This window comes from Neofelis nebulosa, chromosome 8, assembly GCF_028018385.1.
Source record: "Neofelis nebulosa isolate mNeoNeb1 chromosome 8, mNeoNeb1.pri, whole genome shotgun sequence".
Taxonomy (NCBI): Eukaryota; Metazoa; Chordata; class Mammalia; order Carnivora; family Felidae; genus Neofelis; species Neofelis nebulosa.
In genome coordinates, this window is record NC_080789.1 from 24,100,071 (window position 1) to 24,244,249 (window position 144,179).

A 144,179-nucleotide genomic window follows, 5' to 3' on the forward strand; every position below is an offset into this window, starting at 1 on the left:
AACTACTCTCTCCTAGGTTTGCATCACTTATGAGTTCTTCTACACCCCTATAGAGGAGGCATCAAATGGAAAGCACTCACTGATAAAAGTTACTCAGACAGACATTATGTTACAAAGAACATTATCAGTAGCTATCCAGCTATTCTCCAGATAGAGATCATAGATGGATGGATGGATGGATGGATGGATGGATGGATGGAAGGATGGAAGGAAGGAAGGAAGGAATTAAATTTAATTTATAAATTATGCATAATAAGAGAATAATAATAAAACAGAACAATTACAACTTATAACAGTATACTATAAAAAAAAGTTATGGCAACATGGTCTCTTTCACTGTCCCATTATCTTATTGTCCTGTACTCACTCTTCTTTTTCTTGTGATGCTATGAGATGATAAAATGCCTACATGGTGAAATGAAGTGAGGTGAATGACATAGGCATTACTGACTTTCTGACAATTCATTAGAAGGAAGATCATCTGCTTAGCTGATGACCTTAGCTGATCACAGGTAACAAGTGAAACCCTGGATAAGGAAGGACTACTGTATTTTCCCTCTAGCTGGAATATCAAAAGCCAACTACTGCTTTTGAAGGAGCAAAATCCCTCTCTTTTCAAATAATAGTAACTGTGGAAATTCTTAGCACTTTCTTTAAACATCCAACATCAACTTCACGTGCACTAGGTGGTAAGAAAATCTTATTTTGATTTCATTCTTTAGGTTGTGGGTACCTTCCAAAGAAGTTACACATAAACAGAGCATGCCAAGCTTATGTATTTGTGCAATCAACATATCCACAAAGACACCAATTTCAGGAATCCATTCTATTCCAACACAGTTGAAGTTAATATTTTCTTGCAGGTTTGTTTGTTTTTTAATCAAAGCACAGCAAACAACAAATGAAAATGATAATTTTCTTTGGATCCATGTTTTCTACAAAGCAACCATTGGCTGTGATTAAGTGAAGACAAAACTACATGCTGTGGCAGTTGAAATACTTCTGGAATTTATTAACTTCAGTATACACGCTAAGGCCAAATGAGCTTCTTTAATTTCCATAATGAAATTGTTTTTGTAAAGTTAAAAATACTGTAATGAGGCCAAAACGGTGTGCTTTCAGGGGGCTCCCATGGTGAAACAAATGAGATTTTAGCTTCTCTAATTGGGCATACTGCAAGCTGGCTCGATGCTGTCCTCAACACAGGATGTTTGTTATCCTAACAAAAAAGAGGTCTACAGCTGTCAGAGTAATGCTATATGGCTTTTCAGAGGCCTAGCTATGGGAGGAAGACTGTGCTCTCTGGCTGGGACCACCCAAAGGGAAAGATCAAGTAGAGAACTGTGCATCTTTTCCCTGATTAAGAAGTTATTCGTAAGGTAATTTGTTTACAGCTATCAAAGGGAAGCTTTGGAAGCAACTGGAGAGAATTCCCAGAATCCTCTGAAAGAATTTTATTTGATTAAGCAATGAATATGGATATCCCCCCCCCCCTTTTTTTGTCCCCTTATGAATTAAATCTCATTACCTGTCAACACAAGCCTTTGGAGTCTGACTGTTCCTGTAGAAAACAAAAGTTAGGCCCATTTTGTTGAGGCGGCTATTGCCAAAGTCTGTTGGTGAGCTGCCACACTGGGTACCATGGAAACAGCCTATAAACCTCTTTGAGCTTTTGGAATGGTTTTGATGTAATATTGTCTTCATTTATTTTTAACCATTACTTTCAACTACAAAGGAAAGTAAAACAGAGGGCTAGTCAAATTAATTTTTAGCCACCAGAAGTAAGTCAGTAACTGAATTTTTCTAGTTTGTAATGGGTATTTTATTTTGGACATAAATATTTAAAAGGATCCAGAAAGATGAATAATTTGCTGTAAAGCTCCATGCTATTCAGTTACATTTACTAGATGCTAGGCAAGTGAACGATTGGTAGACTATCAAAAAATATGAAAAATTAATGCCATATTCACCAAATGAATTCGAATCTCCTAAATCCAATTATTCAAAGGGATAAATATTTAAAGGATAATGTAAGCTGCTATAGTAGGTTATAATTATACATTACAGTGGTAAAATGTGCATTTCCAACAGCATGGTTCCAAAATGCTCTTTTTGTATTGTTCTAGAGGAGAACATTATAAATCACCACTCAGGAGTTAGATGAAATAGATTTTATTATAGTAAAACTTCCTCGTCTTGCCCCCAACACTAATAGCTTCTGCTTTACATTAATTTGATTGTTGTTTCCAATTTGTTCAAAACATAAAACAAGTCCACTGTAATAAAACAAAAAGATGTGACTTACTATTCTACCTTTTCATGGTCTTACTTTTCGTTTCTTTTTATTTTTCCCAATAAGCTTTTATTGTCATTTCAATGACTCTAACCAGTCCTATATATTTAAGATAAGTTTAAAGATGAAAGAGGCTATTTGTAGGAAAATCTGTCATTTTAAATTTTGTAACTATAGGGACGCTTGGGTGGCTCAGTTGGTGAAGCGTCCAATTTCGGCTCAGGTCATGATCTCGCGGTTCGTGAGTTCAAGCCCCGCATCAGGCTCTGTGCTGACAACTGGGGCCTGCAGCCCACTGGATTCTGTGTCTCCCTCTCTCTCTGCCCCTCCCCCACTCATGCTCTGTCTCTCAAAAATAAAGAAACATTAAAAACTGTTTTCAATTTTGTAAAGAGAGTCTAAATAAAAGTGAATTGATAAGTTGCATACATGCATATATTTCACAAATAAAAGAAACAAAATCATAGCTCCAGAATGATGGTAACACCAAAAACCACAGCTCCAGGATGATGGTAACACCAAAAACTGTATATGGACTAAGAATATATGATTACATTTAATGATAAGGAACCCAAATTCTGAAATTCTAAAACAACAGCAAAGGTTAGTCGTTAACAGCATAGACTTTGGAGTCCAAGTGATATGGGCTGGCATCTGAAGTCACTCTTACTGTGTAGCCTTAGGCACTTTCACCCTGTAAGCCTTGGTTTCCTGATATTGGGGAATCATAAAAGCATCTACATCCCTGAGCTGCTGATTCAAATGTGATCATACATACTGAGGTAGTGTATGCATATTATAAGCTGTCAGTTAATTTGTGTGGTAAGGATGAAGCAATGAAGATGATGAGGGAGGTAACAATGCTGTTACTGTGGATTCATGCCCCACAAAATACTATGTTTGAATATACCTGAAATGATCTTCTTGATGCCTGGAAACCAAAGTTTAAGATGTCCAGAAATGGACACAGATACACATGTAGAATATAGTTTGTCATTCTATCACTTGTGAAGGGTAGGAGAACATGCCACCCACAATATGCCACTTTGGCATCTTGACTGTTTTGCGCTGAAGGGAATTGAGAAAAAGCAGATACGGAACTAGCTTTCCACTCTCCTCCTATCTACTGGAAAACAGAACATAAATGCCTTTTGAAGGGTGTTTTCCTACCACCCTTTCCCTCAAATCCCGTATCAGGCCTTAACACAGAGACAAGATGGCACCAAGAATGAATCTACACATACAAATCTTACTAACTAGCCTTTATCTACTATTAGATTCCCCATATATATTTACCTCCCCACAATTTTCTGCCTCTAGAAGCTCTACGTCCTCTTCCATTTTCTTGTCACATCTCTAATTTTATTGTTCTTCTATTAAGATGCTATATAGCCCCAAGTTCTAACCACTCTTTTGAGTTATTAACCACTGAGTATTCCCACATGTATGCGTGATGCATGTGTTAATAAACTTGTTTTTCTCCTGTTGATCTGTCTTTTCTCAGTCCAATTTGCAATGGCCCAGCCAAGGAACCTAAAATGAATCGAGAAAAAAAGATTTTTTTTTTTTTTCATTTTCATCCCCTGCATTTAATGCAAAATACAGTGTTTTAGGTGGGAGGTACATAAAATGCCTTTGTGTTACAGGCAAAAGTGACTGAAAAAAGAGGAGTCAGGATATATGTTTAGTTAAAATGAAAGGGTGAGGAGACGAAGACAATGGTGGAGCCACAGGTGCCTCAGACAGTTCCACAAGGAAAGCCGATACCCAAGAACAACTAGAAGATAAACTCTGCTAAGGAATGACAACAATCATTCAACAGAAAACTTCAAAGTGCAGAAGCAAGCTTCTTATCATTGGAACTGTCCAGACTGGAGCCATATGCGCCAAATTTCTCGGAGAAAACAGATCAGTAGAAAAGAAGATCGTAGTATGATTTGTTAATGAAAGTCTATCAAACAAACTGTGAGTCTTCTCCCCAAACATGCCAAAAAATTATGGTTTCCCAAGCATGAGAGGCTCCAGGAACCCCAGCTAGAGCATTATCTCATTTCTCTCCTATACCAAAAGTAATTACATGTCCTCTCAATCCTTTGCTTTTCATAACATTTAGTTAAGTCTACTTCATGATGAATATATCACACAATAGAGAAATTGCTATATGTGAAGACAAAACCAAGAAAAATGTGGTTAGATTCAATTGAATTATTTAGGCTAAATATGTTACTAACAAGCAATGAGCAATACTTATAATTAATGTTTTTTTTTTTAATTTTTTTTTCAACGTTTTTTATTCATTTTTGGGACAGAGAGAGACAGAGCACAAACGGGGAAGGGGCAGAGAGAGAGGGAGACACAGAATCGGAAACAGGCTCCAGGCTCTGAGCCATCAGCCCAGAGCCTGACGCGGGGCTCGAACTCACGGACCGCGAGATCGTGACCTGGCTGAAGTTGGACGCTTAACCGACTGCGCCACCCAGGCGCCCCATAATTAATGTTGATCCACATAGTGTCTGGGGTCGAAAGTCACTGTTTGGTAGTAGTAGATCAGAAATAACCATGTTATGGCCATTGCAATGGCTTTCTAAGCCATTTATACAAATAGGTAACAATAATAATAGCCTCATTTTATATTCCCAAATCCCTTATGTTGTGTGGGCATCTCAATCCACTAACTGACCATTTTAAATTCAAAATATACATGTGTGTGCGTGCACATGCACACGTGCGCGTATGTGTGTGCGTACACACTCTTAAGAGAAAGCATTTATTCATTTATATTTTCAGAATGAATTTTGAATTGTGCAAAGCCTTTTGCAACATCTCCACTCATCTCAGACATGAATACTGTAACATGTATGGGCATAGCTGAGGCAAATTTATCATGACAGCAACCAAATAATAAATCTGTATCTCTATAACCAGTTCCCTTTCCGAATAATTTTTCTGTCGCACATTATTTTAGTCTGGCAGATTGCTCCATTCTTTTTTTTTCTCTTTACTTTGGGGTTAAACTGCACTTTCGAATTCACATTATTTTGCAGATAGCATGTCACCTTCACTTAAGTTGCTACAGCTGGCATTTCTCTTCTATCAGCTGAAGCAGTTAATTTACTTGCATTGACCAGCCAACAGTGTAATCTACCACCTGATAATTGTGTTCTCAGGCCACCAAAGTCTTACGAGACAAAGAAGAAGACTTAATTTTTGGCAATTTTATCGTTTGAATTCTTATGATTTGATCTTAAATTCTTTGATTTGCTGAGGAACTCGATGACGGGTAGGGTGGGACTTTTTTTCTTAAATCACATTTATCCATCTGTGTTGTGTTTAAAATAGGAGGACCCTTTCATGTTGTAACTGATGTAGCTATACTGAAATTTCAAGCACAGTGAGATACAAAAAGGGTGTATCTGTAAGGGTCACTGGATAAGTTATTTCTTCACATACAGGCTGGTTATTCCAAACAAAATAATTGTGGTCACTGATATGATTAACAAAATGGAAAACGCGATAGGAGGATCTGAAGAATAAATACGATGCAATACCAACGGGACACGCTCTACAGTGTCCACATGCCAGCAATTTAATATTGTAAAGCTGGAATGGAAATATTTTGGAAAGCTACTAAATCACACCAAAAGTAAATACTTCTGTTAATCCAGAAATGTTAGACAATTTAAACCTGCTATAGTTAAATTTCACAGCTATTTTAGCCTTCTGTAAATAATTACTATTTCTACTTTTCTCTAGACAATTATAATACCAGAAAATGCTAATTCATACTTATCAAGATAAGCTGGAGCTAGAAACCAGAAACGTCCTCTCTTCAGTCTGTTACTTTATTTTGGGCTAAGAGACGCAGTTTTGACAGTGGGGCCATCTGCTACTAACTTTTTTCCTCATCATCATGCCAGTCCAGTCAAAAGCAATTAAACCTGTTTTGCCATTATAATATGTAGATAATGATGATAAATTATAGCTTTAAAATGAGTCTCAAATTATGCATACGCTAGGTATTTTCCTTACAGCTACTGATATAAAAGATATTCCTGTACTTGTGAAATTTTTCAGCTATTTTATTAATGATGTTAGCTCTATAATGAGCTACCTACCAGGATATTTTGCAGGCACATAGCCTAGCAGTCATTATAAATCTATTTATATCCCAGCAAGATGTTTCTCCAAGTGGAGAGCAGAGCCCTAACATTCTGTATCGCTGTTGAACAAAATATATAGCACATACAGCTCTGACTTGCTATGTTTTATTATGTCACATAATCAATAAAACGCATAAATACCACAAATAAAAAGGAGCAGGATGAAAATTCTATGGCTCTGGCACAACATGGGGTTATATAGCAGAGAGAAGATGAGGCTTAATGATTTCTAGGAACAGATACAAAACTATCATTCTTGAGGCAAGCCATACATTACCTCTGATTTCCATCAAAAATGTCTGAACTTTTTTCAATGTAGAAAGTACGAATAAGCCAATGTTCCAAAATGGTGACTAATATCAATCTTTTTGTAGGAATGCCAACGGGAATTGCCATATTGGACAACTGTACTGTTTGGTTTGGCTTTTCAAATTTGTAGCTGCTGGTGTAATTATTTTTTTTCAGATCTGTTTCCATTTTGCCTGTACCTTTTAATTATGTCAAAAAGAAAAAAAAAAGAAAAGAAAAGAACCTAGACATGCAGTAAATGCCTTGAGTATCCCAGGAAATCCAACTCAAATAAACTCAGTTGTGGTATCCTACTTCAAATCACAGCTATTTAAGATACCAGCCCTCTACATAGGTAACTAAAGTGGCTTTGCTAATTGAGAGCCACAGAACTGAAGCCCTTCTTTTACTGTTTCCTGCCACTGTTTTCTCTAGCAAGAAATCATTTGGCATGGTAAACATGTATTAATTATGGATATTCAACTTTCTGGGGTTCTTTTCGTCAAAATACAGAGCAGGGGGAGAAAGAAAGGTACAATTTTGTCCAAAAGAAAAGAAACTTAGCAACACTGGGGAAATGTTCCACGTAGCAGTTGTTCATTACAGCCTATCTCTTTCATTACTGTGTAACACTCATAAATAAGTCAGGGGGAGGAAGAACATGGAAAAATGAGAAACTCACCAATTATATTTGCCACAACACTATATAAATGGATGCAGCTTATTGGTGTTGTAATAGGTCTTCTCCTGAACTATACTGGAAACAGGAATCTCAGTTGCGGCTAATCATCCATTTGCAGACAAAGGCATTATTCATCAAGTCTCACACAAGGACCCACCTCGATTTCACATCATTCTTCAAATCATCATTTTAGGGCATACCCATAGCATCTCAGTGTGCTTCCCCAGACAAACGCAAACAGCAGGCACTTACCCAGGGTGTGCAAATTGCCAACTACAGAAACCAACAGTGTGGGAGGAATTTGGTCTTTTGCTTTTTGTCCCTCATTTATAGTGTGGAGCCTTTCAGTAACAGCAAAGTTTTACAGTATGGGAGATGTACGGTCAAATTCTTACATTGGGGAAAATACTTCATTCATTCTCATGGAGAGAAACAATGAGATCGCTTCCCCTCAGTTCCCCATCCGTTTAATGAAACGTGTGTTGTGAGTGAATGTATGAAAATAATGGTAAAAAAAAAAAAAAGTATCCAATGTGCCAGAAAACAGCTTTTGCAATGTACAACTTAAATATTCTAATATTGGCCTTAGCAGGGAAAGCGAAAAGAGCAGAAATACGATACGATAGGAAAATAAAATAGAAGTGAAGAGGGACTAACAGGGGGGAAAACAGGCAATTTCAAATAACATGAAGAATGCAGAATGGCACCAGAGTTTCTCTGGCTTTGAGAGATGCTCAAATAGAGGAAGCCGAGGACTGCACAGCTTCTCTCTAAAGTTAGGCTGCGGGAAGAGCAGTGAGTATCACGAAAGCAGTATGGGAACCTCTCAGTGCCAGATGTTGGCTCCAGATCCACTAGTTGTGTAAGCTTAACTTACTCTTCCCCGAGACTGTATTTCTTCATCTGTCAAGTGGATAAATCCAGCTACCTTTTGGATTTGCTATGAAGACTGAAAGACACACCACATAAAAGTATCTGTTCATGTCCCTTGGACAAAGTTAAGTGCTAACAAATGGCATTTATCATTATCGCCTCTTCTGCCCAGAATTTATCTCTATTTAAAAGTATTTTCCTAATTAAAATAGTTGTACATTGGGGCGCCTGGGTGGCGCAGTCGGTTAAGCGTCCGACTTCAGCCAGGTCAAGATCTCGCGGTCCGTGAGTTCGAGCCCCACGTCAGGCTCTGGGCTGATGGCTCGGAGCCTGGAGCCTGTTTCCGATTCTGTGTCTCCCTCTCTCTCTCTGCCCCTCCCCCGTTCATGCTCTGTCTCTCTCTGTCCCAAAAATAAATAAAAAACGTTGAAAAAAAATAAAAAAAATAAATAAAATAGTTGTACATCATGTACATGGGAAATATTTTCTTCTGATTCTCATTACAAAACATGCTTTCTCCCCATAATTAGTGGATGCTCCACACAATGAAGACCTCCACCTGTCCTGCCCTTTTTGGGCAGCCAGGAGAGTGTGATCCTGAAACCTATGGTTTTCAACCTTGGTTGCACATTAGAATCACCTTGGATTTTTTTTTTTTTTTTTTTTTTTTTTTTTTAAATAAGAGCGCTGGAGACTCTGATTAATTTGATGTGGGCTTTAAGATTTCTGAAAGCTATCCAGGCAATTCTGACGTGCAGTCAGGGTTGAGCCGAGGGCTTCATCCCTTTCGGTGTGTAGGCAAAACAGGGTAAGCAAGCAGAGGTGTGGTGAGTCACGGGGTAAATCTAAGCTCACTAGTGAGCATAGAGCCCTTCGCTTTAGTTCCTATTTTTAAAGGAAGGAAAACATTTTCTATTCTGGAAGGGTAAGCGGCATTTGATACACAGTAGGCATTTGATACACAGTATCTTTTAAAGCCGGTCTAAAACCAGCTAAGTAAATATAACATATTCCATTTTTCCCATTTGGCCTCCTCGTTCTCATCAGCAGCTGCCAATGTGTTGCCATATTTTTATTTCCCTTGCCAGGGAAGGCAAATTGCTCCCTAAAGACTATGTGCCAATCAAGCGGATGGCCAAGATGGTGTGTGGATCATCAGCATCCATCAGCATCCTTCCCTCTGACCACACAAGAGCATAAATTATTCTCCACGTGATCTTGGGGTCCAGCTTTCAGGCCACTTATCTATCCGCATGTTTGGTTTCTTCAACTTTGGCATCAGGCCACAGTGTCTTTCCATATTGTTTTTTTTCAAAATCCTGGGAATATAGTGAGTTTTTTCTTAGTATTTAATTATAAATATAAAGTACTTCACAGGAAATGTATTAAAAAAAAAAAAAAAGCATCCTCAACAAGTCCTTTAGTTAAATCCTTTTCTAGAAATGAAAAGGTAATTTGTCTGAAATTAGACCCAAGCCTGATTTACCTGAAAGCTAATCTTACTGTGTTCCATAAAGTCTGTTAATTCCTTTAATTCTCTATTCAGGGGAATTAAGCCACCCACCTACTCTTTTTATCAAGTTCATGAAAACACTGCATTGTGTTGTCTCCTCCGTACAATTCTGTAGCAGCAGTTAACTGATAAACACTAACCCAGCTCTGTTGACATTAGTCAATTATGCTAGTGCCAAACAAAAATAGTTAACGATGAAAACATGCTGTATGAACTGCTGCCTCAAAATAGCCGTATTGATTTCAGCTCTGTTTTATGCAGACAAGGGTTTTCCAAGCAGAAAGAGGGGAAAAAAAGCAACAGAAAATTCTGTTTTTTTGTGTGTTGGGTTTTTAAAAATTTCTGCCCTGGAGTGAAGAGGAACAAAATATGCCACCCCTAAATATGCCACTTGGGCAGATTGATTATTTTGAATTAAAGTTACTTAAGAAATGTAGGTGCAAGAAGTACACACTGACCTTCTCTTCTCCCCCTGACCCCTGAAAGCAGGAAACAAATCTCTCATGTGAAATGTACCTCCTCTATACCAGGAAGTAGAGAGACATCCTTATCACCAGAGATAGGAATTCCAGGGCTGAGAAAGCTATATAAACAAACCTTGTTACTACCTCACTAATTAGCTACCCCAAGCCCAAACCCCTTTGTTTTGTCAGTTCTTCAAATTATTGTTTCTTTGTTTGAAACATATAAAAGCTGCCTGCTTTGGTCACCTCTTTTGTGCCTGTATCTTTGGGGCTCCCATGTATACAAAATTAAATTTGTTTTTTCCCATGTTAATCTGTTTGTGTCTATTTATTAATTAGACCAGCCAAAGAACCTAGAAGGCAAGAAGGGAAAAGTTTTCCTCCCCTACAGAAGCACACTAATTTAGAATGTATAGTTGGATTTTATCCTCCTCTCAATATAGTTTTCTTTTCTTTCTTTCTTTCTTTTTTTTTTTTTTTTGAAAAGGTTTAGAACCTATTTAAAAAGGTTAGGAAGATCTGTTGGTCTGTTACTGTGGCAACAGTCATCCCCAAGACACAACATAACTAATAAGTTAACTAGATGCACCTAGCTCCAGCCATCCAGCATACGCCGTAAAACTAAACTGCTGAGAATCACTGGCAACTTTGCTGAGGGAGGAATGGTGCAAACTGGTACACCAGGGAAGCCGATAATCCAATTTAGAAGTGCAGATTCTCATTTCAGTTTCATTGGCATGTTCATTTCGAACTAAAGGGATCTGAGCAGTAATTCTATAAACAACCAGCACTTAGAAATCAGAGGCAACAAGATTCTCTAGAGGTATAATTGCTTTTAAACCAAGCAACCTGAAATCGTGTCTGCCTGGTGCAACAGGGAGAAGGGAGGAAACTACCTCAACTGGGAAAACGGGTAGCTGGCCAAAGGATACTGCAAGCTGGGCACAGCTTGGGTATCTCAATATTCCCAATAATGTAATTCAGTTCGATAGAATTCAACAGGGGTTTTTGTAGCTCTTACAATTTTATTAGGCACCATCCATTTTACATAAACTAAATTTTGCGATTCAGATTTCGTAATATCACGAGAACTAATTATATAAAGAAGACCTGTTTCAAATCACAGGTCTGCCATCTTACCATCAGAAGCAATGAAAACTTTGCTACTTAACATAACCTCTCTAATCCTAGCTACACTGTGTCTAAAATGGGAACAATAGTTGTATCTATTGCCTAGGTTGCCAAATGGAAGAGTCATGTGTTTATCACAGTTCTTAATAAATGTTAGCCCTCACTGGGGCGTCTGGGTGGCTCAGTCAGTTGAACGTCCGACTTTGACTCAGGTCATGATCTCACGGTTCGTGAGTTTGAGAGCCCTGCATCAGGTTCTGTGCCGACAGCTCAGAGCCTGGAGCCTGCTTCACATTGTGTCTCCCTCTCTAGGGGGCGCCTGGGTGGCTCAGTCGGTTAAGTGTGTCTCCCTCTCTCTCTCTCTGCTCCTCCCCGCTCACGCTCTGTCTCTTGGAACTAAAAAAAAAAAAAAAAAAAAAACATTAAAAAAACTTTTTTTTTTTTTAATGTTAGCCCTCAGTATTAGAAACCTTTCATTTATCTATCTTTTCTGTTCACATTTTGGATATCAAGAAGAATCTACTGCCCACAGCAATATGTGCAAGCTTCTCCATCAAAAGGAAAGTACTCCAATAGAAAGGGGGTAAAATGATATGTAGAATTGTAATGCCTGAGTTTTGGGGGATAGAGAGCTCTGTATACACAGTTACCAACATTCAATGCCTTGAGTAGCTACGTTAGGAGCTTTAAAAGGTGGTTTTATGAGTCAAATAACAATAATGATAGCAAACCACTCTAATCAGGACTTTGCTCCTTCTACTGCACTTTGTCAGGGTCATCAAAGACCTCCCCATGGTGGCCTGTGGCACCTTCGTGACTTCTGCCTCTATGCTGCCCCCTCTGCTCTTGGCTTCCAGAGCACCACATTCTCCTAAGTTTCCTCTTGGTCACTTGTCACATCTTGGTTCCTCCCCCTCCTCCATAACCTTATAAATGTAAAGTGCCTCTGAGCTCAGTCCTTGGTCCTCTTCTTCATTTACTCTGGCTCCCTCCATGCTCCTGCCTAATCTCATGGATTTACATGTCATGTGCATGCAGACAGGTCCCCATTTATGTCTCTAGCCTTGACTTCTCTGAACAACAAGCTGCCTACTTAGTGCTCCTAGTTTGGCATCTAAGACATCTCAAAATCAGCATATCTAAACAGAACTCTAAAGCCTATTCTACCTAAATCTCCGTTACAGTTCATGGTAATTCCACCTTACAGTAGAGACACCCTTGACCTTTCCTTCTTTCACACTCTACATCTAATCTTTTCAGAAATTCTGTTGGCTCTGCACTCACAGTATATCCAGAATCCAGTCACTTCTCACAACCTCAACTGCTACCACCTTTGTGTCAGCCACCAATTCCTCTTGCCTGGATAACTGCATTAGCCTTTGAGTAGGTCCCTCTACTTTTACCTTTGCCCCCTATAATCTATTTCTATCACAACAGTCAAAGGAATCCTTTTAAAATATAAGTCAGCTCATGCCATTCTTCAAAACCCTGCAATGGCTTCCCATTTCATTATATGACAGGGTCCTACATTGCCTGCCTCTCTCACCCTCTAACCTCATTCCCTACTACTCAATCCCCAATTCATTTCTTTTCAGCCACTCTAATCTCGTCATTTCTGGAATGTTCCAGGCATGCTCTTTAGGACCTTTGCTTTAACTGTGCCCATTGCCTGCCACATACATGAGTCAGAGGATGGTGATTTCCTTCCCAGATTCAGGGATAGATCCTGCTTAATAAGGCCAATTGGAGCATGACATTAGCTGGTGGCAGCCATTGATCCTGGGATGGTAAGGTGCTCCAGTAAGACCAATGAGAAAGACTTTGATCCCACATTTGCAGGATAAGTTTCCCTCTTAAGTTTCCCTTGAACAAGAAAGCATGGAGCCCAGATTGCCACTGCAGCCATTTGCAACCACAAGGAAAATTAGTGCTATCAGGGAGTCCATGTTAAAAATTGGAGAGACAGAAAGAACCTGGGTCTTCAATGACGTCTTTAAGCCCTGATCATACCATAACCGCATCTCATCCCATCTCTGGACTTGCAATTATGTAACATAAGCAATGTTTTTAATATTTAAGCTAATTTGACTCAGCTTTCTACTACCTGTAGCCAAAAGCATTCTAAAGACGCAGAGGCTAACAGAATAAAGATGTCATACATGAAAAGGTAAGATGTAGGGTTGAACCAATCATGCCTGCCAGATTTCACTAATGCCTAGAACTTGACTCCTGGCATTATGTCACATCTATAAAATGGAAGTATTAATTCATATACCAAGTCATAGCTCAACAATTAAGTAACATTTTGTTAATCATAAAACTCCACCTAAGTGTTAATTACATTTGATCTTTAGGTGTTTCATCCTAAAGCACCAGGTAAATATTTTATACGTTAAAGGTTATTGGGCAATTCAGACTGAGAAACTACTTATCTCAGTAAAGTCATCTTTACTCCTTCCTTCATTCCTCCACATTCCACATCTATTCCATCTGAAAATCCTGCAGCTCTACCTCTGAGATTGATATAGACTGGGACTCCTTCTAACCATCCCACTTCAGCCACCATAAGCCTAGTCTAAGCCACCACCTCATTACATTAGTGCTTCCCCCGCCCTCCCCCCCTTCCCCCAATCTCATCTGTTTTCATTCCTGCTCTCTAAAGTCTATCTTCCTCACAGGCACGAAAGAGATCCTTTGGAAACATAATGCAGACCATGCCACTCCTCTTCTCAATACCTTCTCAAGTCTTCCCATCTCTCCATCCAGGCCTCAACCCCTCTGTAACCCATCTCCTCCTCACTCTCCTTCCTCCCTCTGCTGCCGCGCTACTGGCTTCCTTGTTCTTCCTTGAAAACAAGCATGCTCCGACCTCCTGGCCTTTATACCACCCACTGTTCCTCTACCTGGAACATCCTTTCCTGAGATGTCCACTTGATTCCCTCTCTCACTTACCTCAAGTCTTGGCTCAAATACCATCTTATTGGTGGGACCTACTCTCAATACCCCACATAAAACACCAGCCTCCATATCCCCATCTCCCACTACCACCCCCCTTACACCTTGCTTTACTTTTTTCATAAGATCTGGTATGTGATATATCTATTAATATATCTGCCTATGGTCTATCTCCCCCCGCTAGAGTCAGAAGCTCCATGAGAGCAGGGGTGATGGTTAGAAAACTGTTTTATCCCCAGTAACTATAGCAGCTACAGGCACAGATACTCTAGCTATTGAAGATAAAGAAATGAAGCTAGGTCAAAGTAACAGAATACAGTATTGGCTGTGTTACTGTATGTGTATTTGTTTGTATAACGAGACTTCTGGGCTCTTGGGAGAAAGAGCCCCATCCCCAGTGTGCAGTAAAGGGTTAATTTAGCAGGTTTTGGGTGTTGAACCCTGCACATTCCACTTGTCTTGAATAAGAACTGGCCCTTGACCAGCTTTGGGGAGATAACCTCTAAAGCCTTGTGATATCCTGCCTGATAAAGTGTCTTTGTATATCTAGAGTCTTGGGCCACAATGGATAGTTCATGCCAATAATGTAATTTACGGTGAGTGCCTGTTTTTGTTTGCTTTGGGCCCTGCATCCCACGGTATCAATTTGACCTCTGTGGGGGCTGGAGACTCAGGCAGCTAAGATCAGTTACGTGGTGCTCCATGCCTATGAGACTGACCCCCAATAAAAGGCTTGGACACAGAGCTCAGTTGAGCCTCTCCTGGTTGATATTACTTCACATATGTTGTCATACATCATTGTGGGGAGAACTAAGTACCATCTGACTACTCTGAAAAGGGACAACTAGAAACCTGAACTGGTCTGCCCTGGATTCCACCTCACATGCTTTTACCCTTTACTGATTTTAATGTGTATCTTTTGATATAATAAGCCATAAACATAAATGTAACAGCTTTTCTGAGCCCTGTGAGTCCTTCCAGTGAATCATCAAATTTCAGGGTAGCCCTGGGGACCACTGACACAGGCAGCATTTAGCACATGTCTGGCACATAAGGGTGTTCCATAAGGTTGACTGAGTAAACGAATGATGAATCAACTTAGACAGTGGACTCATGGCATGTTAACCACCTATCCAAATTCTTCCTTTCTCTCCACTTTCTCACTCTGACTCTCCTAATACACGTTTCCTTTTTTTTTCCCCACTCTAATTTCAAATACCAAATATAACCGCTGTCTAGTAAAGCAGCAGCCCTTAAAACTGTCACCAAACGTAAGAACGGTTGACAGAAAGGTAAGATTCAGAGATCAAGACCATTTGGGTAAACAGAGCTCCACCTCTGCAGATCACCTTTGAGGCCAGCATTCTGCATGGGATAATTTGCTTTGCTGCCTGACTGCTGCCCTTCTGACCTGGCTTGAACCCAGCCCAGGAATGCATCCACCAAGATCTGGCTCCAGCTCTTCCTCACTGTTCCTCATGGAATAAATAATAAGGGAAGCTTCTTTGTTTGCATGGGATTTGACAGCACAGTGACAGACAGGACAAGGAAGCAGCCATGGCCTTAGCTTGGCTGCACTTACACTGCTCATGTAAAGTGACACGTGTATGTGTGAGATTTAACGATGTACGGTAACATTCAAGGTCTTGAGTGGGTTTCCTCTAGCCCACTCCACTGGCATCTATCATTTTAATAGCTACCAAGGAAGAAAAAATATGGTTCTCATTAATATCCTGAGTTTGACCTTCCACTAGTCTTGAATTGAAACTCACTTACAGTCTGGAATGCAATTGTGCCTATTAAAAGAATGGAGAAGTCTTCTTTCCTGGTATTACTTCATTTTTTCCATGGAGTACAAAACAAAGAGGAAGAAAGTCAGGGCTGAGGAGCACAAGGTTATGATGGGATAGCTGTTTCTCGTTGAGGTTCTCCAATTAAGGAGACGACGAGATATTCTGCTACACTCAAAATTAAGGTTAAGTTTCTTATGATATCATTTATCTAAGGGAAAAAGAGACATGAAAATAACATATAGTCAGAATTTTCAAGAATTAGAAAGATCAAGCCCATTGATTCTATGAGACACCTGACAATCTAATAAAAATTGGGCAGAGCCAATTTCTGTTTCCTGTAACCAAAGAATCCTAAATAACAGACATTATATATTACTTTAAGATGGATCCACACTAGAATATGTCATAGGATGGTTCAACAGGGGCACCACAGATATGAGTCTCCAGTGTAGTAGTAATAATCATAGTGAAGCAATCATATCCTGATGATATTTGCCTTTGTACTGAATGTAGGCAGAAGATGGGACAAAGTATTCATTGCTGAGCAAATGAACAATGCAAACAAAGGTGAAATTTGGTCTTTTTATTTTTAAGACATTTATTCAATTTTGAGAGACAGAGACAGAACACCAGCATGAGAGGGGGAGGGGCAGAGAGAGATAGAGACAGAATCTGAAGCAGGCTCCAGGCTCTGAGCTGTCAGCACAGAGCCCAACATGGGGCTCGAACCCGCAAACTATGAGATCATGTCCTGCGCTGAAGTCGGACATTTAACCGACTGAGCCACCACCCAGACGGCCAAATTTTGTCTTCTTAAGCCCAAAAGGCAGCAAACTTTTTAATCACTCATAAAACAGTTATATGGAGTATGGGTGGGCTGATTTAAAAAGCACTGTTGTTTCATGTACTTGAATGTAACAAATATAGAATTTCCTTACAAAACTTAAAATTCTGGTTTTATAGTTTTTTTAAAAAAATGAAATTGGACTATATTAAAAATAACAAGCCCAGTTTAATGGTCGTTAGAATAAATTTACTTTAAAGAGAACAGAGCATATCACCGGTCTTACATAGCATCTTCATTATTCTTTTCCAAAAGACTTTGATGCAATCATTCAGACACTTTTTAAAGATAATTATGTAACATGTACTCTAGGTACACCAGAGAATGATGTCTTATGAGCTATACAATCTCTACCCTAGTGAGTTTCAAACTTAATTGGGAAGCTAAGGCATTGACAGGCCCATGAAAAATTAACTTTAAAAAGCAAAGTAGCAGTAAGATACAAGAGATTACTCAAGAAGAGATACAAATCTGGCCCCTATCTTTGAGTGTTTCATAACATAACTGGAGAGGCAGACAGTTAAAAATAGATCTATATTAAAACAGAGCCCATGCTACATCAGTGACATAAGAAAAAGTGATGTGAGAAGACAGAGGGAGCCATTAATTCTGTCTCATATGTCTGTAAAGGCTTCATACAGGAGGTTACAACTAATATGGAATTGCAGGATAAGCATGATTTAATATGGCTGGGATGAGGAGAAAAGCATTCTAGCCTGAGGGAATTGTAAGAAGAAAATTAGAATGAACTCAGCTATCCAAGGCAGTGGTGAGTAGGCCAACGTGCCTGGACCATGAGATACATGCGTGGGTCAAGAGTCAGGTAAGACCATGCTAGTTGATTTGCATTCTAACTTAAAGGTAATGAATAACAAGGAAAGTTCTGGTGTTTAAGTAGGAACAACGTGACCCGATTTAGATTTTATAAATATCATTCTGTCAACCACATAGAAGACAGACTGAAAGGAGAAGAAATTAGAAGCAGAAAGACCAACACTTCATTCATCTTTATGCTCATCACCTACTCTGTCAAGTGTGTTAAGTAATGGCTGCCAGAGTTTGATTCTTTGAACAGAGGTTGCAAACTCATGAGCCATGGACAGATCTGAACTCCAGCTATATTTGGCACAGCTTATTTTGTTTACTTGTTTGTTTTAATTTGACCCAAACTTTAAAATGGATAGGTTCCACATAAAAATCTTCTCTGAAAAATCAGATCTGGCAAAACTGGACCCACACTTCCAGCCAAAGCTGAGTTAGTAGATAAACCCGTGAAAAAGAGGCATCAATAGCAAATTTCCCAAAGCCCTCATCATTTACACTTTGTCCCTGACATTGAGGCTAATTGTTAGTGGCCACCATCACTGTGCTTACCCTGCTGACTAACTTCCTATAGAGGACACTGTCTTCGTACTGAACTACCAAAAATGAGAAAGTAAGAGAAAGATGGAGAAAGCAGCTCATTTCAGGAAAAACAGCATCTTTCTTTATGGAAATGATGAACTTCTCCATGTTTTTAATGCAAATACAGTGTCTGTGCTGGAAGAATACAGCTTAAGATGCCCTTCTGCTTACATCATCTCGTCATGCTCATCTATATTACCTGTTTTGCATTTGAATTTCTAACCCCAAAGAAAAGGGAATTTTAAGGTAGGCCTCACAAGAAAGTGATATTTGAGCCAAGACCTAATGGGTAAAAGCAGAAGTTAGCTTTTTAAAGCCTTCTGCCACTTCCATAGTGTAACCCCAGATACCAGAATCACCTGGTTTCTAATTAGCATTTGCCTCCTTTAAGTTGCTTCTAGTATCCTAGGGAGTGAGACTACTGATGGTATAGGACCTGGTACAAGCCACATATTCATTTCACAAATACTTTAATCACGTACCTATAGCTACGCCTTAATCACTCACCTATAGTCACAAAGGTACAAAGACTGTTCTCTCCCGGAAGCTAGACAGCAGTATAAGCACAGTTGATGTGGCCACTGACACTTGGCATCAATGACAGGGATAAAATATAAATGGTGAAGACTATGGGAAATTGATTACTGATGTCTCTTCTTTAGAGGTTCACTTACTACACAACTTCAGCTAAAAACGTGGGTTCAGTTTTATCAGATTTATTCTGGCACTCTGTTTTTTGGCACTCTGCTAGGTTTGGGAGGTACAGCAGCAATCAAGACAGATACGCACTAAAGTCTGCTTGCCTTCTAGCTAAGAAGACAAAAAATTAGATTACAAATTGTAATAAAATATAAATGATATATGAGATGAGATTAGTGTATAGATTAGAGCACATAGCAGGGGCACTGTATCAATTAGGAATGCTTTCAGCTGCAAGGAAAAGAAAATACAAATGATGGTGGCTTAAACAAATAGGGGTTATTTTTCTTATATAAACAAGAAATGAGGTGGGCTAGTGTTTATGTGTGGTTCCAAAATGGCTTCACTGGTGTTCTGTGATTTTCTAGGCTCTCCTTAATTGTCACATGAAATATTTACAATGCATGATGGACAAGACTTGGTTTTTGATATGGAGGGAAAGGGGAGCAAGACCCAAGGATGATACTGGTCTTGTCATGTGCATGGAAGTGAAAAAATTTCCCAAAACAGTAATCATGGGAGAAAGAACAACCTCCTCTGAGAAAGAAAAGTTGTCAATTAGGTGGCTGGTTATACAGCAATCTTGCCTGGGAAAGAGATCTAAACTGAAATCCTATCCTTGGGAGTCATTTTGAACACTGATGGCTTTACCCACCCAACATCTCCTTCTTTCTTTTTTAGTAACAGGACACTTTTTGCCACAGAGAATTTATTTTGCATAGTTCAAATGGGGCTAACACCATCCCCTTGCTCCATGTGATCTAGATCTGGCCAATCAGAATACTCATCACTCTAGCCATAGTGATAGGTTCAGAGATGGACCAATCAAAGTCATTCCTGGAGATGGGAAGAAAACTCTCATTCTCCACCGGGATTTCTAAATGGGCATGAGGAAACCTTGCACGAGAGATAGAAGCAATGGACTCAGATGCTATGGTATGAGCACACAGATACAGCCAGACTTGATGCAGGTCAAGCACTGTATATTTCCAATATGTAAACCAAGAGATTATCTTTTTCTTTTTATTTAAACCTAAGCCACTTTGTATTGGGGCTATGTCTATTGAAATCCAGAGAATATTGACTAATACAGGATCGTCAATATTTTGATGGTAATTAAAGTCACTGAAGTCGACAAGATCACCCAGGGGGAAATGTGTAGAGTGAGAAGGAAAGTATACCTGGGATAGAGTCCTCAGGATCCCGGACATTAAAAACCCACAAAGGAGGCTGAGACTGAGAAAGATATCCAGACAGGCAGGAGAATAGCCAGGAAAAATGGAGAGAATATGAAGATGGAGAAAAGAGTCTTCAGTATCAAACATCACCAGCAGAGTAAATAAGCATGGCAAACTCAGGAGCTGTTGCTAAGGAGAGAGTTTGGGATCTTGGGAAAAGCAATGTCGGTGGGGTTGAGGAGCAGAAGGGGCAGAAGGCAGAGTGCAGTGAATTGCATAAACTGGACGCTGTGAAAACTATGGTAAGCTACTCCTTTAAGAGTTGTGGCTATGAAGGAGATGAGAGAAAAGGACAGCAGCTGAAGGCAAGACACAGGACCAAGGAAGGATTTTTCACTAAAATTGGGTATATTTACATGCTCATAGGCTCTGTATTGGTTAGGACTCTGTCTTGCAAATGACAGAGACCAAATTCACATCAACTAAGGAAAGGACTATAACCAATCCGGAGGCTGATGCAGTAGGATCCAGGCACGTCTGCATGTCTCTAGGAATTCCCTCTCATTCTCCCTAGCTCTGCTTCCAGACAGGCTCTAATCAAGTGCTGGAAAAATGGTCAAAAGCAGCTCCAACTAGCACCCCCAGTGAAAGAGGACTGCCTTTTCTCAAAGGTCCTACAAAGCCCATGGATTGACAGTGAGTGTTTTAAAGAGTGAGAGACAAGTTGGGTCAGCTCTATCTGAACCACAGGGATTTAGTATGAAGGTGGTCTGGTTCGCCACTGGAAGAGTGGGCGCTGTTATCAGGCGCGGCACTGGAAAAACAGGTAGGTGACAGAGATTGATAGACACTATGGCAATGAAATTGGCAGAACTTCACACCAACTGGTTTGGGGCTGGCAGAGGGCTGACAGAAGAGGCTGATAAAGAAGTCAAAGGTGACTTTGAACCTTATAGATTGGCTAAGTAGGTGACGATGAAGTTATATACTGAGAAGTTGGAAGAGGAAAGAAACAGAATGCTGGCAGTTTACAAATTCCGTGATCAGGTACCTTTTAGGATACTTTCAACTTAACATTCTGTAGTACTAAGGGATTGAACACGTAGGAATTTGTTCAAGGAACCAAGCCTTAAACAAACAGGAATGAGATAGCATTCAGGTAGGTAGCCATAAAACTCAAGGTACAGGAATGAAGTTGAGATATTCTGGGCAGAAATAGCACCCAGAGAATACTGCCACAGATGAATCTAAATATGCATGACTTATGGTCTCTACTTAAATGGTCACCAAACCCTAGGAACAGTAATTCAAAATTGAAAGGAAGGTCTGAGCCATCAGGAATTAATACAGGATTTTGTCTAAAGAACACAGGAACTTGTATCTTGTTCAGTAACTAAAGAGAGCCGTGCCCTTCATGAGTATGAGAAACTGGGCTATGAGGGCCCAAGGCTAACATAACTTAGGCAACATTTCACTACCTTTGATCCCATTTGCAAAGGAGGAAAGAGCATCAAGAGAAGTAAAAGCAGAATTCTGCCTGCTTTACTTTCATGTTATTCGAAAAATGATTTGATATAAGAATATACCAATATGAATGGAAAGGAGGTCTGTGGAAGGTCTAATATCAAGTGTATTAAAAATGTATGACACACTGTATATTCTCACAGGGTCCCTATCCAGAACCTCTACAGCTGATAAAATAACATAAAAATGTGATTAATAATATTGTAAATCCTGTTGATTGGAAAACTCAGGGACATATGACAGATTGACCTGACTCTTTGATTTAAGCCAATATCACTGAAATAACCTTTCATATCCTGAAAAAGAATAATGTCTTGCCTGCAGGATAGAACACAGCATCAGAAAATGCAGTTGTCTTTTGAGGTTTGTTTTCATACATTAAATGCTCTTGAAACATTTTATATCTGAATCTTTATATCTAGATACCAAGCTACTAGCCGAGAATTATCATTATTTCATTAATCCTTCCAAATCATTCATATAATTTCTGATGCAAAATAAAGCAACAGAAAAAAAAAGAAATATGCCAAGATGATAATAGTGAAAATATTTAGGTTGCTGAGTCTGAGTGGTTTTTGTTCATCTCTTTTTAGTTTATGGGATTTTTCCAAGTTTTCAACAGAAACATATGATGGATGGGGCAGGGGAAGGGGCATTGCGGGAGAGGGGAGGGTGGGAAAGCAAATGTTTACATTAAAAAATAAAGAAGTTAAAAAGGGAAATTATTTTAAAAATAAAAAAAACGTTGTAAGTGCTTTCCATCAGATCTAGACAAAAAGGTCACTAAGATTTAAGTAAATCTAATGAACAACGAATGCATAACAGAAGGACATACATAACCAGTGATGCCACTGCACATTCCCGAGGCATGCCCAAGCTGCTGTTCTTTATTTCTGTTCTTATACACCTTAAAGAGAAATGTTCATCTGGAAATGTAGACTATCCACCCTCCTTTTGTTAGACTTCTCCACCTTTGAAGTGGGCACTGTTTCTTTTTGCTTCCCTTTGCCTTTTCTTCTGTTACCCACATCCCAACATTCGTTTGGGGAACGAACCTTTCCTCCTATCTCAGACCATGAATTTACAGAAGAGTTGACTCCCCCATGGCTCCAGGTTTGGGCATGTGATTCATTCCTGGGCACACAGATCATATTCTCTGGCTACAGTAATTGATTCAGGAATGGGTGCATGATTAGTCTTACAGAGATGCAATAAGACTGAGGGAGAAGAGCTTTTTATTTACAGTTGTGTTACTGGCACATAAAGCCTGAGAATGAAACTCACCTAAAGAAAGATTATGTCCTCATTACACTGTTTGAGCCTCTGGATCAAATCAGTCCTGAAACCTTCACTGCTTCTGGGCTATTCTGTTGTAGGAGCCAATAAATTCCCTTTATGCTTAAGCCTGTTCAACTTAAGTTTTTATCCCTTACAACTGACAGTCTTAATTGATATAACCTCATATCTATTTAATATCCTACTTTGGGGCCTTGTTACCAGAGTACTAAACTGTTGTACCTGTATAAGACTAACAGTTGTGCAAGGCAGACTCTTGGAACTGTACTCCTTTTAATGCATAAAATATAGGTATTCATGTAGCATTTTGTCTTTTAGACCCTGAGTACCGAAATTTGCACAATGAAGACATAAGCACAACTATCAATGCTTCTATTACAAATAAATTACCCGAAAGTTAAACAACATATACAAATATTAATACATAGCAATGTATTAAAATAACATGCTTCGGAAAGTTCTAAGCAGTGTCCTAACAATGTGTCTTATGTTTTGACAAATACACTAAATGATGGGTTCTCAATCCTATTGAGCTTCCTTGTCATTCAAAGTCAACAATAATTTGAAAGTAGAAGATTTTGTGCCTGAAGGTACGAAAATATCACCTTGTTTAAACTCACTTACATCCTATTTAAGAGAACTCTGATACAGGCAAGGACCACAGGAGAGCTTCTATCTTGGTTCACATAAAATGACAATAAACGCATCCACTAATTCTGAATGTACCTTGTTTGAGAAGGAAGGGGCTCAGGGAAGAGTAAAGTATATGCCATCCTCTGTTTTCTTCTCCTTCTCTGACAGAAGAAGGATTCAGTGGCAGATGACAGTACAACTAAGAAAGTGAATGGAAGTCAGAGAAGAGGAGACAATGGGACTTCTCCATCATTGTTGGAGATGATCACTCTGGCAGTGGGTCATGACAGACCTCCTCTACAGCACCCATGTGCTTTACTTCCATCTGTATGAAATTGTCATAATATAATAATTTTTATTGAACAGGATACATTTTTTAACTTCCAGGTAAAGGCAGTGATAAACATACCAATTTACTATGTCTGTTATATGAACATATCCCTTGGTGTGACACTTTTATTCAGTGCACATCCTACACAGCTGTACATGGCAGCCCTGTATGCAAAGACTGTGATAAAGAATACTCATATACGCTGGCCGACTTTGAAACAGTGCAAGTCCTTTTTGACCCTTCTCTCATATTTCTGTCATGGAGAAACACTTTGCTCAATATTGGACATGTTAGACCTGCTCAGCCTCTCCTGTCCAGATAACAGGGTGACAAATTGCCAGTTACAGCTAGAGAAAGGAAATAATCATTTTTAAATATTTGTCATATGCTGGGAAATATATTTTCTCATTTCTCGTTTTTTGAAATTATCTTTGCCTTTTTAAAATTTTTATTAAAGTAACTTTTTAAAAATCAAAGCAAAACAGTAAGGGATAAGGTAGAAAATAGAAGTCTTCCCCCTTACACCATTCTTACTCCTCATATAAACAGAATAATAATTTCTTGAGTGTTCTTCCAGAAAGGTTCTATACATACAGGCATCGACAAAAAAAATAAATATAAAATGTGTGTGCATGAGAAATATTCACATTCTAGATAAATGGAATGCATCATAAGGCAGGGATAAGTATCCATATCCCCCAAGTTGTCACCTGTTTGAAAAGGCAGATCCAGAAGTCACCTTGAAGGAGAGCTCTTCATTCTGAAAAGAAAAAGTTGCTTGTAGTTAGGCAAATGCAAGGCCAGCAGACACAAGAGTCCCCTAGGATGAGAGTGTAAGGAGACAATTCAGGCCTGTGCGATTTAGCAAAAGCCATTCCTATCCTTGGTATGCAGAAAGTGAAGAGAAGATGGACCAATCTGGAAAAGACCTCTGTCTCTATTGTGTTCTGGGAAAGAGGAAATGCAGAGTCGAACTTCTGCCTGAAGTTAGGGAAACTGGTTGGGTGGTTCCATAAGGAAAGGATATGGAGGCCTCACCAGGAGGGAAAAGGGGTATCAGTTCACCAGCAGGGCCAAGGGTCTCCACTGAATGGCTCCTGCAGGGAACGTGTCTAAGACTGGCCTTTGATCTGGAGAATAAGGACTGAGCCTGTGGGTGCAAACTAAAAGCAGCTATCCTTCCACAGCACAGACATGGGCCATCACAGCTTCTCAGGATCCTGGGGGAGTGAGGCATTCCAACAGCATGGACAAGTGAGTGTCACCTGGCAGCTGGTGCCAGGACCAGTCAGTACTTCTCAGACGGGAAATGAGAAGGCCAGGAGAGGGCTGAGAGGAGTCTGCTGTGCTGGCGCCCCCTGGTGTTGGGAGCTGGACTGACGTGTCCCTTTTGCACTGCATAAATCACTTCATTAGGAAAGGTGGACACAAGCAATTAGTGGGAAAAACAACAGAGATATATTCATCTGTGTACCAAGTTAGTGAAGCATATTAAGCTGGTTACACACAAGGTACTACATATTTTTATGTCTATATATACTTAACTGTATGTGTGTATACACACATATATATGCATGTGTGTATACATGATGCCTATCATTTATTATTCTTCAACTATTTAATACAATAATAATTCTTGGATGTCTTTCCATTTCTGTGTATCAATCTCATTCCTTTTCATGACTACATAATTCCATTGTAAAGATTCTCATTTATCATTTACTATCATAAACAGTGGTATAATAAGTATCCTTGCACATATATTTTTATTTATCAGTAAGAGAAACTTCAAGAAGTAAAATTCCTGGAAAAAAAAAAAGGTACGTGCATTTAAAAGGACAGGAGATGTCGCCAAATTGTCCTCCAAAATAGTTGTACCAATTTATATTCCCACTAATAGAAATGAACCATTTTCCCATATTCTTCCAAAAGTACAAAGAATTAAATATATAAATTTTCCCCTCTAATAGTGAAAAATAACATTTCATTTGGTACTGCACAACAATTCTATGAGATAGAAATGATTCCTCTGATCTTTCAGATGAGAAAACCAAAGCCAAGAAATGTTGTATAGCTTATCATATGGCTAATAATTAAAACAAAGATTCAAATCCTGATATCTTGAATCCAAAGCACATACATTCATTCATTTAATAGAGCTATGTTTCAGGCATATTTGCTCTTTTAATCTTTATATCAAGACTTTAAGGTAGATGCAATTAGCATTCCCATTGTACAGAGGAAGTAATGGTGGCAAAGATAAATTAGTCTACTTGCCCGAAGTCAAACTTCTAGTAAGTGGCAAAGATAGGTTCAGAACCCTAGCTGTTTGGCTACTATCCGTTTTACCTTACTAGCAATTTCTTAAAATATTTTTGTTTTGCAAAGAGAAAAATTCATATCTGCAAAAGCACTGGCTCTACATGTCAATGCTTATGAAGAGCATTATGAGGAAATAAACAAGGATTGCAGAAAACCAATTCAATGTGCTTCAAATGGCTACATATTTTGAAATCCATCCCATAGCATCCCCTCCTCTCTCTTTTTTCAAATTCTAAATGCAACACTACCTCTCAGGGTTTCCAATGATCGTCAATAATGTTGTAGGTCTTCTCTATGCACAAGTCCGTTGCTGTCGCACATTTTGTGACATAAATTTAATCACCTAAGTACAGGAGATGGATGTGTAATAGCCATTGTACCCTAAACTGCAAAATATTATGGGCAGGTGTAAACCTGTCTAGTATTAGTTGGTGATGATTTGGATGGAAAACTTTTAAAAATGCAAAAAAAAAAAAAAGGCATTCTTCTATATCTGTTTTTACAAAGATTTTTTTTAAAAATCACAGTAGACTAAAACCAGCAAATTTAGCATTATTTTAAATAAAGGGGAAAATGATAGATTGACATTGTATAGGTACTATAAATTAGTGTTTTATAAAGGTAAATAAAATGGACTTCCCAAAATACTATGTGTCCAGACAATAATTTTACAAGTTAAATAAGATAAAAATACCTGACTCTGCTGACTGTAGATCACCTAACACTTCTATACCAAATAAAGCATTTTACTAGATTCATCATCTTCCATTATACTCCAATATTCACATAAGCATAAATACATAAATGTATTTATATAACAATTTAGAGGTAAAGGAAATCAATTCACAGGGGTAACTAATTCTATGAAAGCAGTTTCAGCTATAAAACTCAAGTGATTTCAAAGTTTCTCGAGCTGAATAACAGGGGCAAGCACTGTCCACTTTTATTTTTCACATCCCACTGTTCTTTGTGTATTCTGTTGTTACAAAGCCAAAGACCATGTCAGAGTTGTGTCATTAATACTGAAATAGGATGCCATTAATTAGGCTTATTAACGGACTTTGAAATGCTATTTTAATGGGCTTTTGAGAGCAGTCCACTCTTGAAGAGGTCTGGCTTTTCTGTAGTCACTACTATTTATGAGAAATATTGTTACAGCTTTCTTCAATCAGTAATGCCAAAAAATATTCAGAAGAGATTTCACACAGTCCTTTTTATAATTTCACCTTTGACATGATGCTTTAACTAACATCTTCCAGGGTTTGCACATTACAATAATTTTCAAAAACTGAATGTCCTTTACATATAATAAATGATCAATTACACCTGATTTACTCCACCTCTGTATTACCATAACCATTTTTTCTACCACATTCCAAACCTCTTGCATTTTTTTCTCCCTCACAGCCAGGCAATGTGACTATCTCCCTAGACTTCTAAGTATGAGGGATATGAATAGATGGGCTCAGGGAGGTAACAGAGTACGAATAATGGTTTTAAGGCAATTTGATAAAGAAGCATGCAATTCTAGATCAATAAGTTTGATTCCCATGAAATTTAAAGTAATTACATATAGAGCTACATTCATTTGAGGAGTATAGATCTGTTAGAGTTTCTTTCTGTCATCTACTTTTAAATACATATTAAATCATATCATTAAGCTATACCATCTATATGTATATATATATAAAAGTAATATATATGTATACATATATGCACATACATATATAAAATCAGTCTATTTGGCTTATTAAAAGGCAGATTAATGGAGATAAACATTGCAGCTTGGTCAAAACAGTGGGAAAGTGTTCATTCGTTCATTTAACAAACACAAGTCAGTTCCCTGCCGAGTTCCAGGGAACAGAGCAGATGAAGCCCTCAGGTTTTAAAGAGTTCCCTTTCCAGGGAGAGAGACCCACACTTAACAATAAATGAGTAAAATACAAGTCACATGACAATAAGTGATACAAGGAAAAAGAAAGCCAGGATGGGAATGTCAGGAATTTACAGCCACTACAAATATAGTTATCAGAGAAGAACTTTTGGAGAAGGCAACATCTGAGGAAATACCTGAAGGCCGTCTGGGACATGGTGGTAAGTGTGGGAAGAGCATCCTGGTGGAAGGAATGGCAAGTGCAGGCTGGGACAGCATGTTCACGGCCTTGCAAGGATAAGTGTGGTCAGCAGGAAGAAGCATGGGAGGAGGAGCAGATCCAAGATAGAGTCCAAGAGATGACTTGGACCAGATCTGAGGCCACTGCGAGGATTTTGGCTTTTACTCTGAATGAGATGAGGAGCCATAAATGTTTTTAAGCAGAGAGGCTTAATGATCTGACTCAAGAGGGTTTTAAGGAGTCACTCTGGCTGTCGTGCTTCAGAGAAAAGTCTCATGGAGACCTATCAAGAGGCCACTGTGACTATCCAGACAAAACACAGTGGTGGCTTGAACCCTGGATGGTGAAAGAAGGTCGTATTCTCAATATTTTGAAGGTGGTGTCAATAGGATGTGTTGATTCATTGGATATGGGAATGAGAGGGGAAAGAAAAAAAAAGCAGAGGATGACTCCAAGGTCTCTTATGGAAGAAACTAGCAGGATGGAATCACTCTTAAAAATTAAAAGAAAAGCCTGAGAAAGAAAATGTAACACTAGACAGTGCTGATAGTGTTACTGACCAAATGAAGACAGAAAATTTTTCCCATTGCTTATAATGACTGGCAAGAAACATGGAGTGAACAGAGAGGATCCCCAAATTGGAGAGAACAGCTTTCTCTGGCTTAGACGCTTATTACAAAACATATTACCAATATCTTTTTCACCTAAAAGTCAGAAACACCAAATTTAAAAAAACTGATTTGGGAAACCTGGGTTTTCTTATTCATTTTGCTCACTGGCGCTTTCACCCATAGATGAAATTACTTCTTGGGGAAAATACACATTTAATACCTAATTGCAGCAGGAAAGGTGATGGGCAAACCTAGGCAGGAACAATAAGCATTAGGAACATAATTATGAAGAACACATACCTTCCTTTCTCACCTTTTCATTTTTTCTAGCATTCTGACAATGTATGTCCCTGTTATAAACATGCAGTTGGAATGTAAACAATACTGTGCCATCACCAATGTGTGAACTGATTTAGCTGGAAATGATCAGAAAGAATCCTGATATGAAAGTATCAAATAGAAAGAAGAGAAAGGAAGGCTGACTTATGAAATTGCTGTTAAATATGACATGTGACCTAGGAGAGAACAGGGCCATTCATATTTACTATGTAAAAGGTTTTCCATTACAGATGTGCTTCAGCTCTGCCTCCTTCTTCTGAATTAGGAAAGTCAGATGCACCACACTAGGGCTCTCTGTGGGATTCTGAAGTTCAGAAGCACAGGGCAACTGTACATCAAAGAGATCAGCTATGCTGACTTTAGACAAAAGAGGAGGAAAACACAGGAGATGGATTTTAAATGTCACTAAATCAAAATGACTCCGGCAGTACACAAAATTGGCAGAATTAATCAAAGGGCTAATGTGGAAGGAGTTCACAATGGTGAAGAGGAAAGCATCTCACTGGCATCAGGACTCCCAGAGATATGGAAGCAACATGTAACCCAGCTTGCTACACACATACCTGTAAGGAGCACCCAAGTTACCCACAGTGGACAATCTGTTGGCATCTCAATTCTACCCAAATTAATCTGGTCCTTTCTCTCTTTTTTTTTTTCCTTTTAGATATGTGGATTTCACTGTGTGGATTCAACACTATGGTAGAACTCCAACTTCTTCTCCTTATATCAAAAACTTCTTATGGTAACAACCATAGTTTACTACTGTACACAATTTCTTGTCTTATTTTTGTTTCTTATTTATAGCAATAACGTCTATATGATGTTGACCAAAATGATATTAACAATGTTCGTTTTCACAAACTTCTTTGAGAAGTATTTAGCATATTTACTTTTTTTTCATTTGCATTGTTTCTGATGAATATTTCCTTTATCTTTTCTTTCCTTCTCCTCCTCCCCCCTCCTCCTTCTTTTTTTAACATTTCCTCCATTTTTATGGATGAAGTACTGAGCGATGGAGGTAAAGTACTAGGAAGTCACCCAGAACTGGAAATTAAACCTATAATGCCTTCTCCTGCCCTTCCTGACCTCTCAGATCAATGGAATTTTACTTTTGAATGCTTTAAATCTTCAGAGACAAATCCAATAATGGCACAGGAATGCACCCCACCACTTCAGTCCAATGTAGAGCAGTAGAGACAAAAGAGTTGGCCTCTTGGTGTGCATTCTAATCAATCTCTCATGAGTCCCCCAGCTAAGTACAGGAAATCTCAAGTTTTCAGCCAGTCTTCAATTTCCTAATCATGAACTTCCATTCCCTTTGGTCTTTATGCTTGAGCTGGCAGTCATTGCCTACCAGGCTTCATCCGGCAGTGCCGGCAGCATTCTGTGCTAAGTGTTCACATTGTTGACATGAAGCTGAAGGGGGCTGTGCAGTCCTGGCTCTGGAAAGCCTGTATTGCCCTGAAAAACATTTCTCTTCCAGGCCCTCATCCCCACAGTGTTTACTGAAGCTGGATTTTTTCTCTTTCATTATTTCTGTTGTCTTGGTCGTGGCTTTTTAGCCCATACACTGGTAAATTTGAGAAAAGGTAATTTAACCAGACTTATGGTAAGCCTTGCTCTGATTGACTTTTAAAAAGAATTTCCATTTGACTTTCACATCAGCTACAACATAAAAGTGATTTGTTGGGTGTCACTAATGACCTTTCTCCAGAAGGCTTGAGTCGGATCTTCGACAACAGTAAACAGCATCTATCAAAATCTTCCTGTAGCACTGCCAAGCCAATAGAAATCTTTCTGTCTCTTCTCAATATCCCTCCAGGTGAACCACCCCCCAACACATACACCACACTCACATACACATGCCCAACAGACTTACAGAGGTCTTTTTGCACTTCTGGTCAATGTTGAGGAAAATTGAGACATTCTATAGGAAGGGAAAATTTACATAAAGTTCTATAAGGCAATCACTGATCCTCATTTTTTCCTTTGGTACCCACATTTACAGCGTAAGTTGTGTGTGTGTGTGTGTGTGTGTGTGTGTGCGCGCGTGTGTGCGTTTGTGTATGTATAACAGGAAAAAGTCACCTACCTTTGATGACAAGGAAGAATGTTTACCACATACATTGCATTTTCCCTAAAACTAGTGGAGGTAAATATAGTCATAGGTCAGTTAACAGTGGAAAAGAGACTAGACAGAACAAGAACAAAAGAGTCATACCATCTACTGGAGAATAATATGTTCCTGAAAAGGAATCTGTAGGGCTATTTCTGAAAAATATTATTACAATCAATTTCAATGGGGAAAAGTTTTGTGTTTCCATTCTCCAAATTGATAGGCACTTAATGTTAAAACAACTTCAAATCCCATTACAATGGGCTTAATTACCTCAATAGTTAACATTCATTATCACAACATAACCTAACAAGGTGTTTTCTCTTCATTAATTATTCTACAATATGGTTGTTCCCCTGTTCCCTCTGAGGTCTTTTATGGAGCTATTTCTAGCTTATGATTTAGACAATGCTTACAAAAATGTACACAAATGGTATTGTTAATTCAACCTTTAACGCAGAAAAAAATACAGTAAAGTAGTAATAACCAATAACAATGATACAAATAATCTCACGCTTACTAAATAAATTGACACCAGAAGGTCCGTGCCATATAAAATATCCCAGACAAAAACTAAATGACCACTCTGAAAGGATAAATTTGTACAATTCACAACAAATACACAACTTCAAGAAAGACCACACGGTGATCCCACTCAAGACACTCGAGTGTTCACAAAGTACATCTACACTGATAAAAGTTTATGTGCATATCGGGACCCACAACATGCAGGCCTCACATCACAAATCTACACCTAAGTTGGCCTGCACTAAGAAATCCCTCACTATCTAGGAAATCTAACATCAATCACAAACCTCCTGCTCAGTGTTAGCCAGCTTACTGTACCCTAGAAAATAGGATCTGCTCACCTTATTAGGAAATCCCTGACCTCTGAGTCAATCATGCCCTGCCTCCATATTGCCTCTTCTAACTTTCGATAAAACCCGCTCTTGCCCAAAATCCCTCAAGAAGACTGCTCCACTGCTTATGAGGCATTGTGCTCCTCCAGTCCATGGGCTGTTTTCCCTTCAATAAAGGCATCGAACTTGTTACTAAATTGTTCTAGTTTAGTCATATGACAATACTAAAGAAAATGTATTTAATGAAACTTCGTATAAAGTCAAGTTCTCAGAATCCAAATAGGCAAATGTTAATGCCAGAGTAGAGAAGGGTGAAGGAGTAGAAGCAAAGCAAAGCTGGCGGTGGGGGGGGGGGGGGCAGTTAAGAGTTTGGGTACCTACTTGGCTTTGTCCCAGGTATATTTGATATGTAAGATTTTGATACAAATCAAGGAAGTTGATGGAACTTCCTGAAGCTCATCCATGGGGAATGAAGAATGGCTTTTTAAACAGGATATCATGGATCCCTCTGAAAAATCTGTTCAGAGTTTTGGTCCTCTCCTCCCAAAAAGCACACATACACACACAGTTTTTGGTTTACATTCTCCAGTGTTTGGCAACTCCCTACAACTCACCCGTAATTTGAGTATCCCATTTAAGAATCCTTGCTCTAGAGACAGACTCAGTCTAAATTTCAAGATCTCCTTTCTGTTGGTTCAAACACTTTTTTTGTAGTGACTCATTATTCATAAATAAAGTCATAAATAAGTGAAAATGGAGGTGAGCCTTCCCACCCAGGGCAACCAAATTGATGAAAATGAGCACTTAATTATCTCTTGGACATACTCTGTTAATATCTTCTACCAAAACTTCAATTCACATTTCTTCCTGGGAAGGAATTAAGTTTACTACTAGGGAGTTGCATTAACTCATGAAACCCCAGGCTATTTTGTAGAGTAATTACAGGTTTGCCTCATTTTTATTCAATGGCTATCTGTCCTGAAATTCTGTACAAATAAACCATTATGTAAATCAAATCATGTTTTACATCTATTTAGCCAATAAGCTTTGCTTGCTCCTTAGAAGAAATGTTATGGTAAGTATTTTTGGTGGAAATAATCATGACCTAAAGTGTTTTCTAAATCCTGTTTTGTATATATCAGATTTACTGAAAGTGGGAAGCTCCTGAACTAATTTATATAGTAACCGGAACGGGTTCATAAACTCCTAAAAGAAACCTGCTTCAAGGATGAAAGGATTTGGTCAATTCTATACATGTGTTGATTTGGTATTATAACTGGTCATTTGACTATGACTTCTGGATACCTGTGCAGCAATTATGATTTTTACCCCAGAATTTAACAGTATTGTGGGGTTTTCTCTGTTGTGTCTTTTCTCCTCAGTTAGCTTTTCAATGGCAAGATCCTTTCCTTTTACTTCACTTGTATCTCTCACAGTGTCTGGCTGAAGGAGGATCTACGGGTTTTAGAATGGTCAGTGTTACAGATGGGCCATAAAGGATGGAGAGGGCATGGGTAAATAGACAAGGAAGAAGAGGAAATCCAAACAGCAGAAATAGCAGAAGCAAAGTCTCAGTGGTGGGAATGCAAATCTAGGGTCAGGGAGTAAAGTGGAGGTCACAGGCAGAGGATCCATGAAAGCGTAGCCAGAAGTGAGATGGAACAGGTGGGTGATGAGCCGAACACAGTGCCGAACACATAAAAAGAGCTTAATATTTGTTGTTGTTATTCAAAGCTCTTCTTACACCAGGTGGTATTTTAATACTTTAACAGGTGTGTGTGTGTTCATGTATGTGTTTGGGTAGGGGGGATCCCTAGTATTTTCCTCATTTACACTCTGGCACTTTCCCCATTCAGGCCAAACAGTAAAGCTTCAAACTCAGGAAGGTTGTCAGAACAAAAAAGAAGAGAAGAAGCTTTTTTGAGGTTCAAAGTCTGGCCTTTTAGAAGGCCTGGCCTTCTAAAGTCTTTAGACTTTAGAAGTCTGGCCTTTCAGAAGTTTAGAACCAGAGGGGATACAGCAGGAAGGCTTCATGAAATAAATGCTAGTTTCTCACCTGTCCTCACTCAAGAGCAGGTAAGAGCTCCTGGGCTTAAGGGGTGTGGGTGGGTAGTAAGTAGGAGGAAGCTGGAGGGGAAGAAGACTGGGGAGAGGTCAGTCTCTCCACAGAAGATGACTGGGCCAGAGGCACCATGTGGGCAGGAGCAGAGGCATGCACACTGGTTGATCCATTAATAATAATAATGATCATCATCATGGTATCTGCAAATGTTTGTTGAGTGCTTAGTATATGCCTCACACTGTTCAAAGTACCTAACATGTATTAAATTTCATCTTCACAACAACCCTAGAGGTAAATACTGTGTATTAGCTCCAGTTCATCTGTTTCTCACAGAGAAGAAAATTAATTTTGCAAGGTCACACAGCTAGTAAGTACTGGAACAAGGATTCATTATTTGTGAAACAGATATCCTGGGAAATTTCTTCCAGTTGGAGTGAGCAGGATGGATAGAGGTGTGAAAGACCAGAATAAGGGCAAGTGACTCAGAAGTTCTGTGTTCTCAGAATCCTGTGTGTCAGGGCCCTGGAAACTAAAATACACACTTTGGACTGTCAAAGATGACACCCAAGTCTCCAGTCTGTGTGTCTGGAAGAATACCAGATATTCGAAGAAGCAGCCTATTGGGGAAGGTGGTCTGGGAATGTTAAGTCACATCAGAAACAAGTTTGGATCTGATCCTTTCTCGTAAGCACTGCAAAGATGTGCAATAAAGCAAAGACAATCATGTCACAGTCATACATAATCAATAAGCAATTCACCAGCAGTTTCTAAGCTCATGAAATAGGTGGTTGATAATCCACCCCTGTGTCTGATTGCTTACATTGCAAAATTGAGAATATTGTGAAGTGACACTGAATTGGGACCAGTAAAGACTTTGGGAAGGTTTAAATTTAACGATTCTTTATCTGACAGATAAAAACCCACAATCACGGTGCAGGTCCTGGAATTACCAAAATCAAATTTTAAAAGACAAAAAACCACCTCCTAATTCCTCTAGTAGGCAGAATAATGCCCCCCACCCCCACCCAAAGATGTCCACAAACCTAATCTCTGGACCCTGTGAATGTATTAGGTTACTTAGCAAAGGGGAATTAAGGGTACAGATGGAGTTAAAGTGGCTATCAACTGATCTTAATCAAGAAAGTGCCTTAGTCTTTCCGGGTGGGGCACTGTAATCTTCAGAGTCCTTAAAAAGGAAGACCAAGGAGAACCAGAGAGATGACAGTATGAGAAAGATTGAGCCCAGTGTTGTTGGCTTTGAAGACAGAGGAAAGGGGTATGAGCCAAGGTATGTAGATGGTCTCTAGAAGCTGGAAAAGGCAAGAAGACAGATTCTCCTACAGCCTCCAAAAAGGGATACATTCTGCCAACACCTTGCTTTTAGCCTAGTGAGACCCCTTTTGGACTTCTGATATCCAGACTATAAGATAATACATTTGTGTTGTTTTAAGCCGCTCAATTTGCAGTAATTTGCTATAACAGTCATAGGGAATTGATAAAGTTAGGGAAAAAAAAAAAAAACCTTCTCCAGTAGTTCAGATTTTTTTTTTAATTTTTTTTTAACGTTTATTTATTTTTGAGATAGGGAGAGACAGAGCATGAACGGGGGAGGGTCAGAGAGAGAGAGGAAGACACAGAATCTGAACCAGGCTCCAGGCTCTGAGCAGTCAGCACAGAGCCTGACGTGGGGCTCGAACTCCCGGACCGCGAGATCATGACCTGAGCCAAAGTCGGACGCTTAACCGACTGAGCCACCCAGGCGCCCCCAGGTAGTTCAGATTTTTATTTTAACAACACATCTATACACTGACTCTTGCTTACATGAAACAAGCAATACTGACAAAGAACCACAGACTTCCATTTGTATTCTTGACAATGGAAAGAGTCTTAACTATGAATCGAACATAAAAACTTCTAACTGGGTCATAGTCGATCTAGTCCCCCATCCATATTGAAAAAACATGTGACAGTGATCCCCACAATCTAGGAGGCAAGTGCTTCCTTTCATCAGGACATACCCTTAATTTAAAAGCAAAAGGGGCCCAAAATGCAGTGATCTGTGTGAACATACAGGAAACATTCCATTGTCTCAGCAGCATGATGTAAAGGGAAAATGCTTTGCTCAAGGAAGAGACTCTTAGACTATATCAATAATTGGTTGGCATAAAAAGGAGAATAGTGGAGGTTGTGACCTTATTTTCTTCCTGCCAGCTTCCTCCTTTCTAGGATGTACTATAAGCCCATTCTCTCAGTTAAGAGGCACAGCTCTTTCTGCCAAAGCTCCAGCCTTATTCTCAGCAGGTTGCTAGGACTGGGGCCATGTGGTCACTTTAAGATCAATGCAGCCCTTAACCTTATTAAGTAACAAGACAAGAGAATTCCGGGCAGTATGAGAGGCTGTAGTCCAATAAAAGTTCCTTTAACCAAGTCCCAAGTGTGAGAACACAAGTGATGTCGTCTTGGAATATAAGATGAAACCTGTCCTGTCAGGGGTCAGAAAGTAGGGGAGAGTTTAACTTGGTTAAAAGAACCCACTAGCTTATTTTAGACAAATTACTGCTCTGAGGTGGAGCCCGCACTGTGCCAGCTCAGCACTATTACCTGCATCAGAGACTGTATTACTCACCAGTTTAGCTTTAGTCAATTATAGAAAACAGCACCTCTGACTTCAGTCTAATACTTTGAATTTCATGGGTGAACATAGATTCTCTAAGAGAATAAATTAACCTCTGACCACATCATAAACCAATCTCAAAATCTTGACTATTTTCTTAAGGGAAAAAATAGAGAAAAGTTGGAGCCAAATGAGAAATCAGTGTCAGCCTCAGAGAACTCCTTCTGCCAAGAAGTCCTCAAACCTAGAATTTCTTCTGAAGTCCAGATGGTCAGATAATTAATAATCAACCAAGAGTTACTGAGAGTTCAACCAAGCATGGTGCAAGGACCCAACCAGTATAAGACGTGCCTAATGCCTTCAAGAAATTCACAATTAATTTGAGGAAATCGACCAGGGAAAGTTACAAGTAATTATACCATTTTTTGTGTATTTATTGATCCCACCTTTACTCCATGTAGAGAGGGACCATGTATATGCGTCTTACTTGCTGCTATACTGTAAGCAGCACAAGGTATGCACTCAAAGCTATTTGTTTAAGGAAAGAGTGAAACTCCAAGTGTGTGAACAGTAGCCTAGAATTTCTACACAGAAGTGGTTTAGGAGACACAACATGTTTAGAAGGGAAGTTAGAAACCATGTTTGTTTAGCACTACACATAAGACGGAGGACGTGCCAATTATACAAGAGGTATATGTGTGTTGTGTGTATGATAGCAAGGCCAATGGATATTATAGGATTACGGGATTATGGAAAAGTTAATCTCTCCCAATTCGCCCTTGTTGCAATGCAATCCAAGTGCAGTGAGGGTTCAGAGAAAAGAAAGATCAGTTTTAGCTAGTGACATAGACTGTGTGCTCCAAAATTCATTATGTTGAAACCTAATCACCAATGTGATGGTATTAGGAGCTGGGGCCTTTGGGAGATAAACAGGTCATGAGGGTGAAGCCCTTGTGAATAGGATTAGTTTCCTTATAAAGAGACCCTAGAGAGCTCCCTCACTCCTGCCATCTGAGGACACAGTGAGAAGGCTGCTGTCTATGAGACAGGAAGTGAAATTTCACCAGATACTGGAACTGCTGGCACTTTGATCTTAGACTTCCCAGCCTTCCATAGCTGGGAGACATAAATGTTTGTTGTTAGAGCCACCCAGTCAATGGTATTCTGATACAGCAGCCTGAAGAGATTAAGCTCGTTAAGAAAGATGTCATGGAAAATAACCTATTTTGTTTATTTTCCAAAAAGGATTGAAAAACACATTTCACTCAACAGTTCTTGATATCTTACTTTAGGGAACAGAAGGATAAAGAAATCCCCTTTTTTTTTCTGGGAGAAAGGGGAAAGGGCACTAGGAAGACCAAAATTCAAAGCAAACTGACCATTCTTTCCTCTACATATAATAAATAGCACAGTGCTTACAAATGCAGATTGCCTGGGTTTGAGTCCTGACTCTGAAAGCTCACTAGCTATGTCACCTTGAGCAAATTACCTAACTTTTCTATGCTTCAAATGTCCCCATCTGTTCAATGGAGATAGTAACAGGCTAAGGTGAAGTGGCAGAGACAATCATCATTTATGAAAATATTCTATGTGTTCTCATTTGTTCCCCATTTGCCTTGCAGTGAAGTGAATCATATGACTAGCTCTGGTCAACGGGCTATAAGCAAAAGTAATTGTGTCAACTGAGCACCAAAAACTTCAGAAGCTGGTACACAATTTTCTATGTTCTCTAGTCACCCACCATAGTGAATGTTGATGACCCGGGCAGTGGAGTCTCCATCATCTTAAGTCCATGAGTGTTCATATAGAGCAGAATACCCCCCATTACTATCCACATTAGATAGTAGACGAAAAATAAATAAATCTTTAGTAAAAACCTCTGAGGTTTCAGGGTAAATTTATTACCGCTGTATAACCAGCCTGTCCTGAGTCATCTAGTTGGCGACTGTGCCTGAAAAAATAACTACAAGACAAAAGCAACCTTCTAAAAACATGACTCAAGAATATAGCAAATAAGGAACTAAACGGCTACAAATTTTGAGTAAATGAATGCATTAATAACCCAGATGCCATGACGCTTGGGCTCAAGGTAAAATTTCTTAAAATTAATCCTCCTCACTCTCATTGAAGAATTTCAAAATTCTCCCTAAGAATTCTGTGAATTCCAGGGGCCTAGAAGTTCCAAGGTTATTCTTCCCTCTGATACCCATTTATGTTAACCTGGTTTTGTTGCTCTCAATTACCTGGACATTGCTCTTGAGCCCTTTCCTGGTTGCATCGATCACCATTTCTAGGATGTACCAAAGATTTAGAAGTCACAAACATTCTTGACAATATGAAGCATTGTGTGAAGCCACTATTTCTAACTTGCTGTGTCTCTAACTCCCAGCCATGCCCTCCTTTCTCTATCTCCCAGAAATTCCTAATTCTCTCTTATTCAGAGTAGTTTCTCTGACTTCTGAAGACAAGAGACCTATATTTGTTTCCTAGAGCTTCTAGAGGCTAGAAGTAAAAAATCTAGGTGTTGGGGTGCCTGGGTGGCTGTTGATTAGTGTCTGACTCTTGATTTTGGCTCAGGTCATGATTTCACAGTCATGAAATCGAGCCCCACATCAGGTTCTGTGCTGAGCGTGGAACCTGCTTAAGACTCATTTCTTTCTTCCTCTGCCCCTCTCCCCATTTGCACTCTCTCTCTCAATAAAATAAAATAAAATAAAATATCCAGGGGTCAGCAGGTCACTACTCTCTGATATCTATAGGGAAGAATCTTTCCTTGACTCTTCCCAGTTTCTGGTGTTGGCTGTCAATCCTTGGCATTCCTTGACTTGTACGTGCATCACTCCAATTTGTGCCTCCATCCTCACATGGCATTCTTCTATGTCTTGTGTCTTCATTTGGCTGTCTTCTTATAAGAACGGCAGTCATACTGGGTTAGGAACCTACCTTACTCCAGTATAAGCTCACAGTAACTAATTATGCCTGCAATGACCCTATTTCCAAATAAGGTCACATTCTGAGGTACTGCGAGTTAGGATTTAAACATATCTTTTTGAGGGGTATGCAGTTAAACCCCTACTAGGACCCTATTCCTGTACAAAATAGAATCTACCCCAAGAATTTATCAACTCCATTTGCCATTGTACTCCCTGTGCCTCAAACAGTATCTGAATCATCTCAGATCCTGATACAAACAGTTCTTCCCTGAAAAAAAATCCAGCATGATAGAAGGTCAACATTCTCAGAAATAATTTATCATTTAAAATTAAAAACTAAACAAACAAAAAATGCTTAAAGGCATCTGCAAGTTGCTGACACAACCAGAGCTAAAGGGTACAAGATTCTGGAAAGGACAGAACTAGAAAGAGACATACTGACATTGTGCAACTGTTTTGATGATTCTGGATTCACAGTAAGAGCATGCAAATCTAAGCTGTCCCCACGCAGAAAGCCACTGCTTGGGACAGATAAACAAGAAGAGTTTTTTACTGTCTTGTGAAGCTAGAGAGACAAAATTTCAGATTTTAAGTTATTGGTGACAAGGGAGGAATAGAGAACAAACCTGATACACAGTCATCTTTTACCTTAAAACATATGCCAATTTCTAAAATGAGGGTAGGAGGCTTAGAAGCTAAGCAGATAAAATGAAAAGCAGAGTTGAGTTTTTAGGCATCTCAGTTGTTAAGGAGGAAGGATTAGAGTTGAGGCCCTGCTTGGGTGAGGGACCCAGTGAACTCCTCAAACTCTCATGAAGGTTAGGCCTTGGGAGTGGGGGTGCACCAGAAGTAGACTAAAACCAAAATTCAAAGACACTTTTTACTTGGATTAAGAATCAGCTCCAAATTGGCCTAGAAGAATAAAGGGTAACCTCAGGCTGGAGGAAGATAACATCTGGAAGCCAACCACAATGTTTTTCTACACAAGGACTGGCATTTAATTAAAAAATTAGTAGACATGCCAAGATATTAAACAGTATGTCTAAAAACCCAAAGAAAAACTGGTATGGAAATATGTTTATATAGATCCAGATATTAGAACTAACAGGAAAAAACACTTCAGGATAACTATGTGTTAGAACTTCAAGAAAACAAAGAAAAAAAGTTTTAAATAAATGAAAGAAGGAGAATTTTTTAAAAATGACATGTATAAGAAAGAGTCAAATGAAAATTCTAGAGCTCAAGAATACAGTTACTGAAATTAATAATTTATTGAATGGATTTAATACAGAAGAAGACAAAATTATTGAACTGGAAGACAGGTTCATAAAAATATCCAAAATGATGAACAGAGAGAAAAAGAATAAAAAATTCATAAAAAAGCATAAATATATGTATAACAAGTATAGCATATATGTATTTGATATTCCAGAAGGAAGGGAACAATAGAACAGAAAAATACTCCAATAATCACTGAAAATTTCCCAAACTCACAAAAGACCATACTCACAGTTCCTAGCATTCTCAGAACTCTAAATGAAGTTGATACAAAAAAAAATATATCTAGCTATATCATGTCAAACTTCTGAAAACCAAAGAAAATGAAAAAAAAAATCCTAAAATTAGGCAGAGAGAAAAGACTCATCTGTAACAGAGCAACAGTAGGATAATCTGCTAACTTCTCATGAGAGATGATGAAAACCAGAAGACAATGGAATGACTTCTTTAAAGTATTGGAAGACAATAACAAAGATTTCAACATTCAAAAATAAAAGGAACATTAAGATATTTTAAGATAAGCAAACTCCAAAAATATAAATAATACATTCCCAGCAAGTCATATTTCTAAAATATGAAGATTTTTTTCTAAAAAATAAAATTACAAAAATGACTTTTTTTTCAGGTAGGAGAAAAATATCTAAAATAGCAACACTGAAATGCAGAGAGTAATGAAAAGCCTGCATCTTCAAAAGTCTGTCAGTATTCTCCAGAACAGCAAGGAGTTCAACAACTTACAGCTAGCACAATGACTATCCTAGCTGTATGCACAATGACTATCTCTTAGTAAGTGCTTAACTATTAAAAAAATAGTAATGTTGTCTCCACTTGAATCCAAATGAATAGTTTCTTCACTTCCATTTTCACCTAAGTCAGAGAATTTTTATATTCCTAAAGTATCCATAATCTTAGAAAAGTTAGAAAAGGGGAATCCAAATGTCTATTCCTGGTCTGAAAATGATCCTATTTCATTACAACTCCCCAAATGAAAACTAAATCTTTTTGTTTAATGTTTATTTATTTTTGAGAGAGAGAGAAAGAGAGAGGGGGGGAGGAGAGAGAGAGAGAGAGAATGTGAATGGGAGAGGGGCAGAGAAAGAGGGAGACACTGAATCTGAGCAGGCTCCAGGCTCTAAGCTGTCAGCACAGAGCCCAACAGGGTGTGCGAACCCACAAACCACGAGATCATGACCTGAGCAGAAGTCGGATGCTAACTGACTGAGCCAAAGGGGTGCCCTGAAATGTTTATTTATTTTTGAGAGAGAGAGAGAGAGAGCACGTGCACACACAAGTTGGGGAGGGGCAGAGAGAGGAGGAGACAGAGGATCCTAAGAGGGCTCTGCACTGACAGCAGAGAGCTCAATGTGCGGCTTGAACCCAAAAACTGTGAGATCATGACCTGAACCGAAGTTGGACCCCTAACTGACTGAGCCACCCAAGTGCCCAGAAAACTAAATCTTAAGAGGATAGGTGCCTTCAAACCTCTCCTTTGACTTAATGCATTCCAGTAGAGAGATCACTCAGAGAATCCTCATTGTTGAGGAAGACCCTCTTACAGGACTGATCATCACAGACCAGCTGATTCTTTCCCTTGCCCCTAGTAAAGATCCTAAATCTTTTTCCTATTTTTAGTTTTATCTGTACAATAGAAACCTGGAAAAAAAAGAAAGTATGGGAGAAATCCGTTGGACTCCTTAGATACCTTCTATCACATTCCACCAAAGTTTTCAATAACAAACTATTTTAAAGGTTTAAAAGCTGCAGCAGGGTTTAATAGACCATATTAAGTCTTTCACCAACCCCTCAAAGAATGCCTGAAGTCAGATGACAGGGAGAAGAAAAAACTGGCCTTAACTGGTAAAACAATGTTGTCTGCATGCCTTTTTATTCTAGAGGCTTAGAAACACAGTCAGCATTCTTGGCTGCTACCTTTTTGTGCACAGAGCACATTATGCAGCTTTCTTCATGGCACAGAAGCTCCCTGCAGTGAAAGCTGCCTCCTGAATGGGGTTTCTGAGCACATTTTCTTGAGCCTTATTTGCAGCTTTCTACAATAAGCCCTCTCCCACACAAATACATATTTTCATTATCTTATTTTTAGAAATGCAATGTGAAGAGGGAAGTGTGATTTGACATTCTAATTGTGGTAGATTCTTCCGTCTGAGTCTCTCTAGGATCTGGCTGCAAATACAACAATTCTAACATGAGATTTCTGCACATCAGCATTGGTCCCACTTAGCCATATTAAAAGCCATGTGCATTGCAGTCACTGGCGGGGTGGGGGGCTTCCCACACATTCATTAGTCAAAATACATCATGCAATATGATTACTTTCCATTACAATATTAGGTGTCTGATCCAGACTGTGAGTGTAGAAATAATTTTAGGGTTCTGTGGTTCAATGAGATGAATTCTCAGGTCTGAAGTTAGCTTCTATTCCCTCAAGCCACAAAAGTACTAGTTTCTGTATAGCACTAAAGTTTTCAAACTAGCAGGATTCTCAAAGTACTTCATTTGCCAGATGAGGGAAACTTTGTTACCCACAGAATCTGACAGAACCAAATGCAATTACAAGAGACAGTAGAGGTTGTCTTAAAACTGGGGATTTGTGGGTGCCTGGGTGGCGCAGTCGGTTAAGCGTCCGACTTCAGCCAGGTCACGATCTCGCGGTCCGTGAGTTCAAGCCCCGTGTCGGGCTCTGGGCTGATGGCTCGGAGCCTGGAGCCTGTTTCCGATTCTGTGTCTCCCTCTCTCTCTGCCCCTCCCCCGTTCATGCTCTGTCTCTCTCTGTCCCAAAAATAAATTAAAAAAAATTTAAAAAAAATAAAAATAAAAAAATAAAAATAAAACTGGGGATTTGTGTCTCTAATTAACTCCGTATTTCTTTCCCTCTTTCATTCTTTCCTTTTTCCCATCCTTTCAGGTTACTTTCCTTCCTTCCATCCATTCTTTCTTTATGAAAAATTATCTTAGCATCTAAGAAGCTCCAGATGCGATTTGAGGTACTGGGAAGGCAAAAATATGTGTATCAGGACTCCATATTTCTGGGGAGACAGATCAGTGGGAAAAAATAATGGAAATGCAAAATGAGACAGATGAGCTGGATTCGGTATGACCACAATGTGTGGGAAGGCAGCAGGTGGAGGATGAATTCCAGCCAGAGAAGGAAAGGACTGCATAGCTCTACTCCCTCAGTAAAGCCTAAAGTGGTGCTTGGGCTTGATCTGAGCGTGCTGGTTGTAGGCAGGACTAGAACTACTTGATTTACATCTGGGTTGCTGGATCTAGGGAAAGCGACCAGAAAAGGGGATAGTAGGAAGGGTCTGTCTCAATGTGCCAATCCTCAAATATTTATTTAGTACCGATTACATTGCATGTACTATCTCATTACAGCTCCCCAAATAAAAACGAACTCTCAAAGTGTAAGTACTCTGCTAGGGACTGAGGACACATGGATAAACAAGGCAGATGGGGTCTCCGCCTTCCATACAGCTACAGGCCTTCTCCTTGCAGATACAGCCACGATTCTTTGGAACCCTTAACAACTAAGAAAGCTGAGAGTATCCTTGGCATAGACATGTGTATCAGTCTGTGTTCTACACAGAAACAGAACCAACGGAAGGGATAGATAGAATGATAGACAGTTTCAGGAAATGACTCATGTGATTGTGACAGGCTTCAAAGTTTGAAATCCACAGAGCAGGACTGCAGGTAGAAAGTCAGGAAACTCATGGGGCGCCTGGGTGGCGCAGTCGGTTAAGCGTCCAACTTCAGCCAGGTCACGATCTCGCGGTCCGGGAGTTCGAGCCCCGCGTCAGGCTCTGGGCTGATGGCTCGGAGCCTGGAGCCTGTTTCCGATTCTGTGTCTCCCTCTCTCTCTGCCCCTCCCCCGTTCATGCTCTGTCTCTCTCTGTCCCAAAAATAAATAAAAAAAAAAAAAAAAAAAAAAAAAAGAAAGTCAGGAAACTCAGGATTTCAGTGTTATCATTTTGAGGCAGAATGTGTTTGTCTCCGAGAAACCTGTTTTTGCTCTTCAGGCCTTCGACTGATTGGATGAGGCCCTCCCACATTCTGAAGGTAATCCACCTTACCGAAAGTCCGCTGATTGTAAATGTTGATCACATCTACAAAATACTTCCACAGCTACATTTAGAATAGTGTTTCACCCTGCTTCAGATTCTGTGTCTCCCTCTCTCTCTGCCCCTGCCCCCCACTCACACTCTGTCTCTCTCTCCTTCAAAAATAAATGAACGTTAAAAAAATTTTTTTTTAAAAAGGGGCACCTGAGTGGCTCAGTCAGTTGAGTGTCTGACTTTGGTTCAGGTCATGATCTAGCGGTTTGTGGGTTCTAGCCCCGCATCGGGCTCTGTGCTGACAGCTCAGAGCCTGAAGCCTGCTTCGGATTCTGTGTCTCCCTCTCTCTCTGCCCCCGCCCCCCACTCACACTCTGTCTTTCTCTCCTTCAAAAATAAATAAACATTAAAAAAATTAAAAAAAAAAAAAAAAAGAATAGTGTTTCACCAAGCAACTGGGCACCACAGCCTAGCAAAGCTGACCTACACTTAATCATCATAGCACTGAATCAGGAGTTCTTAGAGTTCCCTCTGTACAGACATCAGTATTTCCAGAAAAAATGCAGGACCCAGCAAGAGCAGCAATGGTGGCTAGTTGTGGTGATCAGTCGAACAGGAAACCAGGAGGACCCCTATGAGCACACGTGAAACATCGTCTGGGCACCCTCGGAGATACTCTGCTGGAAAGGACTCTGCAGGTCAAGGCAAGAACCACAGAATTTTCTGTTAATCGTTTCTGACACCTCATTAACCTGGTGAAAGACTCTGCAAACTGAAGGATAAATTTTGGAAATGATAAAATTTGGGGTCTATAAGGGGCCCAAGGGTGGCCAAAAGCACAGGATGTGTACCCTTATTGTAGGAAATCTGTGAGGGAAGGAGGAGAGAGAAGCAGGAATGAGTGAGCCTGTCCCATGCTGTGAGGGGGTTCTGTGTGACGGGGCTGAGAGGACAAAGACCCTGACCATTTAGATCCAGTGGTCTGACTATAGTTTGGCAGCTGTCCCACCAGCCTACTCTCCAAGAGGCCAGTTCACAGAAACACTGTTTTGGCTCTCCAGTTTCTAAGGCTCAAGCCAAAAAGAGACTGAATCTCAAGCCATTCCAAGATGGGAAATGTCTCTGCTTTCAAGCTCCCATGGTCTTGGAATGATTCACGAGAGAATCAGTAGTGACAATCTTAACAGGGACCGGTGGACTGCAGCAACCAAGGTGGAGACCTGAAGTACCTTACGTATGTACAGGAGGTAAGGTGGAGTTGAAAAAATTGCTCAGTAGATACATCTTGTCAGCTTCTAGGGATAGACATATGTGTATGCTTTTCTGCCAAACCTGCTTCCCCTCCTGTAGCCTTTCTTTTAAAAACCAGTGCCACCATTCACCCAGCCTCCCATCCTGGGGAAATCCTTATTCTCTTGCACTCAAGTAAGGTAACTCACCAAGTTCTATTGATTTTTATGTCCTACAATATCCCCTAAATCCAACCAACCCCCTCCTCTTCATCCTGCTACCTCTTCGAAGCTGGTTTTCCTGTCTCTAGTTCCCAGCCACCTCCAACCTGTCCTTCACATGAGAATGAAGATTCAAAATGAAAATCCAATGCTGTCACTTTTCTATCTCCCTCCTAGAGCCTTTAGGATAAATAAGAAACCTTCATTTTGGGGAAAGAAGGCCTTTGTAATGTGGTCCTTATTTACTTCTCCCACCTTACTCCACACATGGTTACATCAACCACTGAGTTTCTTCCTCCCTTTTTAAATCTTTACACAGGCAACCCTCCCTGGAATGCTCTCCCCTACTCTGCTGAGCCAACTCCCACTTTTTTAAGACCTAGATCAGAGGTCATTTCCTCCAACTCACCCTCGCCGGAGCCTGATGTCTCTCTCCTAGCCTCAGATTGTTTGAGAAGCCACATGCCTGGGGAGTTTCTCTTTCTTTAATTTTAGGCAGTGACAGGTATGGGTTCACCTACCACCACCCATGGCCAGCATCCCGGCTGCCCCAGCTGCATGCTCTGCCCGCACACTTGCTCCAGCACAGGAGCCAGGCTGACTGTGACTCTAAGACTGACGATCTTTTAGAAACCACACTCAGGAATGCACCTGGTTCTTGCTGTCCCAGACTAGAACCCTGTGCTTATCACAGACATTTGTTTTGCCACGTTGCAACTGAAACTGAGGGCAAAGCTTTACAAAGAGATATAGGAAATAGTTGCCTTCAGCATCTCCTAGGTTAAAAGAGACAGCAGCATCTTGTAACATCCCCAGCAGGGTTACTTTCAATCCGTGATTCACCCAGGTATTGGTTTACTGGCATTCTTTCTCTGTGGCTTAAAAAAAAGATAAGTAGCTCTTCCAAAAATAGGTAAATCAACACAAATAAAAAAGAGCAATAATTTCTACTAGTCTCTAGACAAAGTGCAGGACCAGGAAATAGGACAGGTCTTCATGTTGTTGTATGTGCCTTGGGATTCGGTTTCCTAAAATTAAGGCCAAAACAAAGTTCACAGTCTCCTCTGACAATATATGGGGATAGTCAGGTAAGGTCATTCACTTGCCAGACAACATTTGGTGTTATCAAGACAGCCACTTAAAGAACCACTGTGGATTAAGGAAATCCTTCAGAAGAGAAAGGCATCTGACAGTGCAAGGACAATTGAGGAATTAACTTTAGGGACAGTCATCTCCAGCCTGGAGAAAAAGCAAGCAAAGGAAAAAGAATCAGAAAGACAACAACAATGAAGCAGCCCCATCTCCTGTCTTAGTTATTGCTGCGTTTTCCCGAAGCACTGGCCTATCTACCTACAGTGGCCAAACAGATCATTATTCTTCTGAAGATAAGCAAAGCTCAGTGATTCAAACTAATCAAATCATAAGAAACTACATTAACCAAATACTTGAGAAAAAGCTGAACTCAGAGAAACAGAAAGTAGAGTGATGATTACCAGAGGCAGGGGAATGGAGGAAATGAAGAAGATATTGGTCAAAGAGTACAGATAGGCAGTTATGAGATTAACAAGTTTTAGGGATTTAATATCCAATATGGTGATATAGCTAGTAATAGTCTAGTATATACTTGTAAGTTGCTAAAAGAGTAAATCTCAAATGTTCTCACCACAAAATAATGGTAATTACAAGACTGATGGAGGTTTTTACTAAAACAATGGTGGTCATCATTTAGCACTATGTAAGCGTATCAAGTCAACATGTTAGATACCTTACTCACATTTACAGTGTTTTATCGAAATTATATCTCAATAAAGCTGAAAAAATAATAAATCAAAACTAAAAAAACAAAAAGTGTAATAATCTTTGCATAGAGTAGTTTTTTAAATATAAATTGTCATCATGATTATGTCTTAATTAAAATGAAAAATAAATTTAAATTCTTGTGTTCCAAAACACAGTGGTAGGGAGCATGTTATAAAAAGCCAGCTATAGAACTCACCATTCGTTCATTCTTTTTTTTTCTGCAAACATTTATGAAGCAAACATATGTAGGCACTATATCATTAAAAATAACCAACAACTATCTTAGGATCAAAAAAAAAAAAAAAAAAAAAAAATGGAGCCACACTACCTGAGTTTAGTCCCCAACTATGGCACTTAGTTTAACTGTGGGACCTTGGGCAAGTTCTTACTCTCTATATAACTCAATATCCTCATCTGTAAAATGTGGATAATGAGAGTACCTTGATGTCATAGGATTGTTGTAAGGACTAAATAAGTTTGGAAATACAGAGTACTAACCTTTGTATTTGCATATATAAAATGCCTGCCAGACCGCATAACAGTAGCAGCAACAACAACAAAAACCCCACAAAACTACAACCAATTTTTATGAGGCATTTACTATATGCCAAGGACTAGGTAGAATGCGCATTTAATAAACATTAGCCATTATTTTTTTAATGTTTATTTATTTTTGAGAGAGAGAGAGAAAGAGAGCACATGCATGAGTGGGGGAGGAACAGAGAGAGAGGAGGACAGAGGATCCAAAGTAGGATCTGTGCTGATAGCAGTGAGCCCAATGCAAGGCTTGAACTCAGGAACCGTGAGATCATGACCTGAGCTGAAGTTGGATGTTCAACTGACTGAGTCACCCAGATGCCCCAGTCATTGTTTTTATTATTGTTACTTAGATCCTTTAGTTTTGTATTTTAATTAAAAATCAGATATATTTTGATTTCTTAGTTGTCATAACTGCTGCATTGATAGCTCTGGCAGGTTTATACCATACTTTGAATATGAAATTAGAAAAAATATACCCAAATACACTATAGGTCTAACATTAATAGTCAGCTGACCATTTCTGGGTTTAGAACATAAGCCTGAAAGGCCAGACAGAAGTTTTAAGAATATATTTTCTGCCCACCATCTAGCATATTCAACATGCTTAATAAAAAATGACTATGCCCAAGGTCAAGGACAGAGCCTGTCTTTTTGGACTGTGTTTGACAAAGCAAAGCAATAAGGTGGGTGTATGTCAGAATAGTAGTTCAGGAAAAAAGTAGTAATGTTGGTAAAGATTTTGAGTTAGTCAGACATGAGGTTATATCCAGAAAATCCACCTAAAGCAAGGAGAATGAAGGCAGTTCTGAGTAGTTCAAGAGACTGAGAAACAATAGGAAAAGATTCAGTCAGAAGAGGAGAAATTTCAGCCATGGGTAACCAGTGAAAGAATCAAGCTGGTCTAGGGACATCTGATGGTCCCTCATCTTATTTTCACTGGCAAGGGTCTAACAAATTACGGGCACTCAAATACCGGTTGTTTGATGCTGGTCTTACTCTATGGAGTAATGCTTAGAGATATGCCTGGCATATCATGCTTACATTTGCATGTTTCTTACCCTTATGAGATTGTAAGCACCCTAAAAGCATCAACTACTTCCCCAACTTGATGTTCACAGAGTGACTTTCATAGTATAGGTATTCAATAAACATTTTCTGAATGAATGAATAACTACATGAACAAATTAGCAGACACGAAGGGAGTCTGATTCTAAGCCAACTGCCTTCTGAGAGGAATGTTCCTTACATCCTCCCCATCCAAAGCAAAATGGTCTCAGGGTGTGGGGACATCTGTTGGTGTTGCCTGCCAAGAAACTACAGTGCCACCTTCCAAGAAGAGCAAATCAATTTTCCTTTGGGGAACTACCCCATCCCATCCTATCCTGGCTAAGGATAGGGATTAAGGGTTTAGCACATCTTTCTCTCCCTGGTATTAGAACCTTAAGCAGAGCTTCAAGGACAGAAAATGGCTGGAGCTGATTCATCCAAGCAGTGCCTAAGGAGGTTGTCCATTAGCTCATGCTGCCTCCGTTGCCATCGTTGTCCTGGTTTCTGTACTCTCTGAGACCTGGTAACATAGCTCTTCCTTTGAATCAGTGAGCTTCCATTTATGTTTTAACAAATTCCTTTTGTACATAAGTTTGCATGAGTCCATTTAAATAGCTATAAACTGAGAATCCAACCGATGTACTGTGCTATGCTCGAGAACAGTGGTTCCTAACTTGGGCAGCACAACAGAATCAACAGGGAGCTTTATAAATCCAGCACTAAGGCCAAGCCAACCGAACGGGACTCTATGATGGTGTGACCAACATTTGGTAAAGTGCCCCAAGTGACTCTAACATGCAGCCAAGGCTGGGAACCACAGCTCTAGAATTAAAACAAATATGCCCACCTGCCTACTCTAAGAAAATGAGGGTGCTGGAAGTAGCTTATAAGTGTCATGTTTTTAAAGACAGAGTTTAAACCTAGAGAAATAACTAAGCTCCCATTTGGAATTTGTTTTTTTCCCCCAAGAATTAAAGAACTAAGAGGGTTTCATCTTTAATTGCTATTTTTTACCACCAAGTAAATTTAAAGAACTTGGCAACTGTAAACACTTCCTAATTTTATTAACAACACAAGTAAAGCACCGTGTCAAGGAAGAAAAGATCCTGTTGGCTTGTACTTAAAATAGATCTTGACAGGGACACCTGGGTAGCTCAGTCAGTTAATTGTCCAACTTTGGCTCAGGTCATGATCTCATTGTTCATGAGTTTGAGCCCCATGTAGGGCTCCATGCTGACTGTGCAGAGCCTGGAGCCTGCTTCAAGTTCTGTGTCTCCTTCTGTCTCTCTCTGCCCCTCCCTGGCTCAAATTCTCTCCCTCCCTCCCCCGCCCCCTGTCTCTCTCTCCCTCCTTCCCTCTCTCCCTCCCTCCCTCCCTCAAAAATGAATAAACATTTTAAAAAATTAAAAAAAAAATTGATCATGATAACTGATCCCAAACTTGGAAAAGTTTCCACCTGAGGAATCCTACAACCGTGTGGAAAGTAAAGCCATATTTGAGGACACTTGTTGACTAGAAGGTGATTGTGAGAGAGGAGAAAACTGACACCTTTTTGCCTCCTCCACTCTGTCTTGTGAGTGACCTTTTTTAAAAATTATTTTTATGTTTATTTATATTTTTGAGGGACAGAGAGACAGAGCGTGAGTGGGGGAGGAGCAGAAAGAAAGGGAGACACAGAATCGAAGCAGGCTCCAGGCTCCGAGCTGTCGCCACAGAGCCTGACGCGGGGCTCAAACTCGTGAACCTCGAGATCATGACCTGAGTCGAAGTCAGATGCTCAACAGACTGAGCCACCCACGTGCCCTGAGTGACCTTTTTATTAAAGTTGTATGAAATATAATGAGGAAAAAGCTAGCTAAGGAGCAAAGCAATTAAATTTCACAGAAAACAATAAACGTGTCTACGACAAGAGAGAAAGAAATGTTGAAATATCTGACATTTAGTTTCCTAAAGGAGGAGTTGCCTTTTCATAAGAATGATTTCTTTAGAGAGACTAAGATGATATGGCATTCCAGAAGAAATCCTAGCTCTGTGAGTATCCAGCACAGGAAATCAAACAGTCCTACCAAGAGTGGGGAGGAGATGCCTTGATGGTGGAGCATCCCAACTGCTGCCTTGGCGGCCACGCCATTTTCTCTTGACGATGACGCATCCTCAGTGCACACAGACTAGACTTGAGGCACACAGAGGCTATTTTTAGCTCTGCCAGATCTCATGGACTGATGATGCACTTAGAGAATCAGCTCTGCTTCCCACAGCCCTGGTATGGGACCCAATGTCCCTAGAAATCAATCGGGTCCGTCCTCTATCAACCAGCGACACAGGGTGACTTCTTTCCATTTTTGTTTTTAACTCTGGTGAGACTGAGTCCGTTGAGAACAGATTTATGTATGGTGAGCTACTTGTGTAGGTTTAACACCAGGGCTTAGACACCTTATTGAATGTACTGTCACTAAATACGGAAAGGAAAAGGATGGGGCTCAGCTTACAGGGAACATGTAAAAGGGACATATCGATGCATCTTGCACATATCCACGGTGTCCTTTTTATTTTTACTTTACCCACTTATAAACTCAAGTATCATGTGGGAATGCATTTTAAAACATTTTAAAAAAACAGGGCACCTGAGTGGCTCAGTAGGTTGAGCATCCGAATCTTGATTTCGGCTCAGGCCACGATCTCATGGTTTGTGAGTTTGAGCCCTGCACCAGGCTCTGTGCTGACAGTGTGCAGCCTGCTTGGGATTCTGTCTCCCTCTCTCCATGCCCCTTCCTTGCCTCCTCTGTATCTCTCTCTCTCTCAAAAATAAATAAACATTTAAAAACATTTTTTAAACAGTCAAAAATTTAAATTAGGTGATACTCCTTTGTTGTCTTTTGTTTCCATTTGATCAACATATCAGGAAATAACTCCTGAGGATAGGCCAATCACTAGTAAACAATTTGGAAACATGTTTTCCCACAGGTCACAAACTTTGTTATAAATGTGAATTGAATTCAAAAGATATTTAACTGAGATGCTAGGATATGCTAAGCACGTGTAGGCAAAACACAAAATTCACACTTTCATGATTATAATAAACCCCCTTTTGTGCTGTGCTGTCAATTCGTTTTGTCAACATCTCAAAGTTATTTTTGAGTAACTAAATGGCACAGTCTTTGGCAAGACACTGTTGTCCTAAAGTGCCAGAGTGATACTAATTCACTCTTCATATCTTAGATTGCGTAAGAATGGCTCACTGTGAGAGTATAAGCAGTAGGAACATAACAGAATTGCTCCCTGTGCACGACTGATTGACCACAGGGAAACACAACTCATAAAAAAAGAGGAAGTGCAGGACAATGGAAAGAGATGTGGACTTGGGGAGTCTGAATACCCAAGCTTAAATCCTGGCTTTTCAAGATGCAAACTAGGAAACCACACAGCGGTCTCCTCCTGTCATGGTTTCTTCCACTGTAAAATGAGGGTGACAATTACAGTTGCCTCCTCAACTGTTAATGAGAAACAAATCAATAACATAGGTTCAAATACCACCCACAGTGGCCTGTACTCGAATTTCTGTTGAACCTGACCCTCAATTCCATTAGCATCAAGCCATGAACACCTCAACTGGCTACCCATGAATACCTTTTTTTTTTTTTTAATTTTTTTTAACGTTTATTTATTTTTGAGACAGAGAGAAAGATGAACAGGGGAGGGGCAGAGAGAGAGGGAGACACAGAATCTGAAACAGGCTCCAGGCTCTGAGCAGTCAGCACAGAGCCTGACGCGGGGCTCGAACTCACAGACCGCGAGATCATGACCTGAGCCGAAGTCGGCCGCTTAACCGACCGAGCCACCCAGGCGCCCCTGAATATCTTTTTATATTATCATGAATGAACACTGATTACCTGTGATCTTTACCTTCTTCTTTATACTCTGTATTTTTCACTTTTTCTACAGTGGTCACATATACATTTTATAGTCATGTTTTAGGAATAAAAAGATGTGGGTATATATTAGAGGTTGGAGTTAAACTGAAGGCACTGGAGTCAGTGAATATATGAGTTAAGAGTATTTTGTTATTCGTGAGAACCAACCAAAGGATGGAATGTCAGCAAGTCAGAAAACTACAATTATAACGGTGACATGCATGCTCCATTCTTATTATTTTTGTAGGCTTCTAAGCATAAGGAAAACTTTCTTTAACATGCTCGTGGTATTCTTACATAGTTACAAATACTCATTTATTGTCTGTTTATTATAATGGCCATTAACTGAGGCTTACTATGTCTTAGGTGTTTTGAAAATAATTGGACCAATACTATAAGAAATGTACTTTTATCCCCATTTTTACCTATAGGAAAATTCAAACCTAAATCACCCAAGGTTGTGGCCAGTAAATGGTTATTTACATTAACCCGCTCTACTCTCTTCCATTGTACCTTTCTGTACTATGGAGACTAGAGAGCTAGTTCTCAGACCCTCTTATAGCTCTGGTTCTATATATGACCTGGGTTTGACATGTAGATACACCCACGCAAGACAAGGAAGGTGGATGTGAGCATCAAGTGGAGAGACAGGGTTCTCTGGCAAGCACAGGGCAGAGCCTTTCATTCTTTGAGGGCAGCGGTGGAGGAGCCTATGTGTTCAATTCACAGGAGTGACGAGTGGAAGGCAGAGTTGGTAGCGGAGTCTTCTCTAAAGAAGCCCCTTGTGATTTTGGAATGTTTCTGCTGGCTGCATTATTTCTGGCTGCATAGCAAGCAGACTTGTTTCCTAGGCCTGGAAAGTATGTAAATTTCCCAACACCCTATAACATAGCCATTTCAGGTTAAACAACCTAGAGTGAATTCTGTTGTCTATAACTAAAGGATTGAGGCTGAACCAATGGATCTTTTAGACTCCATGCTTTACCTACCATGCCAATGCTTTTCCCAGTATTACAAACTGTCTTTTTAATATAAATTAGCAAGAGAGGCAAAAAACAAACAAATCTGTATCTGGCTTCCTAAAACCAAAGATGTGACTTTAAGGCAACATAGCTATGGCTGAAAGGGTATAAAGAACCAAGGAAGTTAAACAGAAAAACTTGCTTAAGGCAAGAACTCTGGAAAGGATTAAATCAACAGAGATCTGAAAAAGCAGTAGAAAGCAGAACCCAGTGGAGAGTTTCAACTAGGGTGAGAGAGAAGTCTTAAAGTATCTGGGCAAACATTCCAGAATAGTTCAGGGGTAACAGTGCTATGGAAAATCTGTCTGGATTGGACCTGATCACAGAAATTACTCTGGGAATCCCATTCACTGGTTCAAAGATTGCAGGGTAAAAAAAAAAACACACACAGTTTGGTTCAGAGGTTAACAAACCATGGTCCACAAACAAAATCCTGCCTGCTGGCTTTTTTTTTTTTTTTTGTAAATAAAGTTTTATTGGAACACAGCCACACCCATTCATTCATTTACTCATTGCCTATGGCTTCCTTCACATCATAGAGTTGAGTCGTTGCCACAGAGAATGTATAGCCCTCAAAGCCTAAAATATTTACTATCTGGTCCCTTACAAAACAATTTGCTGACCATTTGGTCCAGGAGGTTGGAAGGGCGAAGTCCTTCGGAATCGGTAAGTCAGTTTTACATAATCTGTCAACAGAAGAGGGAACTACGTGATCAGAAAAGGGGACAAGGTTGCTTCCTGAAGGGAAGAAAACTTTTAACTCCTTGGGTGGACATAGTCTGCAAGAGTATTTAGTCTGTGTATTTCCTTGTGTGTGTGTGTATGTGTGTGTGGGTTGGGGATGAGGAGCAGCAGAGGTGCTCAATTGAGGAACTGTAGAGGTTGAGAGAGAGAACTGTAGCTAGAGGATATTGATGATAAATCCAGAGAGAGAGAGAGAGAGTACAAATAGGCAGAGAGCTTAGACATGCAGGCTAAAGCTCCAGAGGTATTTAAGGGAGAAGGAGAAGATATAGACGGGCTGTCAGAGAAATAACAGGCAGCCCGTTTGAGGCCATTCCTCAGAGGCCATGTCACTGTGGGCGACTTCTCTGGGTGCTCCTATGACATACCAGGCACTGTGTGAGGTGCTCAGAGAGCGTGCAGGCCAGGACAGGATGAAGGTGCGGCTCACAGAACCAGAAGCGGTGGCGGGGCTAAGCAGCCGCCTTTGAATCTAACGGTGGAGGGAGGCTTCAGCAATCTTCGCAGACAGGGATGGGCTCTGTGGAGCGCCGTGCAGTTTGGGAGAGTAAGAGCTATTCTGAAAGGGGCTCTGGGAACTGCACATATTGAGATGCAATACTGCTCCAGAAAGTGATCAAGATGAAAGGAAGGAGATGAAACGGTAGCTGGAAGCTGTAAATGGTTGTCCTGTTGCTTTCTGAAAGGCGGGTGCTCTAGCCAAAAGGCCCTTTCATCACACAGAGGTGGTTCGGCCGCAGCAGCGTTCTTTGTAACAGGACTTGACCCATGGGTGAGCAGCTTCCACTCTCTCCGACTATCAGGAGATGTTTCGTAGCTGCATTTTGGAAAAACAGAAAGGAATGAATGCCAAGTCTACTGCAAAGCACTGTAAATGCTCCTTACGTTGTGCCTGTGGCTACTTTATGCAAGGGTAATGAGAGAATGACCAGAATAAAAATACTCCGGGGTCTTTCTCAGCAGCAAGCAGGCAGCATGACTGAGGAAACACAGGAGAAAAAGCGAGAGCCCTTCCTGAGTGGAAAGAGCACAACAAAAGACGGTTTTTAAAATGAATCAACCAACCTGGGCCCACAGGAGAACCTGTTGCTGTGACTGCATTAGCTCTCCCAGGAAAAAAGGAGAGGTCAGGTCAGATACTCAGGTGGTATTATATAAGCTGAAGAAGCAAAAAGAATCCTATAAGCCCCAAACTTAGAGGACTTTGAAAGAAAGTTGAGATTCCTTTATCTCCTGGCCACACTTCTGACACCTCTGAAGATTTGCAACTCAAACCTGGAGAAGTGATTTTGCCTTTTTGGGTCCCTTTTTCCATCTATAAAAATGGGGATGATAAATATTGTGAGTTGCTCCTCAAAGAGTCTGAGCTACTGCTATCAAAATGTTACTCATGAGGTGCCTGGCTGGCTCAGTTGGATAAGCGTCTGACTCTTGGTTTTAACTTAGGTCATGATCTCGTGGTTCGTGGGTTCGAGTCCTGTGTTGGGCTCTGTTCTGACAGTACAGAGCCAGCTTGTGATGCTCCCTTCTCCTTGCCCCTCCCCCACTTGCTGTCTCTGCCTCTCTCAAAATAAATAACTAAACTTAAAAAAAAAAAAAGTTACTCTTGTGGAAACTCAACACTTAGGTGCTGAGTTTTGGCAATTTTCTCTGTCTCCAAAGAGCACTTTGGAATCCACAGAGAAGCAGGACTTAGATGCTCATCGAGACTAACAGGAAAAGCAAAGGAAGTCTGGTTTCTGCAAGACGCTACGTACTTCTGCAAGATACTGAACAGTGACATCTCTGTAGGCTTCATTACTATATGTAGCACTTCCTAGGAAGCAAGGTGTATGTGGGAAAGGCTGGTGGCTGGCAGGGAAAGTAATACTTAGAGAATACTGGTTAAAAGCATGCATTCTAGAGCCAAACCACCTACATCAGAATCCTAGCTCCTCCACTGTCTGCTGGGTAGCTTTTTATAAATCTATCAACCTCTCTAACCTTCAGTTTCCTTACTTGTCTAGATAATAATTATACATACTTCAGGAGATTATATTACAGACTAAAACAAATAATGAATATAAAGTACTTAGCACAGTGTCTGAAACACAGGAAGCAATTCAAAATGTTAGTCGCTAACATTATTATATTTTGATACTAATGAAGGATCAAGGAACCTGCCATGGGAAGGAAATTATGGAAGTACTGACCTCACTTGAAATCAGAAACTCAAGGGAAATATTTTTGGAAAAATGCCAAAATAATCTCACAACCATTAATTGCTTATTATTACCATAAGACAGGTATGCCACAGACAAATGAAGTCCACGGGCCATTGCTTAATTCCATTTCACCAGACATTTTCAGCCTCTCCTGTATATTCCAACAAGCCTTATCGGAAATACAAATATGCAGCCCTATGCTTCTCCCTTTGTTTCTAATCTTCTTAAAGCCAAGAAGCAAAATGAAGAGGGGAAACAAAAAATACTAATGGTCTGAGCCGTAGTATATCTATACCCAGGGGTGGTGGGGTGAGATGAAAAGATCTCCCATCCACGGAAATACCTGGGCTTGAATGACCTGGGATAGGAAGCCTGGGACCCACAGAAAGAGCTATGAGGAAAGAAGGGCTTCAGAAAAAACTTGCCAAGGACAGCGTCGAGTTTCCTGAGCATGAGGAACCAGCTCGGGGGGGGGGGGGGGGGGCGAGGGAGGGGCACCAAACCTCATTAGTCATTGGAGACTCAGAGATCGTATGAGGTCATAAAATGGAATTACCAAACTCACTAAGTAAAGAATAGGAGGAGAAAAGAAAGGCGCACGCTGGCAAAGATCATCCTCAAAAACACGTCTCAGCCCAGAAATGAATGTAAGGAACTCTGTTTCAAGCAAGGGATCCAACTCCCCTTTGGCTCCAAAATGCTACCAAGAAGTAAACTAGTAAAGAAACAGAAGCCCCGGCTTATGTTGTTTAGCAACACCTCCCAAGTACTATTCAAACACAGCCTTTGTTTTCTGTTGCAGTTATTTGACAAAGTTAAATATCATTTTCAAGACAATGAAAAAATAAAAACAATATTAGAAACCCTCCAAAAACGAAATTATATGGCCCACTCTCTAGATTTAGCAAACATCTTTCTTCCTACCGTATTGTGTCCTTTATTAAAATCTAATACTAATGTAGGGTTAATGTGACAGCCCTGAGTACACAGATGAAGTTATAAGGGAAATAAGCTTTTATTACTTTTCCAGAGACAAAGCAATAACTTAGAATAACAGAATGATGTTAAACTTCCTATTGCTTTCAACCCTCAAATTCTCTCTTTTTCTTTCTCCATATCACAGGAAAACTTCCTTAAAAAAAATGAAAACTCCATTTACGAGTTTACAATAGAGCAATAAGTAAGAATAAAAGCATATTTTTGTGACAACATCTTCTAGAGGCAGGTTAAACCGTCTTTGAAATTAGCCCCCAAATTTAACCTTTTTTCTTATTTTCAAGTATACTAGGCTAACTAGCACTACATTGTTACACAGGACTTCACCCTTTTACCCATTCCCAGTAAGCCAATTCGCCACCAATTTTTTTTTTTTTAACCTCCTGAATCTTTCTCAAATTTGTAATTTCCTTTCAGGACTCTTCATATTCTATCTTCTCAAATGCATCCTCCTAGCCCACTGGACTGGGAGCTAGTATATCTTGTGTCCTGTATATCTTGTAAACTGTATATCTTATCTCCAACCCCTCCCCACTACTTAAAAAAGTCAACAATTTCCCACCACTTACAGAATCATACCCCCACTCTCTGGCATGCCCCACTTATAGGTCTGTCTACTCTCTCCTCTCTCCTCAATACCCCCCCCCCACCCTACTTCCCACCCACCCACACACATACCCTCCAGCATGGCCACCACTACTATCTTAACTCTACAGTTCTAGAAAGCCCATGATTCTCTAATCCTCCCATGCTATTGTAATCTCACTCATCACCTTCTGCATCTTAATTACGTGTCCTTCTTGTTTACTGTAGTTAACAAAGAGTTATACAGCTTTTATGTGCCAGGTCTTATTCAATGAGCTTTGTGAGTATTAGCTCATTCAATCATTACAACCCTGTGAGACAGATACTATTACTCTCTCCATTCTGTAGATGATGAAAACGGCACAAATCAGTTAGGAAACCTGCCCAAAGCCACACAGCCAGTAAACTGGTGGAGGGAGGGAAGACGCAAGATTCGAACCCAGACGGTCCAGCTCCATGTCTGTTCCCTTCACCACACATGCACTGCCCTTTTTCTGCTTCTTCATTTCCTTGCTCTGTATCATCTCCTCTGCAAAGCCCTCTCTGACTACCAACCACAATCACACATCAACCCCTCGTATGTGTCTCATGAAGAGTCTTATTATATGATAACTATCACAACTCTTCTTCTCATTTTCGACCATAAGTTACTAGAAGGCAGACGTCATCATTCATCATGGTATCTCAGCACAGGTGCTCAATACCTGTTTGACGAATGACCCAATAAGGATGACAGATAGCCTTATTACATGTTCCATAGTTGGTATAAGGAGAAATTCAAAGAAAGCGGAACCTAAGGATGACTTGGTTCTCTCAGCATTTCGTGTTTCCAGCTAACATTATATCCAAGCCATAGATTGTAGGGAACACTTCAACGCATGCCGCTACCTCCATTCTCAGTTATATAGATCAGCACCGTCCAACATAATGTTCTCAGGTCCTAGATATGCTCTGTATCTGTGCTGACCCACATGTTGAGCACTTAGTGAGAGACCGGGAAACTGACTTTTTTAGTTTACTTTGTTTTAAATTTAAATAGTCACGTGTAGCTAGTAGCTAACATATTGTGTAGTACATGTCTGGACCATTTGCAAATCATAAAGTGGCAGAGAACAGAGCCCCGAGAGGAACAGAGAGTGGGAAGCAGGAAGAAATATGCAGAGAACACATAGCACTGGGATAGCAAACCTGCCTGGTATCACTGGGACTGTGGAGTTTCATGGGACTTTTGAGAACAAAAACGTGGCAGTCCTAGGCAAACTAGAACTACTGGTCAACCTCCTCAGTGCCTGGAAGGAAGTAAAAGTATATGCCATGCAGGAACTCAAGAAACTGAAGCAGGAAATCAGAGTAGGAAAAACACTGAGTTTGGGACAAGGTGAAGATAAAAATATATGAAAGGCTGGAAGAAGGCTGTTGTTTTGGAAGCCCCACCCTCTTCAGATTTCCATGTATCTACATATTCCAACACCCAAGTTCTAGCATAGAGATTTCAAACAAATGTGTATCATTTGCTTTTATACCTGCTCTTATTCAAATACATGTGCCTTATTTTACTCATCTGTCTCTTATTGGGGAATTCAAGACGTCAGCTACTCGACTTGTCTGATCTGTCATTTACATTTCCATTCTCATCCCATAATCTGTTAATCTTTCCAGTATCTCAGTGCAAGACTGAATTAAATTCCCATATTGAATCTCAACATGAAAGGCATTTCTTTGTGAGCAGCTCAATATGATGTTCTTCTAAATGACATTTAAAATGTTCAGCTCAGTAATGGGATGATAAAGAAGGGCACCCGGTGTTAGTACACATCGGTAAAAAGAACATTTTTTTTTATTAGTCAGAAACCAAAAAGATAGAACAAGATAATTAAAAAAGAAAAAGTTTATTCCTACTAGACTGCCACAAGAGTATTATGACTCAAAATGTAATAGTCACTGAATTCCTACGGGAATCTAACTTCTTAAAAAGACATCAGACATCAAAGTCTGAGTCATGCCACATTAACCACCAATGGCCAGAGAAAAGTTTGAATGCCACTGGAAAAGTTAAATATTAGACTTTCCCTGAAACATTTAAACTCAGTGAAGTAGGTATTGCAGTTGTCATACCGCCTTGTGTGCATTCTTTATCGGTTTCCAGACCGATCTTTGCACCCCCCTTCTGTTGCTATGGTGACCCAAATAAATTCTCCCCTGAGATTCATTTCTCTCAGATGCCAATGCACCAGGTCAAGCAGGCAGGCAGGCTAGCAAATAATGCACTGGCCCTAAACATTCTCACACTCTCCAGGCAGCCACAAAGAGCTTTCCTCCACACATCACACCCTATTTCAACATTTTCAAAACTATAATTCCATTACTTTGAGAAAAAAAAATTATCCCAAGCTTTCCTACTGTTTTTTGTTTGTCTAACTAACAATATGAATCCCTACAAAAGGCAAAGAGTAAGAAACTGAACATAAGAAATTCTCCTAGCATCTACTTCATCACCCTTATGTTCACCAATAAGACCTAAATGATAAGTTCTTGGTAAAATAAAGATAAATCCAAGGACTTGCACCATCTGACCTCCATATAATACTAGCAGATGTGATATTAAGTACTTAGAATTAGAGACTGGGGTGACTGAGATATTATTTAAAAAATTCATGAAGGAAGGCATGTGGTCCGTAGAAAATATGCAGACATAATTCTAGGGGAGAAAGGCTTAAAGTTTTTTTTATCACTAGAGATGCTACAATTTAAAGTCTCTAGTGTTTGAGCATCCTTGTCCCCCATGTATGTTAAATATATACTGCATATAATGCAAACATTTCTCAAGATAGAGCAGACTACCAAGCAGCATTTCTCAGTGACAGTATACACGTTAATAGGAAGCAAAGAGATACTACCTACATTTGCTAAAAATCCAAGTCTATTCATTTTGACCCCAAAACTAATACAAGGCATGTAATAAGAAAGAGTGAAGTGGGTATTCTACTCTGGGGCTGCTAGTAATAATGGCTCATCTGTATTAACACTTCCCCTCTGGCCCTTAGGAATGCTTCACCACAACCCTATAAAGGTTGTTACCTTCACTTTCCAGATGATGAAACCAAGGCACAGAGGGATAAGTTCATTTATCAAAAGTGACACAGCCAACAAGAACTGGTATGGGAGTATAACTCTTAGCTCAAGCACCTGGGCTTGCTACCTCAATGCTGTACCGTCCCGGATGGTATTCAATGCACTTGTATGAATCAGACCTTGATTAGAAACTTTCTACCTTTAAATAGCTTCCTATCACCATCTGTCCTCCACATCTCAACATACATGTAATTACTCACTATTTCTCTCTTTCTGTCCCTATCCCGTTTCTCTCTCTCTCCTTTTCCCAGTGCTCCTTGACCAAAGCATCACTGTCCAGATGTTTTCTGAGGAGCTTAGCACTGCTAGAACAGGATGTTACTCCTCTACCGACTTTGTGGTTCAGGACACAAATGAAACTCTCAGGAGCCAGAGACCACAAGCCAGAGGAAGCTTCCACTAAGCCTGGAAGAGCAGCCAGAGGTTACCACTGTCTCAGAATACAAAGGTGATGAGACCAGGGAGATAAAAAGCAAGCACATACTTTCCATTCTATGCCATGGTTTCCCCAGAAGCAGGGGAAAAAAAAAAAAAAAAAAAAAGAGTGGATTGGCTGCCGCCACACTTGTACACAAGGGCTCTAGCCAGACTATAAGAAGAGGATGATTCAACGAGAGGGTTGGATAAATCAGAATGGAAAGCTTTGAACAAACAAACAAGTGCAATGAGGTTAGAGATTCAAGGAGAAAGAACAGGAAAGAACAGAAGAGAGGGAGCAGGTCAGTACATAACTAGGCACTTTTGTGCCCACCTCACACAGGTTCTGCGCCCCTGTGGTGTCTCCCTCTGGCTTATCCAGCTTCTTAGTACGTGACTCTCTCCTTCCTCTCCACTACAGGTTGAAACCGAGTTTGGTATTTGGAGGGTCAGCATGGGTATTTTTCAGTGACTTTTGAAATCCCTTTTCTTATAGACCAGTGTCTTTCTCTTATTAGGAACTCAAAAATATAAATGCTGGACACTCTTTGGTCTTGAAATACCAGTTGAATTTCTTAATGGCCATCAATACAAGTGGGACTAACATGAAGAAATTTGCCTTAAAGGCAGCTAACTTTTGGAGGGGAATATATCTACTCTATATAATCAAGGGATACCTGTTTTTGACATCAAAGGAGTTACGAGCATTCATATTCCTCTCCAAAGGACAGCTAGGAATCTTCTAAGCAGAGTCCTGGCATGACTCACTTGTTAAGTGTTTGCTGCCCCGGGCACAAAAGTGTCTCATCAACAAGACATGGGGTTTTGGGTAACTGCCTCTTAAGTAGGTTCAGCTCTTAACCTGGACTGCATAATTTCCTCCTTCATTGTAAATGATTTACTTTCTCAAGAATTAAATTATTTTTAAAGTTCTTCTAAATTAAATGAGTAAATAAAAAGATCTTTGACCAAAAAAAATTGAGTAATTTTATTAGGGATATGATAAATGTGATAGGTTGCAGTAGCCTGAAAATCCCGTTACATGCAATTAAGGAGCTACATTAATGTAATTGTAGACTTCCTAGCATTTTAGCCCAGCACATATAGCATTTACAGATAATTGCATAGTAAGGGGGAAAATGCAAGCTGTGAGTCTAGCATGCACGTGACTCATGTTGTCAAATTAAAACCTGGTTGGGTTTCTCCTTGAGTTATTATCTATGAAAAGCTTAATTTTTATCTTTTTAAGATGGGAAAATGCACAGGCATGCAAATGAAATTTTTCCTGTTAAAAACCATGCAAAGAACAATGAAATTACAGACATTATTAAAATAAAGTAATAGTGATTTGGATAACAGTAATTCCAAATTTGTAACTCTTTGACTAGAACTTCACTGAACAAAGAATTCTAAGGCAAATTAATATGGTAAACAGTAAGCAAGGATAGGTAACTTACTTTTATTTTTATGAGACCCCTGATGTGCACACTGTTTGCATAAAAATGATGCTAAAATTACTAAAAAGCCAATGGGTGATAGGAAAATACCATAGAAAAAAATGTTCAACTAGGCTGGAAGAAATCTGAGTTCATAGGAAATTACACAATCTTGAAAAAAAATTAAACACTCTAGATCTCAGTTTTCTCAATTATCAAACTCAGTGGTTGAAATAGATAAGCCACAGAAGTCTCCTCAATCTCTAGAAATTAAGATCTTATCTAACTGTTGAAGTGGGCCCAGCAGGACAAATACTTTACAGCTATCAGGTTGAATTATTAATCTCAATTTGAAAACTGTACATGTATTTTTTAAAAATTTTACCTGTATTTTTTAATGTTTATTTTTGAGAGTGCAAGTGGGGGAGGGGAGGGTGGACAGAGGATCCAAAGAGGGCTCTGCACTCACAGCAGTGAGCAGCCTGATGTGGAGCTCGAACTCGTGACCCATGAGATCATGACCTGAGCCAGTCAGACGCTCAACTGAATGAGCCATCCAGGCGCCCCCACCTGAATTTTTAAACAGCTAAACTTTTCATTATTTAATTTCACCTGCCTTCAGATATGGTAGGGGAATAACACGGGCCAGACACTTCTGATGTATCAGGAACTGTAATAGCCTCTTCTACATACACTGAATAGGTCTGCAGTATCAGTATACTCTGTTGGGGAAAAAAATACCAAATTTAGTTTGTGCAGGGCTAATTTTACATTAAAAATGGCTATAATCATTTTAAACTCATTTAACTGAAATATGTGCCTAAGACTACAGTCATGATCACAGCGGTCATAGACCCAAAGCCTCTGCTGAGTACTGGGTATGGCACTGAGTATGCTGGGCCCTTAATCTTCCAAAACGCCCCACAGGGAGAAGGTACAATGACCATCTCCCTTTTACAGATGCACAAAGTAAGCCTTGGGGAGGCTGGGCAACTAGTCCAAGGCCACCCAGCAGGCATATGCTGAAGCCAGGATTTCAACTCAGGTCAGACTCTAATCTAAAGCTACGCACAATCAGGTTTGCACATGGGCTCAAGAATGAAGTTATTCCCTTCTTCCCACCGCCCTCTAGTCATTAAAGAGGTCAGAGGGAAGTGGCTATATAATAAACACCCTCTATCTATACTGAATTCATGAAGAATAAGTAACTGATCCAGTGCCTTTCCCACTCCTGCTCCTGTATGATAGAAAACAAATATTCTTGCTAAAGGGCTTGGATGGAAGCTATCAACAGGAATGAAATCTTCAATGATAGCTGGCCGGAACCACACAGCAATACATTATCACTAATACAGTTCATGGAACATTCATTCATTTTCTTTAACATCAAGTTTAACTTTGCAGGAAGCGAGTTATGTTATAAAACTGCAAAAAAAAGAAAAAAAAAGAAAAAAAAGTCCAAAAATGTTGATATGATTGTCTATCTAGCAGAATGGAGACAATTTGCAGCGAAATAATTGGTACATTTTCCCACTGCATTATGTTTCTCAAAACATGTTACTGTGGGAGGAGATTAGCTTCCCCTTTCTTCAGGAAGAAAATGACTTGTCTCCTATAGTGAATAGAACTGTCATTCTGTGAGCTGACAAATGCTAACAACCTTTGGAGGTGCAGTGTGCCAGCATCTAAAAAACAAATAAAATAAAATGAAGACTCCAATAACCAAAGAAATAAAGGTCATGAAAGGAAATAATAGGGTAAGGGCCCTTAAACATTTAAAAAAATGTATTGGAAATCTGCTTAATGCTACAAATTAACAGTCATACAGTAAAATGAAAGGAAACAAATAAATCATTCTAAATTAAAATCACTTCAATTAGTTTACATTTTTATGTTAGGTTCCATAGCACCAAATTAAATATAACGGATTCTATTCTGTTTTGCTAAAAATATAGTTGCACTAGGAAGACAATTAATAGAGGCCACAGATATTCCAAATCGTAATGATCAGAATCAGAGACGGGATCATCAGGACTGAGGTAGCACTGGCTCCATTATGAACTTCTTGCACCCTTGGTCCCATGATCTTGGTGGGATTAAAATAAGACTGGTGACAGAGAAAAAACTGATGGGAGACCACAGGATGATGCTGGATGGATGAGAGGTCCTGAGAGGCAGTTATAACAGAGCTGACTGAGATTCTGGCATATGATGCAGTCAGAAGAAGCTTCTGGTCAATCTTGGTCTCCCTTTTTCCTGTCAGAAAAGGCTCTCAAATAATGACATTTTTTATGGCAGTATTTTCTTTTTGTTATTTTTTATTTCCATCAGATAAAAATCTATAACTGACAAAACTCAGATTTTTGTCTGTCAAGAAACTATTTACATTCTTGTTATCCTAAGTAAATTCCCAAATACTTAATCATCAGAAAATTGAGGGGCGTTGCTAAAAACCAAAGTGTACCATAGTGAAGGGGGCTTTAAACAACGTTAAGTACTGTTCTGTACTTCATGAACATGTAGATGTATGAGTAGAAGGGTCTTCAACAGAAATCCTAAAGTCTGCATAAGAGATACAGTTCTTCATAAATAACCGTAACAGTAATATATGATTATTATCTACAGAGCACTTAATATATACCATGCACTGCACTAAGTCCTTGACCTATATGAAGTTATTTGCCCTTCACAGTTCTGTGAAATGTACTATGGTCATCTTTATTTTGAAGGAAAACAGAGGATTAGAGAATCTGAATAGTTACTCAAGGTGCCACTGGTAAGGGGTCAACTTTAGATTTGGTAATTTTTTATTGGAAGTTACTATGAATTTTACACTGCTGGATGTTGTATATTTTTGTATTCTTTTCTTGAGCTGTGTTCTGGAATGCTGTAAAGTTACTTGGGAACAATTCAATTCTTTCAGGTCTTGGTTTTAAGCTTTGCAGGGATGATCAGAGCAGTGTTTAATCAAGGGCTAAATATTCTCCTCAACTAAGGCAAAATTTTTCAGAATTTCAGACATCTGATACCCCATTAATTATGAGGTTTTATACTCTGGCTGGTGGAAACAGGATTTGGTCCCAGGCCTGTGTGAACTCCTAGTATTACCCCCTAAAACTTGCAGGTAGTTCCCTCCCTATCCTTGGTAGTTTCCTCTCATCAATGAGCTGGTAATCTATTACTCAGCCAAAGACTCAAGAGGGACCCTCTGCAGAATTCTGGAGCTCTCTCTCCTTGCCTCTCTTCTCTACAATATTTTACTCTATAAATTCTGGCCCTGCCCTCCCTTAACTCTTAGCTCTGTCTTTTCAAGTCAGGGAAACTGCCCTGATCTACCCAGCTTCCCCCTGCCTACACCTTAGCCTGGAAGCTCTCTGGGCAGTGAGCAAGTGCAATTATAGGACTCACCTCATTTGTTTCCCATATCTCAAGAATCACTGTCCATCATGACATAATGTCCAATCTCTTAAAAACTATCCAGTATCATATATGTTGCCTGACTTTCTAGACATTTGAGGAAGGAAGGTAAATCTAGTTCCTTCACTATTAGACAGAAGCAGATGTCCTCAAGCTCAGATATGGAGCCAAGCACTCAGTTTTCACAACCTGAGACCAGAACTGCTTATCCTCATTTTTATGAAGTAGTTCAGACCAGAGAGGTTAAAAAATCTCCTACCTTTTTAATGTTTATTTATTTACAGAGAGAGAGAGAGAGAAAGAGAGAGAGAGCGAGCATGCGTGCACAAGCAGGGGAGTGGCAGAAAGATAGAGACAGAGAGTCCCAAGTAGGCTCCTTGCTGTCAGCACAGAGCCCTAAGTGGGTCTTGCTCCCACAAACCATGGGATCATAACCTGAGCCAAAATCAAGAGTCACACACTTAACCAGCCAAGCCACCCAGGTTCCCTTCTTTCCTTTTAATACATTTTTCCCTAAAATACCATTATGTGTACAGTGGTATTAGAGAGGAGCAGGAGAAGTAGAGTCAGATCTTCTGTGGGTTAAATATTTTCCACGAGGCTCAACTATCAGATTTTCCTCTGAGGGAATGCATACATTTCCTGGGAGCACCACTCCTGAAGGATCATCCACAGGAATTTTTTAAAAATTGCATGTTTATGCTCATGAATCTCACATAATTATCCATATAGAGTATGACTGAGGTAGGGTTTACTGATGTCTCTGACCATCAGGGGAAATCTGAGAACTGCAGACATAGATCTCATTTTACCCACAGATCTGTTCCTTTAAAGAGCTATGCTTCAACCACTATATTGTATACCTGAAACTAACAGAACACTGTGCATTAGCTACACTGGAATTTAAATAAAAAACATAATAAAAGTTTAAAATATACAGAACATTAAAAAAAGAGTTGTGCTTAAATAAAATTTGAGTAAACTGAAGGATTTCAAAAGCAACAATGAAGTTTACTGTTTAAAACAATAATAATCGCTTTTGTGAACTGAATCAAAGCCCCCATTGTCTTTGTGGAAGTCTGTGTAGCATCATGATTAAAGGCACAGGTTTAATGCAAAAGACAAATAATTTAGTTAAAAACTGGGCAGAAGCAATGGGTAGACATTTTTCCAAAGAAGACACACAGATGGCTGAACAGACACAGGAAAAGATGCTCAACATCACTCATCATCAGGGAAATGCAAATCAAAACTACAATGAGATGCCACTTCACACCTGTTGGAATGGCTAAAATTAACAACACAGAAAACAACAGGTATTGGCGAGGATGTGGAGAAAGGGGAGCCCTCTTGCTCTGCTGGTGGGAATGCAATCTGGTGCAGCTGCTCTGGAAAACAGGGTGCGGGTCCCTCAAAGAGTTAAAAATAGAACTACCCCACAACTTTCTAGGTATTTACCCAAAGGATACAAAAATACTTTTGTACAAAAATGACACAAAGGGGCACATGCACCTCAATGTTTACAGCAGCATTATCAACAATAGCCAAATTATGGAAAGAGCCCGAATGTCCACCAACTGATGAATGGATAAAGAAATGTGGTTTGTATATACAAGGCATCCAAATCAGCCAGGAGGAGGTCAAATTTTCACTCTTCACAGATGTCATGATGTCATCATGTCATGTCACAGATGACATGATACTCTATATGGAAAACCCAAAAGATTCCACCAAAAAACTGTTAGAACTGATTCATGAATTCAGCAAAGCTGCAGGATATAAAATCCTATACACCAAATCGGTTGCATTCCTATACACCAACAATGAAGCAACAGAAAGAGAAATCAAGGAATTGATCCCATTTACAACTGCACCAAAAACCATAAAATACCTAGGAATAAATCTAACCAAAGAGGTGAAAAATCTATACACTGAAAACTATAGAAAGCTTATGAAAGAAATGGAAGAAGACACAAAAAAATGGAAAAAGATTCCATGCTCCTGGATAGGAAGAACAAATATTGTTAAAATGTCAATACTACCCAAAGCAATCTACATATTCAATACAATCCCTATCGAAATAATACCAGCATTCTTCACAGAGCTAGAACAAACAATCCTAAAACTTGTATGGAACCAGAAAAGACCCTGAATAGCCAAAGCAATCTTGAAAAAGAAAACCAAAGCAGAAGGCACTACAGTCCAGGACTTCAAGCTATATGACAAAGCTGTAATCAAGACAGTATGGTACTGGCACAAGAACAGACACTCAGATCCATGGAACAGAAAAGAGAACCCAGAAATGGACCCACAAACGTATGCCCAACTAATCTTTGACAAAGCAGGAAAGAATATCCAATGGAATAAAGAGTCTCTTCAGCAGGTGGTGCTGGGAAAACTGGACAGCAACATGTAGAAGAATGAACCTAGACCATACACAAAAATAAACTCAAAATGGATGAAAGACCTAAACATAAAATAGGAAGCCATCAAAATCCTTGAGGAGAAAGCAGGAAAAAACCTCTTTGATCTTGGTCACAGCAACTTGTTACCCAACACATCTCTGGAGACAAGGGAAACAAAAGCAAAAATGAACTACTGGGACCTCATCAAAATAAAAAGCTTCTGCAGAGAGAAGGAAACAATCAGCAAAACTAAAAGGCAACCGACAGAATGGGAGAAGATATTTGCAAGCGACATATCAGACAAAGGGTTAGTATCCAAAATCTATAAAGAACTTACCAAACTCAGCACGCAAAAATCGGCACATGAAAAAACGCTTAACATCACTCATCATCAAGGAAATACAAATCAAAACCACAGTGAGATACCACCTTCTACCACCTGTCAGAATGGCTAACATTAACAATTCAGGCAACAACAGATGTTGGCGAGGATACAGAGAAAGAGGATCTCTTTTGCATTGTTAGTGGGAATGCAAGCTGGTGTAGCCACTCTGGAAAACAGTATGGAGGTTCCTAAAAAAATTAAAAATCGAACTACCCTACGACCCAGCAATTGCACTACTAGGTATTTATCCAAGGGATACAGGTGTGCTGTTTCGAAGGGACAAATGCACCCCCATGTTTATAGCAGCACTATCAACAATAGCCAAAGTGTGGAAAGAGCCCAAATGTCCATCAATGGATGAATGGATAAAGAAGATGTGGTATATATATACAATGGAGTATTACTCAGCAATCAAAAAATCTTGTCATTTGCAACTACGTGGATGGAACTGGAGTGTATCATGCTAAGTAAAATTAGTCAGAAAGACAAATATCATATGACTTCATTCATATGAGGACTTTAAGAGACAAAACAGATGAACATAAGGGAAGGGAAACAAAAAAATATAAAAACAGGGAAGGGGACAAAACATAAAAGACTCTTAAATATGGAGAACAAACAGAGGGTTACTGGAGGGCTTGTGGGAGGGGGGATGGGCTAAATGGGTAAGGGGCACTAAGGTCTACTCCTGAAATCATTGTTGCAGTATATGCTAACTAATTTGGATGTAAAAGAAAGAAAGAAGCAAACAAACACACAAACTGAGAAAAATAAAAAATAAAAATAAAAAAGAGAAATATTTCAATACAGAAAATGTGGCTTGTATCTACAATTGAATATTACTCAGCCATAAAAAAGAATGAAATCTTGCCATTCACAGTGATGTGCATGGAGCTAGAGAGTATTATGCTAAGGAAAATAAGTCAGTCAGAGAAAGACAAATACTATATGGTTTCACTCGTAAATGGAATTTAAGAAACAGAACAAATGAACGTGGTGGGGGGAGAGAGGCAAACCAAGAAACAGACTCTTAACCACAGAGAACAAACAGAGGGTTGCTGGAGAGAAGATGGGCAGGGGGATGGGCTAAATTGACAATGTTAAGGAGGGCACTTGTTGTGATGAGCACTAGGTGTTGTATGTAAGTAATGAATGACTAAATTCTACATATGAAACTAATATTGCACTGTATGTCAACTAGGTGGAATTTAAATAAAAACTTTGAAAAATACAATACAATACAGCATACCAGGGGGTGGGTGGGGGATAGGAGAAACAGGTGAAGAGGATTAAGAGTATACTTATCATGATGAGCACCGAGTAATGATATACAGAACTGCTGAATCACTATATTGTACACCTAAAACTAATATAATACTATATGTTAACTATACTGTAATTAAAATTAAAACCCTAAAAAAAAATAAATAAATAAAGGCACAGGTTTAGGAATCAGGCAGGCCTGTATCCCAGCTTATATCCCAGCTTCTAAGTTATGTGACCTTGGCCGAGTCATTTAACTATCAAAGCCTCAGATTCCTCTATAAAATGAGGAGATAAGAATACCTCTTGGGTTGTGGGGAGGATTCATAAAATCTCTGTAAAAATGCTAATCCCCACAAATGTGCTTAGTGAAGTTCTGACACTTAACACTGAATTCAAGTTGATTATCATTAGCTCTCTTAAACAGAAAAATATAAAATTAATGCAATTAGAGAGAAAATAAGAAATAAGTTGTTATCTCTAGTTAAAAGTCTCTCTGCATATATGCTGGGTCTTAGTCTAATGTAAATATATTAAAATACATAAATATATACTAAAAAATATATATATACATATATATATATGTATGTATATGTATATATTTAACATATTTAAATACCCAACAATTTCTCAGAAGAGTTTTAGAATTAAAATAACTCACCCTGGTATCACTCTCTTTAAATTTTCATTTACTTAATGCCATTCATTAATATTTATGTACCATGGTAACTAATTCTTCAGTGTTCATATCCTTTGGATATTATTAGATAACCCCCTCAACCCACCACACCCCTTGAGTTACCATTTTAATCAACTATAAATATTTATTTTTTAATTTATTTTCATCTCTCTGACATATGTGAATCAAATCCTTTATCGCTAAATATTCCTATCGCTTTCCACAAACATAATTTTTTAAATTCAGATAATACTTTCCTCAGAATTATAGAAAATGGAAAATTACAATATCCTTTTCAATCTGCTATTTCTCATTCATACCCAAAGATACCTACTTGGAAAGCCATATTATACTTCACACTAGACACTTCTGTCAGTCCATAAAAGCAGGTTAGACCTAAAAGAACTGACCCAGCAACCCTAGATGAATAAGCATTTTTTATAACTACTTCTTAGGATCTCCTAATACATCTGTGTTTGAGAATGAATTCTAAGTGCATTTAGTATTCTAATGTGATAAATCTGGCAACCCTTAATATGTCTGAAATAGGCATATGTTTATATATTCACAGTGTAGAAAAGGCTATATGTGAACATAACTGTGCAAGTTGGTAGAATGTTTAAAAGCACGAAGTTTGTCAATGGTATAAAACATGAATATTTATGATATTTTAACACATCTGAGTATAATTTCTCTTTCCTTAGTGATTCCAACAAGTTTTAATGCAACACAAATGGAAAATGTCACCGACTTCTTTAAATACAGTCTCCAAATCAAACACTAAGATGGCAACTGAAGGCAAACTTAGTTCTCATTTCTGAAATATCTCATCACAAGATGTATCATTATTTTGTGTTAGCAGATTTTGTAGCATCTAGCAGACAAGAGGTTCACACCAAAGCCAATTTCAATTAATTCAAGATGGAAAATTTCATGTGACACTATCAAACACTTTACCAAAATTGAGATAGATTGCATCTACAATTTCACATCACTTTTATCTACTGATCTTGCAGCTCTATCAAAAAAAGCAATCAAATTCTTCTGGCATGATTTGTTCTTTTTAAATTCCTGTTTTATAATGTCCATTATCATTATCCTTATACGTTTCATCAATGCTTGCAAATTTTCTATTAATGCTCATTCTATTCTTTCAATGTAGATTTACCTGCTTTTGCTAGATAATTATGTCAGTGTTGTTCATTGTTTTCAAGAACAACAATAATCATTATCATTAAGATAATGCTTAAGAAATTACTCCTCATATTTGGGTTGATAAAAGAATTCAAATCAATTCTACAAATACTTACTGCACATTTACTAATTGCTTATTACTCTGCCAGGCAATGTAGGGAAGACAGATTAGCAGAAGAAAACTTTCCCCTGGAAGCCACTGATCTCACTGAGGAGATAAAATACAGACTAATGGGAATTCTGCATTCATTGGTACCCAATGTTTTGCAAACTCTAGTACGTTAAAAAAATCGTATTATTAAAATTTAAGTTTTTATGCCTTATTTCCAGAGGTTCTGACTCAGCATTTGTGTTTTTTTTTTTATTTATTTATTTTTGGGACAGAGAGAGACAGAGCATGAACGGGGGAGGGGCAGAGAGAGAGGGAGACACAGAGTCGGAAACAGGCTCCAGGCTCCGAGCCATCGGCCCAGAGCCTGACGCGGGGCTCAAACTCACGGACCGCGAGATCGTGACCTGGCTGAAGTCGGACGCTTAACCGACTGCGCCACCCAGGCGCCCCAGCATTTGTGTTTTTAACAAGGAGCCCCCCCCCAGGTGATTTCAGCATAAGAGTAGATTTTTTTTTTTAACTACACTTGTGACAAAAATGATATGGAGTCAAAGTACCAGAGGACCAGAAGCAAGTTCACCCATTATAAGCAACAACATACAAAAAGGCTTCCCAGAAGAATCAGGACTTTAAGGATATCAGACTAACAGAGCTCTAACAATATTACCTGTATTAGCAGTACTGTTTTCAGATATACTTGATTCACAAAGGTACACACTGATACAACCATGATGTGCCGCTCTTTGGCCAAATCAATTAAGCAACGGACAAAGTATTACAATAACTTGTCCATACAAAAATAAGCATGTATCCCTATTAAAGGAGCTAAAATAAATTTAACACTGAGAAGCATTTATCTGGGTTGCTTTCACATTATATACATTGGATACATTCCAGAACCTGGGAATTTATCAATATTTTATGACAATCTAGAAAGCAATACTTAGAGACAATTTCAAGCCACCAGGAGATTTCTATCCCGTGAGTAAGCCTTGTAATACTTCTGTGAAAGCCTATAGTGTTAAATATGATTACTCTAGATTCATGAGGTATCATATAAAAATTATTATTTGAACATGTATGAGTGCCTTTCTCCACATATCTAAGACTGATCTACTATACTATTTCATTCTTTGCATTATCCATGGGAAACCAGCATAGCAGTCAGGGTAAGACCAGAAAAACAGTATTTAAAACAGAGGGAATTTAACAGAGGGGATTTTATAGAACAGATGATGAAAGAGATGAATAGCCAAAGGAAACAGTGAAGCAACTGAGAGCTCAGCAACACAGGAAGTCTCTTCCTCCAAGCCCAGTAGAGGAGGGGTGCTTGTGGTTCCAGAGCCCAGGGCCCGGGTCACCTAACTAAAGCCAGAGCAATAGGGCCAGTCTGAAATGACTAGAATAATGGAGAAGCAGCAGCCAAGGCAGAGAGTGGGGTAGAGAAATAACCTGACTTCTCCCTTCCTCCCACCCTCCAATCTCCTGACAACACTGCAAAATGCTTGCTGACATGTGACCTTTGCAAATGCAGTCAGGCCTCCTGCTCCTGAGGGTAGAACAGGAAAAGTTTAAGAAAGAGGTCTGAGAGCAAATAACCCAAGAACTAGCTGGAAAAGGTGGTGGTGGTGGTGATGGTGATGGTGGTGGTGGTGGTGATGATGATGAGGTTGTTGATGATGATTGTAGAATCCCTTTAGAACAGAGGAACTGAATTTGCACAAGGAATTCAAAATTTTCATAGATTCTCAGTTCAGTGCTTCCCTTATTCAATAATTCATGCTGCCTCCATAGCCACTGAATTTTATTCTCTTATTCTTTATCACTCTAGTTTGCTATCATTTAAAATTCGGGGCTTGAATAACCTTCATTATTCTTTTTATAATATAACTAAATGCAAATTCTTTCTCCTTACTCATCTCTCTTACCTATATATCAGGAGATATTCTTATATCATTCCTGATATGTTTTTAATTGCCCAAGCATCTTAGTCCATTTTTTTTAAGTGGACATTTCTAAAGAACAATCTGGTGTTTAAACCACTTAGTTACCGTAATTTTGTTCTCACTGAATTTATTAATGGGAATTTTTGTATCTAGTAATTTCTATCCCTCATGCAGAAGGCCATATAGTAGTCTTTTTAGCGCATTTATCTAGTAAGAAGGATGTGCTCAGAACAAAATCTGCTATCTCCCCTCCCCCCTGAAAAATCAATCATATTTATAAGCATTGCATGGAGCTTTATGCTTAACACAGTGCTTTGCATAGTGTGTGAGGTGTGCGTGGGGGGCAGGGGGGGGCGTATCAACAGAATGGCTTCAAGGATGAGAAACAAAGAAACACAATTATAGGATCCAGTGTTCCCATCCACGTATTTATGCATAAATTCATAAATGCAAAATATAAATGATTTAACAGTTATATAATTATGTTCTCAGAACATATAACTCCCTTTGCTACAGTTACCCAAAGTCCACAAATTATACTTCACTTGATACTCCCTTTTCCTTACTAATGAATTTCTAGTCTTATCAAGTCAATCTCCTCAATGGCTACTCATCACCTCCATGTTCAATTTGGGCTCCATGACTTTTTAGTCTACTTCCCCCAACACTGAGCTTTCCATGACTTCTCTGTTCTCCAGTGTGCTAAGTCCCATCTGCTTCAGGTACTTTTACCATGATGGGCCGGCCCAAAGGACCCTCTTCCTTCTCATGAGCTCCTATTAAGTTAACGTCTATGGATTAAACGCTTATTCATTATTTCACGTATGTGCTTGGTATCCTCAAAAGTCCTTTAGATTCTTGAGGACAGGACCTATAGCTTAAATCCTACAGTACTGTTAAACAGTAAACAGCAATTACTCAAAACATACTGAATGTGACTGGGTGCCATTGAAGTTCCACAATCAGTCCTGGAGAGGTGTTTTTGAGGTCACCATAACATGATGGAGAAAAGGCAAAAAAGGAATGATGTTACAGTGCAAAATGTAGAAGAACAGATGAGAGACCAGTGACCTAGAAGGAAGCAGAAATAAATCAACTTTGGTATGCAGGAGTAAATATCCCTTAATGAAACTTACATATTTTGGGAAAGTTCCCAAGACAATCCCCCCCCCTCCCCCCGCCTTTGGAAAAAAAAATCATATTTTTACCTTCACTGATTAAATTGCTTTTGTTTTAGCAGGCAATGTATTTTTGCTGGCTGTCTCATTTTGAAAAATAACTCTGAGGGATTTCATCTCATGGGCACTCTTGATTATCTGTCTTCTACCCTGTCTTAATTCAGCTTCATCAGGAAGATCAAATCCGAGGTCCATCTGTAGCTCTGGTGAGGTGTTCACTAAATGTGATTCTAAAACCCAAGTCTCACACTATCATCATTCTCAGAGCCTCCTGAAGGTCAACCGGGACTATACCAGCAGCAATTAAACAATGCGGCTTCCCCTCAGGGTGCCCCTCCCAGACCTACCTGGCCCTTATCATTCTGACCTATCTCCTCATGTAAACCTCTCAACGCCAATATGTCTTCAACTTAAAAATCAATTTTCTCCCCGTTTCGGTTTCTTTTTCACAGTTGCTTCTTCATTTAATCTTCAGGGTCATCTCAATCCCCATAAATCTAAACATAGCAATCAAATGTCTCGTCTTTTTAAAATGTCTCGCCACAGGTGGGGCACAAATCCCCCCTCCTGATGGATTGGGCAATTTAAAAGAAAGATGGTGAACAAGGAAATTATATCTCCAGAGAAAGCCCATTCCATCGGAAACATGGGGCTGAAGGGGCACGCTTCTGTTTTTGTTATTTAAAGGATTTATGCTTTAACCTCTGCTTTAAGAATGGTTTTTTTTTTCTTGAAAAAAAATTTTGCCATTTATGAATGAGATCTGAAAATCAAGTTTTTCATAAGCCACTGCCAAGTGTTTTGTTTACTAAAATGAGAAGACTCCTACTAGACCTGAAGGGGACTTAGTCTCCCCTCGCCCCATACAGAGAGCTGCTGTATCACTCAAAGTGCCTGCAGTAGGCTTCAGCCTAAGACTCTGTTTCTGTGTTCACTCAGTTTTTACCACACAAATAGTGAACACTTATGATCAACAAGGCATTGAACTAGGTGCTGTGGGGCTGATTAGGTTTAATATGACACAGCCCCTGTTCTCAGTGACACAGATGTGACAGTCATGGATACAAATAGCTATAGAGAAAGGCAGTATGTGGCAAGTAGTATACTTTACTTATTGATTCAACAAGCATTTATGGAGTGCTTTCTCTGCCAGGCACTGAGGAAACAGCAGAGAGAAAAACAGGCACCCTTCCTCCCCTAGAAGAGCTTCCACTCCTGCGAATGGGTGACAAACACTAATGGGATAATCAGACTAATAACATGAAGTGCCCTGAAGGCTGCATATACCTAAGGGGACAGATGTAGACCCAGCAGTTGGACACATGATTTAGGAATGAATAGGAGATAATAAGGCTGGGAGGATGGGGAAGAACATTTTAGACATGGTCAAATAAAGAAAAAATGCTAGGGGAGCTTTCAGAGGGAGAAATCCTTCTGAGGTGGGATTGGGAAGGAGAGAGGGTACATCCTAGACTGCGCAGAACACTGACAATGGCCTTCCCTGAGGATAGGACTTCGTCAAGTAAAGATGGTGAAGAGGAGATTCTAAAGCAGAAAAGACAAAGAAGCAGATGAGGATGAGCAATGTTCAGAAAGAAAGGAATAGCATGATTTAATTAGCATGTGTAGGGAACTCAGGGAAGAGGCTGGAAAGGGAAGTAGAAGATTCAAACATGGAAGGCCCCACCTCCCTGAGCTAAGAGGTTTGGGATATTTCCAGGCATGCAATGGAAAACCACTGAAGGCTTCAAAGCAGGCCTATCGAATAACTGGAATCATATCCTAAGGATCTCGATCTGAACTTGGGATATCAATCTGCCATTCCTGGCAACAGGAACGGAAAGGAAGATATAGATGCGAGAGACAGTCACAAGAGTAGATCTGACAGCAACAAATCTTTAAAGGAAGTTTTATGTGTTCAGGAGCTGCAAAGAAATTTTACTTTGAGAAGGAAGGACAAAGAAACTCATATATATTGAGAATTATATTTGCTGGACCCTATGCTGGGAGCTTATCATGAACTGTTTTATTTAATCCCAGGAATCTCTAAAACGAGTATTATCATCCCTTTATACAAGTAAGAAACCAAGGGTCAGAGAAGTTAAGCAACTTGCCAAAGAGAAAGATAATAAGACACTGAGCCTTCAAGATCAGTTTGTGTTACTTCAAGGCAAAATAACACTCCAAGGTCTTTCTTATTTCCTAGTGCTCAATTCTTACCCCATTCACCATTCCTCTGACTCTATCAACATTCAAAACGGATTCTCAGTATTCTGCAAAGCTCTGAATGAATGTGGGAAATTTCCAAAGGGTTGCCCAGGCAATGTCACACATATTTATCTCTGGGAGAAGACAGAGAATATCTCCAATAAGACATAAGTTTGGAAGAGTAAAGGGAAAATAATCATACTTGAGGTGCTTGGTCCATCGCTCCCTGAAATTTCAATGGCAGGGCATTTGTAGGACTTGAAAACCTTGAAAACCTTGAAAACTTGAAAACCAGTGAGCGGTTTCAGTATATTAACTTTCATTTTGTTGTTTTTATTTTCCCTGTAGGGATCAAAAGATGAAGAACTCTTGTCAAAGCTCGTAACTCTCTAATTACTTAATTATTAACAGTGAAAATCTGATTTTCAAAGTTGTTTAATGGTCATGCAATAAACCAACGTGAGATGACTGTTAATGCTGCAGCTCAGGTCTCCAAAGAGTTGAGTGATATTGTAGTTACTGTTATTTCCAAATAGAAATAGAAAAGCCATGACTACAATACTGTCTGGGATTCCCAGTCACCCACTGAACAGATAAAATGTCTTTCATACTTGGATGAGGTCAAGGAGGAGACTGTCACATAATAAGAATTTTCCCCAACCAGTCTTTGTCATAGCAGGAAAAATAAAGTTGATTACTAGGCAGAGAAAAAAAATGAACCAATTATTAAGCACACTGCATTATTCTTAAGAGTTGTTTTTGACTCTTGTTACCACTGCTGGCTGTGAATTTCAGCATTAATTATCTAGGGGCATCAAAAGTGTACTGATATTATAATTTGAAACCATTATACCAAGTATCTCTGCTCCAGCTTATCATGCCTGGCAACACACAGGAAAGTGAAATGCAAAGTAGCCATAAAAAAGAAGAGGGAACAAAAGAATAATAAATAGACAACTCTATATTAGTCATGGGAGTGATGAAAGCCTGTTCACAAAAACACTAAACTGGTCACAATTCTCTGAAGATCTTCCATAGAGTGGTAATGTCACTAAGAGAGGTAAGTCCAGCATATGGGTTCATTTCTGGACTACCACTGAAAGGAAGTAGTTCAAGAGGACTTGGCCAGACAGAATACTTTAGAGTAATCCTTGCAAGGAATGGAAGCCCCTAAAATGGGTAGTCCTAGAACAGATCTCTATTCCTCCCTCACAAAGAAGATGGAAGCCATTAGATGGAGCTCTTGCAGTTTTGACCAAATCTACTTATCAGTCAAAAGTGCACATGGCCTCTGCTCCTTTTGGTTAGAACACAGGTTCTAGCCCTACTCCAGTGGAAAGCCACTCCTACTTGTACTTTGGTTTCTATCTTCTCCCACATTCTGATTCTCCTGGTTATTATCTCTCTTCTCAATGTTTCATTCTGTGTTATCCTCTTTCTCCCATCCCCTTCCCCTCTATTCATTCCTTCCTCCCCACCTCTGACTTGTTCTCTCTTCCTGGACAGCATTTAATATGCTTACATCTCTTTCCACATTAAAAAAAAAAAATCCATCAACCTGTCCAACCTCCGGTTGACAATGTGTCTTTCTGTAAAAAATAAATTTTGTGCCATCTTCCTTATGTCTACCACTCCTTGTGTCCCTTAAATTTGGACCTTTTCTTCACACTTCACTGAAACTGCTTCCCAAGATTGTCACTGTCCCCCATATTGCTAAAGCCGATGGTCACTTTTCAGTTACAATTTTCTGATGTCGCAGAAGCATATGACACTATTGTCCAGTCCCTCCTTCATGAAATTCTCTTTTTTCTTGACAGCACATACTCTAAAGTTTACTTCCTACCACTCTGGCTACTTTTGATCTTCTACTGATTCCATAATGTTGATGTTTCCCTGGGCTCTCTCTTCTCACTTAAACGAACTTAGACACTTCTATAGCTTTCAAGTACCATCCTTAGGCTAATGAGTTTGCAGTCGATATCTCTAGATCAGAACTGATTTCTAAGCTCTAGTCCAATACATCCAAAGGCCAATTAGATCTCTTTACTTGGTGCCTTGCAAGAATCTTAAATTTATAAGTCTATAAGGAACTTATAGACTTAAGGATGTCTATAAAGGAACTTAACTTCTTCCCTCCAAAGTTGCTCCTATCTTGGTAAATGGCATAAACAAGTAACCACTTACTCAAATCATGAATCTGGGAATGATTTCTGGCACCTTTTTCTCCTTTGTCTGTCTCTCACCACTCACATTAAATCAACCATAAGACCGTTTATTATTTCATTCCACAAACATTTATTGAGTCTATCATCTGTATTCAGTGCCATGGAGAGCAAAACAGCTGAATTCCCTGCCCTCATGAAACTTATAGCTTAGTGTGGAAAATAGTAGTTACTAAACAAGTAAATGGACAAATAAGAAAGCAAGAAATACAAAGAAAAAGAAAACCAGTTAAAAGATAACTATGACTGGACTAGAGTTGGGGCAACAAAGAAATAAAAAAAAATACTGAGATATCTTGGAAGGCAGAATTGAAAGGTTTTCCTGACTGATTGGATTTAGGCATCAAAAGTCAAGGAATATTTCCAGCTTTTCGACTGAGTATCTGGGTGGATAGTAGTGCTATTATCTGAGGTTGTAGAAAGGCAGGGAACCAATAAGTAAGTTTTAGATGTGCGGAGTTAATGTCTGTTAGGCTTCCAAATGGGTTTTGCAAGTAGCAGTTGGGGTAACGAGCCTATAACTTCAAGGAGAAGTCTAGGGCTGACACATAAAGTTGTGAGTCAACAGCATAGAGACAATAAAATCACCTGGAAAAACTAGACACTACACCGTAGAGAGAGAAGGAAAGCAATGATAGAATTAACCCTGATGAGCTCCATTATGGGTGGTTAAAAGGGAGCAAAGTAATTAAAAAGAGACTGAAAAGTTGTTAGAAAGAAAAGAAATAGGTAAAAATAAGGTAAAAATTAGAAAAGTCAATAAAAGAAAAAATGGGGTCCAAAAGTCAAGAGGCCAACTATCCAGAATACTGTCAACTAAAAAGGGAATGTAAAAGTAACTATAGCAATGACAAAGGCAGTGTGAAAGAATGATGAAGTCATAAACCAGAAATCCTATAGCTTCACTATCTCAATATTTCCCAAACATGTCTCATTTATTCCATCTCAACTCAGGTTTAAACCACTATCATTGCTCATGTGTATCATTCTTGTATCTCCTTCAATTTATTCCCCATCCCACATCCAGAATAATCTTGCCAAAACCCAATTCTGAGCACATCACCCCACTGCCACATTTAGGATACAGATCAAATTTTTCACCATCTGGCCCCTACCTTCCTTATCTCATCTCATCCCATTCTCTCTTTCAAACTCAGAGTATCAGCCATATTGATCATATAAAATTCCAGGTGTGCCTAATATTAGGGTATCCAAAGATTGATTCTGAGTCACAGAAAAAGTACAATGAGAAAAACACATGAACTTAAAAAGCTTGAGGGAAATGTCATAGGTATGAACCGAATAAATGTTGTCCAATTGAACTGACTCTTCTTTCCCATTCATGTTTTTTTTCTTTAACCTGGCCCATGTTCCACTTCAGAACTATACTTTGACCTCTGTTGACATCACATGACTGGGGAGAAACCCTGATGCTATTTGTTTTACGCAGACCTTGCAATGCCGACCCTTTTCCAGAAGAGCTATGCTTCTTGTGTTCAAAACTATGTTGTAAACTCTTTAAAGTTAGGGAAAATCAAGAGGCCAAGAGTATGGATACCTGTGCTTAAATCCTGGTTTCTGGAGTCCTTGGGCCATTTTTTTTTTAATCTCTTGGGGCGTCTGTTTTTCTATCAGTAAAATTTATATAATAACAGGTTCCTACTTCATAAAGTTGCTTTGAGGATTCCATGCCTGATACATAGTGAGCACTCAACAAATTCCCTTACCATCATTTTGACCATTATTGTTTTGCAGACCCTAGAATGCTTTACACAGTACCGGGCAGAGTCAGTAGTCAACGAATACTGGTTGGCTATCTGATAAATGCTCTGCCACCAAATGTTTGCCCATGACTGTTGTGGTATGTTTTCAAGGACAAGAATGGGCCACCAATCCTTATGATTAATTCCTTCTTCTATTTTCATGTTGAGTTATGTAAATCATGCTTGCACATTTCACCCTTCAGACAGAAATGGAGTAGTTCTAATTTGGTCTAACTTAAGGTGGGAGCAGGGGGATACAGAAGACTGCAGAAGCTAAAACTTTCTGGTATAAATGAAACAGCAGGCTGCCTTATGTTTTCAACATTAGCATTTAAGTTCACTGCAGCTGAACTCAATTCATATCAGTGGAGATTTATATCAAATGGTGGGAAGGCAAGTCATATCCTACTGCTGTCTTGCAGAATTATCATCAGGAATGTAGCCAATTTTAGCACAAATAAATGGTAGTTAGGGAAGTAACTTGTATGATCGAGTCCTATAATGGTCATTCTTTGATTTAGAAATAAGTTCTAAACCTGTCACTTTGCATGAACTTGATTTTCAAAAGAAAGAAGAAAAAAATCACTATACTTTCTCCTTTGGGAATAGCACAATATACAACAACAAAACAGAGAAAGTTAAAGAAAATTCTGCAATTTTATCATTTTACGTGTATAGAAATAACTTTAAGTGGTGTATGCATGCTTAAGGATTAAATTATACACAACATAGCTCACTGTCATTACTATTACACATCACTAAACCAAGACACTCCTAAATCTGTCATCTTGTTGGCAGTCAAAAGACAGCTGAAATGCTGGTTTGAATTTTATCTGTCTTATCTCCTTTATGAAATAGGAGAAACACTTTGTAAGACTCACATACGAATGGAAAAAAGAACTGGTTGGTGAATGAAATGAAGGTATGATAAGAGCAGGAAGGCACCTCAGAGATCATCATTCCAATCCTCTCACTTTAACAATGAGGAAGCAAGATGCAAAGAATCAAAACAGCCAGCTCAAGGACACATGATTGGGGACTACATCCATAACTTCCCAGCTTTAACTAATTCCCAAACATGGCCAACCATCAGTCACCTACTAATAAACGTACAAGTTCCTGAACACACAGACTTGCAGAAACAGACTCTTTGGGAAGTGGAATCCAAAATCTTATGGATTCAAGAAGTTCCCCAGATGATTCAAATACTAAACATCCAGAGACTAATGATAACGAAGCCCTGATGTACACTGTCCATGGCTATTGGCTAGACATTCAACTTAGGAATGAGGGCAGACATACCTGTTCATTTTTTATATTTAAACAGCTATATTATTTAATTTAAATAGCTAGTGATTACAAAACACCAAATGTCATTTTATACCAACTCATCTCTATTTACTGTACCTCTACCATAAAAGCAGTCAGGCTTACTACAGTTCTTCTCTGTCTTATAAAAACACTGTATCCATTACTGTGTCCCTAAAAAGAAAATCACAGAATGCTTTCAAAATACATATTTTGGGGGCGCCTGGGTGGCTCAGTCGGTTGAGTGGCCGACCTCGGCTCAGGTCATGATCTCACGGTCCATGAGTTCAAGCCCCACGTCGGGCACTGTGCTGACAGCTCAGAGCCTGGAGCCTGTTTCAGATTCTGTGTCTCCCTCTCTCTGACGCTCCCCCGTTCATGCTCTGTCTCTGTCTCAAAAATAAATAAACGTTAAAAAATTTTTTTTAAAAATACATATTTTGTTTTTTCTGAGATGGAAAACTGATGGCTTAATTACCTTATAATGCTACTATCAATAGTATGATACAAATGAACATCAAATGTACAACCCATTCCAAAACAATCCTACACATGGTATTGATTTGCTTGCCATTCTCCCTCTAGTTTACTAATATATCCTGACTGCTTGCCATGGCATCAGCCTTGCACCACAAAAGTAGGACTTCCAAAAGAAAGAAACACTTTCCAAACCGCAAAATCAGATGGATTCAAACCTTTTTCTCCAGCTGTGATCTTTCTCCTAAGTTTCAGATACCTGTAGCCATGTGTCTACCAGACATCTCCACCTACTTGCCCCGTGAGTAATCCAGACTGAACATGCTCCAAACCAAAGTCATCATTTTCTCCCAAACCTGTATCTCCTCTATGTTTCACATAGTGGTTAGTCCACCCAATTGCCCAATGAAAAAATCTGGAAATCACCTGTATTTGCTAGAATTTCAAATTTGGTTTCAAGTAAAGATATTCAACTGAAGCTGGCTGGACTAGAAAACATAATTTATTGAATCACTTAGGTGTGAAGTCTAAAGCTAAGCAGTACTATAAAATTACTCTCCTACTCTCTTTTTCTTCTCAGCTCTTCTCCAGTGTTAGCTCCTCTTGGGTTGTGTATGATAAGCTTATATCCATCTGGTTTTAATCCCAAAAAGAAAGAGGTTCTCCCTCCTAATAATTTTAGCAAGAGTCCTGGTCTTGCTGGACCAACTCAGTTCATTGACTCATTCCTGAGTCCTTACTGTGCCCAGGGATATGGAACTGTTGGGTCATCCTCACACATCTTGGATAAAGGGAAATGGGAAATTGAGTATGGGAAAGAAGTAATCACCCAGAGGAAAACCGAGATACTATTTCAACACCAACAACAACACCAACAACAGGAAGGAAGGAAGGAAGGAAGGAAGGAAGGAAGGAAGGAAGGAAGGAAGGGAGGAAGGAAGGAGAAAGAAAGAAGAAAGAAAGAAAGCAAGAAAGCAAGAGAAAGAAAGAAAGAAAGAAAGAAAGAAAGAAAGAAAGAAAGAAAGAAAGAAAGAAAGAAAGAAAGAAAGAAAGAAAAGGAGGAACACTGTGCAGGCAAAAACATCACATACTTTTTCCATATCATATTGGACCCTCCTCCCTTCACCCCTTGATCCAAAGAATTGCTTAGTCCCAGTGATTCTCTAACCTTAACATGTCCCTTACTTGTCTCCTTTAAGATACCACTATTAATGAATTAATGTCTCACCTGCAACTGCAATGGCCCTACTTACAGTCTTGCATCCGTACTGCAATTCCAATCTTATCACAGCACTGCCTAGCTTATAAATCTATCAGTGCCTGAATACATGTGACATAAAGACAAAGTTCCCTAGCAGAACATTTATGGATCTCTAGGATTTGCCCTGCTTTGTCTCTCAGCATTCCCCAAACATACACCCTAAAGTGGTTGATATCATACTAACAATGATAAAAAACAATAATATTTCTTGAGTTCTAATGAGGCCCCAGGTTCTATATAAAAAGACCTCTGTGCCCTTACAACAACCTTATTGCAATACTCATTTTACAGATGAGAAAATCCAGCCTTGAAGAGGCCAAGTAAGTTACCCAAATTCACACGGTTAAGATGTGCTAATGGAATTCAGACGCATGTATATGGAAACAAAGCCTCATCTCTTATACTATATTGCCACACTGAACTACTTTTAGTTCTCCAGATCTGCCATGTTTTTTTTTTCTTCCACTAGGTATGTTCTTCTCTTACATGTCTGACTGATCAACCCCAGGCAACTTCAAGATCCATCCCTAGTGCCTGCCTTTCCCATGAAGCCTTCCTTGACAAACGAAAGCAGGGCTTTTCACCTCTGCTTTATGAGGAATATATAACAACTTGGGAACACTGGAGACCTAAAAATTTTAAATAATGATATAAGTTTTTAAAGAGTATTTATTTTGAGAGAGAGAAAGAGAGAGAGAGAGCATGAGCTGGGAAAGGGCAGAGAGAGAGAGGGAGAAGGAGAATCCCAAGCAGGTTCCATGCTCCATCCTGAGCCCAATGCAGGGCTCTATCTCATGACCATGAGATCATGACTTGAGCTGAGATCAAGAGTCGGATGCTTAACTGGCTGAGCCACCCCTAATGATACAATTAAATACATGATGGTCCATGGCAGAATACTAAACAATATCAAAAGTCATCAAAAATTTTAAAAAAAGAAAAACACTAATAACCTGAAACTGTGCTCCCAATACAAGGTGATTGGGGAGGGCATAAGAGTACAAAGTGTTAAATAATGCATGCTTCTACCTTCATAAAATAACGTGGTTCAAAAACCTGACATACTCAAAATACAGAATAGTTATTAAGAGAATGGGGCATTAGCATCAGACAGAAATGGATCTGAACTCCATCTTTGCCACTTAATGGCTCTGAAACCATGGGAAAGATACATAACCCATGTGAATCTCTGAACCTCTGGACATGTGTATAAATACATGTGTGCATCTATATCTACCTATATCATGTCAATATTTATATGTCTACTTACAGAGAGAATGAGACTAAGAGACTAGAAAGAAATACACACCAAAAGATAACAACGATGGTAATTTGATCAATGTTGACTTCATATTTTTATTTATTTTTATATTTTTCTAAATATTCCACAATGCATATCTTATCTATATTCTGATCCATTTTCTGCACTAATACGCTATGTCTAATTTAAAATTTGGGCCCCAAGAGCAGAAACCGCATCGAATCATCAATTACACATCCTGCATCATGCCCTACATGGCATCAGTGTGAAATGACCTGGTGGTTTGCATTGTCACAGCCATGGCAGATCTATCTGGCACACTTGGGAGGCCTTCTTTGAAAAATAGTCAATTTCTGACAATTTAAAGGTTGATTATCCAGCCTTAAATTATCTATATCCTTATACTCTACAACATTTCCCTCCTGCTGACCAAATTTGAAAGTTTCATGGCTCCTTAATATCTCCACCATGACAAGAAGAGAGAAACAAAAGTGATGATATTGTAATCAATCAAACTGCTTACTCTGTGAAACCACTGATCATTATGTTCACTTAGGAGCTCCAACATGAGAAATTTCTTTTTAAATGTAATGGTAGGGGAAAAAATAAACTTTCTTCCTCCTGAGAAAATACTCTTATTTTCTTTTTTATTGATAAAACTATGTAGCTTGTGTTTCACCTTTTGTCTTGGGTATTAGAAGGCTTGCCATTATTTGTTGTCCTGTCTTTCTTCTTTGCTTGAATCTGGTTTTCTGGCCTTATTTTTATGTCCTTTTTTTTGTAGCTTGTCTCAACTTATTTGTTGAAGGAGCAAGGGTAGAAATAAATTTGCTAACTATCAATTTTGAAAACTTATGCTAATAAATAATACCTTATATTGTGTTTTGCTGCTTTTTTAAGTAGTTTCACATTCATGACCTCACCTATTTCTCCTTACCCTACAAATAAAGCAGCCATTATCCCCATTTTACAGATATGAAAACTGACAAAACCCTCTGGTAGAAAAAGAAAGACTATAGGTTCTGGATTAGACTGCCTGAGTTTGAATTCTAGTTCTATTATGGTTCCACCTAGAGGTGTACCGTTGGGATAAGTTGCTCAACATCTCTGTCCATCAGTATTTTCAGTTGTAAAATGAAGACGATGCTAGTTATGGTAATATTACTATATATATATATATGTGTATATATATTACTACAGTAATATAGTAATATTACTACATATATATGTATATATACATACATATACATGTATATATATACATATACATTACATATACAGTAATATATCTATAATATTACTACATATATATGTATGTATATATATATTACTACAGTAATATTATAGTAATATTACTACATATATATGTATATGTATATATATGTATATATACATATACATACACACACACACACATAGACACTATATATTATACATTACTAATAACAGTAACATAGAGGATTACTATGAGGACTGGTCAAGCAAGTTACACTGTTAAGGCACACAGACCAATGCCCAGTACATAGGACTCATAAGTGTTTCATATTGTTATACTAATGTTCTTGTCATTTAACATCCTGCATTGACTATTCCTTTGTATTCCACTCATTTGCACTTTATTAGTGCCTTAGTTAGCTGGGGCTGCCATAACAAAATACTGTGTGGGTTATACAACAGGAATTTATTTCTCACAGCTCTGGAGGCTTGGAAGGCCAAGATCATGGTGTGGGCTACATTGGCTCCCCAAAGAAGGCTCTCTTCCTGGCTTACAGATAGCTACCTTCTTGCTGGGTCTTCACATGGTAGAGAGACAGAGGGCGCCCTGGTATCTCTTCCTCTTTTTCTTTCTTTCTTTCTTTTTTTTTTTAATGTTTACTTATTTTTGAAAGAGAGAGACAGAATGCAAGTGGGGGAGGGGCAGAGAGAGAGGGAGACACAGAAGCTGAAGCAGGCTCCAGGCTCTGAGCTGTCAGCACAAGGCCCGACACGGGCCCAAACTCATGAACCATGAGATCATGACCTGAGCTGAAGTCAGTTGTTTAACCTACTGAACACCCCAGGCGCCCCTCTCTTCCTCTTCTTATAAGGGCACTAATCCTGTCATGGGGGCCTACCCTTACAACCTCATTTATGTGTTTGGGGGGATATGGTAGAAAGTCCTAAAGGTATTTTTTTTCTCTTTTAATGTAATAATTAGATTATTACCGCCCCCCCCCCCAAGCATCCACCTCCAAATATCATAACATTAAGTGTTAGGGTTTCAACATATGAATTTGGGGCGAATGCAGTCCCTCAAATTATGGAATTTAGTCCATAGCAGTCAGCATTCAAAGCATACTGGACAGAGATCTGCTTTTACCATAGATATGAAGAAATGGCCTTCTGAGAACAGTGAAAACATGATCATGCAGTCATATGAAACTTGATTTTAGATGGAAAAAAAAATACATCTAGGACTTTCTACCATATGACCAAAACCATAAATTTCATCATATAGTGCAATGGTTAACATGGGCTTTAGTACCAGACAGGCCTGGGTGTGACTCACTCTTGCCACTTGCTAGATACGAAGCCTTGAGCCAGCTCCATAATGTCCAGCACCATACTGTCCTCTGTTATAAAATGCAGATAATAATGGCTCTTACTTGGTATGGTTTTTATGTAAAGCACACAGTGCAGTGCCAGGACCATAGCAGACAGTGAATAAACATTACAGTGATCACTGTTGTGTTATTATCGTTATACAGTAGGCCAAGTATACCAAAAGCCATCAAATTCAATTTCTTTTATAATATTCTGCAATTTAGACTTTTAGAAAATAATTCAGAATTTTCTCCAAGTGAGTTAAAATTACAGAGGATTCACTCTAGCTGAGGAAAAAACTTGTGCCCCCCAAAATAGACAGTTTTGTTGAGTTACTCCTCCCAGATTTCTGGCTAACTCCAGTGTTCATTACATCAATACTTTAAAAAATAATTTAAAGTAGAATGAATCCTTTTTGTTAGATATAATTATATAATAAATTACACAATGAGTATAGACCTTAATGTCATTTAGGTTCTCATCCTTATTCTGATAAATGTTAGCAAAACATAAGGCTTAGAATTTATAGTTGGATGTGTTTGTTTCATTTTGTGTTTGATGTCTGGTCAAGGGGAGGGTTATGTGTTTGAGTACTGGGAAGAATTCAATCTAACTGTCTTTTAATAATTAAAAAAAATTTAATCAAATGTGTGCTTAATTGAATTCACACAACAGACTTTATTAAAGGATAGTATTCATTGCATTCCTAGAGCTATCAGCTTTAACAATGAAATCATGTCAAGAACACAGGTAGGCCTTCCTTTAAGAAAATCTAAAACGCAAAGCCCTAAACCTATAAAATGGAAGGGAATTTTCTTTTCAAAACAGACTCTTTTTCATGAAAGTGTAGCTTTATTTCAAGTCAAGCTTTCTATGGTATTTTAAATGATTCAATGGCAAGAAATTTGATTTGCTCAGACCACAAATATTGAATAAAATAAAATATGCTCGTGTCTGGAAAGCGCTCACTTTTTTCATTTTGATGCCATTATTTTCATGTATCTTCTAGCAGATTCCTACTGTTAAAAAATAATAATCAGTCTGGATGTATTTGGCCTTTATAATTTTAAAACGGGTCTGGTGATCATGTGTACCTCACTGCAGCTGATGTGAAAAATGCAGTGCCCTGACAGCTCACATTAAGCATCACACAGAAAAAGTATAATTAGCATCTCTGTGCTAATTAAAAGTGATGCTGGGTTAGTTCCAATATCATGCTTTTAAATGGCTGATGTCTCAGGAGAATAAAGTTGGGGGAGAAATGCATTTAAAATGGAAAAACCCTGTGCAAACTTCTGTAAGTGATTCAGATTTGTGGCTGTTGTTATTTACATCTTATTATGATGGCAGACTTCAAGATGACTTCTGTTAATCAGTTTACCATTTTCTCTTTCCCCACTTTGCCAGCAGTAGGGAATTCAAGATGTTTTTCTGCTTCTTTAAATCCTTTGACCGTCTGCTTTCACACAAAATTAATTAAGGATTTTCTAAATAGAGAACATACCACACAAGAAAGAAGCAATTCAGGATTTTCAGTTTTTCTTTTGCACAGCGCAAAGTACATAGTGTACTCAGTCACTTTAGCTTTTCCTACAAGCGAAAAATTTAAAGACAAATACCACCTCCCCCACCCAATAGTTTTTCAAATAAACAGATGATTGCCATTGATTAAATACTTTTTTTCAAACATGGTCCAATTATTTAAAATCACAAAGGTTCTACATGGTGTTAAACCTGATTTTCTTTTCAGGGGAAATGCTGGAGGATCACCAAGATGTGGGGAGAGAGGAAAGCTATTGTTCCACCACATTCCATTCCTGTTAAATCAACTTGATATACGTGATAAATTAAGTCTGCACTGCAGGTCAGTGAATTTCTATTAACTACTTATTATGGAAGAAAGGAAAGCAGCCCAGTCAAGAACTCTTACACATTAGCCAAAGCAAGCTGTCACTCTGTTTAACTTTTACAATAAATGTTCCTCTGTCTCACACATGTGAAAGAAAGAACATCATTTAGCATTTAAGCTCTCATTGCCAGTGTGCATTAAGGCAAAGAATCAGCCTAGATTGAATACTTCTCCTGATTTAAAAGGCTAGGAAACTCTGAATTTTGCTAAGATTTTGCTGATTTATAAGGTAACCACTTTAAAATAGGCCTCTTAGGGATTGTGAAAATACGGAAGTCTGTTACAGCAAAGGTCTTGCAAAGGTCTGTTACGGCTATACTCTCAACTCCAGTGTATCTGTTTCTATTGGGTCCAAGGAGTACTGGGTAGAAGTGAGGCATCCCCTCAGAGTGAGTCCTCAAAGAAGGAAATGGTTCAAGTTTTCCCCACAGGGACTAAAGGAGCAAGAGACTACAGGAGGTAAATGTCAGAGAGCCCTAGCATGAGGATCACAACTCCTAAGATGCTGGAGACAGCATGGCTCACAGAACTCAGGAGGTTCTAAGCCCCATCCATGAGCATGCCTGGGATCCTGAGACCAGAAGTAGGAGATAAGTGGTGAAGAAGTTACAAAGCATGTGGGCCTGGTCCTCCCTGTCCCCAGCCCTGCAGAATCAAAAACCATTGGGGCAGGAGGCTTCTTTTGATGCTTCCGTGGGAGGCTGGGGGTACACCAACTGCCCAGAATGTAGACACCACACTGCCTTCTATCCCTCTCTTCCTGAACTGCCACCACCAGAGATCTCCAACAGCCACATCTGAGGGCCGCTGAGGATGTTGGAAAACAAATACATGAATGAACAATACATATTTTAAAAAATTATATTAAAGCCAGAGAGAGTAAGATCAGAACAAATAGAATACATGTCTAGGAAAACAGAATGGCTAGGAAAAATAAATGATAATGATGTAATACATGTGTTTTTTTAATTAAAAAATATGTAATAGCAATCACAATAAAAGCAAAGAGCAAAAATAACCTTTCTGGAGGAAAATCAAAACAAAGACCATGATTTTACAAATAAACAATTTAGCAGATGAATTTGAAGACTGGATGTTCACTGTTAAGATCCAAATGAGTGACTTGGAAGTCAAGTATAAGAAACATCTCAAAACACAAAGATGATGGGAAAAAAATAAAAAGAAACATGAAGACATAGAAATTATAAAAGGTCAGAAATATTACGAGAAAAGACAAAAGCTTTGGAGGACAAAGTCAAGAACCTAGCTTTCCCCCACCCCAGAAGAAGACGGGAAGAGAGGACAGAGATACAGTGTCTAAACAAATAACAGGGAAAATTTTCTCTATACTAGTAAACGACTGGAGTCTGCAGAATGAAAAGACACAGTTCAAGCCTAGATTAATAAGAAAAGGAGGGTTTAAGACTATCCCAATAAATTTATGGATTCTAAGGATAAAGAGAAAATTTAACAAACTTCTAGACAGAAGCAAAACAAAACAGTTTGCCACAAAGGAAAAAGAAATCAGACAGGTATCAGGCCTCTCCTCTGCAACACGCATACTCACAGGATGATGAATTAACACCCACGGACTATGGAGAGGAAAGAGTGATGAGGATCTATCTGGTCAGGGGAGACATCAAATAGAAGGTAAGAAGAAGGGCTTGCTAAGATTAAAGTAAACAGTGTCTTATTTTGGAAATAATACTAGAGAAATACATGTAACATTATAAGTACAGAGAAAGGATCAAAATAGTACAGTAGATCCTCCAAATAAATAAGAATATGATCAAATGAATTAAAATTAGGATAAGGGGAAAGTGGAACAACAATACAAATCATAATGGAAGAAGAGAGGAATAAAATCAAGTCACTACACTAAAACTAGACTAAATTCTCCCACTGCATGAGACTGTCAAGCTGGATTAAAAGAGAACACTTTGATTTATGCAATTGAAAAGAAACAACTGTACAACTAAGTGATTGAGAAAGGCTGAATACAAATGTATGGACAAAGGCAAAGAGGACATTAACATTAGGCAAATTGGAACTTAATGTTAAAAGCCCTAAAAAGGAAATAGAGGGTCATTAGGTTTTCATACAAGTCATAAGGAAGATAAAATAACTGTAATTTCATATATGGTAGAAGCTAAACATAAAAAGCAAAAATTATTAGAAATGGGAGACCTTGATAAAAACGTAAGTTTAGCTTGAAATATCAATATATCTTTTGAGCATCACCCAACTCTAGCTTCTAAAAAAATAAGATCAGAGAAAAAATGAATACTTCAACTTTATAAGCTTTACTTAATAAATCTTATGTTATTGGGCTGAACTGTGTCTCCCCCACCTCCCACAAAGAAATTCACACAGTCTTAACCCTAAAAGATCAGAATGTAACTGTATATAGAGATAGGACTTTTAGGTGGTAATTAAAATTAAATGAGGTCATACGGTTGAGCCATAACCCAGTCTGACTGGTGTCCTTATTAGAAGAGGAAATTTGGACACAGAAAGTGCCACGAGTGATGCATACTCAGAGAAAAGACCACATGAAGACACAATGAGAAGGTGGCTATCAATAGGCCAAGAAGAGAGGCCTCGGAAGAAACCAAACTTGCTGGCATCATGATCTTGGACTTCTAGCCTCCAGAACTGTGGGAGAAGAAATATCTGTTAAGCCCACTCAATATGTGGTATTTTGTTATGACAGCCTTGCAAACTAATAACAATCTATACTGAATCTGTTAATTCACAAATAGAAAGTATCTTCTCAAATAAAGAATGTGTGTGTGTATGTGTGTGTGATTGGAGAGTGAAATGATCAATGGATCATCTGTAAAAAAAAATATATTAACCACAAACCTCTAATATAGTTTTAAGAGACACATGATACATTCTTCGATTACAAAATGATACAATTAGAAACAAATAATAAAAAGTTTCCTCAAAAAAAGGTGTAACTACTAGGAAATTAAGACACATACTTTTAGAAAATTCTTGGACCAGGGGTTACGTGGGTGGCTCTGTCAGTTAAGCATCCGACTCTTGGTTTTGGCTCAGGTCATGATCTCACAGTTTGTGAGTTTGAGCCCCGTGTTGGGCTCTTCACTGACCGTGGAGAGCCTGCTTGGGATTCTCTCTCCTTCTCTCTCTGCCCCTCCCTGACTTGCTCCCGCTTTCTCTCTCTCTCAAAAAATAAATATTCAAAAAAAATTTTTTTAAAGAAAATTCTTGGACCAAAGAGGAATCAAAAGAAAAATTACAAACTGAAAAGAAGAATGTTTCATACCAAAATCAATGGGAACGTACTTTTAAACCTAAGGGAAAGAGATCCATTAGCACAGAGGTTTGAAAGGTTAAAAAATTTTAAAAGGCTATCATTAGAAAGAAGCATTGAAATCTGATGGGTTCTCAGCTGAGTTTTTCAAACCCAGTGTTTGTTTTTTTTTAAGTATTTTCAATATTTATTTATTTTTGAGAGAGAGAGAGGGAAGGATGGGGGGCGAGAGAGTGTGTGTGTGTGAGTGCGCACACCAGTTGGGGAGCGGCAGAGAGAGAGAGAGGGAGACACAGAAGGAGAAGCAAGCTCCAGGCTCTGAGCTGTCAGCACAGAGCCCGATGCAGGGCTCAAACCCATGAACCGTGAGATCGTGACCTGAGCTGAAGTCGAACACTTAACTGACTGAGCCACCCAGTGTTTTTTTAGCTGGGGCATTATCAGTATTTTTGAATACTTTATTATTATAGGACTGTCTTGTACATTGCTTGGCATTAACCCATTCCTAGCTCCTAGGTACACAATAACATTAGCATCCCACCATCACTGGGATAACCAAAACACCTGGACAACTGCAACTGTTCTGATGAACAGATAATGCCAGTGTTATTTAAACTATTCTAGGACACAGAAAATGAAGGAAATCTCACTAGTGGAATCTAGCTTTACTGCAATACTAAATTGTGATAAGATCACAGAAAAAAAAAACCCTGCTAATACAATGTCACTTAAAATTTGGTCCATGTTATTAGTTAGGAAGACTTAATGCCACAAGTATTCAAAAATGTTCAATTTCCCTAGTGGCACAGGAAATGTAAATGGAAGTAAATTAAATGTCCATTATGCTCATTTGACTGACAAAGTATGAAAGAAAAATAATTACTATTGTTAAACTTTTTTTTTTTTTTTTTTTTTTTTTTTTAAATTTTTTTTTTCAACGTTTTTTATTTTTATTTTTGGGACAGAGAGAGACAGAGCATGAACGGGGGAGGGGCAGAGAGAGAGGGAGGCACAGAAGCGGAAACAGGCTCCAGGCTCTGAGCCATCAGCCCAGAGCCTGACGCGGGGCTCGAACTCACGGACCGCGAGATCGTGACCTGGCTGAAGTCGGACGCTTAACCGACTGCGCCACCCAGGCGCCCTATTGTTAAACTTTTAAAACAGGTCTATTTTACATTTCTTAAAGAGGACAAAATGTGCCCAAGGGTAAGTGTGTTTAAAAAGAAATGTGAACTACAACAGCTTTTTTGGTAAAGAATTCGCCCACATTTATTAAGAATATACACCTCTTTGACTGAAAACTTGCCCCTCCTGGGGATTTGGCCAAGGAAATAAAAGCTCAAATGTGTAAGAACGTGGTACAGGATGTTTAATGCATCACTGTTTGTAAAAGAGCCAATAAGTGCCAACACTGACAACTACAACAAAATGGAAGAAAAATAAGCATCCATAAAGCAGATCCACTGTGGAACAGAACATGGCCATGATATTAGATCCATTGTGGAATATTATACGGCCATGAAAAAGAATGAATCATAGCTCTACCAACTGGAATAAAACCTAAATGTAGAAAAAATGCTTATAAAATCACAGTATTATAAAACAATGATCAAACTTCCTAAAATGTTACATTTACGTGTTTGTGTGCCTAGGTTTGCACATGGTTGTATGATCCTATGAATAAATATGGATTACATACAATATACACCTTTATACGTTATTTTATACAATTTAATTATATGAGATGATGGATAGATGAATGGACAGATGGATATTGCAACAACAGTTGGGGAGGGAGGGGATAAACAATTTGCACTGAAATACTATAGTTCTGTAAAATTAAATGTATGTATATAGTGATAAAAAACCAAATATTTGTATCTTATTTCACTGAGTCTAAGACATTCTTTTTTGCCTTTTAATATCTCAGAAATCAGAATGCATCTTATAATTGATGGCATCTGATATCTCACAATTAATTGGCAGGGTTTTTTTTTTTTTCTTTTCTTAACGGTGCATAAAATGATGGTGCCTCAAGTGGATAAGATAGGGTACTATATTAATATCATACCCCTCAAAAGTTCTTTTTACCCACTGAAAATGGTGCATCCAACGGAAGAGAAGACAGAGCTTTAAAAATCAGTAGTCTTTTTCACATTTTTTTAAGTGGGTTTGAAAAAAAAAAAGTGTGCAGGGGAAAAAATGGATCTATTAGGACAGAGTCATCCAGTAGACAAATAATCTAACAGTGTTATACTCTTATAAGTGGATTAAAAGAGAGGTCATGCCTTGAAATTCACATTGGAGGGCAATTTAAATAAGAGTATCTCATTGTCCCTTCTGCAACCCTTAGGCAGACAGCCAGACCAAGACCACAAAGGATTTCTCCTGCCTCAGTTGCTATCATCTCACTAGCAACTTTAGGCCCTGATCAAACCAATCTTCCTTCTGCACCTAGAAGGAAGAGCAGGCCCAGGAAGGCAGTTTCTCTGGTGTTACGAAGTAACTGAATACTTACAGGAAACTGAAATTTGGCTCCAGGGCTCAGGAGAGTAGAACGCTTATGCTGACTCCCAGTGAGCCCATTTAAAATAGTAGGTCATTCTGATTTCATCTGGGATTTTCCAAAAGTCAGCATTTAGGAGCATGAAATGTTTTCTGCACAAATTTTTTGATTTGCTATAAAAACAGTTCTTTTCAATTTATATCTAATAAACAGAACGTATTTGTGACTTTTCAATGACCTTAGAATATGAATATTCAGGTGATTCTAAGACCATCTAGAGCCAGTACTTACATTTATGACTCCTAAAGTCATTTTTCCTTTCCCTTAATGTCCTCCCACCACACTGATCAAGAACTCCTAATCTGAAAAGGAGAGAGAAGAGGATCCACAAAAGAATAAAGACAAACACTTTCACTGCAATCCCCGATGGTTAGAAATCACTGTTGAATTTTAGTCTATATTTTAATGGTCTTATTACAGGTCTGGTGTTGGCTCTGGATACAATAATAATAAAAAAAAAAAAAGTACATGACCCAATTCCAGACCTTGGATAACTTATAATCAGGAAATAATCAGAGACTAATTTAGAGTGCAGTACTGCTAATCAATCCCTCACTATATGCTTTCTTCCCCAATGTCCTTTCCTCCCCAAATGATGCCTCCATTCCTTCTCCCCCCTCCCCCGATTTCCACCACCACCTGTGCAATATCCAAGCTGTCCGTGCCTAACAGGGTCAGCTAGTGGCTGGTACAGGATGGTGTTCTGCTCCTAATTCTCTTCATACCTTCCCATTCTTTCTTCAGTAGGATCATGAATATGCTATCCTAGCCCATTTCCTCATTCTTCGGTTATTTATAGCTCAATTAATTTGACCTCCATAACCATTTCTCACCAGTACACATTATCTTAAACTCATTTCCTTGACCACTTTCACCTAATGCCAGTTGCTTCAGGGAAGATCTAGGAAAGGTTCAAACATACTATAATGTGTGATTTAATTAAAAAACTTTTTAACTTCTCTAACTTGATAAAAATTTAAAACTTGGAAGTTCTGAAAAGAGGATTAGCACTTTAAAAATACTTGCCCCCAAAAGGATCTAAGAGAGGAAATTCAAATCACTGAAACTAGGCCTGTTATTTGTATTGTTCGAAGTATGTCCTGAAAAGGGATTGGGTGGAGGGAGGGGAGTGTAGGAATCAAGTAGAAAACAAGAGAATATTCAGCGATAGGCAATATAAATCTTTTTTAAAATGACCAACCAAAGCCCAGGGTCACCATAAGCCACAGGAAAAAAAAAATATTAAGTAAATTGAATCAATCACAATGGGGAAAAAATAGATGTAGGGAGCAAGGCTGAAAGTTGCATGGAGAAAGGTAGCTTTCCTTTTGATTTTGAGGAGTAGGACAGAGGAAGTGTACCTAAGATTCACTTAGCCCAAGGCTTCTATGTATGGTTATGCAGGTTGTGAACTGTACAAAGGCTCCCAGCGAAGGTGACAAGTGGGACTGAATCCAACCTGTGTTCCGTGGTGTGGGACAGTATGTGTTTGGAGAAAGGGGTAGTTTTTTTTCCCTTGCCTGAGGGATATGTCTGCCTGGAGGAGCATCTTTTTCTAATTAACAAGTGGCAATTTTAAAAATGACTTCCAAATTCTTTGATACTCCTCCTAACAAGTGATCTATGGTCCATCCCCTGTGAATCTAAGATTTTTGCTGCTGGATCAATAGAAAATTCAAAGTGACACAGTGCAAGCTTCCTCTTCCTGCCTTTTGGCATATTCGCTCTTGGAACCTAGTTACGATTCCCTGAGAGCTACACGGAGATGCCACATGCAGGTGTTCTGCCTGACAGTCTCAGCTACGGCCCTGGCCAAATAGCCAGCATCACCCAGCAAACAGACACCTCCCGATGACACTCAGCTGTTGACACACCTAGCCTTCCACTCTCTCCATCTGATAACCCTTTTTTTTTTTTTTTTTTTAAGAGAGAGAGGGAAATGGAACTCAAGCAGGGGAGAGGGGCAGAGGGAGAGAGAGAGAATCCCAAGAAGGTTTCATGCTCAGCGCAAAGCCCATCATGGGGCTTGATCACACAACCCTGGGATCATGACCTGAGCCAAAATCATAAGCTGGATGCTCAACCAACTGAGCCACCCAGGTGCCCTGATACCCCAGACATTGTAAACCAGAGGCAAGCCATCGGTGGTGGCCCATGTCCAAATTCCTGACCCACAGTGTCTAAGAGCATACTAACATGGTTGTCTATACTACTCTGCTTTGGAACGGCTAGTTGTGGCAGCAAAAGATAACTGGGACATCATCCACCAGGACCTACTTCTAACTCACACAGAGGCTCTGTATAGGTGAGCAGCAGTTGTGACATAAGCCCTTTCTAAATGTTGTGCCAGCCTGTGGTTACCAAACTGAATCCTCAGGTACACTCTACCATTACTCCCATTTCACAGAGCCAGCCAGCTCTCATTTTCTGAAACTCAAAGTGCTAATTTCTTCTCTTGGACTACAAGGCTCCTGAGTTTTATCTCTCCTGACCCATCTTCTCCATTTCTCCAAACCGCACACCAGGTCTACCCACACTCTCACTTCTCCATGGGTCTTTATAAATGCTGATGCCTCTGTCTGAAATATCTTTCTTCCTCTCCCACCCTCCATCTGCACTGCTGTATTCTCATCTTCTAACATGGTTTTCCAATGCCAAAATTGTTGGTAATGCAGGAGTTTCTTTCATTCTGAACTGACCATACCACTGAAAGCTTTTTCCACCACATGCCATGCTCAATGGCTTCTCATGGAGTCCCCAGAGAGATACACCTTCCAGATATACCAAAAATACCTTTCCCCAGAAGTGAGGGAAGAAACATGGCTGCCAGCCAGATTCCAGAATCACCACCTTAATATCTGTCACTATGCAGTGGACCCAGATGAAAAATCTGAAGACTCATTCCCACAAAGGAATGATGTAAACTGAAGAAGTCTTAAAGTCACTTCTACCCATTAGAGGCGTGACATGCATCACAGAGTCTTCAGGATGTTTACGTCTCTTACTGACTAGAACCTGAGAGTAAGCAAAAGTGGAAAATAGCCTAGAAATCACATTTAGCCTTCGTTTCATCCGGCGCAAGGAAAGCTGTTATGAGGTAGTGTTGGACTAGCGGTAACATGACGACCCACAGCCTAAGCTGGCTGCAGCAAGCTTCTGAGATGCCTGAGCTCAAAATTAAAGCTCTAGAGATTTAACAAGAACAGTTTAAGAGCTGCGATCAAGAGCCACTCATTTCTTCCTGATGATTTTCTGCATTTTTACTTTTGGTTTCTTCTCCATATAATCCCCACCATGAACAATTAAAACAAAACAAAAAGTGGCTATACTTGAAAATGATAGCTTTGATTTAAAAACATGTCCACATCATGAAATACATGCTGGTCTCAAATAAAATCTTCCATGTACTATGAAATGAGACAGGCCTACTCTCTCAAATAACAAAGATCAGGCAAAAATGATAGAACGTGAATGTCCAAGAGACTCACAGGAATAAAAGGAAAATTGACAGATGTCCTGGAGTTTCCAAAATACCTTTTAAAAATCTTAACACATTCTGTGACATAATACAAAATTTGTGGTATTCCGTGAGAAAATAAATGTTTATTTCCAATACAAGCTTCGAAATGTGTAAATATAAGCAGACAGTTCTTTTCTCCAATGCTGAAGGTGCTGATATGTTAACAAGCATTTCAATGAAAAGAAGATATGTATCTTTGAATTAAAGAAAGTTAAATCTGTGTATCTCACTCCTCCCTATCTGCCTTTTCCTTTTATTTCTTCTATAATCTCTATTTTTGGTCTGCCCTACTTCTCTCTTGTTTTTTTTTAATGTTTATTTATTTAAAGAGAGAGAGAGAGAGCGCTCATGAGAGAGAGTGGGGTAGGGACAGGGAGGGAGGGAGAGAAAGAATCCCCAGCAGGCTGCAGGCTGCACACTGTCAGCAAACAGCCCCAAGTGGGGCTCGAACTCACGAACCATGAGATCATGACTTGAGCTGAAATCAAGAGTTGGATGCTTACCCCACTGAGCCACCCAGGCACCCCTGCCCTGTCTCTCTTTTTATTTTATTATTTTTTTGCCCTTTCATTTGCCTTCTCACTATAACTCTTTTTTCAACCAAATGATCTATTCCTTGTGATCCTACTCTGTGCAGGCCACATTGCTGTGCTTTAGGACCACATGAATACAATGTGGGGTCCTTGTCAGACTGGAAAGTACAATCAAGGTGAAAGATAAGAAAAGAACTCAGAGAGCTGCAATAAGGCAGTGCTGAACCGTAAATGCTGGAGTGTTTCAAGAGCTGGGCCTTGGAAATGAGCAGACTCTGGTACCCTGGGAGAGCATTCAACCAAGGGAGAGTGTGAGCCAAGATGTAGGGGGCGGAGAACACTACCATTTGTTGCAAAGTTCAACCGAGTTTAGTCTTTAGCGCAGGGCCTACACAGGAAAGTGATAAGAGACAGGGTTACGAAAGCAGATGGGATACAATTGGTAGGTGGCTTTGAATGCCAGACAAAGGGATTTAGACTCTACTGTCTACCATGGAAAGCTAATGGCGTTTTTCTGGTGGGATTTTAAAGAACTCTTCGAGAATACTCCCTTCCCTACCCTCTCATTCTGGCCAACTGTCCTCTTGTTATTTCTTACACTTATAGAATCTAATGTTGCATTCTTTGTTCTATTCTCTATCATAACAGGTGAGCTAAAGATTTCATGTGTGTCTTTTCAAGTCACATACGTTGCTTGGATTTCTGTGAATGAGTAACCAAAAGAAAATAATACTCAGGTCTGGATGTTTATAAATACAAGATTTTTAACATTATCTTTCAGGTAAAAAGAAAAAAGATTGAGATAAATCCAAGTCCATTATAAAATCCGGGAAATAAGTCATTTGGGATATCCAACATATTCCATAAAGATCTCCAAGAATATAGCAAAATACTTGTGATTTAAATGGAGTCTGGCTGGCAACCCTTGATATGGCCTTTCCTGATTCCTTACTAAAATACATATACAGTCAAAGAAAAATATAAAACCATACCACCATAAAAAAATAAGAGTTATAGACAATTTATCACTAGACTCTAAGAAGTATTTCAAATAAACATATGGCTCACAAACATGGATTAGAAATGTATGCTTGCAGGGCCTCAGAGACCTTGGTCTGAAGGACTGCAAGCCTGAAGAGCCAGATGCAGTTTACTTCCCCACCTCTTCCAACTCACCAATCTCTATCCACCACTTGCCTCAGACTAATACTCCCAGAAAATAGTAAGGCAAGAACTAGACAGTGAATATTGCAGTACTTCCTTTTCTGTTGCTGCACCCTGGGAAGAACTCTTCTTTTCCCCAAGAATGCTCGGAAAAATCACATGGAAAAAGGTGGGAAAATATCCAGGATCTCAGAGGAAGAGCACAGCCTTGAAAATTCTTTCCTTAGAGGAATCAGAGGAATTCTAAGAATTAGTTTGGCAACCTCAATTGGATACTGTCCAAGAAGCTGTGCCCTCTAAGGACACCCAGACAAGAGGTCATCAAGGAGAGAAAGGGTCAAGAATAAAAGACAACAGGATGAGTTTTAAAAACAGTGTATTAAGTGCAAAAGAAGCTGGATGACCCAAGGAAGATTTGCAAGAAAACTAAAATTGCCACAATAAAATTTAAACTCACATTGAACCTGGTGAAGAGTGGAATTCACACTCCAGAAAATCAAATCAGAAAGAGATGAGAACATGAGTACTGCCTTCTCTACCAATGACAGATAAGAAGGTTAGGCAAATAATAGCACATGATTAACATGCATCTGTGATAACAGATGCAGACAATTCAGGAGAGATCACAATGGAATCCTACAAGTAGTGGCTCTCATTGCATGAAGATCCTGCAAATGAATCAAGAGTTCAATCTGGCAACAAAGAAGTTGGGAAGGAAGTTAACTACAACCTTACCAGGAGTATTACAAAACTATAGGCATAACCTGAATTTGGAGAGGTCACTCCTCTGTAAAGAGTTGGATACAAAGTCTCATTTGGTCTGAGCTACAACAGAGAAATAAATGGCATTTCATGGTGAGTCATCCGAGAGACACTGCCAGGGTTGAAATCCTGGATTCACTGCTATGCAACCTTGGTCAAGTTGCTTTATTTCTTTTTGCCTAAAAAAATTAAAATTATAATTATAAAACGGGAATAATCATACTTCTTTCCTCATGGGACCGCTGTGAGGACTGAAAGAGTTATGTCACACAAAATACTGAATCTGGTTCAGAGCAAATGCCCAATAAGTCAGTTGCTGTTGTGTTACTGCTGTTATTCAAATCTGAATTATATACATGGCCTTAAAGATGAAGAGAAATACATTAAAATAATTAAAGAAGCCAAAGAAATGCAAACTTCACACAGGCAGTTTTGGAATTAGTTGCAATCCTTGGGGGGGTGAGGGGACTGCAGGATCCCACCTACTCAAATCAAAAGGAAGAACTACATAATTTTCAGATCACAAAACTAGGGAACATTGAAATAAATCACAAGAGAAAATTTGGAAAGCCCTTATACACATGGAGGTTAAAGAACATCCTACTAAAGAATGATTGGGTTAACCAGGAAATTAAAAAAGAAATTTAAAAAAATACACGGAAGCAAGTGAAAGTGAAAACATGATAGTCCAACTCCTGTGGGATGCAGCAAAGGCAGTCCTAAGAGGAAAGTGCATTGCATAATTTCAACCAGAAGCAGCCAACTTCATCTACAGGCAATGGATTGGGAGTCCCCTGTTGTCATAACAATAATACTATGTTGTCACACCAGGCCCTTATGCATCCTGGTCAAAAATCTCTGGCCAATAAGCATGCTCAGCATCCAGTTCTCCCTACATGGTAACTCCAACTTGTTTGGAATGGCAACCTTAATTTATTTTAGATACTTCAATCTAGTGGGTATAGGTCTTTTCCCTCCAGGAAGGTTTGCACTAAATGTCGAAATGATAAAATAAATCAAACCTGCAGAATTAATACTTTTGTGGGAAATGTAGGGACAGGTTTCTAATCATGGGACAATATTTATGTGTGTGGTATATAAAAAGGTTTAATATTTAAGAGAATGTGGCATATCGGTGGATATGACAGATTAGTCTTGGGATTTCCATTTATTTATTTATTTTTTTTAATTTATTTCTGGGACAGAGAGAGACAGAGCATGAATGGGGGAGGGGCAGAGAGAGAGGGAGACACAGAATCGGAAACAGGCTCCAGGCTCCGAGCCATCAGCCCAGAGCCTGACGCGGGGCTCGAACTCACGGACCGCGAGATCGTGACCTGGCTGAAGTCGGACGCTCAACCGACTGCGCCACCCAGGCACCCCCTTGGGATTTCCATTTAAAAGGTGTAATTGAGTAATGGATTTTAGACTTTTACCTTTAAGTGGGAAGATTCAGAAAATTTAATCAAGTTTAAAAGTACTGGAATGGTTAGGAGAACATATGATTAGTTATTTAAGGTTAACTTATTAGATTTATTGGAGTTGTTAAGGTTTGGCTAGTAGGTCAAGCATCTGAAAAGCTTAAAAAGAGAACTGAATGTATCAAATGTATAAATGGATTTTAATACTTAAGGGGATTTTATTAACTAAGTTGTAAAGGGACCTGCTTGGGAGTTGAATGTGTTCAACTTAAATTGATCAAACATTATTCAAAGGCTCCCTTGGAAGCAATTGTTAAAATTTACTAGATTCATAAATCAAATAATACAGTGTGTAAGGTGAACTTAAAGATTTGAGAGAAGCCAGATTTATAAAAAAGACTGTACCTTTAATAAAGTGAATATTAAATTAAAACCTTGAATAAAAACATAGCCTTTTTCTCTGCACAAAAGCAGTCTTCAGACATAAAAAAAAAAATTCACAACTGACATGGAGATTCCATCTAAGAATTTATAAGTGTATCTGAAAAGGAAACCCATATAAATGAAACAGAAGCAACAATACATGACTAAAAATTACTTTCCAAAGGTAGAAAAAATGACTTGAGTATATAGGCATACCTCATTTTATTGCACTTCAATTTATTGTGCTTTGCAGATTTTGTGTTTTTTATAAACTAAAGCCTGCATCAAGCAAATCTATCAGTGCCACTTTTCCAACAGCATTTGCTTACTTTGTGTCTATGTGTCACATTTAGGTAATTCTCAAAATATTTCAAACTTTTCATTATTACCATATTTGATATGGTGATCTATGATCATGTGATCTTTGATGTTACTATTGTAATTGTTTTGGGGTGCCACCAATCACACCCATATAAGACAGTAAATTTAATTGATAAATGTCATGTGTGTGTTCTGATTGTTCCACCAACTGGCTATTCCCCCATTCCCCTCCCTCTCCTAGGGTTTCCCTATTCCCTTAGACACAACAATACTGAAATTAGGCTAATTAATAACCCTTCAGAGTCTTCTAAGTGTCCAAGTGAAAGAAGAATCACACATTTCTGAGCTTAAAGCAACAGCTAGAAATGATTGAAGCTTAATCAGGAAGACAAGTCAAAAGCCAACATAGGCTGAAAGATAGGCCTCTTGGTCCAGGTAGCCAAGTTGTGAATGCAAAGGAACAGCTCTTGAAGGACATTAAAAGAGCTACTCCAGTGAACACATAAATGATAAGAAAGTGAAACAGCCTTATTGCCAATACAGAGGAAGTTTTAGTTTTCTAAGTAGAAGATCAAATTAGCCACAATATTCCCTTAAGCCAAAGCCTAATCCAGAGCAAAGCCCTAACTCTCTTTAATTCTGTGAAGGCTGAGGAAGCTACAGAAGAAAAGTTTGGAGGGCACCTGGGTGGCTCAGTTGGTTAAGCTTCTGACTCTTGATTTCAGCTTAGGTCATGATCTTATGGTTCCCCACATTGGGCTCCGCACTAACAGCATGGAGCCTGCTTGGGATCCACTCTCTCTCCGCCCCTCTCTCTCTGCCCCCTTCCCTCTCACACTCTTTCTCACTCTCAAAATAAACAAATAAACTTAAAGAAGCAGCGGTGGCAGCAGCAAAGTCTGAAGCTAACAGAGATTGGTTCATGAAGTTTAAAAAAATTGGGGCGCCTGGGTGGCTCAGTCGGTTAAGCGTCCGACTTCGGCTCAGGTCACAATCTCGCAGTCCGTGAGTTCGAGCCCCGCGTCAGGCTCTGGGCTGATGGCTCAGAGCCTGGAGCCTGTTTCAGATTCTGTGTCTCCCTCTCTCTCTGACCCTCCCCCGTTCATGCTCCGTCTCTCTCTGTCTCAAAAATAAATAAATGTTAAAAAAACATTTAAAAAAAATAAAAATAAAAAAATAAGCTGTCTGCATAAAATAAAAGTACAAGATGAAGCAACAAGTGTTGATACAGAAGCTGCAGCTAGTTATCCAAAAGATGTAGCTAACATAATTAGTGAAGGTGGCTCCACTAACCAACAGATTTCAACATAGACAAAACAGCCTTCTGTTGGAAGAAGATGCCATCTAGGACTTTCATAGCTAGAGAGGAGAAGTCAATGCCTGGCTTCAAAGCTGCAAAGGATAGGCTGACTCTCTTGTTACGAGCCAATATAGCTGGTGACTTTAAGTTAAAGCCCGTGCTCTTTTACCATGCTGAAAATTCCAGGGTCCTTAAGAATTATGTTAAATCTATTCTGCTTGTGTTCTATCAATGCAACAACAAAGCCTGGACAACAGCACATCTGTTTACAACATGGCTTACCAAATATTTTAAACCCACTGTTGAGACCTACTGCTCAGAAAAAATTTCTTTCAAAATATTCCTGCTTACTGACAATGTACCTGATCACCTGAGAGTTCTGATGGAGATGGACAACAAGATGGATGTTTTCATGCTTGCTAACACAACATTCATTCTGCAGCCCATCAATCAAGGAGTAATTTCAACTTTCAAGTCTTACTCTTTAAGAGACACATTTTGTAAGGCAATAGCTGCTATCAATAGTGATTCCTCTGATGGATGTGGGCAAAATAAATTGAAAATCTGGGAAGGATTCACCATTGGAGATGCCATTAAAAACATCTGTGATTCTGGGAAGAGATCAAAATTATCAGCATTAACAGGAGTTTGGAAGAAGTTGGTTCTAACCCTCATGGATGACCTCGAGGGATTCAAGACTTCAGTGGAGAAAGTAACTGCAAAAATGTGGTGGAAACAGCAAGAGAACTACAATTATAAGTGGAGCATGAAGATGTGATTGAATTGCTAAAATCTCATGGTAAAACTTTAATGGATGAAGAGTTGCTTATTATGAATGAGCAAAGTGGTTTCTTGAGATAGTATCTACTCCTGGTGGAGATGCTGTAAAGAGTATTGACAACTAAGGATTTAGAATATCATATAAACTTAGTTAAAGAAACAATGGCAGGGTTTGAGAGGACTGACTCCAATTTTGAAATAAGTTCTACTGTGGGTAAAATGCTATCAAACAGCATCACATGCTACAGAGAAATAATTGACGAAAGGAGGAGTCAATCAATGCAACAAACTTAAATGCTGTCTAATTTTAAGAAATTGACACAGCCACCCCAACTTTCTACAACCACCACGCTGATCAGTTAGTAACTATCAACACTGAGGCAAGATCCTCTACTAGCAAAAATATTATGACTCACTGAAAGTTCAGATGATGCTTAGCATTTTTAGCAATAAAGTATTTTCTAACTAAGGTATGTGCTTTTTTTTAGACATAATGATATTAAATACTTAATAGACTACAGTGTAGTATAAACATAACTTTTATATGCACTGGGAAACCAAAAAATTCATTTGACTCACTTCATTGGGATATTCATTTTACTGCGGAGGTTTGGAATTGAACCCACAATATCTCTGAAATATGCCTATACAGACCAAGTGGGCTTACTACATTCTAGAAAAAAATGAAGAACTGATATTACATTTTAAAGTCTTTTTTAAATGTTTACTTATTTATTTTTTGAGAGAGAAAAAGAAAGAGAGAGCAAGTGGGGGAGAGGCAGAAAGAGGAGAGAGAGAGAATCCCAAACAGGCTCCATGCTTAGTGCAGAGCCTGACGCAGGGCTTGATCTCACGACCGCAAGATCACTACCTGAGCTGATATCAAGAGTCAGATACTTAACTGACTGAGCCACCCAGGCTTCCTTGATATTATGTTTTAGAATAAAAAGTTTAATTACAATAATAAAGAAAAAAATCACATTAGCCACCAGATAGAAGAAAAAAGAAAAAGGTGATCCACAAGGGAAAAATATTGGGCTGGCTTCAGACTTCTCCTCTTTATGGCAAAGGCCAGATGACTACAGATGAATAGCTACAGACTTTGAACAGAAAAAGTTACTACCTTAAATATCTTCTATTCCACTGACTTGTTATCCATGTCTGAAGCAAAGTTAAAAACATTCTCAGAAATGGAAGAAATCTAAAGCTACACTGAAGATACATTCCTATGAAGAAAGATGAATTAAAAATAGGAACCTAGAAATCAGGTAATCATGTATAAGAAGACTTTGGTGAGCATTCCAGAGTTAAAAAGTAAAGCTTAAATAATTGCAATTTCTTTTCAGGTCAAATGGCCTTGAGCACAGTCATTTAATTTCTTCCTCCCTACTTTCCCAATGAAATCAGGGGACATCCTTTATCAGTAAGCCCTGGAAGGGAAGAACAGCATTCATAAGGCAAAACCTTAAAAACGTTCTCATCTAATAAAGATAAAGATATTGAGAGAAGGTCCAGAATGTGTTCCATTCACACAGCCCCTACCTAAGAAAGAGCAGCAAACCCAGGATGTCAGTGAAGGAAGCCCCAGCTGAAGCTTATTGACATTCCTAAGCTGGAGGCCTGGGCTGGATTTAGGACAACCTTGAGCCAAATGCACTCCATTTCATCCCTCATGAGCATTAACACTGGAAAGAATGTGGCCCCAGGATCCATTTAACAACAAAAGCAGAAAGCTGACACAGTGTCAGAGATCTGGTGGGCTGGATACTGGTTGTAAGTATCAAGTCATAGCTTGATTCAGACATGGTGCATGTAGAAAACTGGTCTCTGTTTCTAGGTTTCACCAAACCTAGAGAACAAAGATCCTCTACTGGTATCTATCTATCTATCTATCTATCTATCTATCTATCTATCTATCTACCTATCCAACAAATATTTATTACCAACCAACTAGGAAATTAAATAGCCTGATCCTTGTGCTCCAAAGCTTAGTCTATAGGGAACATGAGACAAATAAATAGGCGATGGCAATGATAGATAAATAGGTGAAAAACATGGAGCCAGCAGATAATCCACATAGGCATCCAGATCAGATTTCCACAATTGGGAAAGACTTACTAAAGGAAATTGTTTGCATGTGAAAAATTAGTTGCAATACATGAAAGATCTGGAGTCAGGGTGAGGGGGGAAGTATGTAAGAGAGCACTTCAAGCAGAGAAAGCAGCAAGGTTAAGCCAAGAACCAAGAGAACATGATGCAGTTAGGACTTGAAAAACAGGCTAGCAGGGGCCCAAGTCATAAAGAACCTTGTGACTCATGCTTAAAACTCTGAACTTCAACCCAAGAGCAATCACAGAGTACTGAAGGATTTTTAAGCAGTGGAATATGATCCAAATTCCATTGTGAAAGATGATTTTGAAAAGAAAAAATGAAGAGGGAAAAAAAAAGAAAGAATGGAGGCCACAAGATTAATAACAGGGTGAGAAGGTAGTATAACAATTCAGGGGATTCAAGATCATGACTGACCTAGACAGCTGGCTGTAGACTTGAAAAGTACATCATATTTGAGAGATACCAAGGAAACTGAAACAACAGGACATGGGGATTAATTGTATATTAGTTATCTATTGCCGTATGACAAATTACCACCAATCTAGTACAAACACATTTTTTATCTCAGTTTCAATGGTTCAGGAATCCAGGCATGTCTTCTGCTTCACAGTCTCACACAAGGCTACAGTCAAAGTGTTGGCCAGGGCAAGAGTCTCATCTGAAGGTTCCAACTGGACAAGAATCTGCTTTCAAGCTCATGCAGTTTTGACAGGATTTAGTTCCTAGCAGCAGTTGGACTGAGGGTCTTTGTTCCTTGCAATACAGAACATTCCTCTGCAACATAGCAGCTTGCTTCAGTAAAGCTGGCAAGGATAGACTGTGCTGGCATGAAAGAAGCCACAATATATTTGTATAGCCTAATCATGGAAATGACATGCTATCTATTGGGTATAAGCAAGTTGCTAGGCAAGCTCATACTCAAGGGGAGGGAATTCTACAAGGACATGGATTACACAAGGACAGAATTCAAGGATAATTGGAACTATCTTTGAGTCTGACTGGCTGTGTGGATTGAGATGAATTAGAGGGTAGACAGTTGAATTACCAGGACTACTGAAGTAATGATCAGTTTTTGCTATTAAGTAATGAGATGAGTTTTGGATATTTTGAGTTTGGGGGACCTGTAGCACACCATGTTGAGTTGGGGAATACTTGCTGGGATATAGGGTTCTCATACTTGGTAGACCCATCTGGAGTAAGGGTAGGAACTGTTACTTCTCAACAGATTATCAAAAAGTTGACAGTTGATGACATGACCCAGAGAAGGTGGGTAAATAAAACCCTAAGGCATGGTGAGTGCAATACCATTAAACACAGTGGTAGAAAGTGTTTTAAGAAAGTACCTACTGAGTGTGAATCTCCACACATGAGGTATGGTCATCTGTATTTTTTTTAAAGCAACACAGGTGATTATGATGTGAAACCAGGCTTGAAAACCATTGAGATGTATTCATTAAAAAACAGACTAAACATATACAGTTGACCTTTGAACAAAACAGGTTTGGATTTCACTGGTCCACTTACATACAGATTTTTTTTTTCATTAAATACAATACAGCACTATAAATGTATTTTCTTTTCCCCATGATTTTCTTAATAACATTTCCTTTTCTCTAGCTTACTATTGTAAGAATACAGGATATAATACATATGTACAAAATGTGTGTCAAATGTTTATGTTATCAGTAAGGCTTCCAGTCAACAGTAAGGTATTAGTAGTTAAGTTTCTGAAGATTCAAAAGTTATATGTGGATTTTCAACTGTGTAGGGGGTCAGCAGCCCTAAGCCCTTCATTGTTCAAGAATCAACTGTACATACCTAAACTTTAATAGTGGTTATCTCCAGGAGGTAGGATTATAGGTAATCTTTATTTTCTCCTTTCTGCTTGCCTGTATTTTCTATCCTCAACATACTTCTTTTATAAAAAGGAAATCAAGTTTCTCTTTTTTAAAAACAATTCTACCACAAACAAATACAGTTTATCTAAGAAGTACAATAAAGGACATTTTATTAATATAATACATCATACTGAAGGGGTTCAGAACAAGCTCTCCCAAAATGTGTTACTTTGGCATGTAGATTACTTTGAGCTGAAATCAATCAAGGCTCAAAGACTCAGAAAGAGATTTTACCTCCCTTCAACTTCTTAGAAGAATTTAGATAGAGGGCCTGGTCCAGAAAGAAAACCATTACCACAGATAACTACAAAGAATATATGCTAGATGTGGTCAACTGTAGGGAGTTTGGGAGGGCTCGGAGATCAAATTCCTCTCTGTGTCCCACTGTGTCTGTATTGCGTGGCAAACATTTGCTACCAAACATTTTCTCTTCTCATCTTTCTATAAATTGCCTTCCTCCCCTTTGAAGCCTCAGATCCCTACCTGCTTCTCCAGCACATGATGGCATACAAGCCTCAACTGCTTGACCATATGTGGGTCTCATATTCTTAGGTGGCTCCCATACATACATAACTAAATTTGTTTTTCTCTTCTTAATCTATGTCAATTTAATTAATAGGCTAGCCAAAAGAACCTAGAATGGTGGAGGAAATATTTTTCCTTCCCAAAAATATTAATAGAGCAAAAAGCATACAGGAAATTCATAACATATGCATTTTTCACCTGTGCAAAGATTTGTATTTTCATGATAACCCTTGAGGGTCATAATGCTATCATTGAAATAGGAACTGTTATATACTTTGGGTTGATATATAAATTAGTACACCCGTTCTAAAGAGTAACTTGGTGGTGAGTATCAAGACCCACAAAATTATTTATACTGTTAGATTTAACTTTACTTCCAGGAACTTATCCTAAGTAAATAATCAGATAAGGACAGAGATTTACATATACAATGAATTCATAGCCATATTATTGATGACAGTGAAAAATTACAAACTGTCAGATAACTGGAAATAGTTAATGGTTCATATACATGCCACTCTAATGTCCTTTAACTTCATCCAGGTGAATACAAACATGTTTACTGTATTTATTATAATATGATAACACTATATACCATAATACTATATGCTACAATATTATATACTGTAATACTATATAAGTGGTATATACTATCTCATGTTTACCATAAACTAGCCTATAAAGCCCCGCTGGCTTCATTATTACTAAGTCTAGACTTTTCCAGGAATCACTCTCCCAATTGTCCTCTCTTTGATTCTAGGATGGACGGAAGATGAGAACTGGAAGGAAGATGGCCATGGAAATGAGCCCCACAGCCCCTCTCCTCCTCACCTCACTCTCCTTATCTCCATCCAGAGCTTTCCTACAGCTATCCTCATCTCTGCCGGCCTCTTGAGAAAGGCCAACTTCTAGCATTCGTCTCTGGCCAAGAAAACAGTTCCTTCTACTTCCCATAAAAAGCTACTTAAGGGTTTTCCCACAGAATAGTTCACAGGCCCCAGAGACACAATTCTTCCCTATACACCACAATATGCCAACATGAGTGGCTTGAGTTAGGGACCATCAAGGTATTATACCTGGAGCCATGCTCTCTCTGACATTCCAGCCACTGTATTCTGGATAATCTCCAGATGTCTTCCCTCTGGGTGATTTCACTTAAGTCCCTCCTGTGCCTCCCTCCAGTATGGCTTCCTTTAGGAATCCAATCCATTCCACAGCCCAACTTCATTGATGAGCCTCATTCTGCTTTCCTCCCAGAAAAAACTCAAGGATGTGGCTGGGAATCTTTTTCACTGTCTCTAATGGCCCATGACAATTAAGTTCCCTCTGCCCCTCTGTGTCTTCTGTCACTGATGGAGGTTGGCCTTCTCAGAGCATACAGAGAACGTAGATGAGCAATACTCCCTTTCTCCACAAGCCAGACATATCTTTCTACTGCCTTTTCAATCAGATTTTTAAAAATGAGTTTTTCTATTTTGTATTAAATACACCATTCACAGGGGCACCTGGGTGGCTCAGTCGGTTAAGCGTCCGACTTCAGCTCAGGTCACGATCTCACGGCCCGTGAGTTCGAGCCCCGCGTCGGGCTCTGGGCTGACGGCTCAGAGCCTGGAGCCTGCTTCCGATTCTGTGTCTCCCTCTCTCTGCCCCTCCCCCATTCATGCTCTGTCTCTCTCTGTCTCAAAAATAAATAAACGTTAAAAAAAATTAAAAAAAAATAATAAATACACCATTCACATGCATATGTGTACATCTCTAAGTAACAAAAAAAATTTTTTATCATAAGTAGCTTTTCTGGGATATAGAACAACCCAAACCTCTATTACATTCCCTTAAGAACAAATAACCAATAGAATATTTATTCATCCATTTAACAAATGGATGAATAATTTTTTGACTTACAATGTAGATATTGCAAGCACTACTAAAATGAATAAAAGATTGGTCCCTACTCACAAGTACAAAAGAAAAAGGTGAACAAAAATAACTGTGATATAATACAATATGAATTAAGTGTGATGAGACTAGTACAAATAGTGAAATCTGATAGTTTACTGAAAGAAAAAGAACTCCAAAAGAATGATCAAAAAAAATTCCTGGGGGTGGGCCAGCATTAAAATAAATGTAAACAGAATGTTTTCAAGAGTAGACTGAGGGGAGGCTGGGCTTTAATTTTTTTTGTTTTTGTTTATTTTTTTTTTAAAGCAACCAAAAGGCTTATACACTGTATTTTGTAAAAATTTAGTTCTGGGTTTTATTAGTTGGGACTCCTCTGGTTGCAAATTTTACAAATCCAACTTGAATATTTTGGTTTAGAGTAAAACAGAAATTTATTGGTTTTTTTTTTTTTTTTTTGGAAGAATACTGGAGACACCTCAGGTGATCATAGAAAGGGTTAAGGACAGAGGTCTATTATGACTGGTCCAGTTTTTAATCAAGTAACATCTGTGGACCAATCAATAGAAGCTGAACCTGCAGACATGTTTTACAAAAATGGCAGCTTATAGCCAGAAGGTTGAAATAAAGGAAACACCATTTACAAAAAGACAGATAAAACCATTAAGTCCTGCATGCTCACCTGTGTAAACTTTTAGTTCTCTTTTTTTTAATGTGTATTTATTTTTGAGAGAGAGACAGAGTGCGAGTGGGGGAAGGGCACAGAGAGGGAAGAGACAGAATCTGAAACAGCCTCTGAGCTGTCAGCACAGACCCCTATGAGAGGTTCGAACTTACAAATTGCAAGATCATGACCTGAGCTGAAGTCGGACACTTAATCAACTGAGCCACCCTGGCGCCCCAAGTTCTTTATCTTACAAGTAAGGCTCCTCTTTGAGAATTATTCAACATCACATACAGATAATGGCTGGTCTCCCTGTTTTTATTTCAGATTTACATATACTACAAAAATCAACATGTGCTGTAAGGAAGGAAAAGGAACACCTCTAGACATTGCTGAAAGTACAGAGAAATCCTAGGTAAAAATTTCTCAAGATCACCAAAAATATAGGCTTTGATGTGGTCTATTTACTGCAACAACATTTAAAACAAATAGATACTCCCACCTCCTTTAATTTCTCTAGTTCTGTAATCAGGTCATGAAAAATGCAAGTCAAGTTTCACACTGGCCTCTTCACTGGATGTCTGAACAAGTTAAACAAAATTTTATTTAACATCCATTTCACCCAGTTAAAGCTCAAGACAACTGCCCTGGCTCCTAGTGTTTTGCTGTTCCCAGATTAGGATCTCCTATAACTAAGATGCTCAGTGAGAAAGACTGATTAGCCTGGGGTCTTCTAACCCTCAGAAAATGTTATGCCTATTGATATTCACTTTTCTAAAGTAAGGGGGACATTAAAAAGTATGCCTATTAGGGAACAGCAGGCTTTGCTCCGATGAATATCAGCAGCACATGGTATAGGAATATTCATGGTCATTACCAGCACTCCCTTGAGTTTTCCTGAGATAATTAAAGGGCTGGAGGCTCAGCACACAGCACCACAAACAACTCTCAGATTGTTCCCTCTGCCCTCCAAGTAGAGTTATCAGATTTAGCCAATGAAAGTACAGGACATCCAGTTAAAGCTGAATTTTAGATAAATGAGTAATTTTTTTTTCAGTAGAATTATATCCCATGCAATATTTGAGATATACTTCTACTAAAAATGTAACCGTTCTCTGAATTTCAAATTTAGGCTGGGAATTCTGTATTTCACCCCACAAGCCTATCCTCCAAGGTCTCTTTGGTATTGCCTTTAGTCCTGTTCCCCAAAAGGTTTTAACACAAACAGCTTCTAAAAGTTAAATTTCATGAAGCTTTTTATTCAAATCCCAGAAGCTTTTTACTCCTACTATTCTGTGGCCACCAAACTGAGTTCAGAAGCCCAAGGGATGAGGAAAAAAGAGGGAAAGCAAAAAACAAATAAATACATTTATTTTCTCTTTCAAATAATTCTTTTTCCCCCTGGGCCACTCAATCCCCAAAATAAAGTACTAACCAATGTTGTTAGTACATTGCCCAGTGTTAGTATTGCCAATGATTCCTTGGGTTAGACCTATTTAACAGTACAGTTTACAGTATGATGGAAGCCTTCCATGGAAGCATGCTATTGTTACTTCCTAAAATACCTGATGGAGCATGCTCGCAACACCAAGTACATCCTTACCAGGATGCATGAAGCCCAATGCAGAGAGATGCTCCTGCTATAGCAGCTCCCTGTCCATATATCACAGGCATGTGCACATCCTTACAATAGGCCTGCCACAGGGAAAGAAGGAGACCATCCATCACCTCTCAACATCAAGAATTTATATTTAAACCTACCCTTGCAATGTCAGGTCTGGGAGGTCCTTGTATTAAACCCAAATCATAAAATACTTGAAGAAAGAACATGAAAACCATAACTCTTCCTTCAACTCAACATCTCTACTGTCACTTCTGTTTGAGAATTTTAACTAGTTTTTGTTGAAGGAAGGGTATGTGTGGGAAGTAAGAGGGTTACAGTTAACCAAGAAAAATAATATAATTCTAGAATGGGCGGTAGGGACAAAAGCATCTCATCAGTGACCTTAGCAAACAGAGTTTAAAAATAAATCCCCAGGTCCCATTTGTTAGGTGGCCACAAATCTAATTATTGGGACCCCAAAAAAATGATTCTGAAGGCTTATAAATAAAAGGAATGAATGAGATATTTATTCTGCCCTTTCTGTACTTTATCGTGTATTTTATGTGTTTCAGGGTAATCAAATAGTCAATGAAGGAATTTCTTTTTTTGGAAAATTTCTTCTAATAAATGCAGAAGGAATGAGAGAACTAGAAAGTCACCTTTTCCAAGCACTTAAGTGAAATAACAGATCTAGACAACAATCATCAAGGGACAGAAACTTCATAATGGAGGAATGAGGCTGATACACCTGTCCCCACTCACAGATCTTAGCATCACCTCAAGTGGGACAACCAGACCTTATGGCTTCATGATATGAAGCAACAGGAAGCAAGAGCACTACCCAGGAAAAAGTCTTGCCTAAAAACTGGACTTGAATCTAACTGAACCTCAGGATCATTATATCATCCTTTCTACATTTATGTGTATGTTCAATTTTATATTAATAAAAAGTGTTCAAAATGTTCTTGGAACCTTTGCTTTTGACCTCTGTTTTAAACCCTTCTAAGATGCATTATTAGCTCCCTTCACCACCCTGAACACAGCTGAATCTTCCTTTGATGACAGAGGTTAGCATTTCATGCTTATTACAATAAACTTCAAGTAGGAGTTTCCATAGCTACTGATTTAAATCATGTAAAGGAGACTGAACCAAATCTATACTGATCCCAGAATACTTTTTCAATTGTAAATGGCTTTCAAGATGTTTAATGTACTACATATTGCCACCATCTATTTTCTTGATGTTGACCTTTTTCTAATAAAAAGTATAAAAATATTCAAAACCATAGTAAGTATGGGTGGGAATTGGGGCTATTAAACATTCTGGTTAACTGGATCGTGGTTATAGGAAGTTTACCTTCTACAAAAGAACTTATGGCAGAGATTTGGGAAGCTTGGTCATGACAACGTTCCATAAGATTGCTGCTTACCTACTCTTCCCATTAGGCATGCCTGACTTGTGGCTGAAATAGGATCAGCTGTCCTTACATAATAAAAGCAGGTGGGGTTACCTTCAGATTTCAAGAAGATAACAAGCACTTGAAAATGCCTGAGCTTCATTCACACACATGTAGAAGAAAAAGAGGGTTGGGTTCCAAAAGAAACACCTTGTTATTTCTTATGGAAAAAACTGTTTAAAACCTTTAGCCACTGATGGTAGGGGATTGTGCTTCTGATACAATCTGAATTGCGCTTTCTCCTCCATCTTCACCAACCTATTCTTATTCCACCCTGGTCCACAGTGTAGTAGCTGCAATTCTCATCAGTGTCCTTTTGTTAAATCTCTCAATGCACTTCAGAGTTCGCTTTATGCTTCTCATGATCAATCATTTTGCTGAGGATACTTTGCTTCCTGCCAATACGCTCTGTAACATGCTGGCTGCCTACATTCTGTGTAAACCCCTGGAATACATTGTTTGTCTCCCAGTTTATGAACATGTTATGACTTATTTCCTGTCTAATCTCTGAGCTGACGGTGGGCTGTTCTGTATTTTTTGTGTGTGTCTGCCTGTGGCAAACGAAAGAGAAGGGTTTGCTTGTTGTTTGTTTCTATTTTTGTTTTTATTTTATATTTGTGGAAAGGACAACTTCCTGATTGGAGTTCCTGCTGAAAACTGACTTTTCTCTTCCTTAGTTTGTTTCTGATCCAATGCCTGACATGAACAGCTCTTCCCAGGAGGGACCGACCAAGGGAAAAAAATTTTAAAAACCAACGTTACAGTGCCACATAAGCTCAAATTACACAGATGCCCAAGGGATGATATGAGAGGCCAGGATGATAACACTTTACCTCCAGATGGTAAAAGGGGAGGGAGGCATTCCAGTCAGGGGGAACAGCATGTGCAAAGAGCAAGACAAGAGAAACAGCAAGACATAGTCATAAAGGAGTAAGTAGTTCCCTATGACTGGAGCCCTGGAAGCAGAGAAGAAATGAGCATATGAGATAAGTTTTGATCACACCTACCTCCCCTCTGGCTGCCACTGTGGGCAGGTGTACGTTTCGTAGCTTGTCATGCCCAATACTGAATAGACTCCAAGAGTTACCTTCCTGGGGTTGGCTTTGCTTTTTCAAATTCCACAAATTACTGAAACTTTGCTTATGGGTAGAAGTAGAGATCAAGGCTTCAAGAAAGAAAAGGAAATTCTACAAAACCCAGACCTGAGTTTAATAGAAAAGAATCCCTGTCTCTGTGATCCTTGCCCTTTTCTGATAAGACTGAAATGAAGATCTCTTGCCTCTTTCTTCCTTAAATGCTCCCTTTCTCTCCCCCACCCATCTGACCCCATTTCCCAGACACAATAAAATCCAAAGATTAAGACCACCAAGCATCTGCTACTCAAGAGGTACAATAAGTAGAAGACTCAAGCTAAAGTACTATGAAAAAAAAATGTCATCACCTAGAAAGGATATGGTAAATTCAGAGGGAAGATATCTAAAGTGCTAATGCGTACCTACAGAGACATGAGGGCAAAGAACAAGAGTTCAGGAGAATAACTGAAGACTTCACAAGAAAGAAAATAATTATGTTGCAGATAGAAGAGGACTAGAATCTACAATAAAAATGAAAAAGCCCGGGAACATGAAAATGGGTCCAAGGGGCGCCTGGGTGGCGCAGTCGGTTAAGCGTCCGACTTCAGCCAGGTCACGATCTCGCGGTCCGTGAGTTCGAGCCCCGCGTCAGGCTCTGGGCTGATGGCTCGGAGCCTGGAGCCTGTTTCTGATTCTGTGTCTCCCTCTCTCTCTGCCCCTCCCCCGTTCATGCTCTGTCTCTCTCTGTCCCAAAAATAAATTAAAAAAAAAAAAAAAATGTTGAAAAAAAAAAAAAAAAAAAAAAGAAAATGGGTCCAAAACTAGGAACCATCAACAGCCGACTGAGTATATTGAGAGAGAAAGGTGGGAACAGGGAAGCTGCACAAGTGAATGGAAAATCACCTGAATACAGACCTTCAACAAGTTACTTCTCCCTAATGAACCATGTCTCTGGCCAGGGAAAGAATGGACATTCAGAAGAAACTGGATAGACCTTTCTCTTCCAGATGACAAAGGAAAGCTAAAGACAGAAAAAGCTCAAGTTGATATACTCTTAGAGCTCAAGCTCTAAGAGTAGAAGCAGGATGAACTAACCACCATTTGTAATTGAAGGGGACAGAACCTACAGAAGAGTCTGTGGTCCAAAGAGGAGATAAATCTCTGCCATTACCAGCGTAGCAGGGATGGGATTTAATGTTCCGAACTTGAGTCAGGTGAACCAAATTAAGGCAGCTGTATCTGTGGGAAGACCCCAAGCCTTCTCACTCCAGGGATCTTCAATTTTTCACCCAAGTTTTGAGGGTGTGCTGAGCTACAGTGGGTGGTGCAGTAGAGGGAGGGAGGTACCAATGAGATAGAGAAAAACAGAGTAAGAACAAGGTGACCCAGATCAATTTTGAAGGGAAAAAAATCTCTCCCTGCCTTGCTAAAGAGAAAGAATCTAAAGTTATCCAGAAAGAATCTAAAGTTCTGTTTAAACCCAGACCTATAGCCAATATTTGTTTAGTAAATGGTCACTGATCACTTACTATATTCAAGGCACCAGAAGTCAAGTTAGGAAATCAAAAGAAAATAACCAAGAAGGTGACATTGAAAAAAAATGGACTAAAAGAATAATTTCCAAGCTGGAACACATGAACAATATTGGTCTCTGACTACCATATGATCTAAACACAGATTCTATTCATCCATGCATCCCACCAAGTATCCAACAAACAAGCATGCTTAACATCTACTACATGCCAATATTTGTACCAGATGGGGCAAAAAGAAAGATGTCAGACATGATGCCTGACATGAACAGCTCTTCCCAGGAGGGACCGACCAAGGGAAAAAAATTTAAAAACCAACGTTACAGTGCCACATAAGCTCAAATTACACAGATGCCCAAGGGATGATATGAGAGGCCAGGATGATAACACTTTACCTCCAGATGGTAAAAGGGGAGGGAGGCATTCCAGTCAGGGGGAACAGCATGTGCAAAGAGCAAGACAAGAGAAACAGCAAGACATAGTCATAAAGGAGTAAGTAGTTCCCTATGACTGGAGCCCTGGAAGCAGAGAAGAAATGAGCATATGAGATAAGAGGAGGGTTACTCAACCTCAGGACTGTGGACATTTTAGACTCTATGCTTCTTTGTTGTAGAGGCTGTCCTGTGCATTATAGTATATTTAGCAGCATCCCTGCTCTCTATCCACTAGATACCAGTCACACACACACACACACACAAACACACACACACACACACACAGTGACAATCAAAAATGTACACAGACACTGTCAAATGTTCCCTGAGAGGCAAAATTGAGCCTGGTTAAGAATTACTAGATTACAGAGGTAGAAATGGGTCAATTTATGAATGGCTTTGCACAGGGTTTGGTTATCCCCTCTAAACACTAAAAATCATGGAAGGAATTGACCTGATCATATAGGTCCTTGAGACCGATCACTTTCACATGGAGGATATGCCGAGAGACAAAGCTGGAGAAAGGAGCCCAGTTAGGAAGAGGCTACTGCAATAGTCCAGGCAAGGGAGGATACAAGCCTGAACTGAGGCAATGACATGGAGAACAGAGAAAGGAAGGCAGAGGGTAAGAGAGAGAAGATAAAATGATGTCACGTTTCCCTGACTTCTTGGTCAAAATAATCACCAAAGAGCATACAAACTAAATCTTAAAATAATTATGACTGGTAAACAGATTTACAACGTAGTGATAGAAAAATGAATACTTCATGAGCTTTCCCAAGAAAACATTACTGCTTTTTCAAAAATCATTTCACATTAAAATTAATACATTCATTTACATTAGCAACAACACTATTAACTTCTGGGCTAGCAGAAAATAAGAGAAACTATGTGTAAACATATGTAGAGTTCGCGTATGAAACAAAATCATGAAACCTGCTGGGTTGGTAGGCTGTGAAATCAAAAGAGACCTCAATCTTCTCTCTCTCATGGCTGTTTCATAATCTTAGCCACCCCAAGGACAAGGAAAAAACCTTCAAGCAAATAACGCTGCCTTTTTCAAGGAGATGCTCTTTCTAGTATATAACCAAGCACATTCTGTTTGTGAACTTACACAGCATCATTTGTCCAATGATCTCAAAGTGTCAAGGCATTTCAGAAGCCAATTAATTGTGTTTCCTCTGAGAGTAACTTTACATGAGAAAATTAAAATGCTTTTGTAGGGACGACTGTCAGATTGTAACATACAGATATACCACTTACCATTGCCTCGATTCCTACTGAGATCTGCAAAAGCAACAGCAGAAAAAGGGTAGCTCGTGGCAACAGCACCATATTCCACATGCTGGGCTGTCCAATCAGACAGCACACCTGGTGGTTTTCCTAATGCCATTTCCAGCCTTCTCCCAGCACCAAACCTAAATCACACATCCACTGTCTTCTCCATATCAGCTCTGCATGACCAAAACAAAAAAACCTGCTTTCGTGGAGGCTGTCATACAAATTGAAATTAGAGCGAAATCAGAGAGAGTAGGTTAGCTAGTCTTGAATATCACTCTAGTAGAAGCACTGAATTGGCTAAATTAACATTTTTCTCCTTCAAAGTCTTTTCTATTCCACTACCTTTTCTATTTCATTTTCAACACCCAGGTAACTGACTTATTAACCAATCTCTCTGGAGACTGCTGGTCCTTCCAACGAGACTGTTACAGAAAAAGCTTATTCTGCCCAAACTTACTATTACTGGAACACCTCAGGAGACGTAACATTTATAAACTTCCTGTCACCCAATGTGCTGTTCAGAAGCCATTCATTTCAACTTAATTTGCAGGACTGAAAGTCTCAAGCTCACTTGCTGTATAAAAAGTGACTTTTTTTTTTAGCTATTACCCATTATCATTTTGCCTCCCGCCAATGGTACAAAGTTAAAGAGCACCACAGAGCTAAAAACCCTTCGTTTGTGGTTAAACAATGAGCTCCAAGACAGTTCTTACCTGGAAGGCAGCCTGTTCCCCCTTTCAAAATCTAATAATAATATCAATATAGCAAGCTATTACTTTCTTAGGATGCTGATACTGCTGCAGTACTACCTAAGGTCAATGAATACTTCATGGAAATCCTTGAAAAATGTAGTTTAAGGATTGTTTTTCCGGCCACCTAATCTCCATCTATTTCTTCTAATATCTGTCTGGGGTTTTTTTTTTTTTAATTTATATGCAGAAAACCACAATGCTTACTGCCAGAAAAGTCTCTAACTTCTTAAATAAGAAGTTATGCACCACTTTATGATATGGTAATGGATACTAATCACATGACTCACATGTCCTTCTCCTAGTAGAGACAGACAATTTGCAACTAAATACTATCAATATCATTAAGATTCTTAATGGTATGTAACCTAGATTCTGAAAAATAAATTAATACTCGAGATAAACTTGGCCCTGCTCATTTCTGCCTGAGGTCACTGCCACCCATCTGGAACCGAAAGTGACAAATAATCCAGTAGATACTTTTGGGGTAAGAACTCAAGACCATGAAGTCACCATCCACTGAACTATACAGATGAGTTAGGATCATATATTTGGGATGAGATACAGGATCCTTTTTGACTGAGTTTGTACCACCGTACCAATCTTCTCAAGCTAAACAGAATCACATCATTTGAACACTGATGTTGTATTCACTCTATTGCTCCCCTGAAATTATTTTTGGCAAGATCACCAATAGCCACCTTTTTGCTAAATCCATCGTCTTCACCTTAATTAACCTCCATCTTTTCTCTCCTTCTAGCCTTTCTTGTTGCACTACTTTTTGGAAGATTTCCCCAACTTTTTCTCCCAATTATTCTGTTGAATGTTTTATTTGAGCAATCATCTCTAATTTCTAAGTATTCTTCTTTGTTCTTTGTATTTTTCATTTTCATGGCCTCTTGCTCTCCTTTTGTGAAGGCGATAGCTTCTTATACCTCACTGAGGACAGCAGAGTTGTCACAGTTGTTTTTAAATTCTTTTCAGTTCCCTGAATTCTCTCTTTCTTCAGGGGTCAGCTTTTTATGATTATCTTTCACTGTTTTCTTTTCCATGTTGTGAACTTCCTCAGATATAAAGCTGAACAGGAGCAGGATTTGCCAACTCACAGGCTTCCCCTTAGGGCAACAGGGTGAAGAGGTGAGAACCAGCTTTATTAATGGGCCATCAAAATGACAGAATGTGAAGGGCTTTCCTTCAGGGTGATAACACCCACACTAACTGCTCAAGTTCTCCCAAAATATTTGTTCAATTTCTTTAGAAGAGAATATTCTGGGTTTTTAGTGTGTTGCTGTTATTGTTTTTGCCTAGAGGAAAACGTTTGGTTGCTAGACTTTCTGAAGGAAAAAGGAGACTATGTGTTCTTATTTAAAAAGGCCTTTAAATATAAGCCTTCAATTCTCTGCTTTCTGCAAACTCTCATTCCCATTCTCTCAGTTATCTGCTATCTCTGAATTTGAAGTCTAGAGCCTTTCTGGAATATTCTAGGCAGGCTAGCTCCTTTCTGGGCTGCAACCTCCTCTGCAGATATTATGGCTGAAGTTTTATCCACTCTGCTGCACCAACCTTTCATTTGCTTTGGAGCAGCGGAAGCAGTATTGTTGTCATCTCTCCCTTGGTAAGGTGAGAACATCAGCATTGTCTCTCTCCCGACTACTTGTCAGTCTTTTTTAATCCAAGATGAAATGTGAAATTTGAAATCCACATAATTATTAAGTGTCTTGCATGTGTATTTTCTCAGTCCAGCCATCCCCAGACATATCTAATATTTTTTCATAAATCATACAGGTGTTATATGTTTCTGAATCTTTGTACATTTGAGAATGCTTTTGTTGCTTTCACACATTAATAAAAACTTGGATGAGTGAACGCTTCGGTCAAACTTTTTCTTCCTCATAATTCTATTATTACCTAATGCTTCATGTTATAGAGGTTACTCTATCATCTTATGTTTAATATCGTAGAATTGAAATCTGATTTTTGTTTCTGTTAGAAAACTTTGGGGAATTCAGGGTTTTGCATCAAAGTTTTTGTCTGTAAGTTCAAACATTTTTGTGAGGGCATGTCAGATGGCAAGTCTTACTCTGCTTCTTTTCTCTGGGAATTATTGAGTGCTGTCAAATGCTGACTCAATCTTTATTTGGGAAAGTTTTCTTCTTTATATCTTTTATTATTACTTTGATACATTGATACTCTTGATACTCACGGTTTCATTATCTATTCTCTGCTTTCCATATTGATCAATTTTGCTATTATGTTCATCTCTTTGATGATTTCCTCTGTGTTCTAAAGGAGACTCTCAACTCTCTCTTCAGGGTAACTGATGCAATTTTTTGCAGTCTCAGTTATGTTCCTTATTCCTTCCAAAAAAGATTTCAAAAATGTTCTTTTGTTTCCTTTAACAGGTCATTTTTCAAAGTATACTTTCCATTTGTATCTTCAAGGCAATGGTCCTTTTTTCTCAAGTTGCAGAAACTTTCCAAAGGACCCATGTTGGCTTTACTTGTTTGTTTGCTCATCCTTTATTGAAGAAAGTCTTATCCAGTTTCTTTCTTCTTATGGGCAAGTTACAAATATTACTCTTAATACTCTCATCTCTTCTCACCCCAATAAACACATCCTGCATTGCCCATCACCTGGATGCCAAGAGAATTTCCCTCTCAGATCTTAATATGGGGCAGAGGGGAAGGTGATCATTTACACACACACACACACACACACACACACACACACATCCTTGTGGTATATTGTACTTCATTTTTCAAGATTACCATGAAAATATCTACCCTCCAACATGCTCTTCTGAAATGTAACTTTACCACCACCCTCATTAAGAGGAGGAGTCTAATACCCCTCTGTTGAATAAGACTGGCCTCAGTGAGGGGCGCCTGGGTGGCGCAGTCGGTTAAGCGTCCGACTTCAGCCAGGTCACGATCTCGCGGTCCGTGAGTTTGAGCCCCGCGTCGGGCTCTGGGCTGATGGCTCAGAGCCTGGAGCCTGTTTCCGATTCTGTGTCTCCCTCTCTCTCTGCCCCTCCCCCATTCATGCTATGTCTCTCTCTGTCCCAAAAATAAATAAAAAACGTTGAAAAAAAAAAAAAATTTAAAAAAAAAAAAAAAAAAAGACTGGCCTCAGTGATTTATTTATGCCAACAAAAACAACAAAGTGACCACTTCATGATTTCTGAAACTAAACTGTGTCACAAGAGCCCATGGAGCTTCCATCTGCTTAATCTTCAGACTCTCCCACTTGGAAACCAGCTGCTGTGCTGTGAGAAGTCTAAGAAACATGGAGAGGCCATATACAGGTGCCCTGGTTGACATTTTCAGTTGAGCCCAACCTTTAAGTCATTCCAGACCAGGTGTCAGACATGTGAGTGAAGAAGCCATGAGATGATTCAGCTCCCAGCCATTTGGAGGCCTCATTCATTGTGGAGAAGAGATTAACCATCCAAATTACTAATTCACAGAATCCATGAGCATAATCCGATGGTTGTTGCTTTAAGCCATGAAGTGTCGGGGCAGTTTGTTACACGGCTATTTCCTTACATGACTCAGCTATTTATACAGTATAATTTTAATAGGGTGAGAAAGAATCAACTCTCAGTCCTGCTGTTTGGTGTACTCTTACTAGAATAATTTATTTATGGATATATTTTACTAGAGTCTGAGAAAGAGTTTAAGGAAGGCTAAAACTCCTCCCTCTTATTTCCACCTTTTCTATGGCTGACTTCACATCCTAGGATATAATGTTTCCCTGTCTGTCAGCTTCAACACTCAGCCTTTTGCATGATTGAAAAGGCAGAAAGGTCATTCTGCCTCAGAAAGGAATTCCCACATGTGGCACTGAGGAGTATTCACATGGCTTTATCACTGGTATGGGCCTCATGGGGTATCAGCGGCATCAGTGGAGGACTCTCCCTTTTTCCTCTCTGGACTCACTAAACTGTTTAGAGGTTAAACACGCAAAATGAAAAAAAAATCCAGAATGCATGCACCACAATAGTTGTTTCATTCCCATCCCAGCTTCACTGTTATTGAAAACATCAACTGACAAGCCATGAGGATTCAAGATGGGTGAAAAGTTTTAAGGCAAGACATCCCTAATTAGTAAGGAAATCATTTCCATTGTCTAAAATTTTTAAGGCACCTGACTGAATAAAGTGTTTCCCCCCTTAAGAACATAAATTTTGTCATATGAGATCACATGCATAGTAAACATAGCTTAGCACTCTATCTCAAACATAAATATAAATGTAAAATATAAAATGCCAAAGAGGTACCACAGGACAGTATAATTCACTCTTGAAAAACCACTGTGCCTCTATGACTCATAAGTACATTACACCTTCTGTGAACCTTTATTATTTTTAACCCAGACCGTATCTTAGGAGTGACTTGTTTCAATAGTTTATGACACACTGTGTAAAGTAATGTTTTTTTCTATTTGTCCTAAATTCCTCCTCTTTCAGGCTTCAAAGAGTCTTCCTGGCCATCCTTGTACTTTGGAATTTGATGAACACAACATATTGATGCCCTTCGTGGCTTTGTCCACTTTGATCATCTCCCCATGCAGCCTTCATCTCTGTGGGCTGAAAAGTCTTAATCTTCTTAGTTTGACCTCATGTTTCAGCCCACATATTCCCTTAATTCTTTCATCTACCCTTTACTGGACCTTCTAAGAATCATATTTCTTTGTTAAGTAAGGGGTACTAACCACAGAACTATTTCAAGAGCAGGTGTTCCCAGCCTTATCTTTAACTCTCTCCAGTGGGCTATTCAATCAGGCATGCTTATATGTTTTCAGGGGGGTGGGAGCAAACAGGAAGGGAAAAATATTTCAAAGTGAATGTCAGAGCACAGTTTGGAAATATTTTGTCGCCCAAACGATGCAAGGGAAAACTACTCCCTGGGTTCCTTTAGTATCTATTCAAACTTGAATGGCATGATTTCCAAAGCATGTGGGAGCTACAGCGGTAGGCACTATAGAAAAACAAAGAGCCTATTTTTATACACAATTCTCAGAAAGGGGGGAAACACAAAAACCAGAAAAACAACCCTAAATTTTGCACATGGGGAAAAAATAAAAATTGGATGGCAGCTTCATTTTGATATTTTGGTTCTAAGAAGCTGTTGTTTTTGTAGAAATGCAGAAAAAAATAAACAAATGGAACAGAAGGTGTTATACACAGGAGGAATATAAACACAGGCTCATGGTATCTTAGTGCTGAGAAGAGAACTCCAAAGTTCCAACACAACAGGGTTTTCCAAAAACCAGGCAATGGCCAGAGATGGGCTGCCCCTGTGAGATGGACCTGGAGGGCTTGTTACAAAAGTCCCTGAAGACCCTGCTCCTGGACATACTGATTCAATAAACCAAGGGCAAGGGCTGGAAAGTCAGCTTTTGTTTTTAACTCATCAGAATAATTTGATATATATATAGATAGGTCTGTGAAATACAGTCTAGACCAGTGGTTTCCAAATTCTTAATTGTTTGGGTTTTCATTGGTTTTCATTTTAGCAGCAGAACGCTCCTCTGAAATGAAGTCATACATGGAGCCTAAACATACAACATCCATTAGAGTGACTCCCCTAACTGAACTAGGGATTTGGAAAGTCTGAGAACTCCTTTTCAGCTGCACATCCTCCTTCTCTAAGTGACTCAACAGTACCCCCAGGGATTTCTAAAGCTGACACAGACACAGTGTGAAGACAATTGCTCTTGTCTCACCCCTAAATTACATGGATGAGGAGGCTGGAGCTCAGAGGGCTGGTATCTTCCAAGTTCACACAGTACTTTAGAAGTCAGGTCAATTAGAATCCAAAACAAAACCCAAGGCTGTGGGCACAGCCCCTCTCCAGGTGTCCACCAGCAGCCACTGAGAGCACTGGGATGGGCACAGAGTCTACAGTCAGCTCCCTCACCAGCACCAGATGAGGGTGCACTTGCCTTCAGGGTGGTTCCAGGCTGTCCTCCCTCCCAGAAGTTGGGACTGATCCCTCACCTCATGGCTGCCCTTCAGGGAGTCTAAGGGGCCTGCATACACTCATCTTAAAAAAAGCTACCCCAGTGATGATTCTAGGGGTTTCCTGTGGCCTCTTACAGATGAAGGTCCTGCTAAACCAGAAAAAAAGCAAAGCCCACACCTTTAATTCCTCCTACATGGTCCCTTCTGTTAGTTATCCCCCTCCCTTTGGTCAACTACTATCTGTTCTCGCTCTCTCTTTTTTTTAAACAGAGTATTTGTATAGCGAATATGTATAATGTGTATGTAAGTTATGAATGAAGCACAATAAAACACATTCTCCCCACATTTCCACCCAACTTAAAAAAAAAAAAAGAAAATCTCCAAAAATAGTTTCTTTGTGCTCTCCTCCCCAAAGCCATTCTCGGGTTCCTACCTCTCCACAGCTGCAACTACAATCCTGAACTTTGGTTCTTTATCCTCTTTTTGCATTTACACAGAGATTTACCACAAATAGCTACATAACTAAACATTCTATTATTTGGTTGTGCTTGATTTTAAACTTTAAAATGTGGCATCAAACTGTGGTGATTCTTTTGTCTCAGCTTTTACCTCATACTCCAAGCTACCTTCACTCCTCTCCTGGATTGCTACAATAATTTTGGGACTCCCTTATTCTTCATTCAGATTCAAAGTCATTCTTTATAATGACCATGAAAGGTGTATACAATATGGCCCTTTGTTACCTCTCTAAGGTCACCTCCTCCTATGCTCCTTCTTGCTTACTCTGCTTATACTTCAGTGGCTTCCTTGCTCCTGATCAAATATACCAGACACCCTCCTGCCACAGGGTGTTTGCATTGGCTGTTCCCTCTACTTATAATGCTCTTCTCTTTGATAACCATATGGCTTACTCCTTCAAATATTTATTCCAATACCACCTTCTCAATAAGGCCCACCTTGACACCATCATCCCTTCCCTCCCAGGAACTCCTAATCCCCCTTACCCTGATGTGTCTTCTTTTCTATAACACTTATTTTCTAACACAGCATACAATTTATTTATATGTTTATTATCTTCTTTTCCTACTAAAATGTAAAATCAACAGAGTTAGACTTTATCTTTTTTGTTCATTGATATATTTCTAATACCCAGGATTAGTGCCTAACACATAGAAAGCACTTGAAAAATATATGAAGATTACTGAATGAATGTCTCATTTTTCTAGTACTTTCTTTAGGAAAAAAAGTAAATCTGAAATAACCTTGCTTTACTTTTTGTATCTGTCTATTCCTCTCCTTGTTACTGTTCTCATGCATGTCTATCTGGTTTGTCCAAGAATATCTTTTTTTAATATAAGGAATCTCTCTTTCTCTCAAGTTAATCAATCTGTCTTTCTCGGTTTTCATTCCTCCACTGCTCCTATTCTGCTAGCAAGGCTGAAGCATGTTTTCCAGACCACCCTAGGTCCTACCTGAATTCCTAGGCAAACACGATTCCTAAGGATAATGTCCAAGATACAGGCCTTTTGAATTGCCTTCCTAGATTTTCAATCTACAAGAATTTCATTGACTGACTTCTCTGCTGTAATCCAAAAATACAGTATATGCTCTTTATATTAAGGGTCCTTTCTTTTTCTCTTTTCTCTCTTTTCTCTTTTATCTTTCTCTCTCGCTCTCTCTCTCTCTCTCTCATAAAATCTAATACCCCTTCATGGCTGAAGCCACCATTGGAGCCTTGAAAGTCTAAGTCCATACCCAGAGCTTATATAGTTAACCACCCAGAGCCAAAGTGAGACCATATAATGGTCATGATCCTAAGGAGCCTAGGGTCAAGAAAACAAAATCTAGGAGGTTAGCTCCCCTCTTGGCTGGAAGATCAACATTAGAAGGGCCATTATTCAGTGAAGTCCGTCTCAGCCACCTGATACTCATCACTGAAAGCCAGTGCTCACAGGGGCACAGGGAACTCAGCCATCTTCCAGCAGTTTGAAGTCACCACTGAAGATCTGGCCAAAGAAACAGAGTAGATTTCCCACCAGGAAGGGGAAGACACCAAGCCAGGTGTGCCCAGGCCCTCTCCCGAACTCTCCACTAGGTGAGCCTCCTCTCTTTCCATGGGAAAAGGGGACTGAGAGAGCAACAGAGGCTAGGCAGGATGTCTAAAGAGGGTCCCTCCACATGGAGGAAATTTCAGGAATGGCCAATCAGCGTTTTCACTCATACCACATAAGAGTAAAGGGATAAACAGAATTGGTTCATCTGGGTCCACATACCTGCCTGCTGAATGCCACTGTGCCCTGCTATGTTTTCCCTTCCATTCCTCACCTAAACAAGTATTTCTTAACACAGTCTTTTTTTTAATGTTTTATTATTTTACTTTGGAGACAGCGTGAGCCAGGGAGGGGCAGACAGAGAGGAGGACAGAGGATATGAAGCAAAGTGGGCTCTGCACTGACAGCAGAGACCCCCAATGCTGGGCTGGAACTCACAAACCATGAGGTCATGATCCGAGCAGAAGTCGGATACTCAACCGACTGAGCCACCCAGACGCCCCTCTTAATGTAGTTTTGATACACGAAATCATTAATGACATCAGGCCAGGGAACTTGTCCATTTGAGTCACCACAACTCCAGAGCCTAGCACAGTGCCTGGCACATAAAGGCCACTTCATTAATATTTGTTACATTAACAGTTCAGATCAAACACATTTCATTCTGACAAGAAGAAAACAACTTTTACCTGACATACCCAGATTAAGACTGAGTACACAGTTTGATTGTTATTTTATTATTTAGAGACTTAAATTAACCCAATATTTGTTGTGGGACCTCCTTCACTTTGTATCTGGAGACAGAAGCACAGGCTGTGAAACGGCAGGTGTTACAGTTAATAAAAGAAACCACTGAACGCAATGAGGCATCTGAGTGTTTTCTCACTGATAATTGTGTTGTTTCAGAATATTCCTAACTAACAATCTAAGATTCATTCGTGCAAGGAAAAACTATATTTACAATTATCCCAAATATACCTCCCACAGTGCTCCTACCATTTCTCCAAAATAAAAGCTCCGTTCCTTTTTCCCGTGAAGCATGTGTTCTTTTGAACCATAAAAATGAATCCTGTCACTGTTTGGCACCTGACCAACAGCTTTAAGTTTTTGAGTTATGCTGTAGGAAGAATGCTTCAGGGGCGCCTGGGTAGCTCAGTCGGTTAAGTGCCTGACTTCAGCTCAGGTCATGATCTCACAGTTTGTGGGTTCGAGCCCCACATCAGGCTCTGTGCTGACAGCTCAGAGCCTAGAGCCTGTTTCAGATGCTGTGTCTCCCTCTCTGCCCCTCCCCTGCTCATGCTCTGTGTCTCTCTTTCTCAAAAATAAATAAACATTAAAAAAATTTAAAAAATTAAAAATAAAAGAATGCTTCCGGAGCGCCTGGATGGCTCAGTTGGTTGAGCATCTGATGTCGGCTCAGGTCATGATCTTACAGTTGGTGAGTTAGAGCTCTATGTGGGCTTGCTGCTGACAGTGCAGAGCCTGCTCCAGATCCTTTGTCCCTCTCTCTCTGACCCTTCCCTACTTGTGCTCTCTCAAAAATAGACAAACATTTACAATCAATCAATCAATCAATCAATCAATAATAAGAGACTGTTTCAAGAGGAGCTTATAGGACAAACTATACATAGCCACGCAATGAGATAAAGCTGCTGGAGAGGCATTTAACTTACATGGAATAAAACACATTTCAGAAAATACAACTCAAACTTTGATGAAAATTTCAATTAAATATAGGGATTCTTCACTTACCATCCCAACCTGGGTGAATTTTTCAGATAGCTGAATTGATGATTTTTTTTAATTTGCTTTAGAGAAAGAGTTCTAAAAGCTTTATATATATCCTTACCTGCTGGCTGAGTGTGTGTGTGTGTGTGTGTGTGTGTGTGTGTGTGTGTGTGAATCCTCAAATGTTATCTCTGCTGAGATCTCCTCATGGCCTCTTTAATAAGTTCTTACAAACTGGAGGACTGGGAGGGGAATATTATTTGGCCTAGCACTGCCCTTCTGGCTACCATTCTCAGTTTTAATTCATACCTAAGTTTCCTCAAAGTGTGGTTCACACTCACCTTCACCACATCCTTGCTTCCTTTTCCGTCCTTGACTTGCTAAAGACTGACTCTCTTTCCACCAGCCTATGGACATGAACTGGCAAGTCTTGTTCCTGAACTCTCTGAATTTAATCATGAGCCCTTCTAGAAACTCCTTTCCCAGCTCCTTGGCAATAGCCCCCTCTGTTGTCTTTCTATTGATCTGATCACTTCTTCCCAGTGATTCCCACCAAAGCGGCTGGTTCTTAAGCCTTAGACAATTCCACACCCTCCCTAACCATCTCCATTCTAATGATTCCCAAACCCAGCTTCGGCCCAATCTTGATGCCTCCACTGGGGACAGCCACTTCAAGCTAACCGAACCCAGGCTGAACTCACTGTCATCCCCATCTGTTCTATCTCCTTGTCTCCTCTATCCGAAGCCAGAAGCCTGACTTCCCTATCTGCAGTATCACATCCAAGATTTCTAGATATGTCTCAGCCCTGTTGTCTCTTCTGTATCCCTGCTGCCAATATCTTAATCCTGGCTCCTATAATTCCTCCTCAGAATTGCTGCCACAGCCTTTTAACTGATGCCTTTTTTTCTTACCTCAACAACTTTATTTTCCTGCCACCAGCAAAGTTATCAAAGATCTAAATCGGATTATGTCACCTCCGCTTAAAAGTCCTTCTCTGGCTCCCCGGTATGTATAGAGTAAGGCCAAGGTCATTGAAGGGCATTTAAGGTCTATCTTGATCTGATCCCTGCTCATTTTTTCACTATTACTAGCCACCTATCCCCACCTCAAAATCCATCTTTCAGCAATTTATAGCTGCCTATAGTTCCCTAAGCACACATAACCACTAAGAATTTGCTTCATGATACGCTTGAGAAACATCACATTTCTTTATTTTTCTAGACAAAATTAAAACTGTCTCAGCCTTTCTTCACCAGCAGATGAGAAAGCCAGTCCCCGGGACTGGAGTCCTGCCCCTTAGTCCCCTCCTCCAAGGGAGTTCCGTAAGGATCCCAGGGCTCCCACAGGAAGAGGCTCTGTCTCAGGTCCACAAGTTGCCTTTACTATGATTGCTCCTTCTGCTACCTACCCCCTCTGTCAAGGCCAACCACAGGCCATGAACACTGCTCATCGCAAAAGGTAATAATAATAAGGGCACCAACTTATATAGTACTTACCATATGCTTACTATGCGCCACTCTTCCAAGCAATTTGCATATATCCACTTACATATTCCTCACACCAAACTTACAAGGTAGGCGCCAGCCCCATTTTGCAGGTGGGGAAGTCAAGCCCCAAGATCAAGTAACCTGCCCAGGGTTAGTGGTGGGGCTGGGATTTGACTCATCAGCCTGACTCTTGCTCTTAACTACCGCATTCCAAACCTCTCACAGTGTAGCTCTCTGAAGCTTCTAGGACTGGTCACAAAGAAACATCATCTTTGCTCCCAAGGACTCACCTGCCAGCCCCATACAAGCATCCATGTTCCCCTTTCCCACCACGTGATACCTTCATATCCTCTACTTAAGGAAATACCCACATTTCTATCTCCTCCTCAAATTGAGTGTAGCTACCTCACCCCACTCCCTCTTTGGATCACTTCCTTTTTCAATTCGAAGCATGAAGGTGGCTCTCCTACCCCTAAGAAAAAACTCCAGATGAACTTCTTGATGGCCCTAAATTCCTTCAGTGGCCCCAGACATCTGGCTCTCTGCCTCCTATCCTCCCCTTACCTTTGCAGACCAGTCCTCTAGCCCCCTGCTGTTTCTTAACATACAAAGCATTTTAAGGTCTTTATACTTGGCTGTTCCCTATGCCTGGAACTCGACCCTCAAGACAGACCTTAAATCACAATGGTAGCCAGGCTCCTCTTAGGGCTTGTTTGAACACTTCCAATCTACCACATTACCAAGAATAAAAGAGAATGAACAACTTAATAGCTTACAGTACCCCCACAAATCTTGCTGTCCCCTCTACCTGAAGTGTCTCCATCCACCTAGGAAGGGAATCCTGTGACGCTCTTATTCCTTTTCCAAACTACACCTCCTCCAAGGAGCCCCTCCCCGCCTGCCATTCCTTTTCTTTTTTGGGTCTGCATCTGTGACTTGCACAAATATCTATCGTTGTGCTTACCACAACACATTGCAATGTTTTTAATATTTTTCATAGTAGTCTCTTGTATATGATTGGGCTCCTTAGGGATAAGAACTGGATCTTACATAATTATGTATCCCAGTCCCTAGCAAGATGCCTAGAAAACTAAAATACCCCAAGTTGTTTGAAAACTGAAGTCAAACTGACCCAGAGTCAACAGTGTACCCATCATCATTTTACCACTTGTCCACCTTCACTGCTACCCCCTGGCTCCACGCCACTGTCCTTTCTCTCCTGGATTAGTGCAATGACCTCTCTGTTGGCCACAGCACTTCTATATAACATCCAGGATAATCTCTTAAAATAAAAAACACATAATATCACTCAAAACCTTCCAGTGGCTTCCCACTGCAATCAAAAAGTCCTACAAAGGCCTACAAGATTCTATATGATCTGCACCCTTTCTCCCTACTGACCTGATCTCTCCTACTGTGCCACTCATCTCTCCAGATTCACTGGCCTTCTGTTGTTTCTCAAACACACCAGGAATAATCTCACCTCAAGGCCTTTGTACTTCTGGTGCCCTCTGCCCAGAATATTCTCCCCATATCATCCTCATAGCTTACTCCCTCACTTCTTTGAAGTCTTTATGCAAAAACCACCTTCTCCCAGAGGCCTACCCCAATCATTCTATTGCATGCCTTGCTTTATTTTCCTTCATGGCATTTTGCACATTCTGCATAATACAATATAACATGTACATAATACAGTGTGTAATTTGTTCATTTATCTTATTTCTTGCATATCTTCTCCACCTAGAATGTAAACTCAATGAAGACCTGACATATTTTAGGCATGCAATACATCTGTGCTGTATGACCAACTCTTAGACCAAGGAACCCAAATCCAGTCTCATCTCTGCCTCTAACTGGACAAGGCATTCAACTGTCCTCAAGCTGCTTCAGCTCTGAAATAAGGCGGGACTGCAAGATCCCAGAAGGGGATTGACAGTGGAATAAGAAAAGAAAATCTTTAAGATTTTTCCAACTTACTTTTTGTCCTCCTCACTCTTTAAGGGGAGACTGGCAATCCAGATCATAATCTCAAAACATGTTTGGTCTAGAACAATTGCATAAAACTTTGTATGTGTAGGTGTGATAGAGAAAATGTGAACCACATGTTTTCACAACCTTCCTTCTAAGGAGAAGGAGAACACTTTGTAAGTTGATCCAGTAATGGAGGAAGAAAAACTGAGAGAAGCAGGAAAGAATTAATACATTTATACTAGAAAGAAAGGATCTGGAACTGCTCTTGGAAAAAGAGAACTGATGGAGAGATATCAGGAAGTAGCCCAGTGTAAGAGGAGGTAAAGATGGGCATTTAATTAATTAATTTATTTATTTTTGAGAGAGAGAGAAAGGTGGGGGAGCAGAGGGAAAGGAGAGAGAGAGAATCCCAAGCAGGCTCCACACCAATCATGGAACCCGATGTGGGGCTCAATCCCACGAACCATGAGGTCATGCATGACCTGAGTCAAAATTAAGAGTCTGATACTTGGGGCGCCTGGGTGGCGCAGTCGGTTAAGCGTCCGACTTCAACCAGGTCACGATCTCGCGGTCCGTGAGTTCGAGCCCCGCGTCAGGCTCTGGGCTGATGGCTCGGAGCCTGGAGCCTGTTTCTGATTCTGTGTCTCCCTCTCTCTCTGCCCCTCCCCCGTTCATGCTCTGTCTCTCTCTGTCCCAAAAATAAATAAAAATAAAAAAACGTTGAAAAAAAAAAAAAGAGTCTGATACTTAACCGAATGAGACATCCAAGTGCCCCGTTTATTTTTTTATGGGCATTTTAAAATAAAATTTGGTATAAAGAGAAGGATATAACAAGTCTTTGAAATTCAGAAAAAGCCTTGTGCTTCAATGGAAAATTCTTCATTGTCTACAGCATACCCATCTGGATTATGTGATTCTAGCCTCTCACTGTTATTAAGCTATTTTACAACTCTGTAAACTGTAGATAACTGACAGCAAATCAAAACAGTTCTTGTATACAGATGTGTAAATTCTCTCTGATAGAAGTTCAATCGACTTCCCTCTCCTATTGTGGAAAAATTCAGACTCACTATCCATTTCTATATTTTCGATCTATGAATTTATCTGTTCCTTGCATTCTATTTTGAACTCGTTGTTAACATCTTATAAGTTCCCTTATTAATGAGTTATATAAAATCTTTAACAAATATTCATTGTATACCTATTTGAGAGTCATCATTTTATCCTTTTAAAACATATATCCTTTGATTAAGTGTGTGAAGACAATTTTAAAGATGTTTTATATTATATTAAGCAATATGATCAAGAGAATATAGTGAAAATTTAGTTTCTGTTTATATTTTTATATGCCCCTGGGTTGAGAATGACCTCAAGTGGCCAAATTATATTTAGATAAGTGGAGATGATACAGGGTTCCAGAGTTTTAGGAAACTGACACTCCTAAACTGATTTTACTGCCTCAGATTTTTCTCTTTCAATACAGCCTACATTATTATGCTAAAATAATCTTCTAGAAGACAACTTCAATCATGTCGGTCCTCTGGTAAAAAACCAATGGCTCTCCATTGCCTACTGGGTGAAGCTCAGAGATCTTCACCTGACATTCTAGGCCCAAACTGTAATGAGTCTTAAGTACATTCCACCTTTCCCTGCCTCAACTCCCCAAGCAACAGGAATCTCCTACACCAGCCAAATACCCACTCAAAATGTATGAGTTTTTACCCTAGGATCATAGATAGGACAAGTGCTCCTCACTCACGGAAATGTCACTCATTCATCCCTCAAGGCTCAGATCATGTCTCACCTCTTGATAAAGCCATCCCAGAGTGACCTTCTCTTTTGAATACACTGAACACCTTACCTATTTTTGCATCATCATATTCTGTTCCAATGTTTACATCTAATTAGATTACAACATGAAGAAGCATACCATGTTTTATATTTTATTTATATTCACATGATTTAACCCAGGATTAGGCACATGGTAATAAGGATCTATTGATCCCTGTACATAAGAATCAGCTTCCGAGAGAGAAATCCAATCCTTTGCCCCAAAAGTGGCAAAATTTATGTTTAATATTTGATAAGGAATCACACACATCCTACAAACCCTCCCACATTCCACACACATACCACACACATACACACACACACCATATATACACACATATCACACCACACCATACATCTCTCATGCATCACGCACCACACACCATACCACACACACACACCACACACATACTACACACACCCCACATATACTCCCTACACACATACCAACACACACACACACACACACACACACACACACTACACATGGCCCACATAAACTTCCCACATGCACACGAGACATACACCACAGTGAGAAAGCATCACAAATACCCCTAATCAGAATTCCTATTACCCTGCTTTGGAATCTTTTCCAAGTCCCCACAAACATCTATTCACCTAAATCCTCCAGATGATTCCAACCTGAAATGAATTCCAGGAATTGTAGCACATCCAGAAGTCTTCTGATTGGATCCCCTCCCTTTTCCCAGGCTTTCTAAGAAGGGCTCCTCTGTTGTGTCCCTATTTCTGGACTTAGTCCCAGGGGCCTCTCAAAAGCTGCAGTCCATCCTGTCTGCCCAGCACTCACTAAGCTCCTGCCCCAACCTTTGTTCATTCTCTTCTAGTCTCCACACTGGCCAGTGGCAAAGCTCCTTCATTTATGCAAATCCCTGCTGCCCTTAATATATATGCAGGGCCTCAGCTAGACCCTGAGTGAGATATAATAATGAATAAGACATTATCCTTGCCCTCCAGGCGCTTACAGGCTAATAATACCTATAGCACTAATTAAGTTCTAAGGGAAAAAGAGATAATATCTTCTGTTGTCTCATTTTTGCTCACATTCAGGTTAGACAAAGCTACATGAATTGCTTGTTGGTCTCTGTGAACGAGGACTAAGGAGAAACTACTGCCAAATCAATACATTTTAATTGGAAGTGTTTATGAAACCCAGGAGAGTTTCCTAAATGTATTAATTGCTTCCCAAGGAAATATAAAATTCACAATTATTAAAACCATGAAAATTAATACAATGACAGCTCTAAAATATTGCTTTGTAAACTGTTGCTAAATACATAAAAATAAACCAATTGACCTTTTACAAAGTTTTAAAAAATATCTCTAAATGATCAGTATACAAGAATTGTTTGCCTTGAGACTAACCAACTTACTTAGGGCAGTATATTAATGCATTGCAATTTATTTAGAAGAGATTTCTTCAACTGTATTCTTAGTTTTAGAAAAGTTATTTCAACAAAGAAGGGAGCTAAAAGGTTAGATGTGAATTATTCTTTCCTTCCTCTCATACCCACAATATATTAGCAGAGGTAAAAAAAAAAAATTCTCTATTAGTCTGAACTTAGACTTAAAAGACAGTTTGAAGTGAAAATAGCAATTATCTGTACTCTAAGCTTCTTTTTAATTTAAAGTTTCCACTGAATTGCATCAGAAAATATGTTGAGGTCTGGTTCTCCCTATAATGCCAGCCATGCAGAGCTTTCAAAACTTGAAATTATTTCCTCTAGGAAAGAGCCTTCTTGTTCACACGGTCACTCATTCAACAAACACTTTTGAGCAGTTATCATATATGCCTCCCACTGGGTCAGGTAGTAGGAAGTAAAGGCAGAAAGACCCAGTCCCCAGCCTCAGAAAGTACACAGTCTTAGGAGAATGGGGGTGTTTGCCTTACTAGACTGGAAAAGGGGAGCCCAAGAGAAGTAACGCTTAAGTCTGTTCACAGAGGACAAAGCACTTCAACTGAGAACTGAACAATAAATAGGACGCTGCCAGGCCATCAAGACAGGTGAGGGCATTCTGGCAGAAGGACCAGCATGGATGAAAGACACAAAGACCTGGGAACGTGTGGAGGGTCAGAAAAGCGCAAGCAGCTAAGACCAGACCTTAACAGTTTGAGGCTGTCAGTAGGTCACATGGGGCTAGATAAGCAAGTAGAGGCCAAATAAAAATCATGACTAATACTGATCACTACTTATGTGCCAGGCACAGTGATAGGTGTTCATGTGAAGCATTTATATCATTATTAATAAATAACCTCCCTTTGAGATAAGTACTATTACGATCCCAATTTCACAGATGAGGAAAGTGAAGCACAAAAAGGTTAAGTTACTTGTTCAAGGTCTCATAGCTGGTCAGTAGCTCTGAAACCAGGCATTCTTACACTAGAATCCATAAGCTTAACCACCTTTCACTATAAAGGATCCTGTACATCGAACACAGGAGTTGAGAAAATATGCACCTCTTAGGCAATGGGAAATCACTGATGGATACTGAGCATGGGAGTGACATCATCAGATGTGTACAATAAAATGACTACTCTGGTGATCTAGAAGAAAGATTTTTCAGTTTTGCTTATTTGTATACTGGGGGTCGGGAGAGGGAAGGGGCAGGGTACAAAGGCCAAAATCCCAGTAATGAAGACACTGCAATTCTTAGTAAAAGAGAAAACAAAGACCCGACTTGGGCGGTAGCAATGGAGACAGAGGGGAAGGGTTGATACCAATGATATTTAGGAGGTGGACCGAAAGACGACTTGGCATTCCTGACAAGGACTAGGAAGAGGACAGAGGTAGACAAGTATTAGGAAGGGAACACCTCTTTCCCTTTCTTGAGGTTTCTTAAACATGACTGAACGTCAATTAATATAAAACTCAGGGCCTCTCTCTGCCCTCTTATTCCCAACCCTCTTGAGCTACAGCACTTCATCTGATGGTGAATCTGGTAGAGAAACAGGGCATGTGTAGCCCACCTCTTCCTCCTCCTTCTATCTTGAGAGCAGTATGTCCTTGGGAAGCACAAGTTCTATTATGCATTTCCACAAAGCAGGGAGGCTCACAGTTGTAGGAAATAACCTCAACCCCCAATAACTGGTACATGAACCATGAATTTTGAGAAATAAGACAAAATGGTGGCAAATGAGGGTATATAAGTCACAATCCTTTGGTGGAGCCTGTGATTTAGGATTGCTTGCTGGTGTGTAGCAACTTAAATGGTACATGAGGTTGAGGTATTTTTGGTTTTTTCAACAAAACCTTTATTAACATTTTGAACAACTACTGACAAAACCAGCTAGTCAGCTATCACTTGAAACTATTTGCTAAACTCAAATTGGGGAAAATGGCTAGAATGCAGAGTAATGCCATCACTGGCATACTACGAATGCCAGTCTGAAGAATTAACAGCCACCCTTCAGAAAGAGAACCAGGTGCAAGGTTGACTCTTTCTAGATGTTGTATCCAGAAAGAGTGGGGTCATCTTCTAGTTACTTGCCTGCAAAATGAGCCACTGCTGGTAAGTGGAGGATGTCTTCTTTATCCTGGATCTTAGCCTTTCAATAGTGTCACTGGGCTCCACTTCCAGAGTAATGATTTTGCCAGTCAAGGTCTTCAGGATGATTTGCATTTTGGCCTGGTGGTGAATGCAAAGGTACTGCAAATCCAATCATGTTGAGTTACCTCAACACCAACCAACTGCCACTGGACAATGCCAGCTGCCTCTCCTATGTGGCTGGTTTTGACTTCTATGAGTCAGGTAGTTGACTTTGAACCCATAGGCATAGCTATGTATGGTTTTCCCACTGGCTAATCTTTGCAGATTGTGGTGGCTCTGTCTCCAAGCAAGCAACTTTCTTCACAGGTAAGTGGCTCATGCAGGACCCTACCAAAGGCCAGCACTTCATCAAAGAGGAGAGCGTCAGTGCTGGGACAGGCCGTGGAGGGATAGGTTAGGTGCAGGACTGCAGAAAATATTTACTCCTTTTAAACTGAAAAGCAGCTGAGCTCTGCCATATACAGAAGAGCTCCAATAAGTTTGAGTAGAGATCATTAGTGCCTTGTAAGTAGGCGACATAAAAGAGGAAAAAAAAATACAGAGGTTTCAAATACATGTGATAAGAAAGGAAAAAAAACAGCTCTAATAAGATCCTCAAACAAGCTGCCTCCAGTGTAAATTCTGACTCTTTGCCAGAGAGCCCCAATGCCTCAGATAGCATGTAAAGGGAGGATATGTGCACATAGGTGGTGTTTTCCCCAAAGCTGACTAAATTCCCAGTACCCAAGCTAGTCAAGCTCTTGCTGACGTTTCTCCCATTGTGTTTAAGGTAACACATTGTGTGTTTCAGGAAGCTAACAGCCAACCTGCTTCCTGATAAAACCAAACTCTTTCTTCTCTGGTCATCCTCAGTTACCACTGCCATTTCTGCTCTAGCCTTTGGCAACTCTAAGTACAAGCTTCCGGGAATACCATTTTGCCCAGGATAGGGGATAACAGTTTAAAGGCTTGGGGTTGGCTTATTTTCTAACCAATTAGCTTGAGTGCCCTTTTAACTTTTTTGATTCTTTACATGTGATATTCATGAACACCTGGAATTCTATCAGTACAACTTTCAAGGCACAGAGGAACTTCCCCAGTCTCACTAGATTCCACCTGGGCTACACCTCCTGGAAAATCCACAGATCTATCCAGAGTCAAGAACACCCCTCATTAAGAGGTGATCAAAATAGCAAACTGAGAAGAATGGATTACTGATTTCAATTTCCATGGACTTTGATATCACAGTGGCAATAAAATACAATTTTGGACTTCAATTCATCTGGATTTTATCAAGTCTTTAGATTTTAATTTCTCTTTAGACATTTTACAGGGGACTGATATTAATTCTGAAGGCATCTTAACAATGTTGGTATTTTGATTTTTGTAGTATCCTAATGCTGTCATTTAACCTCACAGTAGGATATGGGCAATGTACCATCAACATGTATGACAGAAAACAGAGCAAGGGGTGAATAGTCAGCCTTGGGAACAGAGTGGCCTCCAAGTTCATTCAGTTAAGGAACCTGTCTCATCCACTTCAGGGCCTTGTTAAACTCTTCCTTGGCTCCAGGTTGATGTCCATAGGAGCAAGGTTGTCATGGAAGGGCAGGCCTCAAGAAGTGAGAGCAGGATGATCCCACAAGCTGCTACTCCCTCCCTAAGCAGAAGAGCCTCACACTTAACCAAATGGTTAAGGCTAATAAGAGGACAAAAAGATGGTAACTAATCGAAAGGGAATACATCTTCTTTGTTTACTCCCAATGTCTCCCTTTAAGTGAAGGGCCATCAATTACTGTAACATACCTGGCTTTGGTCCACCTCTGCAACGTTTTGGCCTGAATCCCACCCTAGATCTAGCAAAAGAATCTTCTGGGGGTAGGCCCAGGCATACGTATGTTTTAAAAGCTCTCCAGATGATTCTAATGTGGAGGCAGGGCTGAGAACCAGAGAACTAAATGATCTCTAAAGGTACCTTCCAACTCTTAAGAAAAAAATAAATTGCTGTGATCTTGCCAGAAGTTAGAGGAAATGACTTTGAGGCCCTTGGGACATCCTTTCTAGTAG

At 39.4% G+C, this 144,179-nt stretch overlaps 1 pseudogene; it reads left to right on the forward strand.

Annotated features, from left to right (window-relative positions):
• The first annotated feature begins 60,838 nt into the window (after positions 1 to 60,838).
• Positions 60,839 to 113,756, forward strand: LOC131483790 (tigger transposable element-derived protein 1-like; annotated as a pseudogene).
• Positions 113,757 to 144,179: the final 30,423 nt, after the last annotated feature.